Source organism: Mobula hypostoma, chromosome 10 (assembly GCF_963921235.1).
Source record: "Mobula hypostoma chromosome 10, sMobHyp1.1, whole genome shotgun sequence".
NCBI lineage: Eukaryota > Metazoa > Chordata > Chondrichthyes > Myliobatiformes > Myliobatidae > Mobula > Mobula hypostoma.
This window is the reverse complement of record NC_086106.1, coordinates 18,208,281-18,352,459: the sequence shown is the minus strand read 5'-3', so window position 1 is coordinate 18,352,459 and position 144,179 is coordinate 18,208,281. Positions and strand designations below refer to the sequence as shown.

Sequence of the window (144,179 nt, the reverse complement as noted above, 5' to 3'; positions counted from 1 at the left end):
CTCCCCTGAATCTAGAGGCTATGTCCCCTAGTTCTAGTCTCACCCACCAGTGGAAACAACTTTCCTGCCTCTGCCTATCCCTTTCATAATTTTAAATGTTTCTATAGCATCTCCTGTCATTCTTATGAATTCCAGTGAGTACAGTCCCAGGCAACTCAATCTCTCCTCAACAGTGAAATCAACCTGGTGAACCTCCTCCGCACCACCTCCAAAGCCAGTATATCCTTCCTCAAGTGAGGAGACGAGAACTGCACACAGTACTCCAGGTGCGGCCTCACCAATACCCTGTATAGTTGCAGCATAACCTCCCTGTTCTTAAATTCAATCCCTCTAGCAATGAAGGCCAACACTCCATTTGCCTTCTTGATAGCCTGCTGCACCTGCAAACCAACCTTTTGTGATTCACACACAAGCACTTCCAAGTCCCTCTGCACAGCAGCATGATGCAATTTTCACCACTTAAGTAATAATCTGCTCTTTCATTTTTCCTTCCAAAGTGGATGACCTCACATTTACCAACATTGTACTCCATCTGCCAGACTCTGGCCCACTCACTTAACCTATCTATATCTCTCTGCAGACTCTGTAACTTCTGCACAATTTGCTTTTCCACTCAATTTAGTGTCATCAGCAAACTTAGATACACTACACTCTGTCCCCTCTTCCAGATCGTTAATGTATATCGTGAACAGTTGCAGGCCCAGCACCGACCCCTGTGATACATCGCTCACTACTGATTGCCAACCAGAGTAACATCCACGTATCCCGACTCTGTTTTCTATTAATTAACCAATTCTCTATCCATGCAAATACATCACATGGAGATCGTAGAGTAAGAGGGAAAGAAGGAGAAAGGAAGAAGTCTCTTCCACCTCTAAGGCCAGGTTACTGGACCAATATCCAAATCCGGGCCATGCTCCTCACTTCCTGCTCTGCACCCTGTGTTATTTCCCCCACTATGTGTCTCCAAAATCTGATCCAAGTATGTTTTCACACAACACTGAATTAGGGAGCATTTCCCTGGAGACGGACTGAGAATTGGTCCTTTGAATGTTATTCTGGTCCAAATGACTGCTGATACCTGGATGAAGGAGTCCTCTCATTGATGGGAATTTTTCCCATATTCCTGAGTATTAGATGACAGGTGACACTAAGATAGATGGTATTGTGGGGAGTGAAGAAGGTTAGCAACAATTACAGTGGGATCTTGATCAGCTGGGTGGGTGAGATGAGGAATTACAAATAGAGTATTATTCAGATGAGGATGTCTCTGAGTGATTGCAGAACATTCTCAGTGTGGAGGGTGAGCAAACAGAAGTGTTTGCACACATTGGCTCAAATGACAATTGGCAGAAAAATGGATGTGCTGCTGTGGAGTGAATATAGGGAGTTAGAAAAGAGGTTAAAATGTAAGACCCCAACAGTGGTAATCTCTGGATTATTCCCAATGCCATGTGCTGGTGAGGTTAAAAATTGGAGGATGTTGTAGATTAATGCATTGCTGAAACCTTGCACTAGGAGCAAGAATTCAGTTCTGTGGACATTTCAGATACGTTCTGGGAGATCAGTGATCTGTTCCTTTATTTGAGAAGGGCTACAAATAAAATGTTGGGAACTATGGACACAGTAAACCCAATATCTATGGAAGGAAGTTAACAGAGGAGTTACGAGGGTGCGCTGACAGATGACTGAACCCAGTGCAGAGAACTGACTGAACTCCATGCAAAGACAGAAATAAGAGTTTATTCCCAGGAATCCCAACAGAACATCAACACCAACCAGAATTTTTGTTCTCAGGTCAGTGAAAAGGGACAACAGCATCAGTGCTCTGGAACAGAACTCACTGCAAGGACCAAAGCTTTTGGCCTGCTCGGTGTTTAGCTGAAGGAAACTTTGTGCATCCTGTAGCATCCCCCATCACAGAGTGTGGAGGTGATGGTACAAGTACAGAAGACTCAGAACTAGGTATCGACCATTACAATTTTAATGAGAACATTTTGAGAAAATATGCCAATGCAGGAAAATACAACAGATACTGAGGAAAACACACCAGGAGTAGAAAACATAAACAGGTACTAGATTAATGCAAACCAAGAAGGGAATAGAATACAACAGCCAGCACCTAATTTGAGCAGAGTAAGTCCAAGGAACGGACATTGGAGGTAGACACAGGACTAGATATGGAAGGAATATACCCTAGGAATAGCCATTGGGGCAAACAATGAAAGATCAGACAATGGGAAAAATACCCCTCCACAGAACCAGAAATTGTGGTTAATTCTCAACATCGTTCATAAGGGAATATGACAGAGCTTGGAAATGCAGAATTGATCTTAGGGAAACAATTTAAAATCAGTTATTTGGAAGAATCAGAGAATTAGATTCCCAACCCCACATCTCAGAAATGCACCACGTTCAGACATTTGGGAAAATATATATGGAGCAGATTTTAGAGACTGTACCCAAGATCACGTATTGGAGGAGATTCCCTGTGCCCATAACCTGGAGTGCAGAGCAGGTCGTGAGGGGGCATGGCACTGAATCAGATACTGGGGAAATGATCCAGGAACAGGTGATGACTTGGGACCAGATCCAGTGGAGGCTCCCCATGCCCATATCCTGGAGTGTATGTGTAAGTCCTTGGGTATACTTAAGGAAGAGTTTGATAAATTCTTGATTCATTAGGGCATGAAGGGATATGGAGAGAAGGCAGGAGATTGGGGCTGAGATGGAAAATAAATCAGCCAGGGTGAAATGGCAGAGAAGAGTCAATGGGCTAAATAGCCTAATTATGCTCCTGTGTCTTATGGTCTTATCTTCCAGTCCCACATGACCTCTTTCTAGGGATTTGATTTCATTTTTTTACCGACAGAGCCACTCCAACCCTCTGCCTACCTGCCTGTCCTTTCAATACCATGTGTATCCTTGGATGCTAAGCTCCCAACTATTATCACCTTCCAGCCATGACTCAGCGATGCCCACAACAGTGTATCTGCCAATCTCTAATTGTCCTACAAGACCATCAGCCTTTATTCTGTAAACTGTGAGTACATTCAAATATAACACCTTCACTCCCGTATTCATCACCCTTTTCGATTTTGCCCCGTTTCACTTTAACTCATCTCACTTCTCACTGTTACCGTTGGGAAGGAGGTACAGAAGTCTGAAGGCACACATTCAGTGATTCAGGATCAGCTTCTTCTCCTCTGACAACCGATTTTAAAATTGGTATTGAACCCATGAACAATACCACACTATTTTAATATCATTTTTGTTTTGCACTATTTTATAAATATATATATATTTACTTTGATTGATCTGCTTATTTTTTTCTTTATTATCATGTATTGCATTGAATTGCTGCTGTTAAATTAACCAATTTCACGACACCTGCTGGTGATAATAAACCTGATTCTGAATGCAATTTTGCCCTGCTATCTGCCTGTCCTTCCTCAGAGTCTCATCACACACGGGATCTAGTTGGACACCAACTACCCCATCCTCGGCCCTGTCACTCGAGTTCCCATCTCCCTGGCAAGTTATTTTAGATGCTCCCCAACAGCTCAAGCAACCCTAGCAAAAGAGCACAGTGTAACCTGATCAGATTCCCCATGATAGTTTTTACCATCTGCGTGGTTTGTCGTTATTCTGAGGAGGGGCAGGGCCTGAAGGGGGTACAGGCGGAAGGTAATATGCTGCCATGGAGTGGGGACGGATGTGGAAGGAATACAGACACTGTGCCTACTCTAAATGCGATGCATGTAATAGAGTTTGTCAGATGGGTTCTTAAAAGATTCTTTAATCAAAATGCAGAGGTCAGGATAGTGGATCTCCTCAGGGAACGAGACAGGGCAGGTGACAGACGTGTGTACAGGCGAAAACTGTTTTGCTCTACTGATCGTTTTCAGGATAATTATGGGGAAGGACAGGATTGGTCCTCGAGTGGACATTGAAAACAGGAGGAAGGCCAATTTTGATGGCATCAGAAGAGATCAGGCAGACATGGACTGGGATAGGTTGTTCTCCTGCAAAGGGATACTTGGTTAGTGGGAGGTCTTCAAAAGAAAAAGATTGAATGTCCAGGGTCTGTATGTTCCTGCTAGGAATAAAGGCACAGCTAAAAGATTTAGGGAAGCTTAGTTTTTCAGGGTATTGGGGCACTTGTGAAGAAGGAGGAGGTGAAGATTACGCATGGGGAGTTAGGATCAAATGAGGCACTTCAGTATGAGAAATGCAAAAGAACATGTAAGACAGAAATCAGGAGAACTAAAAGAAGACATGATGTTGCTCTGACAGACAAGGTGAAAGAAAATCCCAGGGGATTTCATCAATATGTTAAGAGCAAAAGGATAGTAATGGGCAGAATTGCTTCTCTTGAAGATCAGCATGGTCATCTGTGTGTGGAACAGGAAAAGATGGATGAGATCTCAAATGAATTCTCTGCATCTGTACTTTCTCAGCAGACAGACACAAACTCTATAGAACTGAGGAAAAACAATAGTGGGGCCATGGACTGTATCCAGATAACAGATGAGGGGGTGTTTACTTGAGGGAAGTTAGGGTGGAAAAATCCCCAGAGCTTGACAAGGTGTCCCTTTGGTCCTCATGGGAGACAAGTCCAGAATCCACAGCAGCCGTGACAGAGTTACTTAAAACATTCTTAACCACGGGCAATGTGCCGGAGGACTGGAGGATACCGAATGCTGTTCCATTGTTCAAGACAGGCTCTGAGAACAAGCCAGGCAACTAGGGGCCAGTGAGTCTGATATTAATTGTGGGTAAATTATTGGAAGGTATTCTACTGAACAGGATGTATAAGTATCCGGATAGTCAGGGCCTGGTTAGAGACAGTCAACATGTATTGTGCGTGGTACACTGTGTTGAACCGATCTTAAAGAGTTTTTTGAGGACATTACCAGAATCAGAATTAGAATCAGATTTATTATCACTGGCATGTGTGGTGAAATTTGTTAACTTTGCAGCAGCAGTACAATGCAATACATGATGATATAGAAAGAAAAAAATAAATAAGTAAATCAATTAAAGTATACCTATGTGTAACACCCTGGGAAATGTTTCATAATGGTCTTTCTGTAGAAGCAGTGTTTGGGTTATGATTAGAGATAACGGGTGCTTTGGAATGTGAGATGTCCAATGAAGGGAGTGCGTTTTCGTGTTGTGTGCCTGACACCGGTGTGAGCTGGGTCTTTTGTTCAGCGGGAGATGAAGGGAGAAGATGCCGGAGAGAAGAGGTCGTAGGACTCGACCCAGAGCGGAGCCTTGATCCGACATAGCCCAGGAAGATCAAAAGAGGATCAGCGAAGGGGAAACCATGAGCTCCAACTTGTGCACATTGGATTGTTTCATTAAAATGGGCCCTTTTTTTTTTGCTTTTTCTTTACTAACCCTTTAGTCAAATTAAGAATTATAAAGCTAAATCATTTAATTATATGGGGTGTACTGTCTGTTATTTTCTGGTACTTATTTGTAATAGGGTACGAATCACGCAGCATCCACACAAACAGAGGGATTTGGGGGGCTTGCGGTTCAATCTCACACATTTAGCGGGGCCGGAGATTGTCTTCCCTAGGCTTACACAGCCGACAGAACCAGAGTGTTTCAAGTGTATTAAATAGATTTTAAAAGTGCAAAACAGAAATAATATTAAAAAGTAGTGAAGTAATGTTCATGGGTTCAATGTCCATTCAGAAATCAGATGACAGGGAAAGAAATTGTTCCTGAATCATTGTGTGTGCGCCTTCAGGTTTCTGTACCTCGTTCCTGACGGTAACAATGAGAAGGGGGCATGTCCTGAGTGATATCCTTAATGATGGCTCCTTTCTGAGGCACCACTCCTTGAAGATGTCTTGGATACTATGGAGGCTAGTACCCGAGATGGCGCTGACTAATTTTACAACTTTCTGTAACTTCTGTGCAATAATGCCCCTGCCACCACCCATATCAGACAGTGGTGCAGCCTGTCAGGATGTTCCCCATGGTAAGTCTGTAGAACCGAGCAGGTTGATGAAGGGAAAACCTTGTTTACATAGACTCTAGCAAGGCCTTTGACAGAGTACCACATAGGGGGCTCGTCCTGAAGATTAAGTCACTTGGTGTTCAAGTTGCAGTAGTAAATTGTCTTAGTGGGAGAAGACAGAGTGGCAGTATACAGGTCTCTCTGACTGGAGGGCTGTGACTAGGGGTGTGCAGGGGTCAGCGTTGGATCTGTTGTTGATTGTTACATACCTCATGGAGGTCTTGCGACTGTCTTGTGAGGATGATGTAATGGTCTTTTGGAGGTCACCTGATGTAATTTTCCTGCTGATGTGAGTTCACCACGGGTATAAAAGGGAAGACCCCTGGTGACGCAGTTAGTTTTCCAGTTAGAACATCCATGAAATACTCTGCTCCGCTGCATATTTGCATTATGACGCAGTTTTGATTTTAAACGGAGTTTTATGTTCTATTGTAAGGTACAGAAGTCTGGACTGGCAGTTTGATCAATTGCTGCCAGGTTTGTTAATGTATCTTTTCAGTAACATTGGAGAGTGAAGACGGGACCCTGAAGGAGAGGTTCGACGGGTTTGGAAAGGATCGACCATTATTGAATTCGTTCAAGAAAGAGTGATCTGCATGAGATAGACTCTGCTAAAAAGGAAGCAAAAAAGGCTGTGCAGGATCTATTCTATGGAGGAAGGTTTGTGCCTTTAAAACCATTTTATTTCCGTCGTCGTGAATCCTGTAGACAAGGCAGGATCCGACTGGGAGTGGCAGTGACGTCGTGTCTTCGAGGACTTCATTACTTCATGGAAGTCTCTCCTAATTGACTATATAAATCTCTTGGACTTTAAAATTTACCATTCGAGGAACTGTGTTTGAATTTACCACTTTAAGAACTGGTTTCGCATTTATCGCTTTAAGAACTGGTACTGAGTAGCGGTTTACTGAATGGCAGCATAGCCATTTACTTCCGGTTAGGGTTTTCATTTTTTTATCATTGTTTATCAGGGTTTAATAAATGCTTGTTTGTTTATAAATCCTGACTCGATATATTCATTGTTGCCGATCACATGACATTGATCATCATCTGTTTAGAAACTGCATCAGCAAATTTGAAGAAGAGATCAAGTCCTATTGAATTGCATTGACTTTATTTCTTTCATCCTTCACATACGTGAGGAGTAAAAGTCTTTACATTACATCTCCGTCTGAATGTGCAAATTATAGTAATTTGTAAAAAGTAGCATGTTCAGTATGATATACAACAGAACAGTCAATATAGCTTAGAAATACAATTGTGTCGGTGTGAATTAATCAGTCTGATGGCCTTGTGGAAGAAGCTGTCCCGGAGCCTGTTGTCCTGGCTTTAATGCTGCGGTACCGTTTCCCGGATGGCAGCAGCTGGAGCAGTTTGTAGTTGGTGTGACTTGGGTCCCCAATGATCCTTCGGGCCCTTATTTGTAAATGTCCTGAATAGTGGGAAGTTCACAACTGCAGATGTGCTGGGCTGTGCGCTCCACCTGTGACCTGTGATTGAGGGAAGTACAGTTCCCATACCAGGTAGTGATAGAGCCAGTCAGGATGCTCTCACTTGTACCCCATGGAAAGTCCTTAGGATTTGGGGACTGATGCCAAACTTCTTCTATCATCTGAGGTGAAAGAGGTGCTGTTGTGCTTTTTTCACCACGCAGCTGGTATGTACAGACCAAGTGAGATCCTCGGTGATGTGTATACTGAGTAACTTGAAGCTGTTCACCCTCTCAATCCTACCATTCACTGTGTTCTTGCCCTGGATTGTCCTGCCAAAGTGCAACACTGTACACCCATTGGCATTATTCCCCTCTGCCGTTATCCAGTCCATCTTCCCACTGGTTCAGACCATGCTGCAATCTTGCTGCATTGGTTTATTTTGATTGTACTGGTGCTTACCAGAAGTTCCCAAATAATTCTTATCAGTGCTCCGTTATCCTTCCAGAATTCTGAGATCTATCAGGTCCCCAGTGAATTGTTTTGAGCAACCTGTCATCTTTCTTTCCAGACCAGATGAAGGGTCTCAGCCCAAAATGTCGACCGTTTACTCTTTTCCATAGATGCTGCCTGACCTGCTGGGTTCCTCCAGCATTTTGTCTGTGTTGCTTTGGATTTCCAGCATCTGCCATTTTTCTCTTGTCTGTGATGCTGCGATCTTTGTTAGCCTCCCCTACTACTTTCCCGTGTAGGGAACTGAGATGTGCAGTAGAACAAAGGGGTCAAGGAATACAGATCCATAATTCCTTGAAAGTGGAATCACAGATATATGGACAAACAATAGAACAATACAGCACAGCACAGTACAGGCCCTTCTGCCCACAATGTTATGCCGACCCTTAAACCCTGCCTCCCATATAACCCCTCACCTTAAATTCCTCCATATACCTGTCTAGTAGTCTCTTAAATTTCACTAGTGTATCTGCCTCCACCACTGACTCAGGCAGTGCATTCCACGCACCAACCACTCTCTGAGTAAAAAACCTTCCTCTAATATCCCCCTTGAACTTCCCACCCCTTACCTTAAAGCCATGTCCTCTTGTATTGAGCAGTGGTGCCCTGGGGAAGAGGCGCTGGCTGTCCACTCTATCTATTCCTCTTATTATCTTGTACACCTCTATCATGTCTCCTCTCATCCTCCTTCTCTCCAAAGAGTAAAGCCCTAGCTCCCTTAATCTCTGATCATAATGCATACCCTCTAAACATAGAAACATAGAAAATAGGTGCAGGAGTAGGCCATTCGGTCCTTCGAGTCTGCACCGCCATTCAATATGATCATGGCTGATCATCCAACTCAGAACCCTGTACCAGCCTTCCCTCCATACCCCCGATCCCTTTAGCCACAAGGGCCATATCTAACTCCCTCTTAAATATAGCCAATGAACTGGCCTCAACTGTTTCCTGTGGCAGAGAATTCCACAGATTCACCACTCTCTGTGTGAAGAAGTTTTTCCTAATCTCGGTCCTAAAAGACCTCCCCTTTATCCTCAAACTGTGACCCCTTGTACTGGACTTCCCCAACATCGGGAACAATCTTCCTGCATCTAGCCTGTCCAATCCCTTTAGAATTTTATACGTTTCAATAAGATCCCCCCTCAATCTTCTAAATTCCAACGAGTATAAGACTAGTCGATCCAGTCTTTCATCATATCAAAGTCCTGCCATCCCAGGAATCAATCTGGTGAACCTTCTTTGTACTCCCTCTATGGCATGAATGTCTTTCCTCAGATTAGGGGACCAAAACTGCACACATTACTCCAGGTGTGGTCTCACCAAGGCCTTGTACAACTGCAGTAGTACCTCCCTGCTCCTGTACTCGAATTCTCCTGCTATGAATGCCAGCATACCATTCGCCTTTTTCACCGCCTGCTGTACCTGCATGCCCACTTTCAATGACTGGTGTATAATGACACTCAGGTCTCATTGCACCTCCCCTTTTCCTGATCAGCCACCATTCAGATAATAATCTGTTTTCCTATTTTTGCCACCAAAGTGGATAACCTCACATTTATCCACATTAAATTGCATCTGCCATGAATTTGCCCACTCACCTAACCTATCCAAGTCACCCTGCATCCTCCTGGCATCCTCCTCACAGCTAACACTGCCGCCCAGCTTTGTGTCATCTGCAAACTTGGAGATGCTGCATTTAATTCCCTCATCTAAGTCATTAATATATATTGTAAACAACTGGGGTCCCAGCACTGAGCCTTGCGGTACCCCACTAGTCACTGCCTGCCATTCTGAAAAGGTCCCGTTTATTCCCACTCTTTACTTCCTGTCTGCCAACCAATTCTCTTTCCACATCAATACCCTACCCCCAATACCATGTGCTTTAAGTTTGCACACTAATCTCCTGTGTGGGACCTTGTCAAAAGCCTTTTGAAAATCCAAATATACCACATCCACTGGTTCTCCCCATCCACTCTACTAGTTACATCCTCAAAAAATTCTATGAGATTCATCAGACATGATTTTTCTTTCACAAATCCACGCTGACTTTGTCCAATGATTTCACCGCTTTCCAAATGTGCTGTTATCACATCTTTGATAACTGACTCTAGCATTTTCCCCACCACCGATGTTGGGCTAACCGGTCTATAATTCCCTGGTTTCTCTCTCCCTCCTTTTTTAAAAAGCGGGGTTATATTAGCCACCCTCCAATCCTCAGGAACTAGTCCAGAATCTAGAGTTTTGAAAAATTATCACTCATGCATCCACAATTTCTTGGGCTACTTCCTTAAGCACTCTGGGATGCAGACCATCTGGCCCTGGGGATTTATCTGCCTTTAATCCCTTCAATTTACCTAACACCACTTCCCTACTAACATGTATTTCGCTCAGTTCCTCCATCTCACTGGACTTTCTGTCCCCTACTATTTCCGGAAGATTACTTATGTTCTCCTTAGTGAAGACAGAACCAAAGTAGTTATTCAATTGGTCTGCCATGCACTTGTTCCCCATAATCAATTCACCTATTTCTGTCTGTAAGGGACCTACATTTGTCTTAACCAATCTTCTTCTTTTCACATATCTATAAAAGCTTTTACAGTCAGTTTTTATGTTCCCTGCCAGTTTTCTCTCATAATCTTTTTTCCCTTTCCTAATTAAGCCCTTTGTCCTCCTGTTGGACTCTGAATTTCTCCCAGTCCTCAGGTGAGCCACTTTTTCTGGCTAATTTGTATGTTTCTTCTTTGGAATTGATACTATCCCTAATTTCCCTTGTCAGCCACGGGTGCACTACCTTCCCTGATTTATTCTTTTGCCAAACTGGGATGAGCAATTGTTGTAGTTCATCCATACGATCTTTAAATGCTTGCCATTGCATATCCACCGTCAACCCTTTAAGTATCATTTGCCAGTCTATCTTAGCTAATTCACGTCTCATACCTTCAAAGTTACACTTCTTTAAGTTCAGAACCTTTGTTTCTGAATTAACTATGTCACTCTCCATCTTAATGAAGAATTCCACCATATGATGGTCACTCTTACCCAAGGGACCTCTCACGACAAGATTGCTAATTAACCCTTCCTCATTGCTCAATACCCAGTCTAGAATAGCCTGCTCTCTAGTTGGTTCCTCAACATGTTGGTTCAAAAAACCATCCCGCATACATTCCAAGAAATCCTCTTCCTCAGCACCCTTACCAATTTGGTTCACCCAATCTATATGTAGATTGAAGTCACCCATTATAACTGCTGTTCCTTTATTGCACGCATTTCTAATTTCCTGTTTAATGCCATCCCCAACCTCACTACTACTGTTAGGTGGCTTGTACACAACTCCCACCAGCGTTTTCTGCCCCTTAGTGTTATGCAGCTCTACCCATATCGATTCCACATCTTCCCGGCTAATGTCCTTCCTTTCTATTGCGTTAATCTCCTCTCTAACCAGCAATGCTATCCCACCTCCTTTTCTTTCATGTCTATCCCTCCTGAATATTGAATATCCCTGAATGTTGAGCTCCCATCCTTGGTCACCCTGGAGCCATGTCTCTGTGATCCCAACTATATCATATTCATTAATAACAATCTGCATTTTTAATTCATCCACTTTGTTACAAATGCTCCTTGCATTGACACACAAAGCCTTCAGGCTTGCTTTTAAAACACTCTTAGCCTTTATACAATTATGTTGAAAAATGGCCCTTTTTGATTTTTGCCCTGGATTTGCTGGCCTGCCACTTTTACTTTTCACCTTTTACTTTTACCAGGCAGCATCCTGGTAAATCTCCTCTGTACCCTTTCCAATGCTTCCACATCCTTCCTATAGTGAGGCAACCAGAACTAGACACAATACTCCAAGTGTGGCCTAACCAGAGTTTTAAAGAGCTGCATTATTACATTGCGACTCTTACACTCTATCCCTCAACTTATCAAAGCTAACACCCCATAATCTTTCTTATCGACTCTATCTACCTGTGAGGCAACTTTCAGGGATCTGTGGACATGTACCCCCAGATCCCTCTGCTCCTCCACACTTCCAAGTATCCTGCCATTTACCTTGTACTCTGCCTTGGAGTTTGTCCTTCCAAAGTGTACCACCTCACACTTCTCCGGGTTGAACTCCATCTTCCACTTCTCAGCCCACTTCTGCATCCTATCAACGTCTCTCTGCAACCTTTGACAATCCTCTACACTATCCACAACACCACCAAGCTTTGTGTCGTCTGCAAACTTGCCAACCCACCCCTCTACCCCCACATCCAGGTCGTTAATAAAAATCATGAAAAGTGGAGGTCCCAGAACCAATCCTCATGGGACACCACTAGTCACAACCCTCCAATCCGAATGTACTCCTTCCACCACGACCCTCTGCTTTCTGCAGTCAAGCCAATTCTGAATCCACCTGGCCAAACTTCCCTGGATCCCATGCCTTCTGACTTTCTGAATAAGCCTACTGTGTGGTACCTTGTCAAATGCCTTACTAAAATCCATGTAGATCACATAGACATAGACATACTTTATTGATCCCGAGGGAAATTGAGTTTCGTTACAGCTGCACCAACCAAAAATAATGCATAAATATAGAAATACAAAAACCACAAACAATCAAACAACAATATGCAAACTATGCCAGATGGAAATAAGTCCAGGACCAGCCTATTGGCTCAGGGTGTCTGACCCTCCACGGGAGGAGCTGCAAAGTTCGATGGCCACAGGCAGAAACAACCTCCCATGACACCCAGTGTTGTATCTCGGTGGAATATGGCCAGAGTCCAACAGCAAAAAGTTCAATATCCGGGCTACAAACACGTTCCTCAATCGTAATATGACCAGGATTGCACCATCCGTTGTTAACCAGAACAGCAAGCACCCAACTCCTTTACGCTTACCACTCTCAGTGCACTTTCGGTCAGCCTGAACGGTCTGGAAGCCCTCCATGGAAAAGTTTTGGTTGGGTATGTCCACGTGCAGTCCAAGTGGAGAACTCCTCTTCTCCATAAGTCTCTGTTGTCTCGACCCGGTCCTCTTTCCTCGCCTTTTTGATACCCCTCTGCATCCTCTGTGTGTTTTCCTCCAGATTTCAGCAGGGGTGTCCGCCGCTCTGTTCGCTAAACCGGCCGGCATAAGCGCAATCAGCTGGTCCCTGGAATAAACAATGCGACCATACTGCGGCCTCACTAATGAGACATGTCCGAATGTAACTATTTCCAGTGCTAAAAACCCAAATAAAACTCTCTCCACCAGCATGTTCGAGAGGGTGCAGCTTCAATGTGTTACCGTGAAAAAAATACAACAAATGACGTAAGTTAAAAAAGTAAGAAGGAAAAAGTAAGAAAACTACCACTGCACTACCCTCATCTATATGCCTGGTCACCTCCTCAAAGAACTCTATCAGTCTTGTTCGACACGATCTGCCCTTCACAAAGCCATGTTGACTGTCCCTGATCAGACCATGATTCTCTAAATGCCCATAGATCCTATCTCTAAGAATCTTTTCCAACAGCTTTCCCACCACAGACGTAAGGCTCACTGGTCTGTAATTACCTGGACTACCCCTACTACCTTTTTTAAACAAGGGGACAACATTTGCCTCTCTCCAATCCTCCGGTACCATTCCCATGGACAACGAGGATATAAAGATCCTAGCCAGAGGCTCAGCAATCTCTTTCCTCACCTCGTGGAGCAGCCTGGGGAATATTCCATCAGGCCCTGGGGACTTATCCGTCCTAATGTATTTTAACAACTCCAACACCTCTTCTCCCTTAATATCAACATGCTCCAGAACATCAACCTCACTCATATTGTCTTCTCCATCATCAAGTTCCCTCTCATTGGTGAATACCGAAGAGAAACATAGAAACATAGAAACATAGAAAATAGGACAGGAGTAGGCCATTCGGCCCTTCGAGCCTGCACCGCCATTCAGTATGATCATGGCTGATCTTCCAACTCAGAACCCTATACCAGCCTTCCCTCCATACCCCCTAACCCCCGTAGCCACAAGGGCCATATCTAACTCCCTCTTAAATATAGCCAATGAACTGGCCTCAACTGTTTCCTGTGGCAGAGAATTCCACAGATTCACCACTCTCTGTGTGAAGAAGTTTTTCCTAATCTCAGTCCTAAAAGGCTTCCCCTTTATCCTCAAACTGTGACCCCTCATTCTGGACTTTCCCAACATCTGGAACAATCTTCCTGCATCTAGCCTGTCCAATCCCTTTAGGATTTTATACATTTCAATAAGATCTCCCCTCAATCTTCTAAATTCCAATGAGTACAAGCCCAGTTCATCCAGTCTTTCTTCATATGAAAGTCCTGCCATCCCAGGAATCAATCTGGTAAACCTTCTTTGTACTCCCTCTATGGCAAGGATGTCTTTCCTCAGATTAGGGGACCAGAACTGCACACAATACTCCAGGTGCGGTCTCACCAAGACCTTGTACAACTGCAGTAGTACCTCCCTGCTCCTGTACTCGAATCCTCTTGCTATAAATGCCAGCATACCATTTGCCTTTTTCACCGCCTGCTGTACCTGCATGCCCACTTTCAATGACTGGTGTATAATGACACCCAGGTCTCGTTGCACCTCCCCTTTTCCTAATCGGCCACCATTCAGATAATAATCTGTTTTCCTGTTTTTGCCACCAAAGTGGATAACCTCACAATTATCCACATTAAATTGCATCTGCCATGAATTTGCCCACTCACCTGACCTATCCAAGTCACCCTGCATCCTCTTAGCATCCTCCTCACAGCTAACACTGCCGCCCAGCTTCATGTCATCCACAAACTTGGAGATGCTGCATTTAATTTCCTCATCTAAGTCATTAATATATATTGTAAACAACTGGGGTCCCAGCACTGAGCCTTGCGGTACCCCACTAGTTACTGCCTGCCATTCTGAAAAGGTCCCGTTTATTCCCACTCTTTGCTTCCTGTCTGCCAACTAATTCTCTATCCACATCAATATCTTACCCCCAAAACTGTGTGCTTTAAGTTGGCACACTAATCTCCTGTGTGGGACCTTGTTAAAAGCCTTTTGAAAATCCAAATATACCACATCCACTGGTTCTCCCCTATACACTCTACTAGTTACATCCTCAAAAAATTCTGTGAGATTCGTCAGACATGATTTTCCTTTCACAAATCCATGCTGACTTTGTCCGATGATTTCACCGCTTTCCAAATGTGCTGTTATCACATCTTTGATAACTGACTATAGCAGTTTCCCGGTCTATAATTCCCTGGTTTCTCTCTCCCTCCTTTTTTAAAAAGTGGGGTTACATTAGCCACCCTCCAATCCTCAAGAACTAGTCCAGAATCTAAAGACTTTTGAAAAATTATCACTAATGCATCCACTATTTCTTGGGCTACTTCCTTAAGCACTCTGGGATGCAGACCATCTGGCCCTGGGGATTTATCTGCCTTTAATCCCTTCAATTTACCTAACACCACTTCCCTACTAACATGTATTTCCCTCAGTTCCTCCATCTCACTGGACCCTCTGTCCCCTACTATTTCCGGAAGATTATTTATGTCCTCCTTAGTGAAGACAGAACCAAAGTAATTATTCAATTGGTCTGCCATGTCCTTGCTCCCCATAATCAATTCACCTGTTTCTGTCTGTAGGGAACCTACATTTGTCTTAACCAATCTTTTTCTTTTCACATATCTATAAAAGCTTTTACAGTCAGTTTTTATGTTCCCTGCAAGTTTTCTCTCATAATCTTTTTTCCCCTTCCTAATTAAGCCCTTTGTCCTCCTCTGCTGAACTCTGAATTTCTCCCAGTCCTCAGGTGAGCCACTTTTTCTGGCTAATTTGTATGCTTCTTCTTTGGAATTGATACTATCCCTAATTTCCCTTGTCAGCCACGGGTGCACTACCTTCCTTGATTTATTCTTTTGCCAAACTGGGATGAACAATTGTTGTAGTTCATCCATGCAATCTTTAAATGCTTGCCATTGCATATCCACCGTCAACCCTTTAAGTATCATTTGCCAGTCTATCTTAGCTAAGTATTCATTGAGGACCTCGCTCACTTCCACAGCCTCCAGGCACATCTTTCCACCTTTATCTCTAATCGGTCCTATCTTCACTCCTGTCAACCTTTTGTTCTTCACATAATTGAAGAATCCCTTGGGGTTTTCCTTTACCCTACTCGCCAAGGCCTTCTCATGCCCCCTTCTTGCTCTCCTCAGCCCCTTCATAAGCTTCTTTCTTGCTACCCTATATTCCTCAATAGACCCATCTGATCCTTGCTTCCTAAACCTCACGTATGCTGCCTTCTTCCATCTGACTAGATTCTCCACCTCACTTGTCACCCATGGTTCCTTCACCCTACCATTCTTTATCTTCCTCACTGGGACAAATTTATCCCTAGCATCCTGCAAGAGATCCCTAAACATCGACCACATGTCCATAGTACATTTCCCTGCAGAAACATCACCCCAATTCACACCCGCAAGTTCCAGCCTTATAGCCTCAAAATTTGCCCTTCCTCAATTAAAGATTTTCCTGTCCTCTCTGATTCTATCCTTTTCCATGATAATGTTAAAGGCCAGGGAGCAGTGGTCACTGTCCCCCAGATGCTCACCCACTGAGAGATCTGTGACCTGACCAGGGATCATAAGGACACTTTGGAACACTGGCCTTCATCAATAAGTACAGGAGCTGAAGTTGTATAAGACGTTGGTGAGGTCAGATCTGGAATGCTATAAGTAGTTCTCATCACCTGCAAACAATAAATTTGAAAAGAGTACAGAGAAAGTATGCAAGGAATTAGCCAAGACTTAAGGACATGAGATATCGGGGAAGGTTGCATAGGATAAGATATTATCCCCTGGAGCATAGGAGACGTACAATATTATGAGGGGTATAGAAAGGGTAAATGCATGCATGCATTCCCTGTTCTCCCTGTGTCATTCCTTCTCTGGACTTTGACAGGATCACCACTTACACTGGGCTTTTCCATGTTTCTTTTGCCCTCCCAAACGCTGCAACTCTACAGTGAGCGACCAAGGGCAGCGATTCCCATGCTGGGAGAGATGGTACACATTTTCGGGGTTTGAGAAAGTTGTTAAACCACTTCGTCTATACAAATAGAATGATCGGCCACTGCAGCCCTTTGAGTGTAATTAGAACCTCATTGCTCTTATTAAATTCAGCTGTGGGCCTAGGGAGAGGAGGCTCCCTGCAATCTTCATGCCTCTCTCCAAGACACTGGAGCCTTTCACTGTTCCGTTTAGTCAACTTAAACATTGGGCCAGATAAAGGGTGTCGGGACAAGAGCTGATTCCGCCCGTTCTCCGCGGTGGCCATCTCTGTGGCACTGAGCCCTATGAAGACTGCCCTGGCTGCAGTGCTCTGTGCTGCTAATATGATGAACTGAGAAGTGAGGCTTTGGGCCTACTCTGGGCTGCTCCAGGGTTCGGATCTGAGGACTCCGTTTTGACTCGGAATGCTGTTGCTCGTTTCAATTGCTTACATGATTTGTGTTTTTCTTCTGCCTCTTGCACATCAGGTGTTGGTTTTTTATTTTTATTCTTCCTTTTTCTTGAATTGGGCTCTTTTGGGTTTCTTGCTCTGTGGCTACCTGTGAGCAAGTAAGCCTCAAGGTTGTATAATTTATACATCCTTCGATAATAAATGGACTTGAATCTGTCTGTGAATTTGAAGGATTTTTCAGGGACAGCGTTGGTGGTACCTCTCCAATAAGATGCCACTGTGTGCATTTGGTGTCTCGGGGATGTACAGCAGGGGCAGATCTTCACCATCTGGTAGAAGATGAGCTTTGAGACATGCTGGAGGCCCAGATCCTCAAACACTGATTCCGAGTTCTCCAAGGAGGCTCCTGAGGTCACGTTTTCCAAAGTCTCATCATAAACCTTTACTGTTCGGTGTTGTAACTGTGTAGCAGGGCAAGTGGAAAGAGGAATGGTGTCATGTGACCAGCAACAATGAATATAGAATTGAGTCAGGTTTTATACAAGCAATCAAACATTTATTAAACTCCACTCAATATAAAAAAAATAAACAAATGAAAATCTTAACCGGAAGTAAACTGCTATGCGGCCATTTAACAAACCGCCACTCAGTACTAATTCTTAAAGCGGTAAACGCAAAAACAGTTCTTAAAGTGGTAAATTCAAACACAGTTCTTAGAATGGTAAATTCGAAAGCCCAAGAGATTTATACAGTCAATTTGGAGAGACTTTCCTGAAGTAAAGAATTCCTCGAAGACATGACGTCACTGCCAATCCCAGCCAGATCCTGCCTTGTCCGCAGGATTCACGACGACGGAAATAAAATGATTTAAAGGCACTGACCTTTCCCTCTGGATACTAGATCCTGCACAGCCTTGTCTGCTGCTTTTAGGAGAGGCTATCTCATGCAGATCAATCTTACTTGAATGAATTCAATAATGGTCGATTCTCTCCAAAACTGACGAACGACTCCTTCAGGTTCCCGTCTTCACTCTCCAATACTACTGAAAAGATACATCAACAAACCTGGCAGCAATTGGTTAAACTGCCGGTCCAGCACTTTTGTACCTTACAATACAACGTAAAACTCCGCTTTAAGTCAAAACTGCATCATAATGCAAATACGCAGCGGAGAGGAGTATCTGGCTAACGTTCTAACTGGAAAAACTAACTGCGTCACCAGGGATCTACACTTATATACCTGGTGAGAACAGGTCATCACATGACCTCCTATCGGCAGGAAAATTTCATCAGGTGACCTCTGCAGGACCATTACATCATCCTCATAAGACGGTCACAAGATATCCATGAGATATGTAACAATGGTTGCTGTACGACAATTCAGATATTTCAGTGATGCTGATTTGGAGTGGGGCCTCTGAACAGCATACACAGAAACATAGTCTGTGTAGAGTAGCTCACTGCCTGAGGCTGGAGTGACAGTGGTTCTGTGGGTCGCAGGTTGAGGAATTACCCTGTCGTCCTGGGAATCAGCTCCACTGCAGCAAGAAACTCCTGAATTCAGAGGAATTACATGGAGAGCCAGTGGCCATGGGTCACTACAGGGATTCCAGTGACTTTTAATAGTTTCCTCTACACCAGACTTTGTCATCGTCACCAAGACAAGCGATATCCTTGTCTATCTCTAACTGTCCCTGAGCACAGGATGGAGACACTGCAGTTCAAAGTCAGAATTAGGTTTAATATCACTGGCATACGTTGTGAAATTTGCTAACTTTGTGCTAGCAGTACAACGCAATATATAATAACAGAGAGAAAAAGAAAGCTGTGAATGACAGTATCCATATATTTAATAATTATATTAAATTAGTGCAAAAAAAAAGGAAATTAAAAAGTAGTGAGGTCGTGTTCGTGGGTTCAATGTCCATTCAGAAATCAGGTGGCAGGGTTCTGGTGACGTCATCGTTCAGAACGGCAGCTCAGATCAACAGTTCCTCTGGAAAAACGCATATTTTGCCCCATTAATCCATCAAATATAAGATCTTTCGAAAATATCTGAATTGATAAGGAGGGCAAGAATGGGGAGAAAGAATGGAGATATAAAAAGCAGCACTGCGGAGTCTATGGGAGAGAGAGGAACAACACGTGGCTCTCCTGCACGTGCGCGTGGCGGCGAGGCTGACGCGGGGCCTAGTGCAGGCGAAGCAGAAAATATGATGAGGATTGTGGAAGAGGTAAGGGAAGTCCAAAAAGATATAAAGCAGCAACTCAATGATATAAAGTCAGAGCTCGCCAACGTCAATCAGAAAATAGCGGTGGCAGAGACTCGAATTGAGAAGGTGAAAGATTGTGTGCAATACGTGGAACAGATACTAGGTAAGACGATAAAAATATTAAATCAACAAGAAAGTAAATTGCTTGACCAGGAGGGAAGATCGCGACGGAAAAATATCAGGATTTATAATGTTCCCGAAGGAGCAGAGGGATTGTCGGTGATGGACTTTGGAGAAAAGCTGCTGCAGGACACGCTGGAGATTCCCCCGACTATGGAGACTGTAACTGAGAGGGCACATCGTTCGCTCATTTCAAGGCCTCCTGGAGACAGGGAAAGTAAGCCACGCTCAATAGTACTTAAATTCCTTCGATTCACGAGCAAGGCGGAGATTCTACGAAGTGCCTGGGGTAAGAAGAGGGTTTTTTAGAACAGGAAGTTAATGTACTTTGATCATGATTACCCCCCCCCCCCAGCGGTCCTACAGAAACGGAAGTAATGTTCTGAAGCAAAACGAATATTAAAGCAAGTAAAGATTAAATTCCAAACCCCGTACCCTGCTAAACTGAGGGTATTTTACCAAGAAGGGATACGACTATATCAGACAGTGGGAGAGGCGACTACAGACATGAACAACAGAGGACTGTCCATTAGCGTGGTCAAACCAAGGGAAAGTCTGGCTGAGCAGTTATCCCGATCCGCTTGGGAACCGAGAAAGCAGGGGACGGGAACAGGATGAGGGAAGGATATTAGAAAGAGACTGTCAGTTCTCCCAAGGGCAGCCCTCACCTCCTCCAGAAGAAGCAAAAAGTTTGGCTAACTTTAAAAGTGCTGATAAACTAAACGGAAGCAATAATAGACGGTGATATACCTATCTCGAGAAATACGTATTATAATGTGGATTTTATATTACTCAATTTTTTTAAACTCATTCATTCATTCTTTTTTCCCCACCTAAATGAGAATATATACATGGGAGGAATACACAGGGAAATTATTTCTGTGTAATGGACATAGATTTTTTTACTTACTTTTATAGATACTGCAGCAGGGTTCCTCAACCCACAGGTAGGATGGGCTATCGCCCACGGCTAGACGTTTCTTCCAGGTCAACCCAGGGTCATCTGGAGACCCCAGCCATGGAATCACACCTTCGTTACCTTTTTTTTTTAATATTCACATTTCCTGGCTCTTATTTGGTCAGGGAGTAGATCGATTAAGTTATATTCTGCAAATCTCAATGATATACTAACAGATAAATACACATGGCTAAGGACAAAGTAAAATTCATTTCTTTTAATGTCAATGGGCTGTTGAATCCAGTCAAGCGCAGTAAAATTCTATCAAAAATGAAAAAAGAACAAGCCCATGTAATATATTTACAGGAAACTCACTTAAGTGATAAATTTGTTTTTCTCCTCATATAAATCAGGACATAGAAGAGGAGTTGCTATCCTCATCTCAAGCAAGCTAAATTTTGCAAAAGTATTCAAAATGGGAGATAAGAGGGCAGATATATTCTGGTAAGGGGGAATATAGATGGAAATCCAGTTACTTTATTGAATATATGCGTACCCCAGGAAGTGATATTAGTTTCTTCCAGAAAATTACTAATATTATGGTAATGGAAATAGAAGGTCTCTTGATATGTGGGGGAGACTTAAATTTACAATTACAACCAAAGTTAGACTCTTCCAATAGAAAAACTTATGAAACAAAGTCCTTACATAAGAAAGTTAACACTTTTTTTGAGAATGTTTGTCTAATTGATATATGGAGGGAGCTTTTCCCCAATAGAAGGGATTACACTCATTATTCTTCCCCCCATTCCGTATATATAAGAATAGACTATTTCATAACATTTGGAAAAGATAAAGACAAAATAATCACCTGTGGAATTGGGCCATGCCCCTATATATTTATCTGTTGATTTTGACCTACAATCGAAGAATACTATTTGGAAACTAAATGCAAGTCTACTCAATGATCCCTATTTTAAGGAACAAATTAAAAAAGAAATTGGTCTTTACCGAGAATTCAATGATAATGGAGAGGTTTCACGTCCCGTTCTATGGGATACTCTGAAGGCCGTCTTAAGAGGGAAAATTATAGCGATATCTTCATATAAGAAAAAAATAAGGAATAAAACATTAGAGGAATTACAAAATAAACTGAAGGATCTAGAAGAAAAACACAAATTGAGTTTGGCACAGGATACACCAGAGGAAATTTTAAAAATTAGGAATGAAATTAATAGTTTGGTTACACAAGAAATTAGAAAAAATTTAATGTTTCTGAAACAGACACTATGAGAGTGGATCTAAATTAATGAAAATACTGGCGTGGAAACTGAGAAAAAAAGATAGCAGAAAATCAAATTCATAGAATTTGGGATCCAAGAACAAAAGTGATAAAAACTAAGCTAAGTGAAATTCAAGAAGCTTTTGAATTTCAATATAATGAAACCCAACTACTTTCATATAACTGTAGCCCACCAAGAGAAATTGGAAGTAGATATCTTTGGGCATGGCAAACAGAGTCTTTCAAATATTTGGGCATCATTATGCCAAAAGATTTGGCAAAATTATCAGAATGCAATTATCAGCCTATATATAAAAAGTTAAGGAAGATATAACAAGATGGAACCTAATTCCTTTTCTTGGTCTCAGTTCAAGGGCTAAATCTATTAAAATGAATATAATACTGCCCAGACTACTATATCTTGTTCAGACCCTACCAATACAGATTAACCAAAATCAATACCATGAATGGAACAAGATGCTATCAAGATATATATGGCAAGGTAAAAGGCCTAGGGTTCATCTCAAAACTTTGCAATTAGCCAAGGAAAAGGGGGGATGGGGCCTACCTTCTCTTAGAGATTACTATTTTGCAGCACAGTTGAGAGCTGTGATATGCTGGTGCAATCCACCATATGACGCTCAATGGAAAAACATTGATACTTTCCATCCCCACACAGGCAATTTTGGCTGATAACAACCTACAAAGTTACATAAATAATAATGACAACCCGCGGGTGAAATGGACTCTTAACATATGGAAAACTATTATAAAAGAATATAAAGTAGAGAGAGACATTGCAATTCTTAAATGGTGCGCATAAGACTCGGATTTTACGCTGAATAAACTGGAAGCCAGATTTAAGGACTGGACAGCTAAAGGAATAACAGCTATTTGCAATATAATGAAAGAAGGAACACTGTTCAGTTTTGAAATGCTCAAAGAGAAACACTTGTTAGAAAAACAAGACTTTCACCGGTATTTACAGATGCGACAGTATGTTAATAGGACAGTTAAAATTGTAACCAAGGCAAGTACATGTCTGATAGAGCTATTTAGAAAAGCATATAATTCAGACAACGGTAGTAGAATAATTTCAAGAGTGTATAAGAGTTTGTCAAATTTTAAAACACATTCGACTTCATACATTAAAACAAAATGGGAGAGGGAAGGAGGGATAATAATATTTGAGGAAGACTGGACAATAATATGGAGGTATCAATGGAAGTGTACCAGTTCACAGAAATGGAGGGAGTTCGGGTGGAAAAACTTGATAAGATATTTTATTACACCCTCTCAGAAATCCCATTATGATAGTAACCCCCCCCCCCCGTTTGCTGGAGAAATTGTGGAAATCAAAATGCAAACCATTATCATATTTTCTGGGAATGCCCCATTATCACAGACTATTGGAGTGGGATATATAATGCCCTACAAGACATCTTTAAATGTGAAATACCCTTAGAGAGTAAGACCATATATTTTGGGTATATACCTCAAGAATGGTTAAAAAGAGATAAATATTTAATGAATGTACTGCTGGTGGCTGGTAAAAAGACCCTTACCAGGAAATCACAGCAGGCCAGGCAGCATCTCTAGGAAGAGGTACAGTCGACGTTCCGGGCCAAGACCCTTCGTCAGGACTAACTGAAGGAAGAGTTAGGGTCCCGGCCCAAAACGTCGACTGTACCTCTTCCTACAGATGCTGCCTGGCCTGCTGCATTCACCAGCAACTTTGATGTATGTTGCTTGAATTTACAGCATCTGCAGAATTCCTCGTGGTTACCAGGAAATGGTTATCACAGGAGAGCCCAACTTTAAATGTATGGATGGAAATTACAATGGACATTTACAAAATGGAGAAGATAACAACATCTGTTATTCATAAGTTGGAACAATTTTATTCATACTGAAAAAAACGGTTTAACTACATAACACCTCATAGTTCTGATTTTATTCTCACAAGTCAATGAATATGTTGTAAAAAAAAAATCACTCCCTACTTTGTACATAGTTTTCTTCTTTTGATTGTTCTTTCTTTCCTCTCCTTTCTATAAGTGTATACCTCAGATAAATATTATGTGGAGATTTGTGACAAATATGATTATATGTACAGTATCTGAAATACAACTTATGGAAATGTTTGTTTTGATGATGAAATTCAATAAAAAATAAATTACATTAAAAAAAGAAATCAGGTGGCAGAGGGGCAGAATCATTGGGTGTGTGTGTCATCAGGCTCCTGTACCCCCTCCCTGATGGTAGCAACGAGAAGAGGGCATGTCCTGGGTGGTGGAGGTCCTTAATGATGGACGCCACCTATCTGAGGCACCGTCATGGCAAGAATAGATCCAAGCCTTTCCGAGGAAGTTTGGCAATACTGTCATGTGGAAATGGTGTTGAAGTCTGTTCTTTCTGATGGGTTATGCGCTTGGTCCTCAAAACAAGAAGGTACTGTCTGTGTGGAGTTTGTACGTTGTCCCTGTGATTACTCCTGACTCCCTGCCATTTCCCAAACATTTATTTATTTATTGAAATACAGTGCAGAACAGGCCCTCTTGGTCCTTCGAACCATGTTGCCCAGTAACTCCCAATTTAATCCTAGACTAATCATGGGACAATTTACCTAGCAGTTCGTCTTTGGACTGTGGAAAGAAACCGGAGCACACAGAGGAGACCCCTGTATTCCATGGGGAGGAAGTACAGACCCCTTACAGATGTCAATGGAAGTGAACTCTGAACTCCAGTGTCCCGACCTGTAATTGCATTATGCTAACCACTACACTACCATTGTGTCCCTTTCAACACGATTGTTGTTCGGTTAATTGACCTGGTATAAGTTACCCTTAGTGTACAAGTGAAGTGTTCCGATGTAGCAAACTGGGGGGAGGGGTTTGGGGATCTGGGATGTAAACTGTAGAGAATGTGAGATTTAAAATAATGGGATTAATGTCGATGGGTGGTTGATGGTTGGCGTGGACTCTGGGATGAAGGGACCTTTTCCATTGCTGTATCGTTCTAAGACTACATCTCTTCAGGGACAGAGAAGAAAAGCAATTGCGTTTATCTGGCTGACAATCAAAAGGAGGTGACTGTCCCGATCAGCTGAAGGATTGCGGAGAGACATTAAGAGAGACTGGTATGAAAAAACATACCCAAATTCATTGATTTTTCGAGGTTTCATCAATAAACGTCATCACAGTCACATAGATTGTAATCAGTGTCTCTGGTCAGAAGAATCATTTATTTCTGCCAAGCAAATTTTATTTAGAAACATGGAGCATGAGTTTATGGATTTATGAATTCATGTGTGTGTGAGTTTTTGGAGATCAGAGTGAAATGTTTTCTTTCCCCTGCTGTTGTGCATGGTTTGGCGGCACAGTCGCATGGCAGCTAACACAGCGGTACGATCAGGGTTCAATTCCCACATCGGTAAGGAGTTTGTACACTCGCCCCACAGCCACGTACGGGTGCTCCGGTTTCTCCACACTCTGAAGAGAAGGCAGCAGAGACTGGCATGAGCAAGCACTTAAAATGCAGTGGCTCAGTCAGGTATACTTGCATAAACTTTGTCACAGTTGCATAACATGCAATCAGTGCTTTTATTCATGAGAATTATTTATTTCCGCAAAACATTTTATTAAAGGATAAGGTGCAATAGTGACTGTGAATTTTTTGACACGGGCTCCTGGTCATTGTAGAGAGTCAATATAAGCAGTGAGGTGGAAAGCTTTCCTGCTACTGTATGTGTTTAATAAATCTCTAACTTCCTCAGCTCTGTTTAAAGGTTTATCTTGAGCTATCAGTCTGTTTCTCTATCTACAGACGCTGCTTGTCGCTGTATTACATGAAATTTTATTACATACGCAGTTTACTAGCACCAACATTAAGTCATGAAGTTTATTAAGTTTGTAGCGGCAGTACGATGGTAATAGAGAGAAAAACTAAGTAAATCCACTAGTGTTTCTTAATTTAGTTTTGCTCTCTCGCACTATTGTAGTGCTTCTGCAAACTTAACAAATTTCATTACTTATGTAGGTGATATTAACAATATAATGGAGATAAAATATAATTAAATAAGTAGTGCCAAAAAAAAGGAAATTAAAAAACAGTAGTGAGGTAGTGTTCATGGGTTCAATGTCCATACAGGAATCGGATGGCAGAGGGGAAGAAGCTGTTCCCGAGTCACTGAGTGTGTGCCTTCAGGCTTCTGTACCTCCTCCCTGATGGTAACAATGAGAAGAGGGCATGTCCTGGGTGCTGGAGGTCCTTGATAATGGACGCCGCCTTTCGGAGGCACCTTCACGGGATGTATAGACTAAAATAGACCCCAGAATCTTTCAGGCAGTTTGCCAATACTGCCACGTGGAAATGGTGTTGAAGACTGTCCTTTCTGCTTGGTCCTCAAAACAAGAATGCGGTGTCTGTGTGGAGTTTGCACATTGTCTCTGTGATTGCTCCTGACTTCCCAGTGTGACCTGGTTTCCCGCCATTTTCCAAACATTTATTTGTAACAGATGCAGTTTTTATCTGCTTTGGCAGTGATTGAATTCTGCCTGTTGTAGCTCAGGTACCAATGTGAGCTGAGGTCGATTTGATGGAAAGTATTTGGCTCCTTGTACTAATAACCTGCAGCCACTGGGTGTCAGAGGAGTACCGCTAAATACAGTGCATTCCAGTTAATTGCGATGCATCAGGACCAGTAGGATTCGGCCCAGTTAAGCAACTGCCTCAATTAGTTGAAGTTTCATGGAAATGGTTAAAAAGTTATAAATAAAACTACCATTTAACTGATTAAGAACTTATGTATGAAAATGAAACACTGAACAAATGAGAACATTATCAACACCGCTATAAAACTGTGTATCGACAAATTCTTTCAGTGCACACTGCTGTGTTCTTTTGATCGACTGTAAATGAACAAAATTAGCACAGACACCTGGAGCAGATAAAGGACTGCTGCCTTCAAACAACGCTTTCAACGATCACATCCTCCAAATCTTCATCTTCAAGATGATTATTGGTGCCTTCAAATTCTTCACAGTTTCTAACTTGTCAAAGAAGTGAAATTGTTCGATTTTCACTCCCGGCTGTTTCTGATATCTCTAAGCCTGAATGCTTGAAACCACGGGGAGGAGAACAGTTCTGAATTGTCTTACTGCTTATTTCTCACCGACTATCAGTGACAAAAATCACTGCTTTTTGAACACAAACACACGCAACTGATGCTATTTTAAAAATGTTTACTTTGAGCATGGTATAGTGTCTAATGGTCACACAAGTGCCCATCACTGATGCTAGTTAGAAACATAGAAACATAGAAAATAGGTGCAGGAGTAGGCCATTCGGCCCTTCGAGCCTGCACCGCCATTTATTATGATCATGGCTGATCATCCAACTCAGAACCCTGCCCCAGCCTTCCCTCCATACCCCCTGATCCCCGTAGCCACAAGGGCCATATCTAACTCCCTCTTAAATATAGCCAATGAACTGGCCTCAGCTGTTTCCTGTGGCAGAGAATTCCACAGATTCACCACTCTATTTGGCAACAGTCTCCTGTCCCAATTAATCGGCATAATGTCCCAAATAAATTAAGGGAATCCCAACTATTTTCTCGATGAGTTTTTTGTTCTTTAAGAATTGTCCAAGTAAGTGAATGTCCTGGTTAACTATTTGTCCATTTAACCAGAAGCCATTTATTGAGGCTTCAGTCAAGACTGGCTGCTGTAATACTCACCAACAGCCACTGGGTGTCAGTGTAACAACGCGAGAGAGAGGGATTGCTGGAGGATCCGGGTGAAACAGTGCACAGGAGTCCATTGTGCCAGGAGGTCCTGAAACTGCAGAAGCTCTTCAGATGAATATGTCACACTGAAAGTGGCAGACAGGGAAAGGGCAGGGTATCCACTCTCTGCTTTCTCCAGGGATTGATCTCTCCGTGATTCGCTTATAAAATTCCTCCCACCGCTTACCCCTGCAAACCAAAGTGCTACACCTGCCTATTCACCTCCATTCATGGCCCCAATCAGTCCTTCCAGGTGACATAACACTTCATCTGCATGTCTGTCGGGATATTTTTCATTATTTGTAAATTTAACTGCGGTATGTGTTGTGTGTGAGCTATGTGTACTGTGTTGTGCACTTTGGTCCAGAGGAACATTGTTTTGTTTGGTAGTGTACATGTATACAGTTGAATGACAGTAAGCCTGAACTTGATCATCTACTGCATCCCAGTGCTCCTGGTGCAGCCCCTTCTACATTGGTGAGACCTGAAGTAGACTGGGGGACCGTTTTGTTGAGCACCTTTGCTCCGGCTGCAATAGCCAGGATTTCCTAGTTTCAATTTCAATTTCACTACTCATTCCTCTCTGCCACAATGAGGACACTCTCATGTTGGAGGGGCAACATCTCATAATCCAGGCAACGCACTCAAAATGCTGAAGGAACTCAGCGGGCCAGGCAGCATCTATGGATGATGTTTCAGTTGATGTTGATGTTTCAGGCTGAGACTCTTCAACAGCAGTCCTGGAAAAGGGTCTCGGCCCAAAACGTTGACTGTACTCTTTTCCATAGATGCCGTCTGGCTTGCTGAGTTCCTTCAGCATTTTGAGTGTGCTGCTTGAATTTCCAGCATCTGCATCTGTGACCTCATATTCCGTCTGGGTAGCCCCCAACCTGACAACATGAACACAATTTCTCGAACCTCTGGTAACTGGAACTGGAAGAAGATGGCGTCAGCAAACAACGCTACCGAAGGTGACATCCTCAAGACGGGTCACGAAGCAACTCTTTTCATTTCTTTTATATCTGCTTTCCACTTCAGATATGGTTCTGCTACTGTTAGAGCCTGTTACCTACATCCTGGTGGTTTGCTTTCGGGCCGCTCTGGTGCTTTACAAGAGGGTTCCGAGACGCTGCAACCATGGAGGCCAGGAAATCGAGAGGCAGGGTGTGGGCCCATGATCGACTCCATCTCTCACCGATTGAAGCGCCAAGGAAGATTGAAGTCAGGGACGAGTGAGTGTTTAGTGCTGTCTACCAGACTCCTGCTCGCCACTGCCAGAGTGGTCCGCATGTGGAACTCTCTCTCTCGCTGTCCTCTCTCTCTCAGCTGTCCGCAGATGGTGCCGGAGCAAGGTTTAATCGATCCGATCGTAGATTTGGACTCTAATTCAGGTTTATGGTGTGTCCTAGTATCTAGTTCGGGTTATGGTTGCTCTCTTTTGTTACTATTGGGCGGTTTTTAAATCGGGGAGCCCAGGAGATAATGAATGCAGAGCTGAACTGTACTGAAATATGCCTTTTCATTTTGTGTTTCCGTTCATTTTTTGTTGCCATTTGCATGATTTTTTTGTGTGTGGGGGGGGATGCTTGATGATTTTCTTTGAACGGGTTGGTTCCATGGTAAAAAGAAAACTGCAAACAATAAAAGTAAGCAAATATCATTCAGAACGGAAGTTCACAGAAGTGAGTTCACACTGTGATAGCTGCAGGACACAGCCGCAGTTGGTGCAGAGACAAGCAAACCTCGCAGAGCAGCGAATTGGTCCGGCCTGTGCCTTGCCTCCAGCCCCGACACCCCATCCTTTTCAAAATGGCCCAGTGCTTAAACGCCCCTTAGGCCAACGCCCTGCCACCTCAATTCAGTCGGTATGCAACTTTCCCAATTCGGCTCGGCACTTAAATCGATTAAACCTCAGGTCTTTCCTCACTCTCAGGCCCCAATTTGGTCCCTGCCGCCTCAACTCCACATTGCCTGTGTTCGCCTCACCTCAGTTCTGCCAAATCGAATTGCTTCCAAGTTCACTCCAGGAACGGCCAAACATTGGCTCATTCCCCGCTCTCTGAGCCAGACCCCACTGCCTTGGTTCAGCCTGTGCACACCACACTGCAGCAGCCCTGCACCTTCCAGAATTCCGTTGCCACTGCAAAAGTGCCGGGTTGTAGAGATGGTTCAGAAGCCCAACTCCTACAGGGAAGTTACAGTCTATTGTTTGCAGTGATCATTTACCAGAAAAAAACATAATTAAACGTAATTAACTAATTTTCTTTGTTTGATTTGCCACCAGCACCAGCTTAATTTCCTCACCACTGATTTGTTGTTTTTCCTTCCCACACCTTGTGGCACATCAGGCGGCAACCTTGCCTTTCTTTAGCATTTTTGTCTGTTTTTTTTTACGAAGCCAATTTGCTAGCTCGACACTCAACCCAGCACGGATGGAAAGCTTGCAAGGAGCCGGATGGATTGGAAAATGGAACCACTCACCTCCAAGTCCGGTCCAGATGCCATTACACCACTGGCCAGTCTCCGTGACCATGGATATTGTCTGTCCGGTGCTTTCAAGGGTATTTTTTCTCTGCAATGTAACCTGAGCAGGTTTTATTTTGCTTTGGTGATTGTTGCATTCTGCCTGTGGTAACCCTGATGCTAATTTGAACTGACCAGATGCAGGGATTCAACAGTTTCTTTCCAGCCATCAATGCTGCTGAAATAACTGTGTTTCTCCAGCAGATTGTGTGTTTGTCTGGATTCCAGCATCTGCAGTCTCTTGTGTCTGGATTGAAGTTGACTTGACGGAAAGCATTTGGTACCTTGCAGTGACAACCTGCGACCACTGGGGGGCAGAGGAACACCTCTGAAATGAGGTGTTGCGGCTTCACTCAAACCGGCTGCTGTAATTGCAACCTCGACCAGATTGTGTGTTGCTCTCGATTCCGGCATCTGCAGTTGCTTGTGTCTGGATTGAAGTCAATTGATGAAAAGTTTGGTACCTTGCAGTGACAACCTGCAACCATGGTGGGGAAAGGGGTGGGTCAGAGGGAACACCCCCAAATAGTGAAAGATTCAATCAATATATGGAGGTGTTCCTCTGACCGTGTAGTGAATCTCACAGTGGCTACCCATTTTAATTCTACTTCCCATTCCCAGTCTCACGTTTGCCCAAGGGTTTTGCTATTACTATGATGAGGCATAACTCAGTGTGGTGGAGCAGCACCTCATTCCATCTGGGCCTCCTCCAACCTGAAGACTTGAACTTCAATTTCTCCACTTCCCATCATTTCTACCCTCCTTCCTTACCTCTTTTTCCATTTCCTATTCTGGTTATCCTCTCACCCCTTCTCTTCTCCATACCTGCCCACCAACTCCTCTAGATCCTTTCTTCCTTCCCTTCCTCCCATGATCCAGTGTCCTTTCCTGAGATTCCTCCTTCAGCCCTTTATCTCTTCCACCTATCACCTCCAGCCTTATTTCCTTCCCTCTCCTCTCACCTGCCAGCTTGTGTTCCTCCAAACCCCCGGGTTGTTTAAAGTGGGGGGCCCGTTCATAATCTGGCATCTGCCCCCACATTCTTTCCAGTCCTGATGAAGAGTTTTGGCCTGAAACATTAACTGTTTATTCCCCTTCACAGCCATCTATAAATTTGCTTGTTATGCAACCATTGTTGGCAGAATGTCTGATGGTGACGAGAGGGGGTACAGGAGTGAGATATACCAGCTAGCTTAGTAATGTTGCGCTCAATGTCAGTAAAACCTAAGAGCTGATTGTAGACTTCAGGAAAGTTAGGTTGAGGGAACATGAACCAATACTCACAGAGGGATCAGAAGTGGAGTGAGTCAGCAATTTCAAGTTCATGGGTGTCAACATCTCTGAGGATCTGACCTGGTCCCAACATACTGAGTTTGAGATCAGGTTTGTCACCTAAAGCACTCAAAAACTTCTACAGATGTACGGTGGAAAGCATTCTGACTGGCTGCATCACTGTCTGGTATGGGGGTGGAGGGGGGCTACCACACAGGATCGAAAGAAGCTGCAGAAAGTTGTAAAATTGGTCAGCTCCATCTTGGGCACTAGCCTCTGAAGTATCCAAGGCATTTTCAAGGGACTCACATCACCCAGGACATGCCCTCTTCTCATTGAAGGAGGTACAGAAGCCTGAAGGCACACACTCAACGATTCAGGCATTGAACCCATAAAATTACCTCACATTTTTATTTCTGTTTTTGCACTATTTTTAATATAGCTATTTAATATACATATATATACTTACTGTAATTAATTTACATTTTTCTATATCATCGTATATTGCATTGGACTGCTGCCCGACATATGCCGGTGATGTTAAACCCGATTCTAATACCTGCGGAGCTCCCGCTGAGAAAATTCACCCTCGACCCGCACACGCGGCGCATGCGCGCTCCCCTCCAATCCCTGCCCTCGCTGGCGTCGCGGCCGTTCTTGCCCGTGGAGGACCAGCAGGAGGACTTGTCTGCGGAGCGACAATCAAACTGTTGGCAAGGAAGGGAGCGAAGTTGCCGTTTCGGGCTTAGACGCCACATCAAGACTATTGGCTGCTTTTGTCTCTATGGTGGTTTAAGGGAGGAACTGCCGCTCTTTTCTTGGAAGGACCATTGTTTATAGCGCAGGACGTTTATTTCACCCCGGAGAACCAACCGCCGTTGCGGCGGGAGGACCTTCGTTCATCTCGGAGGACCGGCCGCTATTGTCCCGGGAGGACCGCTGTTTAAAGCGGAGGACCGTGTTGAAGATGGCGGAGAGTGGAGCGGAGGAGAAAGAACCGGAGGGCGACGGAGAGCGGAGAGTCCGGGTATCCTGGGGTGGGGGGTGGGGGTCTGGATACAGGGGGAGTATCTGGGGGACCCATTGTCGCAGAAGCAGGGATGGGCTAGTGGAATCCGGGGACAAGGGTTATTAGGGAGTCAGAAGAAAAAGTGGGATATCTGCGCGAAGGTTGTTCGGGGGAGGTTCCTCGGGGTGTCGAAGTCTCCCTGGATAGAGGGACACAATCTCCCCGAGGTGGAGTGTGTGACCGGGAAGTGGGGAGAGATATCTCGCCTCTCGGGGTTGGGAAGGATTCGGTCCTCAACCTGCCTGTTACGGTTGTTGTGGAGTGGAGTCCTACTCCGTTTCCTGATGGGGATGGGGAATGTGGTCAGGCTGGATGGGGCGTCTGCCGATAGAAAAGATCTAGGATCCCCGGGGTGGGGAGTGTCCGGGTATTCCCATGATAGGGAATGAGGGTTGAGGGGGGTCCAAGGAGACGGAGATGGAAGAATCTGCTGGAAGGGGAGGGTGGAGTAGGGGCGGAGGGTTTGGATGTCCCGGGAGGGATGAGGGGATGGGGATGGGGTTATATAGTGACAGGGAGGAAGGGTGGGGTCGGATGAGGACCCTCCTGGGAAGAGGAGGGGGGGATATAGAGGTATTGCTGGGGTGTCCACTTGTAGAGTGGGTTCAGGGGGTGAGGTGTAACTCCAGCTTTCCCCTCCCCCCGATACACACACAGGAGCTGGTGGATGAGCTTTACACATTCCGGGACCTCTACTTCGAGACTCATGGCATGGAGGAGGCTGGAAATAGGCAGCGAGATCTGGAGGAGCGCATGCAGGCGACTCTGGAGGCCCTACAGGAATTAGAGGGTAGGGAGAGTCCAAGAAACTTCCTCCAACCTCCATCAAACCCTCCCCTAGGTGCACCCTCCTAATACCCTCTTTTACCCTGTCCTCTCCTGACACACCCTTTGAGAAAACCCTCAAGCCCTCATCCCCTCCTCCATAACCCTCTCCTCTCCTAGGGTTACTGTTCTCTCTAAGCTGCGCAAATGCACAGCTGCCCAGTAACTGAAATGTTCCCACATATAGCCTTCATTGCCACACAATTTTTTTTGACCATGTAAAAGTTTCCTGATCAGAGTAATGGTTGGTCTGCACAGCTGTGAAAAAAAATGAGAGGGGATGTTGCCCAGGAACCCCCCCCCCATCTAATCCTTATGCAGGAACCAATCCTTAACCCTCCCCGTTATTATGCATCCCCCTTCTCATCCTTAATCCTCTCTCCCCACCGATTTTGCCCCCTGCCCCACTTGGTTGTTGACTATCGCTGATACTATGAGCAAATGGCTCCCTCGCCCCCCCCCGCCTGTCTCAGTCACTGGCCCCCCCCCGATCACTGGTGCCCCACTGTCAATGCTGCATACCCATTTCTCCCCATCACTGACGCTCTCATCCCTCCCACAGGATGCCCCCAGCGGAAGGCTCACCTGTTGGTGCTGGAGGGCCGGGCGCTCAACATAATGCCCGAGTTCAGCCCACGGGCTGAGCAGCTGCTCTCACGGGCTGTCAAACTAGAGCCGGGGCTGATCGAGGCCTGGAACCAGCTGGGAGAGGTGTACTGGAAGAAGGGCGACCTGTCTGCCGCCCATACCTGCTTCTCTGGGGCCCTCAACCAGGTTAGAGGGTGAGGGGTGAAGGGTGGCAGAGGGAAAATGGAGTGAGGGGAAGGGGTGGAGGGGGTGGTCGGGAGATCGAGAGGGTTAGGAGTTCAAAGTAAAATTATTATTGAAGTACATGTGTCACACTATACTTTATGCTTTATTGTCGCCAAACAATCATCACAGCGATATTTGATTCTGCGCTTCACGCTCCCTGGATTACAAATATTAAATATTAAAGATATTAAAAATAGTTTAAATTAGTAAATATTAAAATTTTAAATTATAAATCATAAAAGAAAATAGAAAAATAGATAGTACGGTAGTGCAAAAAAAACCGAGAAGCAGGTCTGGATATTTGGAGGGTATGGCCCAATTCAGGGTCAGGATCCGTTCAGCAGTCATATCACAGTTGGAAAGAAGCTGTTCCCAAATCTGGCCGTACAAGTCTTCAAACTCCTGACCCTTCTCCCGGAGGGAAGAGGGACGAAAAGTCTCTTGGCTGGGTGGGTCGTGTCCTTGATTATACTGGCGGCACTGCTCCAACAGTATGCGGTGTAAAGTGAGTCCACAGACGGAAGATTGGTTTGTGTGATGTGCTGCGCCGTGTTCACGATCTTCTGCAGCTTCTTCCGGTCTTGGACAGGACAACTTCCATACCAGGTTGTGATGCACCCGAGAAGAATGCTTTCTACGGTGCATCTATAAAAATTAGTGAGGGTTTTAGGGGACAGGCCAAATTTCTTTAGTTTTCTGAGGAAGTAAAGGCGCTCAGATTCATTTTCTTGCGGGCATACAAAAGAAAACAAATTAGAATCAATGAAAGACTGCACCCAACAAAACGGACAAACAACCAATGTGCAAAAGTTAACAAACTGCAAATACAAAATAATAACAAGCAATGCAATAAACATCAAGAACATGATGAGTCCTTGAAAGTGAATCCATAGGTTGTGGGAACAGTTCAGTGACAAGACAAGTGAAGTTATCCCCTCTGGTTCAAGAGTGTGATGGTTGAGAGTAATAACTGTTCCTGGATCTGGTGCTGAGGTTCTCGAGGCTCCTGTACCTCCTTCCTGATGGCAAGCAGTAGTTATTGTGTCGGCCTAAGGAGACCAGGGGAGGGAGCTGGGGGGGATGTGCTGGGCTGGGGATGGAGTGGGGTGGGGGGCAGCTCACACAGCATCTAGTAGTTTAATTCCATCCTCTAACAAAACTGTATTGATAAGAAGGGCATGATTAAACTGAAAAGTGTGCAGAACAAGATTTACAAGAATGTTGTCGGGACTCGAGAGAGATTAGACAGGTAGGGTTTCCTCCTGGGAGCTTAGGTAACTTGGGGATCTCCTTGAGATGTATAAAATCATGGGGTGGTGGGCTTGGATAGGGTGAGTAGTCTTTTTTTCCCCCAGAGTTGGAAATCAATAACTGGTGAGCATTGCTTTAAGGACAAGTTTGTTTTTACACAGAGGTGGGAAGTAGTTGCCATAGGAAGTGATTGAGACAGCTACTTCAGTTACCTTTAAGAAGTTACTAGACAACGGGGTGACCCGTTGGGGCACCATTTGAGAGAAGGGTAGTGCAGTCTGATGTGACCAGAATGAACATTAAATTTTCCTGAATGCTACTGGTATCGCTTTGCTTTGGAAATTGAAGAAGAAAACTTCAGTTTATTAAAGAAGAATGACAGGTAGCAAGGCAAATATAGCTCCTCCTCCTTTAATGACACTTTTGATGGCATCATTTCTGATTGATCTGCCACCCTTCTGCTTCTTGTTGTCATTCTGGAGACGTGCAGTCCTTTCATCTGCCATCTCTTCATCTCTTCTGTTTGTTGTTTGTCTTTGATCTTGGAGACGTGCATTTCTCTGCCTCTTTTGTCTCTTCCTTTCTCCTCCTGTGCCTGTTTTTGTCATTCTGGAGACGTGCAGCCCTTTCATCCCCCATCTCTTCTGCTGTTTATTGTTTGTGTCTGATCCTGGAGACGTGCATTTCTCAGCTCCTTTGTCTCTCCCTCTCTCCTCCTCTATGACAGTTGTTGTGATTTTGGAGACGTGCATGCCTCTCCTCCTCTGTCTCTTCTTCTCTCATCTTTTTTCTCCTGACTCTTTGATCCTGGAGTCGTGCGGCCCTGGCCTCATCCAATTCTTGTTCTCTCCCTCTCCTCGCTGCTTCCCAACGATGTTTGGAGTTATTTCTTGACCACAATGTCCCCCTTCTCTTTCCACGCTGCATAATTAGGCTGACCATATTTTTTTTTACCCTAATGCTGGATAGAAGATACTAAGCAGTAACACCAAAGCCTCCAGGAAGCTGATTATTCTTGATGATGTAGTTGGCGTTCTCCTAAATGGACGTGATATAGTCACCGCTGTCCTTTGACTTCAGCAAAGGGTTTGATGGGAGTCTCGAAGTACATCATTACAATAAGATTTAATCAACTCTTATTGAAGGGTCTCAGTTTGATCTGTCCCAATCCTGCACATGCTGATGGTGATTAGCAGAATGTGAGCGCTCGAAATCAAGCTGCCCTGCCCTTTTGCTCCAGTTGGTGTCAATGCTGTGAGCATCGTGAGTCACTTCTGAGGGTGGCTGTGCGCATGCATCATGGTGTCACATTGCGGTTTCCATCATGGCTGACATTGGCTCTCGGGTGAAAGCAGGGCTGTTGATTTTGGCAATTGAGCAATTCTATACGAATATATAATCCTGAATTTTGCCTGTATGCCTGTAAGTTAGCGCATTTTAAGTCGACTTAGCCAAAAATAGTGCAGCTGTAATGCATCGTTTGCACTAATTGGTGATCACAAACAGAGCATGAGAGTTTTAGTAGTATAGGGATAGATGTGGACAGTACAAGGATTGTGAGTTTAGAGGCATTGGTCAGACAATATTTGGAATATTGTGAGCAGTTTTGTGCCAGTTCTCTGGAAAAAAAAGTGTTCTAGCATTGGACAAGGTCCAGAGGAGGTTCACGAGAATGATTCTGGGAATGTTGGGGTTAATGTGTGAGGAGAGTTTGGTGGCTCTGGGTTTGTACTCACTGTTCAGGAGTGACAGGGGATCTTATTGAAACTTACTGAATACTGGAAGTCTTGAATAGAGTAAACCTGGAGAGGATGGTTCCAGTTGTGGGAGACTAGGACCAGATGACACAGCCTTAGAATACGTCCATTTAGAACTGCGATGAGAAGGAATTTCTTTAGCCAGATGGTGGTGAATCTGTGTAATTCATTGCCACAGATGGCTGTGGAGGCCAAGTTATTGGGAATAATTAAAGCAGAGGTTGAAAAGTACTTAATCTGTGAGGGTGTGAAAAGTTACAGGGAGAAGGCAGGAGAATGGGGTTCAAAAGGGAAAATAAATCAGCCATGATCGAATTGCGGAGTAGACTAAAAGGCCAAATGGCCTAATTCTGCTCCTATGTCTTATGGTCTGACATGGGCCAAGTGTTGGGAAACCGTGCTCCTCTGTGTACTGTCCGTCCCATGTTCTGGGAACTGGGTGAGATACCCTCACCAGAGAGGAAGCCCGCCTGGCCACGTGGAATCAATCCCACTGCTTGACAGGTCTTGCAACCTCCCTGCGGAGTGAACTGGCCTCCTGGATGCGCTCAACCTTCTCATGAACTATATATGTGGGGGTAACGGGCTTCCTGTTGGTGCTGTGCTGCATCCCATCCTGACCTTGGTGGGAGAGGAGGGCTGCTGAAGGCGGTTCTGGCAGGGTGTGTGATAGAACGAGATTTATGAGGGATGGGTACAGTGGGTTAGAGCAAAGGTGGGGGGGGAGGGATTTGGGAGGGGTCCATATTTACTGTGGCTCCACCTGGCATGTCCCACCCCCACCCCACAGTGCAAGAACAAGGTGTCTCTGCGGAACCTGTCGATGGTCCTGAGGCAGCTGCCGGCTCAGGGGGAGGACAGCACCAAGAATGTCCTGGCCAGCGTGGAGCAGGCGAAGGTGGCGGTGCAGATGGATGTCACCGACGGAACCTCCTGGTGTGAGTGTGACCTGGCTGCTGGGGGGGCGGGGGGTGGGGAGCACCATGGGAGAAGGGGGCAGTAAGGGAGCATTGTGGAAGGGAGGAGAGAAGGGAAGGATTGCCGTGGGTGGGAGGAAAAGTAGTGAAGGAGCCCCATAGAGGGGTTGGTGGGGGAGGGTAGAGAGGAAGGGGATGCCAGTTTCTCCCGTGTCCCGCTGTGAGGATGTTAACCCCTGTCCCCCTCCACCCACCCACCATGCTCAGCTGCAGTAACGTCTCTCTTTCCCCCCAAACAGACATCCTGGGCAATGCCTACCTGTCACTATTCTTCCTCACTGGGCAGAGTGAGCGGGTCAGTCAGCAGGCACTGGGTGCCTACGCTCAGGCGGTGAGTATCACCAGGATGGGGGTGTGGTAGGGCCATTGGTGTGACTGAGTTGTGGGATGGGCGGTTGCAGGTGCAATGGGGGGGGGTGTCAAAGGGTGTTCAGGAGTGAAGGGGCTGGGGCAAGATTGGAGGTTTGGGGTTGGGTGGGATGATGGGTTCAGGGGCTGGTTTGGGACGGGAGGTCAGTCAGATGGGATTGTAGGAGGTCATGGGGGTGTTGGGGCTGAGGACAGGGTTCAGGGGGTTAGGGGAAGGTTGGGGTGACAAGAGGGAGATCGCGGTGACATGATTGGAGAATGATGCTCGGAGTCAGAGTTTAAGGTGTTGGAAGTCAAGTGACTGGGTTAAGAGGTTGGGGCTGGGTTGGGGTTGGAGATGGGATGAGTGACTGGGTCGGGGGTAACAGGATCAGGCACGGGCTTCAGAAGGCTGAAGAAGTAAGGTCTGGTGATGGGACTGAGTGGGGTGTTGGGTCAGTTGAGGGGAAGAGGGTGATATTCTAGAGAAGGGCCTGTGATGTAAGGGTGGTGTTTGTTGGGAGGGTGGGAGAAGACAGCGTGACCTGACCATTGTCTCTCCCCCTCTCCAGGAGAAGGTTGACACGGCCTCCCGCAACAACCCAGACCTCCACTTCAACAGGTCCACGGTGAGTTCACCCCCACCCATCTCTGGTGGGTGGATATAAAAGTTCACTAAGAAGGGCTCCTGAATCATTGGGACTTGCCCGGGGAGGGTGAGGATGGCTCTCAGTGAATGTGATGTTGAGGGTGTTTGAGGGATTGCTGAGAGGGCGGACCCCAAGAGGCTGGAGGTGGGGCACACTAATCCTTGGGATATGCCGGAGAGGATGGGATGGGGGCACAGAGGCGGATTGCAGGGAGGGATGGCAGAGGTTGGGATGAGTGGGGTGGGCAGTGGGACTCCTGAGCAGACAGAGAGTCTGAGGACAGCGGAAGGTGCGGGCAGACTCCTGCTTCTGCTTTAATCCCTGACCCCTGTTCCCTCAAAACACCCAGCTTCACAGGTATGAGGAGAGGTACCAAACGGCGCTGGAAGGATTTGCTCGGGCTGCTGCCCTTGACCCTGCCTCCTCAGAGGCTTCGCACCGCCATCAGCAGCTGCTCTCCTTCCTGGACCGGGTCAGCACCATGGTGCAGCAAAAGGTGAAGTGGGGGCAGAATGTGGGAAGCTGGGTGGGGGAGACTGACTCATGGGAGTGGGGAGGGCCACAGTCAATGGTGCAGGGGGCAGTTTGCATTCACCCATGTCCCAAACTTTGTCACATGGTGTGAGCAGAATTATTTGCAGCTTAATGTGAAAAAGACTAAGGAGCTGGTGGTAGACCTGAGGAGAGCTAAGGTACCGGTGACCCCTGTTTCCATCCAGGGGGTCAGTGTGGACATGGTGGAGGATTACAAATACCTGGGGATACGAATTGACAATAAACTGGACTGGTCAAAGAACAATGAGGCTGTCTACAAGAAGGGTCAGAGCCGTCTCTATTTCCTGAGGAGTCTGAGGTCCTTTAACATCTGCCGGATGATGCTGAGGATGTTCTACGAGTCTGTGGTGGCCAGTGCTATCATGTTTGCTGTTGTGTGCTGGGGCAGCAGGCTGAGGGTAGCAGACACCAACAGAATCAACAAACTCACTCGTAAGGCCAGTGATGTTGTGGGGATGGAACTGGACTCTCTCACGGTGGTGTCTGAAAAGAGGATGCTGTCCAAGTTGCATGCAATCTTGGACAATGTCTCCCATCCACTACATAATGTACTGGGTGGGCACAGGAGTACATTCAGCCAGAGACTCATTCCACCGAGATGCAACACAGAGCGTCATAGGAAGTCATTCCTGCCTGTGGCCATCAAACTTTACAACTCCTCCCTTGGAGGTTCAGACACCCTGAGACAATAGGCTGGTCCTGGACTTATTTCATAATTTACTGGCATAATTTACATATTACTATTTAACTATTTATGGTTACATTATTATTTATGGTGCAACTGTAACGAAAACCAATTTCTCTCGGGATCAATAAAGTATGACTATGACTATGACAATAGCCGTCGGTTCTTGGGTGCCCTTGAGTGGGACTGTGTCCTAGGACTGTTCATGAGGACAGATGAGCCTGTGGTGTGAGTGTACTCTGCCTCCTCTCTGGTTCCAGGGGAAGCTGAAGACAAAGAGACTGAATGCCATGGTGTCCAGACTGGTGAACCGGGAGCTGCCACAGCACCAGGGCCGTCCCTACTCCAGCCCGAGTGGGCAGCCGCTCTCCCTTAGCCTGCGGCCCCTCTCTGCTCTCCGCCCCGGGCCCAACCCTGGGTTGGTGGTACTGGGCAAGGTGGTCTTCAGCCTCACAACCGATGACAAAGTGCCCTTGTAAGTACAAGGTCTGGGGAGTGTGGTGGACCACTGGGCAGGTCTGGAGAATGGATCCCAGTTACCACAGTTCAAGCGGGTCAAGTTACTAGGAGAGTTGGGGCCTGGTTACCAGGGCCAGGCAGGGCTTTGAATGGAGCTTTGTTACAAGGGCAAATGTGGACTTGGTTACTCGGGTCCTCAGTTACCAGAGAGAGTGGGCCCTTGAATAGCAGCAGAGATGGGGATATAGTTACTGAGGGAGGTGTGGCCTTGGATACTGGGAAGAGGGGGATGTGGTAACTGGGTCTGGTGTGGCCTTGGTTACAGGGTGGGGGGGTGTAGTCTTGTTACCCAAGGCCTTGGTTACCAGGGGGTGGGGCGGGGGAGAGGATGGATCTTGGTTACCAGGGGGTGGGTGGGGGGAGGGGATGGATCTCGGTTACCAGGGGGTGGGGGGGAGAGGATGGATCTCGGTTACCAGGGGGTGGGGGGGGGAAGAGGATGGATCTCGGTTACCGGGGGGGTGGGGGGGGATGGATCTCAGTTACCGGGGGGTTGGGGGAGAGGATGGATCTCGGTTACCGGGGGGGTGGGGGGGGAGAGGATGGATCTCGGTTACCGGGGGGTGGGGGGAGAAGATGGATCTCGGTTACCAGTGGGTGGGGGGAGAGGATGGATCTCGGTTACCAGGGGGTGGGGGGGAAGAGGATGGATCTCGGTTACCGGGGGGTGGGGGGGAGAGGATGGATCTCGGTTATCGGGGGGTGGGGGGAGAGGATGGATCTCGATTACTAGGGGGTGGGGGGAGAGGATGGATCTCGGTTACCGGGGGGGGTAGAGGATGGATCTTGATTACTAGGGGGTGGGGGGAAGAGGATGGATCTCGGTTACCAGGGGGTGGGGGGGAGAGGATGGATCTCGGTTACCGGGGGGTGGGGGGGGAGAGGATGGATCTCGGTTATCGGGGGGGTGGGGGGAGAGGATGGATCTCGGTTACCGGGGGGGGGGGGAGAGGATGGATCTTTATTACTAGGGGGTGGGGGGGGAGAGGATGGATCTTGATTACTAGGGGGTGGTGGGGGAGAGGATGGATCTCGATTACCAGGGGGTGGGGGGAAGAGGATGGATCTCGGTTACCAGGGGGTGGGGGGAAGAGGATGGATCTCGATTACTAGGGGGTGGGGGGGAGAGGATGGATCTCGGTTACGGTGGGGGGGGGAGAGGATGGATCTCGGTTACCAGGGGATTGGGTAGGGGAGGATGGATCTCGGTTACCAGGGGGTGGGAGGGGAAAGGATGGATCTCGGTTACCAAGGGGGGGTGGGGGGAGAGGATGTATCTCGATTACTAGGGGGTGGGGTGGTAAGAGGATGGATCTCGGTTACCAGGGGGTGGGGGGGGGAAGAGGATGGATCTCGATTACCGGGGGTTGGGGGGAAGAGGATGGATCTCGGTTACCAGGGGGTGGGGGGGGAGAAGATGGATCTCGGTTACCAGGGGGTGGGGGGGGGAGAGGATGGATCTCGGTTACCAGGGGGTGGGGGAGAGAGGATGGATCTCGATTACCAGGGGGTCAGGGGGGAAGAGGATGGATCTCGGTTACCAGGGGGTGGGGGGGGGAGAAGATGGATCTCGGTTACCAGGGGGTGTGGGGGGGGAGAGGATGGATCTCGATTACCAGGGGGTCGGGGGGGGAAGAGGATGGATCTCGATTACCAGGGGGTTGGGGGGAGGATGGATCTCGGTTACCAGGGGGTGGGTGGGGGGGGGAGAGGATGGATCTCGGTTCCCAGGGGGTGGGGGGAGGGCCCTGATGTACTGTTGACTGCCATCACCACTCAACCCGCTTTCCCTGTTACTGACCGGTCCCTCCTTTGTCCCAAGTACCTTCGGTCTGTTGGATGGTGAGGGGACCTGCGTGGCGGTGATGGTGTACAACATAGCAGAGAGCTGGGCGGTGCTGATCGGAGACACGGTGGCCATTCCCCAGCCCCTTTTCAAGGAGCATCGACTGGAGCACCGGGGCAAGGTGAGCGTGAGAGCAGGGTGTGACCCCGGGCAGACAGCACAACCCATTGTGGTGTCTCGACGTAGATTGTGACAAAATCTATACTCAAACCAGCACTGACACCTCTCTCTCCTGCAGCACCAGGACTCAAACCTCCTCTCCCTACCACTAATCCACAACCCCAACTTCCCACTTTCCCCCATCCACCCTCCGTGCATTCTGGGCTTTGACCTTTCTCTCCCCACTCCTTCTACCTCAGGCCTGACACCTCTTTCCCTTCATCCCACAGAAGTTTGCCTTCAACAGTGTCCGTGTGGAGACCCCACTGGTGCTGATAGTGAACGGCAGGAAGCAGAGTGCCAGCTGCCAGGCCACTGCCATCGTCGCCTACAGACCCTGCAGCGAGTGAAGAGAGGTTCACCTGACCTCTCCAGGACTGAGTCCAGACAGCAATTTGCTCCCCACATCCTGGAACCCATGGAGTTAACATTACTGTTGGTGCTTCCTGTGGGATCGCTGGCCGACTACCCATGGGGTGGGGGGAGAACTGGGTCCTTGTGGTGGAGGGGTACTGAGGGCGCAGTGGGGGGACATTTTCAGGACCATGGAGAGGCAAGTGGGGGGAGCGCACCCTGGTCGTGAATTGACACTGATTTTTCAACGTCTCCACCTGGAGATGGCGGTCAATCCACACCTTCTACATACTGAACCTCATGCCAAATCCTTCTCCACTGCCTCTGGGTCTTTCAATTGTTTTGATAGATAACTGAATGTTTCACGTATGGTTAGCAGAAAGATGTTTTTACAAGAAGCTGAAAATATTTGCTCAGCCATAATAAACCATATTACAGGGGGTTGTAAATTCCTGCTGTCACCGTAATAAACTGTTACAGGAGGCTGTAAATCACTCTTGCTGTAGTAAACCATGTTACAAAACTGTAAATTACCACACTCCTGCTGTAATAAACCGTTTACAGGAGGCTGTAATTCATCCTCTCACTGTAATAAACTGCTTACAGGAGGCTGTAATTCGCACTCTCGATGTAATAAATCACATTATAATGCTATAAATCACCATTCTCACTGTAATAAACAGCTTACAGGAGGCTGTAAATTACCACTCTCACTAATAAACTGCTTACAGGAAGCGGTTATTTGCCCCTCTTGATGTAATAAACTGCTTACAGGAGGCTGTAATCGCCGTGCTCGCTGTAATAAAATGCTTACAGAAGACTGTAATTTACCACTTGATGTAATAAACCGCTTATAGGAGGCTGTAAATCGCCACATTCTATGTAATAAACCACTCACAGGAGGCTGTAATTTGCCACACTCTCCATGTAATAAACCGCTTACAGGAGGCTGTAAATCTCCACACTCGATGTAATAAACTGCATTGTTTGTAGCCCATTCACCGAGGGAGGCCAGATGCCCTGCCTGTGAACCTTCATGATCCCCTCCGCAGCTCTCAACCGTTCCCACAAATCTCTTGCCATCCCCAACCCTCTGAAGCTCAAGGCTTCGCTTAACCCCTTCACAAACAGCTCTCCTCCCAGGATGATGGGTGACACTGGGTGTAAGGTGCCCACAACAGACTGAAGAAATAGTTATGAGTTCCCAGTGACTAGTTTATTCAGGGTAACATTGTGGAAAGACAAAGCAGGACATACTGTTGAACTCCCAGCAGTGGGATGCTTTCTCCTTTCTCCTCCTTCCCCCATCTCCCCACCACCCTTCATCCCCTCTCTTCCCACACCCTCTCATCCCCATTCTCCTCACATCCTCTTCATTCTGAAGGAGCTGCTGGTTGCGGCGAGGGTGGGGTGCTGATGCTGCTCCCGGTCCTGGTCGTCACCAGGAGAGAAGCTGAAGAAACTGCCAGCACCTTCTGGAGCCGGCGAGCTGAAGAAGGAGGGTCGGAGGCGGAAGTCGCCTTCAGCTGAGCGTCTCCGACCCGGGGAGTCTGCCGGCAGCAACTTGTTCAGGCCACTTGAGGCTGAGGTGGGGAGGGTGGAGAAGAGAAGTAATGGTCAGTTGGAGGTCCCTGCCAGGGCTACTCACCCCTAACCTCACCACCACCAACCCCTACCCTTTCCCCTTCATCCTTACTCTCCTCATCTCTGACCCCTGACTCCACACCCCGATGCTGACCTTGACCCTGCCTCTGTACCTACCTGACCCCAGCTCTCTCACCCTCACCCCTCCTCCCCATCTCACACACCCAACCTGTCTCTGATCTCTGTAAACAATTGGCCCCAAACCGACCCACAGACAACCTTATCCATTCCCTGTCTCTCAGCCCGATTCCAGCCATTCTCAACACTTCCCTGCTTCCTTGGAGGGCTATCCCTCCTGACCTGCACGAATTTCTTCAGAGATAGGAAACATCTACCCGGATGCAGCACGGCTTGGTGGTGACTGCAAGAAACTGGACACAGCTCAACAGATCACCAGCCTCCCCTGCATGGAACAGACTCCATGCCCAACCAGTGAGTGCCAACCATGGTGTCTAAATTTCCTAAGTTTGGCCCATACCCCTTCAAGCCCTCTCCTCCATGCACCCCTCCAAGTGCTTCTGCAATTATACTATTGACTCTGCCTCAACTCAACGACAATCTCTGGCAACTCATTCCATATACCTAACACCCTCTGTGTGGAAAAGATTGCCCCTCAGTTTCCTTTTAAATCTTCCACCTCCCACTCTAAACTTCTGCCCACTGGGCTTGGACTCCCCTACCCTGGGGAAAAGACTGTTACCATCCACTTTATCTACACCTCTCATAATTCTAAACACTTCTACAAGGTCACCCTGCATTCTCTTGCACTCCAAGGACTAAAGACCTCGCCTGACCAACCTCTCCCCATAACTCAGGTCCTCTAATCCAGGCAACTTCGTCATAAATCTCAAACATGAGAAAATCTACAAATGCTGGAAATCCACCACAACACACACTAAATACTAGAGGAATTCAGCAAGTCAGGCAGCATCTATGGAATAGAGTAAACAGTTGATGCTTCAAGCCGAGACCCTTCATCAGGACTGACGATGGGTCTCAGCCCAAAACGTTGATGGTTTATTTATTTCCATAGATGCTGCCTGGCCTGCTGAGTTCCTCAAGCATTTTCTGCCTGATTCCTCGTAAATATTTCCTGTACTATTTCCAGTTTAACCACACCTCTCTAAGTTAACAAATTTCATGACACATGCCAGTGATAATAAACCTGACTCTGATTCTTATAACAGCATGACCAAAACTACACATTTCTCTAGAGCAGTGGTCCCCACCCTCCAGACCACGGGCCGATACATTGCCGTGAAGAATGCAGTGGTGCAGCGGTAGTCAGAATGCACCCAGCACATCTTTAAGAAGAAAGTCGAAATAAACAAGCTAATTAATTAGGTGCCACTATTAATTAGCTTGTTTATTTCGGCTTTCTTCTTAAAGATATGCTGGGTGCGTTCCGACTACCGCTGCACTACTGCATTCTTCACGGCAATGTATCGGCCCGTGGTCTGGAGGTTGAGGACCACTGCTCCAGAGAAGGTTGTGAAAAATTGCAAGTGTCACTCCACTCTTCAAGAAGGGAGATAGACGGAAGAAAGGAAACTACAGGCCAGTTAATCTGACCTCAGTGGTTGGGAAGATGTTGGAGTTGAATATTAAAGATGGGTCTCAGGGTACTTAGAAGCACATGATAAAATAGGCCGTAGTCAGCATAGTTTCCTCAAAAGAAAGTTGTCTGATAAATCCATTGGAATTTTTTGAAGAAGTAACAAGCAGGATAGAAAAAAGAGAATTGGTTCACGTTGTGTACTTGAATTTTCAGAAGGCCTTTGACAAGGTGCCATACAAGGCTACTATGAGCCCATGGTATTACAGGAACGATTCCAGCATGGATAAAGCAGTGGCTGACTGGCAGGAGGCAAAGAGTGGGAAGAAAGGAAGCCTTTCTGTTTGGCTGCCAGTGACTACTGGTGTTCCTCAGAGATCTGTGTTGGGACTGATTCTTTTACCTTTAATGTCAATAAATTTGTATGATGGAATTGATGGCTCGGTCGCAAAGTTTGCAGACGATATGAAGATAGCTGGAGGGTCAGGTAGTTTTGAAAAACTATAGAGGCTACGGAAGGATTTAAGCCAGGAGAATGGGCAAAGAAATGGCAGGTGGCATAGTGTCGGGAAGTATATGGTCATGTACTTTGGTAGAAAAAAATGACTATTTTCTAAATGCAGAGAAAATACAAAACTCCGAGGCACAAAAGGGACTTGGGAGTCCTTGGGCAAGATTCCCTGAAGGTTAATTTGCACATTGACTCTGTAGTGAGGAAGGCAAATGCAATATTAGCATTCATTTCAAGAGGACTACAATATAAAATAAAGGATGTAATGTTGAAACTTTATAAAGCAGTGGTGAGGCCACACTTGGAGGATTGTGAGCAGGTTTGGGCCCCTTATCTTAGAAAGGATGAAACTGGAAAGGGTTAAAAAGAGATTCACGAAAATGATTCTAGGATTGAATGGGTTGTTATATGAAGTGCATCTGATGGTCTTGGGCCTGAATTCACTAAAATTCAGAAGAATGAGGGGTGACCTCTGTGACATCAATGGATTGGTAAATGACCTTGATAATAGTGGATGCGGAGAAGATACTTCCTATGGTGGGAGGGTCTAAGACCAAAGAACACAGCTTTAGAATAGAAGGGCGTCCTTTTAGTACAGAAATGAGGAATTTCTTTAGCCAAAGGTGGTGAATCTGTGGAATTATTTGCCACAGGTGGCTATGGAGGCCAAGTCTTTATGTTTATGTAAGGCAAAGGTTGATAGATTCGTGATTGGTCAAGGCATGAAGGGATACGTGGAGAAGGCATGAGATTGGGGCTGAGAGGAAAACTGGATCAGCCATGATGAAATGGCGAAGCAGAGTTGATGGGCCAAATGGCCTAATTCTGCTCCTGAATCTAATGGTCTTTACTCCGTTCAGCCTAAGCAATTTACGCATCTGGTACATAATTTCTGAACTCCGGTACTCAGTGCCCTGACTGATGAAGGACAGCATGGGTTGAACACCTTTTTCACTACCCTGTGACAACAAACCATGCAGTCGTACTCCTAGGTGGTTCAGTTGTAATGCACTCCTTAGTGCACTACCATTCACAGTACAAGTCCTCCGCTAGTCTGATTTTCCAAAATACATGTCCTCACACTAATCCAAATTGAAATATATTTCCTATTCCTGAGCCCACTTCTCTAACTGTTCAATCCCCCTGTAATCCATGACAATCTTCTTCACTACAAACAACATTTCCTAATTTTCTGTCATCTACAAACTTATTGACCACAACTTGTGTATTTGCATCCAAATTAAATAACACCAATCTTGGCAGAACACTAGTTAGTTACCAGCTTTAATTCTGAGGAACAACTTTACACCAACACCCTACGTCCGAGACAATTTTAAATTCATCTGGCATCTGCACCAGAAAAGGTGGGACCTTCCCGTAGCCACTCATTTCAATTCCACTTCCTGTTCCCATTCCGACATGTCAGTCCACGGTCTCCTCTACTACCGCGATGAGGCCACACTCAGGCTGGAGGAACAAGACCTTATATTCCATCTGGGTAGCCTCCAAACTGATGGCATAAACATCGATTTCTCGAACTTCCAGTAATTGCCTCCCCCCCCCCATCTTCTCCATTCCCCATTCTTGTTTCCCTTTCACACCTCTTTTTACCTGTCCATCACCTCCCTCTAGTGCTCCTCCCCTTCCCTTTCTTCCACCGTCTCCTACCTTCACCTATCAGATTCTGCCTCCTCCAGCCCTTTGATCTTTCACCAATTTCCCAGCTCTTTCCTTCCCATAAGTTTCACCTACCCACCTTGTACTCCTTCCTCCCCTCCCCCACCTTCTTATTTTGACTTCTTCCTTTCCAGTCCCGATGAAGGGTCTCGGCCAGAAACATCGACTGTTTACTCTTTTCGATAGAGTCTGCCTGGCCTGCTGAGTTCCTCCGGTTTTGAATCCGTCTAACTAGCTCTCCTCGGATTCCATGGGACATAACCTTGCAGACCAGCCTACCCTTTGAGACCTTGTTGAAAGTCCGAAATAAACAACATCCACTGCCCCACCCTGATCTACCCTTTTGGTTACCTTTTCAAAAAAAATTAGCAGATTTTAAACAGTAGAAGAAATCCATGTTCATGCCAGCAGGTTGGAGGCTAGCCAGACTGAATGTAAGGTGTTGCATCAACACCCTGAGGGTGGCCTCATCTTGATACAAGAGGAGGCCATGGACCAACACATCAGAATGGGAATGGAAATCTACTCTGCACTGAATGATGAAGGCCTGGATGCCAGAAATCTTCTTCACCAGCCTGTCTACCCATAACCTCACTTAAGGAAACTGTGTACCTGTATTCCTGGGTCCTTCTGTTCTACAACACTCCCCGGGGTCCTCCTGTTCACTGTGAATGTCTTACCCTCATGAGTCTTCACAAAAAACACTTTGTGCAAATCCAAAATTATTCTCCATTTGCCATTCTTCAATCCACTTACCCAGTTGATAAAGCACCCTCCTGATAATCATCTTCACACAATCTATTTTAGAGTAATCTACAAATTTACTAACACTGCATTTATTCTGCACACCGCTACTGCCTTTCCTTTGTACTGCCTCAACACACTTGCGTTTTGAAATGGACACCAAGACGAATCTAAGCGCTTCACCGTGCCTTGATGCATGTGACAATATTAGAACCAATGCCAACACCAGTTGCAAACTCATGTTATCCAAATTTCACCATCAGTCCTGGCCCTCTCTCAATCGCTCCTTTCCAACCTCCTCCCGTCCACATCCTAACCCAATCCCACTCTCTGTCTCTCCGATAGTCCACTGACCTTCCCATTACGTACTGAATACATCCCCCCTCACTGATGACCATCACATTCCTTCTGACACCCCTCCCACAGACTCCACTCTTCCTTCCCCCACCTCATGCAACCTCCCCAAAAGGTATGGTCAATACAAGAGGGGTTAATTTTAAGCTAGGTGGAGGGAAATGTCGGAGGATGTCCAAGGGAGATTTTTTTTATGCTGAGTTCAATGGGTGTGTGGAATGTATTGTTGGGGTGGTGGCAAAGGCGGATACTTTAGGGACATTTAAGAGACTCTTAATGAGAGTTATGTAGGAGGAAAGGGCTAGATTGGTCTTGGAGTAGATTAAAAAGTGGCATTATATCGTAGGCTGAAGGGCCTGTACTGCTCTATGTTCTACTTAGGGAGGGAAGAGGCGGACGCTGGGAGGTGTGGAGCGGTTGGGTGTGGGATGGAGGTGGTTCGCTACCTGTGGGCAGGCTGTAGGCCATTCCGGGCTCCCCCTCCCCTGACATGGCTATACTGCGGAGCCGCAGGCTGTCGTAGAGGCCCTGCAGCCTCTGGTACTGCCGGTTCCGCTCCATCAGCTTTTCCGACATCTCACTGTACTTCTTCTTGTACTCCTCCAACAGCTTCTTCAGGGAGCTGACCTCGCTGCGACTGTTGCTCACCTCCATGTCCTTGCCCTGGATCTGCTGGGTGTACATCTTCTCCATCTGCCTCAGGCGGCCCTCCGCCTTGCTGTAGGCATACTCCTGGTACATGCGCTCCTGGTGAATCTGAAGGAATTGGGCGGAGGAGAGCGTTAGGACCCAGGAGATTCCCACACTCCATATACCCAGGGGGTCCCACTACTTCCCCCAAGGGATTTTCCAACCACTTTTCCGGGTACTAGGATCCAAGGGATATAATCAGATCCAACTCCTGTGGTCCGATACCAGGGCCAAGGGTGATTTTCCCGCACTTCTTACCCCAGTTAGTGAAGCCAGGGCTAACTGTCCCCATCCTTGGCATTTCCTCCCCACCCCAGCCTGGTTCGAGACCCCACGCCTCAAACATGCTCCCTCTCTCCTCCCGGACCTCGATTGCCACCCCCACCCCACCCACGGACTGGTGTCCCCCAACTTCCAGATCCCACCCGTGACCCCGGACCTGGTAGGTCCAGAAGGCGAGAGCCCGGGACGCGATATCGAGGATGATCTCAGGCCGCAGCCCCGCCAGCACCATCGCCTTGTACTCTTCGGTCGGGCTCAGCTCGGTGCGCACAATGTCCAGTTTGCCGGCCAGCGCGCTCTTGCAGGCAGGGCAAAGGGCGGGCGAGCGGCTGAACTCGCCACTGCCGTGCTGGTCACAGAAGACGTGTGAGCAGGCGGTGACCCAGGCGAAGCCTGAGAGGCGGGCCCGGCAACGGCTGAAGTTACACAGCAACACATCCTCGCACATGGCCATGGCAGCGCCAAAAAAGGGCGGGAGGACCGGCCGGCCTCACGGCGCAAGCGCGACGCGGGAGGACTCAATCACCGCATGAGGGCGCTAGGAAACGCGCAGGCGCGGCGCGGGAGGGCCACCCGGCGAACAATCGGCGCTCGCGACCCCGGGCCCACGCGCAGGCGCAGATAGTCGACACAAACCGCCAGCTCAAGGCGGGAGAACTGGCCCGAGCGAACAACCGCGGCGCGGGACCACTGGCTCCACGCGCAGGCGCAGGCAAAAGAAGCCGAGGGGGCGCGTGGCGCGCGCTTTCAACGGCCCGGCGGAGGCAACGAGGCTCTAGCCTTAATGCCCGGATGGGGCACCTGGGGTCCTAGTGCCCGGCCGCGTTCGCTCTGCTTCGTCCCGGGGTCCTAATACCCGGCAGGGGTACAGTGGCTCCACTGAAGTTGTCCAGTTTCAAAGCAAACAGCCCAATACCTTAATCGAAGTGCAGGGAAGGTTCTGGAGAAGATTAAAATATAGAATAGTACAGCTCTGGACTGACCATTCAGCTCACGATGTTTGCTGATTTTGACGCCAATTCCAAAAAGGTCCTTCTAAGTATTAACTACAACCCCACCCCCTTTTTTTTAGATTCCTAAACCATTTTAAAAGCTTCTTAAATTCCATTATACCGCTGGCTTCCACTATCACAACTGTTATCATCATCATCAGTTTGAGCTTTGACTGCCAAGACACACACACTCCTGTTTCCAGTCAAGTGGATCAATTCATTGGTATTCATTTCCAGTTCTCTGGCTGCTGTCTCCATCATCATTTGTCTTTGTCTTCCTCTTGCTTTCTTCCCTTCAATCTTTCCCATACGTACCGTGCTTTCTAACTCCTCTTTCCTAATCACATGTCCAATGAAGTTACGCAAACAACAGGAATTCTGCAGATGCTGGAATTTCAAGCAACGCACATCAAAGTTGCTGGTGAACGCAGCAGGCCAGGCAGCATCAATAGGAAGAGGCGCAGTCGACGTTTCAGGCCGAGACCCTTCGTCAGGACTAACTGAAGGAAGAGTGAGTAAGCGATTTGAAAGTTGGAGGGGGAGGGGGAGATCCAAAATGATAGGAGAAGACAGGGGGGGGAGGGATGGAGCCAAATGGAGCCAAGAGCTGGACAGGTGATAGGCAAAAGGGATACGAGAGGATCATGGGACAGGAGGTCCGGGAAGAAAGACAAGGGGGGGTGACCCAGAGGATGGGCAAGGGGTATATTCAGAGGGACAGACGGAGAAAAAGGAGAGTAAGAGAAAGAATGTGTGTATAAAAATAAATAACGGATGGGGTACGAGGGGGAGGTGGGGCATTAGCGGAAGTTAGAGAAGTCGATGTTCATGCCATCGCGACTCCCTTGTCCATTCGTCCCTCCCATCCCTCCCCACTGATCTCCCTCCTGGCACTTATCCTTGTAAGCAGAACAAGTGCTACACATGCCCTTACACTTCCTCCCTTACCACCATTCAGGGCCCCAAACAGTCCTTCCAGGTGAGGCAACACTTCACCTGTGAGTCGACTGGGGTGATATACTGCGTCCGGTGCTCCCGATGTGGCCTTTTATATATTGGTGAGACCCGACGCAGACTGGGAGACCGCTTTGCTGAACACCTACAGTCTGTCCGCCAGAGAAAGTAGGATCTCCCAGTGGCCACACATTTTAATTCCACATCCCATTCCCATTCTGACATGTCTATCCACGGCCTCCTCTACTGTAAAGATGAAGCCACACTCAGGTTGGAGGAACAACACCTTATATTCCGTCTGGGTAGCCTCCAACCTGATGGCATGAACATCGACTTCTCTAACTTCCGCTAATGCCCCACCGCCCCCTCGTACCCCATCCATTATTTATCTATTTATATACACACATTCTTTCTCTCTCTCTCTCTCTCTCTCCTTTTTCTCCCTCTGTCCCTCTGACTATACCCCTTGTCCATCCTCTGGGTCCCCCCCACCCCCGTTGTCTTTCCTCCCGGACCTCCTGTCCCATGATCCTCTCATATCCCCTTTTGCCTATCACCTGTCCAGCTCTTGGCTCCATCCCTCCCCCTCCTGTCTTCTCCTATCATTTTGGATCTCCCCCTCCCCCTCCCACTTTCAAATCTCTTACTAACTCTTCCTTCAGTGAGTCCTGACGAAGGGTCTCGGCCTGAAACGTCAACTGTACCTCTTCCTAGAGATGCTGCCTGGCCTGCTGCGTTCACCAGCAACTTTGAAGTGTGTTGCTCCAATGAAGTTACGTTGCCTTTTCATAATCTCATACATTATTTCTCCTTTTGTGTTTGCTCTGTCCATGACATCCTCATTAAATATTCATTTTGTTCATGATATTCTTTACATCCTCCCCAAAAACCACATCTCTGCTGCTACAATTCGTTTCCTCATATTACTAGACATTGTCCAACATTCTGAGCCATACAACATAACTGGATAAACATAACATTTCAGTACTCTGAGGCGGGTTGTCATGCCTAGTTTAGTATTGGTCATATACTCTTCATTCTCGTAGAGGTGTCTTTCGCCATCCCTATTCTTCTTTTAATGTTCATGTTGCACCTGCCATCTGATGTCACACAGCTTCCTAAGTAGCAAAAGTTCTGTGCTTGTTTTATGTCTTCCCCATTTATTCTCAGCCTGCAGATAGGATTCTCCTTCTTTTTGGATATCACCATACATTCTGACATTTTGTAATTGATAGATAGACCCATTTTTGCACTTTCTTCAACAACTATATCAGTTAAGTTTGGTAGTTCTTCCTCCGTACTTGCAATTAACACAGTGTCATCTGCATATCTGAAATTATTGATGTTTTCACCGCCAACTTTGATTCCCAAGATGTCTCTTATTTTTTGTAATATTGTTTCACTGTACACATTCAACAAATCAGGGGAGAAAACACACCCTTGTCCAACGCCGCTCTTGATTTTCGTAAACTGACTCACTTCTCCGTTTATTCTTACTGTGGCAGTTTGTTCCCAGTACAGATTTCTTTCTAGAGTTTCCTGTAATATTTCAAGTAACTTATTGTGCTTCACTTTATCAAACACTTTTGTGTAGTCGATAAAACAACCAAACAAATCTCTTTGTACTTAAATAGCTCGTTCTGATAGTATCCTTAACATCAACTGTTAACCCATTCCAAACACCAGCCACCCTCTGCATAAAAAGAACTTGCCCCTCATGTTGCCTCCCCTCAACCTTACAAACATGTCCTCTGATCTTTGTCCTCTCTACCTGGGGTTGGAACATGCCCAGCAAGATCTGTTACTAATAAATATCCAGACAAACTGTAGCACTGGGTGACAACTCGCATTCTGGATCACCTGTCAATGAACAGGTACCTTGACAAAAAAAAGGCAGATATTCTAATTTAGGGAATTTAAAAAAAGCAACAAAAGTAACTGTAAATGTTGAAAGTATTAAATGAAAACCTCAAAATCCTCAGCAGATCAGTCTGAAACAAACTTTCTACCCGTTCGATACTTGATCTAAGTATTTACAGGATTTTCTACCTTTGATATAATACATATGGAATTGGAGTCATAGAGAAGTACAGCACAGAAGCAGGCCATAAAACCTATCTAGTCTCTGCCAAAATCATTTGAACTGCCTACTCTCATCAACCTGCACAGGGACCATAGCTGTCCATACCCCTACTATCCATGTGCCTATACAAACTTCTCTTAAACATTAAAATCAAGTTTGTTTGCCCCACTTGTGGGAGCTCGTTCTACACTCTCATGTCCCTCTGAGTGATGAAGTTTCCCCTCATGTTCTCCTTAAACTTCTCCCCTTTCACCCTTACCCATGACCTCTGGCTATAATCTCACCAAATATTGAAAAAAGGAAAGGTCAAAGGAATTGTGCTGTGTGTAACTGGGCCATGTCACCGTTTATATTCTATCTATCCCCTCGTCATGCTCTCTTCCCTAAAAGTCAGGAAACTGTCATCAGGGGAGTGCCTACCGAAAGGGGAGAGTGTGTGGGAGGGGGGAGGGAAAGATGTGCTTAGTGGTAGGATCCCACTAAAGATGGTGGAAGATAGGATGGTGTTGGGAACAGAGGTTCAAGAGGTGGTAGGGAGGGATATGGGGAACTCCATCCCTGTCATTATGGTGAGAGATTGTGGTGAAAGTAGATGTGTGGGAGTTTTTGGAGATGTTTGTGAGAGCAGAATAGATTGAGGACATCTTCATCATGCTGATTAAATCGGATTTCCCATTTCCTTTCTGACACGTCTGTCCATGTTCTCCACTAGCGCCATGACAAGGCCAAACCCGGGCTGGAAGAGCAACAGTTCACGTTCCGTCTGGTTGGCCTCCAACCTGATGAGACAAACATCGATTTCTCCAACTTCCAGTAATTTCTCTCCCTCTCTCCCTCCCATTTCCCATTCTGGATACTCTCTCGCCACACGGTCCTGCTGCCCACCAGGAGCCGCTGACGTGGTTCACCCACACACAGAGGTCGGGGGTGGGGAAGGAGGAGGCTGGCTGACATGGTCTTCGTGAACATGGGGGTGGGGAGGGACGCAGACATTGTCCTACCACCCATAGGGAACCTGCCATTATGAGGGTGCCAATATCATCCTCTATCTCAGTCCTTCCGTTTTGAGGAAGGCGAGAGCCCAGTCCTCCGAGCAAAAATGGTCATTTGAGTGCTTTGTGGAGAAGGACAACCCTGCCAATGCACCTATATTAGTTGCAATTTAGGTTCAAGTAACTTTTATGTTTATAAACGAATGATAGCTAATGCTGTTATAACAAATAAAGAAATAATATTTATTTCAATATTAGCATTGACGTGACCATTCTGTATTTGTATATTTCAGATTCTTTTGTGAATAAAATACTTACCAATTTTTATGGATGCACCTGTCTGGGTGCATCACGTTTGGTATGGCAACTGCTCTGCCCAGAGTGCGAGAACTGCAGAGTGTTCACTCATCACATCACTAACTAGCCTCCCGTGTATGGACTCCGTCTAAACTTTCCGCTGCTTCGGTAAGGCAGCTAGCATAATCATAAACTCCACCCACCCTGAATTTTCTGTCTTCTCCCCACCTCCCATCGGTCAGAAGACACACAAAAGTGTGAAGGCACGTACAACTAGGCTCAAGGACAAATTCTGCCCACTGGTTCCTGCAAACCATAAGATTGGCCCTTGACCTCACAATTACCGTGTGGTAGCCCCTGCACCTTAATGTCCACCTGCACGGCATTTTTTCTGGTTATTCTGCATTCTGTTACTGTTTCCCCTCATGCACTGTGCAATAACGATCTGTATTAACAGTAGGCAAGCCACATTTTCCACTGCACCTCGGTGCATCTGACAATACTAAACCAATTCCAATGTTTTGAAATGAAAATTCCACGGGAATGAGTGCAGATAACGTTCACCGATCATGGGGGTTCACGAGTCCTCCCCGCTGCAGCCCAGTCCTCCCACATGACGGGAAGTGGTCCTCCCCGTGACGGGCAGAGGCTACCCAGTCCTCCCACATGACGGGGCGCTGCAGCCCGGTCCTCCCAGTGACGAGAACAATGACGTCCTCCCACCCGGTCGGGGCGCTGCAGCGTCGCGTCACAGACGGCAACTCTTGCGGACGGTGGAGGTGGCGCTGCCATTCGGAAGCACGTTGCCGGCGAGAGAGGCTGTACGGCAGTGGGCGCCGGGGAGGGTAAAGCAGGGGGACGGCGGAGAAGGAGGCGAGGGGCGGCGCTGGGGACCGAGGCGACGCAGTGGTGATGGCCGAGGTGTTGGAGAAGATCCTGAACAATCTGCTGGAGCCCGACACGGTGCTCATTCAGCAGGTGAGGTGGGGGGGGCGGGGGGAACGGAGTTCGGAAGTTACGGACCACGATCCGGAGATGGGAGGGGGAGCCGGAACCGAGTACGGGCCGGGATCGGGGGAGGAGAAGGGCGACGGGCCAGGAGCCGGTTCGAGCGGTTCCCTCAACGTTGGAGCGGAGCTGCCCAACTGTCAAGCGGCGCTCGCGCACCTTCAAACGACCGCGAGCGCGCTTTGGGGGGGGAGGGGCCTGTCGGCAGTAGGGGCAATCATAATAAGGGGGCGTGGCCTGGTGACAGGGGGTGCAATCATAATAAGGGGGTGTGGCCTGGTGACGGGGTGCAATCATAATAAGGAGGCGGGGCAAGAGTGATTTACAAGCAGGGGCGTGGCCTGGTGACAGGGGGTGCAATCATATTAAGGGGGCGTGGCCTGGTGACAGTGGGTGGGACCTTGGCCCCAGCTCAGCAAGAGAATGAATTCAATTGAGTTTATTACTTACATCCTCCATATACAGGGGTGAAAACCTTTACCATATAACAATTACAGCACAGAAACAGGCCATCTCGGCCCTTCTGGTCCATGCGGAACTCTTACTCTCACCTAGTCCCACTGACCTGCACTCAGCCCATAACCCTCCATTCCTTTCCTGTCCATATAGCTGTCCAATTTAACTTTAAATGAGATCATCGAACCTGCTTCTACCACTTCTGCTGGAAGCTCGTTCTACACGGCTACCACTCTCTGAGTAAAGAAGTTCCCCTTCATGTTACCCCTAAACTTTTGCCCTCTAACTCTCAACTCATGTCCTCTTGTTTGAATCTTCCCCACTCTCAATGGAAAGAGCCTATTAATGTCAACTCTATCAATCCCCCTCATAATTTTAAATACCTCTATCAAGTCCCCCCTTAACCTTCTATGCTCCAAAGAATAAAGACCTAACTTGTTCAACCTTTCTCTGTAACTTAGGAGATAAAACCCAGGCAACATTTCAGGAAACCTCCTCTGTACTCTCTCAATTTTGTTGACATCTTTCCTATAGTTCGGTGACCAGAACTGTACACAATACTCCACATTTGGCCTTACCAATGCCTTATACAATTTCAACATTACATCCCAACTCCTATACTCAATGCTCTGATTAATAAAGGCCAGCATACCAAAAGCTTTCCTCACCACCCTATCCACATGAGATTCCACCTTCAGGGAACTATGCACCATTATTCCTAGATCCCTCTGTTCTACTGCATTCCTCATTGCCCTACCATTTACCATGTATGTCCTATTTTGATTAGTCCTACGAAAATGTAGCACCTCACATTTTTCAGCATTAAATGCCATCTGCCATCTTTCAGCCCACTCTTCTAACTGGCCTAAATCTCTCTGCAAGCTTTGAAAACCTACTTCATTATCCACAACTCCACCTATCTTAGTATCATCTGCATACTTACTCATCCAATTTACCACCCCATCATCCAGATCATTAATGTATATGAGAAATAACATTGGACCCAGTACAGATCCCTGAGGCACACCGCTATGTTTGGTCTCCATCTAAATGTGGGGCATGGAGATGCGATGCAGTGGGCAGGACAAGTAGCTTGGGGACAGTTAATGGGAGGCACCTTAAACCGTCCTGGGGTAATTGGGAGTGTGTTTATCAGTGTCTTGTTTAGAATTGTAAGTCAAGACCCCCACCATTCATGCTCTTTTCTCACTGCTGCCATCACGTAGAAGGTACAGGTGCCTCAGGACTGGTACTACCAGGTTCAAGAATGGTTACTATCCCCTTAACCATCAGGCTCTTGAACATAGAAAGGGTGCAGAGGAGATTTACAAGGACGTTGCCTGGATTGGGGAGCATGCCTTATGAGAATAGGTTGAGTGAATCAGCCTTTTCTCCTTGGAGTGACAGAGGATGAGAGCTGACCTGATAGAGGTGTATAAGACAATGAGAGGCATTGATCGTGTGGATAGTCAGAGGCTTTTTCCCAGAGCTGAAATGGCTAACACAAGACGGCATAGTTTTAAGGTGCTTGGAAGTAGGTACAGAGGAGATGTCAGGGGTAAGATTTTTTATGCAGAGAGTGGTGAGTGCGTGGAATGGGCTGCCGGCGATGGTGGTGGAGGCAAATAGGATGGGGTCTTTTAAGAGACTCCTGGACAGGTACATGGAGCTCAGAAAAATAGAGGGCTATGGGTAACCCCAGGTAATTTCCAAGGTAAGGACATGTTCGGCACAGCATTGTGGGCCGAAGGGCCTGTATTGTGCTGTAGGCTTTCTAAAAAGGGATAATTATACTCATCGATTAAGATGTTCCCATGACCAGTGATCTCACTTTAAGGATTATTTATCTTATTATTTCTTGTTCTTGTTATTTATTGCTATTTACATTTGCATTTGTAGTTTGTTGTTTTCTATGCTCATGCTCTTTCATTGATCCTGTTTACAGTTGCTGTTCTATAGGTTTGCTGAGTATGCCCACGGGAAAAAGAACCTCGGGGTTATATGTGGTGTTATGTATGTAGTTCTATGATAAATTATAGTTTGAACTGAGTCCCAGTGGTTTGAAGAGTGAGCTCTAATGATTTTGACAGGTGAAAGACACAAAGCTGGGGTTTGAGGCTGGAAATATGCAGTGATGTGCAGTGAATGTGAAGTGACAATCGCTGAGTGTGTGGCTGCAAATATTCTAGTCATCTCCACTTCTGGCCATAGAGAAGAAAGATCTGAGGGCTTTGGGGCATGTAGTTGAGATGAGAGCTGTAGCATCTGCTGATGGAGTGGTCATTGTCAAGTTTATGGTCAAAAATGCACATAGCATCAGATGTGCAACATTCACTTGAACAGCATAAAGATAAGTTGTTGAAGAAAGGATGTAATTAGAACAAAAGTAAGGTCCATTGTAGGGCAAAGTGGTCATAGTTTTGCTGTATTGTGACAGTGATTAGGGTTGTTCCGGTCGGTTCAAGAGCCAAATGATTAACAGTCCATGATGTTGTGTCGATCTTTTAACCAACTCTTTGATCAATCTAACCCTTCCCTCCCACATAACTCTTCATTTTTCCATGTGTCCATGTAAGAGTGTCTTAAATGTCCCTAATATATCTGCCTCTACCACCACCCTGGTAGTGCATTCCATTGTGTAAACCTTTGTGTAAAGAAAAATCTACTCTGTCATTTCCCCTATGCTTTCCTCCAATCACCCTAAAATTATGCCCCCTTGTTATTAGCCGTTGGAAAAAGTATTTGCTGCCTACTATACCTATGCCTTTTAGCATCTTATATACCTCTATGAGGTTGCTACTCACCCTCCTGCACCACAAGAAGAAAAGCGCTGGTTCACTCAACCTAAACTCATAAGATATGCTCTTTAATCCAAGCAACATTCTGGTAAATGTCTTCTGCACCCTCTTCCACATACTTCCAATAATGAGGTGACCAGAACTGAACATAATACCCCAAGGGTACTATTACCAGAGTTTATTTGAAAAAGCTGTTTTCCCTTGAACCTGGTGGTGTGGGACTTCAGGGTTCCGTACCTCCTGCCTTATGGCAGCCGTGAGAAGATGTCATGGCCTGGATGATGGGGATCATGCATTTAGATGGTGCTCAGGAGGCTGTGAGGGAACCTAAGATGAAGGGTTGAGACTGAGAAGACAGTGACTTGGAGGGATCAAGAGCCCGGAGTACAGAGTGAAATAGACTGAAAATATTTCTGCTTTGGTGGCTAGGATCCAGAAGGTGAGTAGTAGAGGATAATGTATTTCTTCCATTCCAGTATAAGTGGATAGAAGTCTGAAATGAGAGAATGTGTAGGATGTGGGAGGAGATGAGGTGGCTGCTACCATTCTTACAATTCTGTATAACAAGTCAGGCTTAATCCACCCTACCTTTGAATTTACTGTGTCGTCCAATCTCTAAATCCCTGGTTCAATGAACCACACAAATCTGCCGTCCTTAGTGACGGTGGTTCCACAGCTTCCATGGAGCACAATTCCAAAGGTTCACCCACTCTGACAGAAGAAATTCCTGCTACTCAACACCTGATGGGTGACCTGGAGTTTGCAACCTGTGGAGACAGCTTTTCAGAAGGAATGCCTCTGTCTCAAGAATGGCTAGTGTGGAGAACTGAGCATCATATTATTTAAGTAACACACTTCAAAGTTGCTGGTGAACGCAGCAGGCCAGGCAGCATCTCTAGGAAGCGGTACAGTCGACGTTTCAGGCCGAGACCCTTCGTCAGGACTAACTGAAGGAAGAGTTAGTAAGAGATTTGAAAGTGGGAGGGGGAGGGGGAGATCCAAAATGATAGGAGAAGACAGGAGGGGGAGGGATGGAGCCAAGAGCTGGACAGTTGATTGGCAAAAGGGATATGAGAGGATCATGGGACAGGCGGCCCAGGGAGAAAGAAAAGGAGGAGGTGGGGGAAAACCCAGAGGATGGGCAAGGGGTATAGTCAGAGGGACAGAGGGAGGAAAAGGAGAGACAGAAAAAGAATGTGTGTATATAAATAAATAACGGATGGGGTACGAGGGGGAGGTGGGGCATTAGCAGAGGTTTGAGAAGTCAGTGTTCATGCCATCAGGTTGGAGGCTACCCAGACGGAATATAAGGTGGTGTTCCTCCAGCCTGAGTATGACTTCATCTTTACAGTCGAGGAGGCCGTGGATAGACATGTCCGAATGGGAATGGGACGTGGAATTAAGATGTGTAGCCACTGGGAGATTCTGGGAAGCCACACTCAGGTTGGAGGAACAACACCTTATATTCCGTCTGGGTAGCCTCCAACCTGATAGCATGAACGTTGACTTCTCAAACTTCTGCTAATGCCTCCCCCTCGTACCCCATCCGTTATTTATTTATATACACACATTCTTTCTCTCACTCTCCTTTTTCTCCCTCTGTCCCTCTGACTATACCCCTTGCCCATCCTCTGGGTTCCCCCCCCCTTTTCTTTCTCCCTGGGCGTTCTGTCCCATGATCCTCTCATATCCCTTTTGCCAATCAACTGTCCAGCTCTTGGCTCCATCCCTCCCCCTCCTGTCTTCTCCTATCATTTCGGATCTCCCCCTTCCCCCTCCTACTTTCAAATCCCTTACTAGCTCTTCTTTCAGTTAGTCCTAACGAAGGGTCTCGGCCCGAAACATCGACTGTACCTCTTCCTAGAGATGCTGCCTGGCCTGCTGCATTCACCAGCAACTTTGATGTGTGTTGCTGGAATTTCCAGCATCTGCAGAATTCCTCGTGTTTGCAGCATATTATTTAGTTTGATTCAGGTAAAAAAACACCCTTGCATTTCCATCAAAGCTGGGAGCGAAAGGAGGAGGGGGAGGCAGACACGGACAGTAGAGTGGTATGGTTCATTGTACTGTGGATCGTGCAAATCATTTCTTCTCTTGCCCACAGGCCACGGCTCAGCTGAAGGAGGCATTTAAGGATCCATCAGTGGTCCCTGCTCTCTGCACAATCCTTACAAGTGCACCAAGCCCTCAGGTAAGGCACTTTGAACTTCCTTTGGACAGAGTTAATTCAGGCAAGCTGATTACGGGCCTAAGATGGTCAAGGATGCAAATTTAAGAGAAATTGGGATATAAAGCAGAAGGGAAAAGCAGATATATTTCCAGCAAAACGACTGACTTGAAAGGTAATTTGGAAGAGTCTTGGATGCAGCTTGAATAGTAAATTTAAAAAGGGAATTTGTAAATTACTTGAAAAGGAAGCAAAAATTGCAGGACTGTAGGAAAAGAGCGAGTGAAAGCACTAGGATTAACTGGATCTCTCTCTCATCTCCCTTTCACTCACTCTCTCTCACACTCTCTCTCTCTCTTTTCTCTCTCTCTCTCGCTCATCTCTCTCTTTTCTCTTCTCTCTCTCTTCCCCTCTCTTTCTCTTTCACTCCCTTCCCCCTACCCTTTCCATGTCTAGCCCACTCTCTCCTTTCTTTCCAGGTGAGTTTATAGGATTGTGGGATTTGGCTGATTTGAGACAGTTTTCTTGGGGCTGTGGGAATGCTGACCCACTGTCAGTTCCATGTGAAGTAAGCCTTCATTGTGGAACCTGCTTTCAGCCCTTCTCTGTTTTGTTCCTGGGGCCTTTGCACTTCACTTTCTCTTCAGCTATCAGCAGCTCACCCTTTTCTCCCCCTCCCCTGCTTTAGATCCGCCAGTTTGCAGCAGTACTCGTGAGGAGAAGAGTTGCTAAGCACTGGAAGAAGCTCTCAGTTGATCTAAAGGAGAAGTATGTGATTGACCTTTTAAATATGATCCAAGTCGGATAATGCTTAACCTGATATGTAGTTTATAAATGAGGGCATGATTGCCTCTTATCATCTGGGACCTGGAGTGGAACAGATCACCAGAAAGTGTTGGGCTGCAGTCTCTAGGGGAACAGATGTGTCAGGAGTCAGACACTAACCCAAAATCAAACCCATCCTGAGGCAGAGAGGGCAAAGGGCTCCGCTCTTTGGTAACTGGGTGAGTGCACGGGTCCAGTTCTAACCTTTCCCCCAGGGAAACTGCAGACAAAACAGAAGGGGCGCATCTGGAATATGAGGTCAAATCCGGCTTTAGACATAAAAATTTGTGCTGGTGATATGTTTTTGGGTGCTGTTGCTGTCAGGTAGTGAGAAAGCCGGTGACACGCCTGGTTTTGCCACACCACCACCAGGACACCAGTTCCATTATGTGTGACTGAATGAGTCTGTGTGTCCAACTGAAGGGGAGGTTGCAGGGTCTGAGGAAATGCAAAGAAGTGGAGTGGGTTGGAAACTTAGGACCTTGGTACAAAGTCACTGGAGAAGGGAGGTTCCCAATAAATTAACTTGGTGTGAGATTATCTGAGCCTGGTTTTTCCTTACCAGGAACACAAGATTTTCTGCAGCTGCCGGAAATCCAGAGTTACAAAATGCTGGAGGAACTCAACAGATCAGGCAGCATCTACGAAGAGCAATAGAGTTGACGTTACAGGCCAAGACCCTTCATCAAGACTGGAAAGGAAGGGAGAAGAAGCCAGAATAAGAAGTTAGGGGAGGGGAAGGAGTGCAAGCAGGAAGAAAATAGGTGGAGGGAAGTGGGTGGGGGAGGGACGATTATGAGGTGATAGGTGGAAAAGTTAAAGGACTGAAAAAGAAAGAACCTGATAAGAAAGGACAGAAGTGAAAGGAGGAGGAGGAGCACCTGAGGGAAATGATAGGTAGGTGAGGAGAAGAGACGAGGTAAGAGGGGTGCCAGAATGGGGAATGGAAAAGGAGAGAAGGGGAAGGTGTTCATACGGTCAGGTTGGAATAGGAGGTGTTGCTCCTCCAACTTGATAGTGGCCTCATCATGACTGCAGAGGAAGCCATGAACCCAATATGTCAGAATGAAAATGGGGATTGGAATTATGATGGTTGGCCTCCAGTAAATCCTCACTGTTGCAGATGGAGTGAAGGTGCTCACCGATGTAGATGAGGCCACACCAGTTACAATAGAAGACCCTGACACACTTGCAGTTGAAGTGTTGCCTCATCTAAGAGGACTGTTGTGGCCCTGAGAGGAGGTGAATGGGCAGGTGAAGCACTTAGTCTGCTTGCAGGGTTAAGGAGGGACATCAGTGGGGTGCGACAACTTTGAAGGGAATCATGGAGTGAGCAATCCCTGCGGAAAATGGAAGGGGGGGAAGTAAAGATATGTTTGGTGGTGGGATTCCATTGAAGATGGCAGAAGTTGCATAGATTGATGTGCTGGATTCAGAAGCTCATGGGGAGCTAGGAAGGAGGAACTCCATCCATATTAAAGTGGGCTCTTCTCCTTTTCTTTCCAGTCCTGATGAAGGGTATCAGTCTGAAATCTTTATTCTCTTTGATAGATGCTGTCTGACCTGTTGAGTTTCTCCAGCAGCTTGTATTCACTAACCAGGATCCTCATTACAAAGTTTGTCCTTCTGTTGTCAAAGAATTGGTAGGGGTAGTTAGAGAGTGGCTCGTGTAACTCAAGCTATTTAAATAAGGATGATCTGTGTTATAGAAAGTTCTGTACTGTTTCCAGCTAGTGTCAGTAAACCATGTGCAAGGACAGTGTTAAAGAAGCTTCACTCATTCTCACTAATGTAATCCCTACCCTCAGAGTGTGTGGTGAGATGGTATAAAGGGAATTTCACTCTCTGTCTAACTCCTGGAAGTAGGAGTGTTACCGTGTCTAACCTCAAGAGTGTGTGATGGGCTGGTGTCGAGGAGGTTTCACTATGTATATTTAATGGGAATTTTTGTTTTAACTTGGTATGGCATCCCAGATCTAACAGGTTCTTTCTCTCTCTCTCTCTCTCTCCCTCTCTCCCCCGCACTATTTTTTTCTCTCCAGTTTGAAGCCAGTGATTTTGCAGTCTCTCCAGCGGGAACATGAGTAAGTGGACAAATTTTGGAATTAAGTTGGGAAATGTGTAGCTCAGAAGGTTGATGGTTGGGTTGAGTAGCTCTCTGATCCTGGCAATCAATTTGCAAACGCTTTGTCGCTATACGAGGAGACATCATCAGAGCGCTGTTCACTTGTGGTGTGTCCTCTGAATGCTCGACCTTTATATACTTATCATTCAGTTGATGGTCGACATTACAGAAATGTGGCCAAGTGGTTAAGGCGTTTGTCTAGTGATTTGAAGGTCGCTAGTTTGAGCCTCAGCTATGGCAGCGTGTTTGTGCCCTTGAGCAAGGCACTTAATCACACATTGCTCTAGTCTGTGCGAGGAGTGGCGCCCCACACAGACTTCCAATCTGTGCCTTGTAAGGCATGAAAATGCCCAACGCAGGCCTCTCATGGTCTGAGTCGACGTTCCCTCCCCTCCCCCTCCCCCTCCCCATAGGGAGGATGTCTCATTGCTGATTGGTTATGTGTCAAACTCTGTGCGTTGTCTGGAATTTTGCCCACATTGGCTTATAAATAGAATTATTTGTGGAAAACTGTGCTTCTAGGAGCTTTCTTGCATGCCATGTCTTTGCTTGCACCATGACTCCCACTGATGCCCAGTCGAAATTATGCCCCTCTCAAACTGTACTGTATCCACCCTTTGAGAAGTTTTTGGGAAATCCACTTGTAAACCACAAAGACTGAAATGATGCCATTGAGATGGAAAATACCATAAAATCATAAGACAGAGGAGCAGAATTAGGCCATTTGGCCTATCGAGTTCCTCCACTATTCAATCATGGCTGATCCTTTTCTCCCCTCCTCAGCCCTACTCTCCGGCCTTTTCCCTGTGACCTTTGATGCCGTGTCCACTCAACAACCTATCTATCTCTGCCTTGAATACACCCAACGATCTGGCCTCCACAGCTGGTAATAAATTCCACAAATTCACCACCCTCTGACTAAAGAAATTTCTCCACATCTCTGTTTTAAATGGATGCCTCTCTATTCTGAGGCTGTCCCCTTGTCCTAGACTCCCCCACCATAGGAAACATCCTTTCTGCATCTACTCTGTCTAGGTCTTTCAACATTCAAAAGGTTTTGGTGAGATTCCCCCTCATCCTTCTAAATTCCAGCAAGTACAGTGAAGAGTGGCAGTAGTGAGATTGTGAGCAGGCATTACATTGCTGCTGCTCAGTTCCATGCAGACAGGATGTAGGCACAGACAGCAGTGCATTTCTGAGCGCAGCATCATGCACGTTTTCAACTATAGATTTATGTGCTCTATAAAATAAGTGTTCACATGAAGTCAATTTATTAAGGTCAACATTCTATACCTGTAACTCAGACCTGGAAAATAATCCAGGCTTTAGTGAGTGGGAAAGAAGCAGAGAGATGTTTCATTGTGATCTGGAGAACAGCAATCTTAAGCATTAGTATTAACATGGAATGCGGTATTGAATGTGCCAGTAGAGTAGTCAAGCTGAGAAAGGCAGGTTTCAGTGGAATGAGACCAGTTCTGGTTCTGCGCCCTGTGCCTAACCATTGGGAGTGTGTGATGGGAGCTTAGTCTGTCAAAGAGGTATAGTCTTGATATATCACCATGAAGGAGATGTGTAGGGAAGTTGAAGTCAGCACTTCCTCATATTCTTTTCATTCCCTTTTCCAGGCACACGGTTCGGCATGCAGTGGCTCAGCTGGCTGCAATTATCATCAAGCATGAAACGCCAGAGAAATGGCCACAACTACTTCAGTTTATAACTCAGTGGACTAAGAGCAGCGCTCCAGCAGAGCGGAAGGTATGTGAATGGCTGTGGGAGGTGTAGGTGAGGAGTGGCATTGTAAGAGTACACGTCAATGGTGCAGATGTTGTCAGCTTGAAAATGGTGTGCTGCAGGACCTTTTAAAATGCCCCTTGGCAGCCCATATAATATTGTATGGCAGCTTGTTCAATATACATACTGTGTGAAGAGGTTGCCCCTCAGGTCCCTTTCTTAGATGAGAAAATGCAGATGGAATGAAGAGCCTGCCCTAGCAGGGAGAATGGAGTCAATGATATAGATGTAGGTAGATGTACTATGGCTACAGTACTGGGCTAGGTGGCAGAGCTCTAACCCATTCTAAACCTTCCCACAGTAACTGGGTATTCAGCAAATTCAAGTCACTAATTAAATCTGGAGTTAATTCTATTCTCAGTAACAGTGACCATAAAAAGACTGAATTAATGTTAAAACCCTGTCTGATCTCCCACTGTCTCTCAGCAAAGGAGAATCTGAAATTCATACCTGCTCCAGCCTAAATGTTCCCCAAAATGTATTGTTGACTTTTCATTTCAGTTCAGCAATAATTGGAGATGGAAAACAAATGTCAGCAGCATTCGAAATCTGTGCAGGAATGTATTAAAAGGGGGGTGTAATGGGGGCTGGATGCAGAGTCTCAGTAGAATATTGCACAGCAGTGGGCTCCAGTGCTGAAATTTTATCCCCTTTTCTTGCACTGATATTTTTTCTCCGTTTATCAGATTGTGGTTCCTGAAGCAGCCAGAATAATACACAGCTGAAGTGGTTCTGACTAGGGTTTGGTCACACTGAATGTGTGTTCCCCTGTACATCGAAAACTAAGGGGTAAAGGCTGAAAACATTGGAAGCATTTAGCAGATCAGGAAGGTCTGAGGGAGGATCTCCGAACTGAAATCTTAACCCTGTTCCCCCTTCCACAGAAAAAGCATTTTCTATTTTTGGTTCGGAATTCCAGCATCTCTATTTTCCTGATATACATTAGCCAGAATCAGTTTCAGATTTATTATCACTGACTTATGTTGTGATACATTTGTTTTATGGCAGCAGTACAGTGTAAGACATAAAAAATTCCTAATGTACAATAAAAAATAAATAGTGCAAAAGAGAGGTAGTGTTCATGTGTTAATGGATCATTGAGAAATCTTATGGCAGAGGAAAAGCTGTTCCTACATTGAGTTTGCATCGCCAGGCTCCTGTACCTCCTCCCTGAAGGTAGTAATGAGAAGAGGACATGTACCAGAATGTGAGGGTCCCTAATAATGGATGCCACCTTCTGAAGCACCACTTTTTGAAGATATCCTCAATGGTGGGAAAATTATGCCTGTGATGGAGCTGGCTGAGTTGACTGCTTCTGTATCCTCTTTAATCATGTGCATTAGAGCCAGCATACCAGCCTGTTATGAAACCAGTCAGAATACACTCCACTGTACATCTGTAGAATCTTCGCTTCAAATCTCCTCAAACACCTAACATAGCATAGCCACTGGTGTGCCTTCTCTGTGATTACATGAAAATGCTGGGCCCAAAATAGATCCTCTGAGATATTGACACCAAGCTACTCACCCTTTCCACTGCTGATCCCTCAATGCGTATGTTCTCCTGACTTCCCTCTCCTGAAGTCCACAATCAAATCCTCTGTCTTGCTGATGTTGAAGATGAATAAAGAGAGTGAAAGGCTAGACTGAGCAAACCTACCTTCCTTTGATGCCAGGAAGGAGGGTTATGGTATCCTACAGCCAGAAGGCCTAGCCTGGTTAGGTGTTGAGACTTTAGGCATTGGGGTGGGGGGAAGAGATGTGTGTTTGGATCATGTCACTGGAGTGATCACTCCAGCAAAGTTCTGATTAGCAGGCCAGTAACCGGTGCATCTTCTGCCTGTTCTCTTCCTCAGGTTGGGATGCTACTGCTGAGCACCGTGGTCGATATCAGCACCGACTCCTTCAAGCGTCACTTCCGTGAGCTGATGCGGCTCTTCCACCAGACCCTTGAGGATCATGACAACCCACTAGTTGTCTTCTACACCATCCAGACTCTAACCACGGTGGTGTCGTACATGGGGACCGATGAGATGGTGAGTGTGGGCTAGGTCCTCTCCAAAAAGTGAAGCAGCCTCCCACGCAGAAGACCCTGCACTGGCAGTTCCAGTGAGCCCTGTTGAGGTTTAGTGTTTATGTACCCATTGAACACGTATCTGTGCTATTGTCAGCAATAGATCTAGGGGATCAAGCGACACTTAGTGGGCTCAATGGCCTTTTTGGTGAAATTGCAGCACAGAATGCGCATGTCTGATTTCTGTTGATCTGATGCTGCAAATTGCATATTTCTTTCTATTTCAACTACATGGTTAGTGTCTGTTGGTGATCCACTGCTGGTGATGAGCAGTTCTGGGGACCTGCCATCTCACTCCCATCACTCCCTGGCTTTGTGGGGGGAGGGCGGAGACGGTGTGTGAGGCAATTTGACAAGGTTGCTTCTTTTTCTTCTGCAGAACATGATGCGTCCTATGATCCCAAAGCTGTTGATTGCCATTCAAATCCTCATACAGCACAATCAGGTGAGTCAAATCATGAGAGAATAGGAAGCTGCAAGTTCCTCCTGGCCTGTGAAGTATTGAACTGCAACTTGTGTGAGCCCTTTAAATGACCCCTTTGTCTCTGCTTACCAGTTTTGCACGCTTAGTAAGAGCATTGGAGTCTCAGCACGAAAACAGGACTTTCAGCCCAACTAGCCCATCCCATCTATGCCATGTCTATTTGATTACATTTGGCTTGTATCCCGCTAAACCTTTCTTATCCATTTATCTGTCCAAGAGTCTTTTATATGTTGCTATTGTACCTGCCTCAAACACTTATTCTGGCAGTTCCACCACCCTCTGAGTTCTCAGGTTCCTTTTAAATCTTTCCCCTCTCACCTTAAACTGTGCCCTGTAGTGTTTGATTTCCCTTCCCTAGGAAAAAGGAAAGACGGAATCAAGATTTACCAAGAAAATAACCAGCCTTATGTTACCCACGTGCATTTTGTTTGCTTTTGTTCTTACAGGGCCTGAATCCTTCTCTTGGCTATTTGGGTGATAGTCCCCTGTAAACTTCCTTCCAGCATCACCCTAGATTTCCTGACCAGAGATGCATAATCCCAACTGCATTCCACTCCCCTACACCTCCCTGGCCTGGGATCTGCTGCACTATTGTTGGGATCATTACTGTCTGAGGGTGGGTTGAGGGAGCCTTCAGCCATAGATTATCCACCTCCCTGAACGTTTTATCACCCCTTGTTCAATCCCTTCCGACCTATGTTCGTGACACTTCTCACGCTCTTAAACTTTTCGATGATTTTAAGTTCCCTGGCCCCCACCGCTTTATTTTCACCATGGATGTCCAGTGCTTATATACTTCCATCCCCCATCAGGAAGGTCTCAAAGCTCTACGCTTCTTTTTGGATTCCAGACCTAATCAGTTCCCCTCTACCACCACTCTGCTCCGTCTAACGGAATTAGTCCTTACTCTTAATAATTTCTCCTTTTGCTCCTCCCATTTCCTCCAAACTAAAGGTGTAGCTATGGGCACCCGTATGGGTCCTAGCTATGCCTGCCTTTTTGTTGGGTTTGTGGAACAATCTATGTTCCGTGCCTATTCTGGTATCTGTCCCCCACTTTTCCTTCGCTACATCAACGACTGCATTGGCGCTGCTTCCTGCACGCATGCAGAACTCATTGACTTTATTAACTTTGCCTCCAACTTTCACCCTGCCCTCAAGTTTACCTGGTCCATTTCCGACACCTCCCTCCCCTTTTTAGATCTTTCTGTCTCTGTCTCTGGAGACAGCTTATCCACTGATGTCTACTATAAGCCTACTGACTCTCACAGCTATCTGGACTATTCCTCTTCTCACCCTGTCTCTTGCAAAAACGCCATCCCCTTCTCGCAATTCCTCCGTCTCCGCCGCATCTGCTCTCAGGATGAGGCTTTTCATTCTTGGACGAGGGACATGTCTTCATTTTTTAAAGAAAGGGGCTTCCCTTCCTCCACTATCAACTCTGCTCTTAAACGCATCTCCCCCATTTCACGTACATCTGCTCTCACTCCATCCTCCCACCACCCCACTAGGAATAGGGTTCCCCTGGTCCTCACCTACCACCCCACCAGCCTCCGGGTCCAACATATTATTCTCTGTAACTTCCGCCACCTCCAACGGGATCCCACCACTAAGCACATCTTTCCCTCCCCACCTCTCTCTGCATTCCGCAGGGATCGCTCCCTACAAAACTCCCTTGTCCATTCGTCCCCCCTATCCCTCCCCACTGATCTCCCTCCTGGCACTTATCCGTGTAAGCGGAACAAGTGCTACACATGCCCTTACACTTCCTCCCTTACCACCATTCAGGGCCCCAAACAGTCCTTCCAGGTGAGGCATCACTTCACCTGTGAGTCGACTGGGGTGATATACTGCATCCGGTGCTCCCGATGTGGCCTTTTATATATTGGTGAGACCCGACGCAGACTGGGAGACCGCTTTGCTGAACATCTATGCTCTGTCCGCCAGAGAAAGCAGGATCTCCCAGTGGCCACACATTTTAATTCCACATCCCATTCCCATTCTGACATGTCTATCCACGGCCTCCTCTACTGTAAAGATGAAGCCACACTCAGGTTGGAGGAACAACACCTTATATTCCGTCTGGGTAGCCTCCAACCTGATGGCATGAACATTGACTTCTCTAACTTCCGCTAAGGCCCCACCTCCCCCTCGTACCCCATCTGTTACTCATTTTTATGCACACATTCTTTCTCTCACTCTCCTTTTTCTCCCTCTGTCCCTCTGAATATACCTCTTGCCCATCCTCTGGGTCACCCCCCCCCCCGTCTTTCTTCCCGGACCTCCTGTCCCATGATCCTCTCGTATCCCCTTTTGCCTATCACCTGTCCAGCTCTCGGCTCTATCCCTCCCCCTCCTGTCTTCTCCTATCATTTTGCATCTCCCCCTCCCCCTCCAGCTTTCAAATCCCTTACTCACTCTTCCTTCAGTTAGTCCTGACGAAGGGTCTCGGCCTGAAACGTCGACTGCACCTCTTCCTACAGATGCTGCTTGGCCTGCTGCGTTCACCAGCAACTTTGATGTATGTTGGTCAAATTAGGTGTCTGATTTCATTTGAGTCTTGGCTGCAGTTCTGAACATTTAAGCAGTATTTTGCTTCCTGGAATGTTGTGCTGTGAACAATAGTACTTCTGGTGCTGGGAATTACTGTTAATGTTAAATCTGTACACATAACAGTGAAATGGGTATTTGGTGAATGGCTGTCTGCTCTCTGTGGGAAGTTGGATTAAAGAGTAAAATTGCTAGTTTTCTCATAGTTTAACTTTTCCTACACTTGGTTGTATTTGTATATAGTCACTTATATACATGTACTGTAATTTATTGTTCAGTGAATTTTGCAATGATTTTTCTAGCAGTTCCTCTGCAGCAAGTGTCACACCACTGATTGGCTCTTGCATAGGTTGTTCTTATTGGAATGAAACTATAAAACATGGGAACAGAATTAGGCCATTCAGCCCATTGAGTCTGCTCCACCCTTCCATCGTGATTGATTTATTCTCTCTCTTAACCCCAGTCTCCTGCCTTCTTCCCATAAACTTTGACACCCTTACTAATCAATCTCAACTTTTAGTATACCCAATGATGACCTCCACATCCATTTGTGGCAATGAATTCCACTGATTTACCACCCTCTGGCTAAAGAAATTGCTCCTCATCTCTCTTCGAAAGGGATATCCTTCTATTCTAAGGCTGTGCCCTCTGGTCCTAGACTCCTCCACTGAAGGAAAGATCCTCTCCACATCCACTCTACCCAGACCTTTCAATATTCAAGGGGTTTCAATAAGATCCTTCTCATTCTTCTAAACTCCAACGAGTACAGGCCCAGAGCCATCAAACACTAATAATATGTTCATTCTTTCATTCCCAGAATCATTCTTGTGAACCTGTCCTGGACCATCTCCAATCCCAGCACAACAGCTCATAATACTCCAAGTGCAGTCTGACCAATGCCTTATAAAGCCTCAGCATTATATTTTTGCTTTTTTATTCAAATGCTCTCAGAATGAATGCTAACATTGCATTAGCCTTCCTTACCACCAATTCAACCTGCAAGTTAACCTTTAGGGAATTTTGCACATAGATTCCCAGGTCCCTTTGCACCTCCAATTTTTGAGTTCTCTCCCTTTTTAGAAAATAGTCCATGCCTTTATTCATTCTACTGAAGTGCATGAGCATATACTTTCCTTCATCTGCCATTTATTTACCCATTCTCAGTTGTGTGTAAGTCCTTCTGCACTTCCAACTTCCTCAACACTACCTGCCTCTCCACTTACCTTCATATAAAGTATGTATCATCTACAAACTTGGTCACAACGCCATCGATTTCGTCATCCAAACCATTCGCATATAATGCGAAAAGTACCTTTATCGTCTCAATGGAAGAGCACAACCAATACCCTTGAGCACACCAACTAGGTTTTCCTGACCTGCCACAAACAATCGAAGAACAGAAAGTATAATACTAGTCAAAAAGGAGTTTCTGCTGCTGGCTACATGTTCTTCACAGTCCCATTTTGAATCTCCACGTGAGCGTGGGACACCTCACATCTGCCATGGTTGTTCTCCTACAGAGTTACCACTTCCAGAACACTTGAAGCATCTGCTTTGATATTAATTTCTTATCATTTCAAATAATTGCATTCCAGTGTCACTGGCTGTAGGTCGTGTGACTGGTCTTTAACACCTTTTTGTTGGCTCTGCTCCAGGCCAGCATCCAATGATTGCACCTTCTCAGCAAGTGACAATCTGTAATTTACGGCTCTTAGTTCTCAATCAGCAACCAGCTTGAATCATGCAGAATGGATTCAGACCCCAACAGTTAAAAACTTGCATGTTATATCCAACCAAAGAACACCTCACAAATAACTTCTTAATTTGGAAATGATCCCTAGTTCAGCAGATTACCTGAGGCATCAATGTATCAACCCATTGATGCCTCAGGTAATCTGCTGAACTAGGGATCATTTCCAAATTAAGAAGTTATTTGTGAGGTGTTCTTTGGTTGAACACTGATCAAGCCAAGCGACTTTAGCTCAAAATGAAGAACAGAGTCTCTTCATAAAATGGCAGCTTCCATCTCCTCCCTCATGGCAAGAACAAAGGCAATTGGTCTGCTTCCCCTGTCCTTGATTCATTCAAATTCACTGATTTGTATACTGTAGTTCTTTCTGACCAACAGCCTCCACAATCTCTTCAGCTACCTCTTTCCGGATCTGGGGTGTAGTCCAAATGGTCCAGGTGACTTATCTACCTTCAGACCTTTCAGCTTCCTAAACACTTTCTCCTGAGTAATATCAACTACACTCACTTCTGCCCCCAACACTTGAATTTCTGGCATATTGGTAGTGTCATCCACAGTGAAGACCGCTACAAAATATTTATGTTCGTCTGCCATTTCTTTGTCCCCCATTACTACCTCTCCAGCATCATTTTCCAGCAGTCCAATATCCACTCTTGCCTCTCTTTCCCTCTTTATATATCTAGAAAAACTTTGGTATCCTCTTTTCTATTGTTGGCTGGCTTACCTTATTTAATATTTTCTGTTCTTATTGCTTTTTTTTTAATGTTGCCTTCTGTCGGTTTTTAAAAGCTTCCCAATTCTCTACATCCCGCTATCTCCTGTCTGCTCCTCTTTTGAATCCCTTTATCACTACTACACTCCATTCTGCCACCCCCCCCACTTCCCTTCTAAACCACAGAGCCAAGCTCAGTGCCAGAGACCCAGTTACCCCAACACTATCCAAAGCAAATGCTGCTATTATGTTATTTGTCTAATCTGAGCTGGTTTTTACTATAAACTGACCACAACTTCTCTGTGCTTTGTCTTTTTTCTTCGTTATTATAACACTTACTAAATGACTGTAACCAACAAGTTTCATGCCTCATTCTTGACTTCTAAAAGAACCTTTGGATCACAAAAGCACCAAAATCTTAATGAGGACTAGGTATACTTTAACATTAGGAAAGGAAAGGAGAGAAAGAGATGGGGTTCTCATAATCAGATCCAGCAGTTTGTTCCCAAGTAGTGGTGGTGACTGGCATTCTTTGATTATCCCTACCTGTAGGTGGCATTGTAGAGCAGTTTATCGAGAAGCAGGAAGTTATCCCAGTTCAGGGATCCCGGCTTTCCTCTGTACCTACAACTGCATTATAGGTGTATGATCTTCACTTTGCTTCCTACCACAACTGCAGCTCTCTCCCTCTATTCCTACAGGATCAGGCCATCGAAGCTATGGAAGTCTTCAATGAGCTGATGGAGAGTGAAGTATCAATCATCGTGCCATATCTGTCCCAGATCGTCCATTTTTGCCTGGAGGTCAGTGCAAGAGCCTGCTGCCCAGCGGCCATGAATTTTTGTTGGCTCTGTGCCTCTTCCCAGTCCTTCCTGTCCCACCTTGGGTTATGGTTCCATTGGCTCCAGCAATGTGCAGAGTCTCACCCTTCTGCCTGTCTGTGTCATGCAAACAGTGATCAAACTCTTCTCTAAGGTGAAGCTGGGCTTACAGCAATGTGAACAGTGATCTGAGTGAGTGTGTTTGACAAGCCAGTGTCGAAGCCCATTGATGCTCCCTGCCAGTGGAATGTTCGATTGGACAGTACAGAGGGAGCTTAAATCTGCTTCACTGGCTGTGAATGGAGCATTAGCAAGTACCTCTACAGCTCGTACAGTGCCATGGAAACTACAGTAATTGGGTGCTTGAGGAGTGACCATAACCTGAGCAAACTTCGTTGGAAGATTCAAAATGTTTCAATTCTTTCTTAAACCAAATCTTAATAAAGAATTAAAAAGATCCTTAATCTAAACAAACCAAACAGCAAAGCTATGAGATGCAAAGTTGCCAAGGTAGACTGAAAAACTGTGTTAAAATATATTATAGTAAGTCAGTACCAACTAGCATTTAAAAATTAACTGTTTAGTCTACTTTATAACAAATATATATACCTCTTTTATACTGGTAATGCAACAGAAAAAGTCATCCAGCTATGGGAAAAGGGAAATTAAAAATGGTATTACAAAGTAAAGAACCAAGAAATTGATCAACACAGGGAAAGTGAAATAGGAGAGGATTTGATTGAGGACACAAAAAAAGGCTGTAAAAAAACTTGTACTGATACGTAAAAGTGAAAAGATTAGCTGAAGCTAATATGGGTGTCTTACAGACTGAGGCAGGAGGAAATCTGTGGAAGTAGTAAGGAAACTAAACTACACTTTAGTGTCTTCCTTCACCAAATCCTCAAAGAACCTCTCTGAGATAGTGCAGAAGAACAGAGCGAGAGAGAGTAAGGAGCTGAGTGAAATTACAGTACTGTGGAATCAGTGCAGTATAAGGATAGTCCCTTATGGGAGGCTAATCCAGAAAATTAAGATGCATGGGGTCCATGGTGAATTGGCTGTTTAGATTCAGAACTGGCTTGTGCATAGAACACAGAGGGTAGTGGTTGAAGGGACCTATTTGAGATGGAGGTCTGTAATTAGTGGAGCTGCGCAGGAATCTGTGCTGGGACCTCTGCTTGGGGCACAATACAGATCAGTAACAGATAAGGGCTGAGAAATGGCAGGTAGAATTTAACACACATAAATGTGAGGTGTTTCACCTCAGTAAGGTAAATGCAAGGAGATAGCAAGTCCCTTAACAGTGTTGCTGAGCAGTGAGATCTTGTGGTCCAAGTTTATAGCTCCTAAAATGTTGCTGCACAGATCAATCAGGTTAAAAAGGCCTGTAGAATGCTTGCTTTTTTTGTTCAAGGTATTGAGTACAAAAGTCAAAAGTTTATGTTGCAACTTTATAAAACTCTGGTTAGGCCCTATCTGGAGAATTACATACAGTTCTGGTTGCTCCACTATAGGAAGAATGTTTAGACTTCAGAGGGGGTGCAGAAGAGGTTTACCAGGATACTTCCTGGATTAGAGGACACATGCTACCACAAGAGACTGGATAAACTTGCGTTTCTTCTAGAGCATCGGAGGCTGAGGGGAGATCTGGTAGAGGTTGACAAGATTATGTGAGGCAAAGCTGGAATGGACAGAGAGTATCTGTTTCCCAGGGTTGAAATGTCTCATTCCAGAGGGCATGCATTGAAGGTGAGGGAGTAGGTTCAGAGGGGATGTGAGGGTAAGGTTTTTCACTCAGAAAATGGTGGGTGCCTGGAATGCACTTCGTGGTATGGTGGTAGAGGAAAGTACATTAGAGGCAATTGATGTAAGGAAGATGGAGAGATTTGCATGTTGTGTAGGTAGGAGGGATTAGTGTTTGCGTTTTGTTGATTTACTTTTTAGCTGGTTTGGCACAACATTGTGGGCCAAATGGTCTATGTTGTATGATTACAGAAATGAATGGGACTGGCAGCCTATATATTGCCAGGACATAATTAAGTATATCCAAGGTTTTGAAAGGGGCGAGGACAACAATTAATGGAATCACTGGTTGTCAGGTTCCAAAATTCTGGAGGTACTCGGAATTCCCATGGATTAATCCTGCGACTTAAGCAAGGCAAGAGAGGGAAAGAAGGGGTGCTACAGATCAGTTAGCCTGGAATCAGCTAATGTGTGAACTGAGGAAGGTAGAACTGAGTAAGTGGTAAAAGGATAATAAGTAGAGTCAGTGTGGATTACGAAAATTAAACAAGGCTTAACACATCTGTGCAGAGATGGGAAGTTGTATAGAGCTGAATTAGTAATGGGAACCATATGGTGTATGTGGACTTTCAGAACACCTTGGATAAAAAGAAATGGAACAAAATTTGAGCAGCTGGGACTGGGTAATAAAGGGGCCTAAGCTAAGGAATGGTCTAAAAACCGGTATGTGTGTTCAGTAAATTTAGTTCCCTGTAACATGTTCTGGGACGTCAAGAAATCAGAACCTAGTACGATCTCTCCTGCTCCAAGACCTTTTATTCACTTGTCTCAATGTCCCTGTTCCATGACTATTATGTCAGATTATTCTCGTTATTTCCTGAGACCTACCTTGGATCTACTCTGTAAATGTGGCTGTTGCTTACCCATTGGCAATTTAGTTCCCAAGATCTGCCTTGGACCTGTTGTGTAAATGTGGCCATTGCTCAACCATTGACAGTTTCTGAGGATACTGTTTATTTCTCCTCCACCAGATTGCAGCAAACCCAGTGCTGGGGGACAACCTCCGGGTGAAGGCCCTGTCATGTGTGAGCTTCCTCATCAAACTGAAGGCGAAGGTGAGAAGGATTTTGGATATGCAGTGCCTGTAACAAGTGTAAACCCCGCCCCCTTAGGGGTGGGGTATGTTCATGTTTTATTAGACAATAGGTGCAGGAGTAGGCCATTCAGCCCTTCACTCTGCTATCTTTAAGAGCTCTATCTAACTCTTTTTTGAAAGAATCCAGAGAATTGGCCTCCACTGCCTTCTGAGGCAGAGCATCCCACAGAACCACAACCCTCTGTGTGAATTGTTTTGTTGTTTTACAATGTTGAATCACAAAGGATTTAATTTGGCTCTTTTGACACTGATCAAAAGAAAAGACTCTTGTGTCAAATTGAAAACAAATTCCTACAAACTGGTCTAAATGTATTACAATTATTAAACACAAAATAATTGATTGCATAATTACTCACCCCTTCAAGTCAGCAATTACAGCCTTGAGTCTGTGAGGATAGGTCTCTATCAGCTTTGCACATCTGGACACAGCAATTTTTGCCCCACTCTTTGCAAAACTGCTCAAGCTCTGTCAGATTGCTTGGGGATCATGAGTGAACAGCCCTTTTAAAGTCCAGTCAAAAATTCTTAATTGGATTGAGGTTTGGACTCTGACTTGACTACTCCAGGACATAAACTTTGTTGTTTTTAAGCCATTCCTCTGTAGCTTCGACTTTATGCTTGGGGTCATTAACTTGCTAGAAAACAAATCTCACAAGTTGCCGTTTTGTTGCAGGTTGCGTCAGGTTTTCCTCCAGGCTTTCCCTGTATTTTGTTACATTCATTTTACCCTCCACCTTCACAAGCCTTTCAGGGCCTACAGCAGTGAAGTAACCCCAGAGCATGATGTAGCCACCACCATGCTTCACAGTAGGGATGATGTGTTTTTGATGATGTGCAGTGTCTGGCTTACGCCAAACATAGTGCTTAGTCTGATGGACAAAAAGCTCTATTTTGGTTTCATAGAACGTAGAATAGTACAGCACAGTACAGGCCCTTCAGCCTACAATGTTGTGCCGACTCTCAAACCCTGCCTCCCATATAAGCCCCCACCTTAGATTCCTCCAAATACCTGTCTAGTAGTCTCTTAAACTTCACTAATGTATCTGCCTCCACCACTGACTCAGGCAGTGCATTCCACGCACCAACCACTCTCTGAGTAAAAAACCTTCCTCTAATATCCCCCTTGAACTTCCCACCCCTTACCTTAAAGCCATGTCCTCTTGTATTGAGCAATGGTGCCCTGGGGAAGAGGTGCTGGCTATCCACTCTATCTATTCCTCTTATTATCTTGTACTCCTCTATCATGTCTCCTCTCATCCTCCTTCTCTCCAAAGAGTAAAGCCCCAGCTCCCTTAATCTCTGATCATAATGCATACTTTCTAAACCAGGCAGCATCCTGGTAAATCTCCTCTGTACCCTTTCCAATGCTTCCACATCCTTCCTATAGTGAGGTGACCAGAACTGGACACAGTACTCCCAAGTGTGGCCTAACCAGAGTTTTATAGAGCTGCATCATTACATCGCGACTCTTAAACTCTATCCCTCGACTTATGAAAGGTAACACCCCATAAGCTTTCTTAACTACCCTATCCACCTGTGAGGCAACTTTCAGGGATCTGTGGACATGTACCCCGAGATCCCTCTGCTCCTCCACATTACCAAGTATCCTGCCATTTACTTTGTACTCTGCCTTGGAGCTTGTCCTTCCAAAGTGTACCACCTCACACTTCTCCGGGTTGAACTCCATCTGCCACTTCTCAGCCCACTTCTGCATCCTATCAATGTCTCTCTGCAATCTTCGACAATACTCTACACTATCTACAACACCACCAACCTTTGTGTCGTCTGCAAACTTGCTAACCCACCCTTCTACCCCCACATCCAGGTCGTTAATAAAAATCACGAAAAGTAGAGGTCCCAGAACAGATCCTTGTGAGACACCACTGGTCACCAATATTTCATCAGACCATAGAAATCTTCTTCCAGCTAACTTCAGAGTCTTCCACGTGCCTTCTGGCAAACTCTAGCTGAGATATCCTTTGAGTATTTTCCCCCAACAGTGGCTTTCTCTTTGCCACTCTCCCATAAAGCTGCATCTGGTGAAGAATCCAGGGAACAGTTGTTGTATGCACAGTCTCTCCCATCTCTGCCACTGAAACTTGTAACTCCTCCAGAGTTATCATAGTCTCTTGGTGGCCTCCCTCACTAGTCCCCTTCTTGCACAGTCACTCAGTTTTTGAGGATGGCCTGCTCTAGGCAGATTTACAGCTATGCCCTGTTATTTCCATTTTTTGATGATTGACTTAACTATACTCCGACGGATATTCAGTGACCTGGAATTTTTCTTGTATCCATCTCCTGCATACAATAACCTTTTCACAAAGTTGCTTGGTGTGTTCTTTTGTCTACATGGTGTAGTTTTTGCCAAGATACTGACTCACCAGCAGTTGGATCTTCTACTTCTGATTTTTAATGGTGGTTGGCACCTCTAACTGGACTGGAGTGTAGTGTAGAGAGTGGGGAAATAAAACCCCCACTAGTTCTTTATCAAATGAAAACTAAATTACCCCAAAAAAAGCCTTATAAACTATAAATAATGAAAGAAAATTTTGTGGTCACTTCCATAATTTAGTAAAGTTTTTAAATGAAAACTATCAACCCCAAAACTAATAGTGCAGCCTGCAGTTGCTTTCTTTCAACCTTGTATGCTTCACACTGTAAAATATTATGCTCAACTGTTTCATAATGATGATAAAACCCACACACCTCAGAATGATGTTTTCCAACAAGATACAAGAAATAATTAAACATGCCCAATTCTAAGCAGAGTCAATATAATTCCTTCCCTGGTTTTACCCCCTTCTCCCATCAACCCAACAGTTTTATGTATTCAGTAAAAGTCTTTCCCTTTATGCCATTATCCCACGTTTCACCATAATCCCCTAATTCTTAGCCCCACCAGTCCCTTTGCTTCTGATTTGCTAAGTGGAATGTCTATATCCACAGCTGAACTTTTAACAGCTTTTTTGGCCAAACAATCAACCCACTCATTCCCTTCAACACCATAAGAAGAGGACATGTAGACCAATACTTTGAATATGAAATAAAGTTTGAAGAGCTTCCAGCAGAAAATCTGACCTACTGCTAGAATGACCGGTTTTAAGAATAGTCAAAACTGAAAAAGAATTTGAACAAATTACAACTTTGCAAGGACAGATTTCCTCCCCCCACTATAAGCCCAAAATGCTGGCAATCAATTCTACTGTGTATACTGATAACGTTAATAAGACATTTCTTTATTGTTACCTGTAGTTCAAGCACAAAAACAACTACACCAACATTCCCAGTTAAATTATCTTTTGATTCATCAGTAAAACTAGTTAACATATTACAATAGTTTTCCTCAACATATTGATGAACCAGCAGACTCTCAGGCATATCCAAATCCTTGGACTTCATTAAATCATGCAACCTAAAATCAACAGAAGTCTTGTAAAAAACCGAAGTGGGGTTACCAAAAAAGCTACATATTGCATAAACCAGTTACATGTTGCATAAACCAGTAAACCCATATTCCTAGTGATAAGAACCGAGCCACTCAAAACTAAAAACTTTCTTCTTGTGATGTTCTTAACAGCCTCCCAACACACTTTTAACAGGGTGATCATTCCTCTGTCCCCTCAAATTAATCCAGTACATTAATATCAACTTCAACCTCCACAACTGTAAGAGTAATTGTCCCATTTGAGCCAGTAAATCCAAAACAGGAGACAACTTTACTGTACCACAACAGTCTTGTATCAATGTGCTTGTATCACATCCATAAGCCACACAGCCATAATCAAGGTCTGATCTAACTGAACAAATATAAATGGTCAACATAGATTGCCATGTAACACCACAAGAATAGACACCCAAAGATATTTAATGCCCCTAACAGTTGGGCCTTCTAGGTACAGGTATATGTTTACTACAATCAATTGAAGCACCTTGATTGCACACAGATGATCTCCATTTAACTAATTATATGACTTCTGAAACCAATTGGTTGCTCCAGTGATGATTTGGTGTGTCGTATTAAAGGGGGATGAATGCTTATGCAATCAATTATTTTGTGTTTTATATTTGTAATTAATTTGGATCACTTTGTAGAGATCTGTTTTCACTTTGACATGAAAGTCTTTTTTCTGTCAATCAGTGTCAAAAAAAGTCAAATTGAATCCACTGTGATTCACTGTTGTAAAACAATAACACATGAAAACTTCCAAGGAGGCTGAGTACTTTTTATAGGCACTGTAGTTCTATCTTATTCCATAACTGTTTTAAAACCAATAGAATTATGGTGTCTGTGCTTCCCCCACCAACACGTTGACCACTTGCCTAGCCTCATTTCCTTAGAGGAGGTCAAGTGTAGCCCCCACTTTAATAGTACTATTTCTATAAAAGTGGTTTGCCATTGTCTTCTTCTGGGCCGTGTTTTTACAAGGCAAGTGACCCTAGCCATTATTAATATTCTTCAGAGGTTGTCTACCTGGAGTTAGTGGCCACTTGTGATATGCACTAGCTGCTCATACAACCATCCACCACCTGCTCCCGTGGCTTCACGTGACCCTGATCAGGGTGGGGAGGGGGTCTAAGCCAGTGCTACACCTTGCTCAGGAGTGACCTGCAGAGGAAAGAGCACCTTACACCTCCTTTGTTCGGGACGTATTTCCATCCTGCCACCTCCTCAGATAATATTAAGAAAGTTAAAATCCCTTTGGTTATATTCCCATTGTTTCTGTGCCTATCTGGAATAATTACATATTTGCTTCTCTAATTCTTATTGGCTATTGGTGGAAGAGTATAATCCTACCAAAGTAGTCACCCATTCTTATTTCTGTGGCGTACTGGATGACACCCCCCCACCCCCACCAAGAATAGCCTATAGTGGTTCCATGATGTTCTCCTTAACCAGTCATATCACTAGTCTTTCCTCCCTCCACTTGTTCATGCCAGAAGCATCAATACCCTGGAACATTGAGATGCCCTAGTCTGCCCATCCCTCGACCATGTTTCCAGGCTAGCAGTAATATCACTTCCCATGTGCCAATCCATGTCCTGAATTTATGTGCCTTATCTCTCAGACTTTTTACATTAAAATAAATGCTGTTTAGTCTGTCAGACCTTCCTCACTCCCTGCCTGTCCTGCCAACTGGACTTGCTAGCTTTAACTTCTACATTTGTTTCAACTTTCTCATCTGCTACATTACTCCTTTGTTCCCAGCCCACTGCCAGACCAGTTTAAACCCTCCCTCGTAGGAGTAGGAAATCTCCTTGCCAAGATACTGGTCTCCCTGCAGTTTAGGTGCAACCTGCCTCACTTGTACAGTAGCTGAACCCCTTCCTCATCCACCAGCTCTTCAGCCAAGGGAACATTTGCCCGCCCTCCTATTCCTCCCTCACAAGCATTGAACATAGGGAGTAACATTGAGAATGCAACTCTACTTTTCTTGTATTTTAACTGCCTACCTAATCACCAAATTCACTCTGTAAGAGTGAAACCCATCTCTTTTCTTGCCATGTCATTGATACCAATATAGAAGATCTGACTCTCTTCTCAAAATATTTTACATTCACTCAGAGAGGTCTTGATCCTGGCACCAGGGAGGCAGCGCACCATCCTGGAGACCCACTGGTGGCCAGAGAAATGTCTGTCTGTGCCCCTATTTCTGGGGTCCTCTGTCACTACCCCTCACCTGGTCTTTAACCTCCACTGATGCACAACAGAGCCAGTCCTGGTGCCTTGGCTATTGTTGTTTTCTCCCAGAGCCATTCCTCGCAACAGTATCCAAAGCAGTATGCTAGTTAGAGAGGGGAACAGCCGCAGGGGCTCCTGCACTGTGTGCCTGACCTGCCCAGGGTGGACCCATCTATCAGGCTGAATTCACAGTAAGTCCAGTTGCCCTTCCAACTGATCCATGTGGTCTGAAAGAATCTGCAGCTGGGCACCGCTCCTGGAGATGTGGTCATCACGGACGACTCTTCGACGCTTCCTGCTCTCTCACATCTTGAGCAGGAGCCCACTTCTCCACTGACTGCCATTACTGAAGTTAGTGTTTGGATAAAAGAAAGAAAAAGGAAAAACCTCGCCTTGATCATGTGCCTTTCCACTGCTCAGTCTTGGTGAAGCCTCGAGCACAGCTGCTGTTCCTGGGCTTGAATATAAAGGAGGATAGTAAAAGCTTCTTTAAGTATGTGAAAAGGGAAAAAATAGTTAAGACCAAAATTGGGCCCTTGAAGACAGAAGTGGGTGAATTTATTATGGGGAACAAGGAAATGGCAGACGAGTTGAACAGGTACTTTGGATCTGTCTTTACTAGGGAAGACACAAACAATCTCCCAGATGTAATAGTGGCCAAAGTACCTAGGGTAATGGATGAATTGATGGAAATTTATACTAGGCAGGAAATGGTGTTGGATAGGCTATTGGGTCTGAAGGCTGATAAGACCCCGGGACCTGATGGTCTGCATCCCAGGGTACTTAAGGAGGTGGCTTTAGAAATCGTGGACGCATTGGTAAGCATTTTCCAATGTTCTATAGATTCAGGATCAGTTCCTGTGGATTGGAGGGGGATTAATGTTGTCCCTCTCTTCAAGAAGGGAGGAAGAGAGAAAACAGGGAATTATAGACCGGTTAGCCTGATGTCAGTGGTGGGAAAGATGCTGGAGTCAATTATAAAAGATGAAATTACGACACATCTGAATAGTAGTAACAGGATTGGTCTGAGTCAGCATGGATTTACGAAGGGGAAATCGTGCTTGACTAACCTTCTGGAATTTTTTGAGGATGTAACTATGAAAATGGACAAGGGAGAGCCAGTGGATGTAGTGTACCTGGACTTTCAGAAAGCCTTTGATAAAGTCCCATATAGGAGATTAGTGGGCAAAATTAAGGCACATGGTATTGGGGGCAGAGTACTGACATGGATTGAAAATTGGCTGGCTGACAGAAAACAAAGAGTAGCGATTAATGGGTCCCTTTCGGAATGGCAGGCGGTGACCAGTGGGGTACCGCAGGGTTCAGTGCTGGGACTGCAGCTGTTTACAATATATATTAATGATTTAGATGAGGGAATTAAAAGTAACATTAGCAAATTCTCCAATGACACAAAGCTGGGTGGCAGTGTGAAATGTGAGGAGGGTGTTATGAGAATGCAGGGTGACCTGGACAGGCTGGGTGAGTGGGCAGATGCATGGCAGATGCAGTTTAATGAGGATAAATGTGAGGTTATCTACTTTGGTGGTAAGAACAGGAAGGCAGATTATTATCTAAATGGAGTCAAGTTAGGAAAAGGGGAATCACAACGATATCTAGGTGTTCTTGTACATCAGTCACTGAAAGCAAGAATGCAAGTTCAGGCAGTGAAGAAAGCTAATGGCATGCTGGCCTTCATAACAAGGGAAATTGAGTATAAGAGCAAAGAGGTCCTTCTGCAGCTGTACAGGGCCCTGGTGAGACCACACCTGGAGTACCGTGTGCAGTTTTGGTCTCCAAATTTGAGGAAGGACATTCTTGCTATTGAGGGAGTGCAGCGTAGGTTCACAAGGTTAATTCCCGGGATGGCGGGACTGTCATATGTCGAAAGATTGGAGCGACTGGGATTGTATGCTCTGGAATTTAGAAGGCTGAGAGGGGATCTTATTGAAACATATAAGATTATTACGGGATTGGACATGCTGGAGGCAGGAAGCATGTTCCCACTGATGGGTGAGTCCAGAACCAGAGGCCACAGATTAGGAATTAGGGGTAGGCCATTTAGAACGGAGTTGAGGAAAAACTTTTTCACCCAGAGAGTGGTGGATATATGGAATGCTGTGCCCCAGAAGGCTGTGGAGGCCAAGTCTCTGGTTGCTTTCAAAAAAGAGATGGATAAAGATAGCGGAACCAAAGGTTATGGGGATAAGGCAGGAACTGGATACTGATTGTGGATGATCAGCCATGATTACAGTGAATGGTGGTGCTGGCTCGAAGGGACGAATGGCCTACTCCTGCACCAATTGTCTATTGAGTCTGAGGACTCTCCCATTGAGCACCTCAGGCCAGGTTACCACATTAAAACTCAGTCTGTAACTTTGCTGCCACCCAACAGGCAATCATGAAGCAGAAGCTGCTGCCCAGTATCCTGAATGTGCTATATCCCATCATGTGTGCAGCCCCGCCAGAGGGTGAAATGGATCCCGAGGACCTGGACCTGGATGATGACATTGAGGATGAGGTGGAAGCTCAGACCCCAAAGCACTTTTCAACACAGGTAGGTGGGACGGCAGGATAAAAGGAGATGACAGAGGGGTGTGTCACACACTGTCTGAAGGGAAGTACTGGAGGAAAGAAGCATTACCAAAGGGACGGGTCTGGGAAAAGGATGGTTCTGAAGATGGGTGACTGGGGTGGGATTATACTGGGGAGGGGGTGCATCGGAGAATGAATGGGATGGGATTAGAGAAGAGCTAGGACTGAGGGTGTAGTTGGTAAAAGAATTACAGTATTCTTGGAGCTGACATTGTGGCATTGAACTTCATCCAAGTTAAACACTTGTCTTTCATTCTTGACTCAGTTATCTCTGTAAGCTGATACATATTACCCAACTTAACAAAAGGCACAGAACCTCTTCTGATGCCTTGAGTGGGATTGTTTCCCAGTAGGACGGTGTTGGATATCTCAACCATGCTGGTGAATGTTTGCTCCCCCTTGTCTATAATTTTTTTCCTGAGCTGGTGTTCCAAAGGCTTCAGGGAACCTCTTCCCCCATTCTGTCTGTCCTTTTCTGTAACTGCACTCAGATAGTGGAACCATCCTTGCAAACTTGCACCAATAGTGACCAGGGCCAGGCTAAGGGGGTGCTCCAGATCTACCTACAGTTTGAAATGTCCCTCTCCTCTCTCCCAGGTGATCGACATGCTGGCTCTACACTTGCCTCCAGAGAAGCTTTTCTTCCATCTGGTGAGTTCAGCCTGACGATGAGGAGGTACAGGTTGGGAAAGGGCAGCTTGGCATGAGGGATAGTGTGGGTGACAGCATTGAAGTCAACTCATTCAAGTCACCCTTTGGTCAGAATGGTGGCAGCAGCAGCAGCAGAAGTTGGACAGGAATGGAAGAGACATGGCAATAGGGGAAGGCTGCTAAAGGAATGATAGTACAACAAATGATATTTGTTATACACAGGACCCCACTATGGGAATTAGAACATAGAGCAGTACAGCACAGTGAAGACCCTTCAGCCCACAATATTGTGCTGACCTACTCAACCAACCCTACAATCAACCTGACATTTCCCTCCTACACCTCCTATTTTCCACTCCATTTTCATTCACATGTCTAAGAATAACTTGTGTCCCTAATGTATCAGCATTTACCACCATCTCCAACAATATATCCCAATGTAACCACTCTATGTAAAAGCACCTACTGTATCTCTAACACCTCCTCTAAACCTTCCTTCACTCACCTTAAAAGTATGTCCTCTGGTATTAGTCAAGACCACCCTGGTAAAGTCACTGACTGCCCACTCTGTTTGTGCCTCTTAGAAACTTTTGCATATCTGTCAAGTCACCTTTCATCCTCTTTCACTTCAAAGAGGAAAGCCCTAGCTCGCTCAACCTTTCTTCTAAAGACATGCTCTCCAATAAAGCAACTTCCTGGTAAATCTCCTCTGCACCCTCTCTAAAACTTCCACATGCTTCCCATAATGAGGCAACCAGAACTGAACACAACACTCCCAAGTACTCCCAAGAATTAGTCCTGATGGGAAACCTTTTTGACTGAGGATATAGAATGCAGGTGAAATGGGAGAGCTTGTTGCCCAGAAATGATAGTTTGAGGAGGGTCTTGGAATATGTAGAGTGTCAGCATTCCTCACTTGTGAGATTTAAATCTGAGCTCCATGTCACGGAGTATCAATGGTGCACAGTCCTGGTAAAGGCCAAGCAGGTGACAAGACCAGAAACCCAGCGGTGGTTAGTCGGCAGAAGCTGCAGAATGTGATGAGGACAAATATCTATAGTTGCTGCCTGACCTGCTGAGTTCCTCCAGCATTTTGTTTATGTTGATCAAGATTTCCAGCATCTGCACAATCTTTTGTGTTTAAGAAATAACCATGCAGTTCATAAGAGGTGAGAAACTATGTTCTTTCTGTTTGACAAGAGGATCTAATACTAGTGGTCATAGGATTAAAGAATGTTAGAAAAAGAACGATGGGGAAGGTGAGAACCTTTTCCCATTTAAAGTTGTCAGGATTTGAAACTGATTCCATAAAACTTGTTAAAATGGGACTTGGATAGGCACTGGAGGATGAAGACCTTTGAGGACTGATGCAAGAATGTCATCCTCTGAGAACAAGCATGACATCATTGTCTAGAGCCCACAAGGGCTGAAAGAAGGGGAGTATATATGAATTTTTTTTTAAGGAACATCCAAGTTGGATTCAATGGTAATATCTAGGGTTGGAAAGCAAAGCTGGTTGTAACAGCCAATCAAATCACATTAGGCCAGTTCCCCCAGATTAAGGGAATATAATGTGATTTCCCCAAGAAAAGATGTCAGAGTGTTCTTTAAAAAAAGGAAGATGAGTGTAAACAAGTGAGTTGAGCCAAGGGCCAGTTTCTGTGCTGTATTACTCTGACTAAGAGAACAAGGGAGGCAATGCATCAATCATCTTGGTAAATTTGGATAAAGATCTGGTCTGCATGGGTTTTGTGAATAAAGGACATGGGTCAGAGAGACAAATACAGGGTTAGGATAATGGGAAGATAAGAACAGGAGATTATTCAGCCCTCTTTCTAGTCTATCACTTACCTTGCCTGGCCTAAAATCTATCTGCAGCTTTGTTTCAAAGAGCCCTTGAGTATTACAGCACAGAATCAGGCCCTTCAGCTCTACTGGTTATTGTGGACCAAGATTCCCATTTTCCCACGTTTGGCCCATATCCCTCTAAACCTTTCCTATCCATGTACATAGCTGTCCAAGTGTCTGTTAAATGTTGTTAATGCACCTTTCTCAACCACTTCCCCGGCAACTCGTTCCAAGTACTGATCGCTGTCTGGGTGAAAATGTAGCCCCTCAGGTTCCTATTAAATCTTTTCCCTCGCACCTTAAATCTGTGCTGTTGAATCCTTGATTGGGGAAAAGACTTTCATGATTTTAATACACCTCTACAAGATCACCTGTCAGTCTCCTAAGCTACAGGGAATAAGGTTATAGCCTAGCCAACCTCTTCCTGTAACTTAGTGATTTAAGTCCTAGCAACACCCTTATAATTTGTTCTGCACTCTTTCCAGTTTAATCACATTTTTCCTTTAGCTGGGTGACCAAAACTGAACACAATGGAAGATGTGGGGTTTAAATCTGACCACTCTGTCACTTCAGCAGAGAGCCGTTGGCCATTGTCTGATTGTGAGAGCTGGCCCTGATGACCTTTGAACCCACTCCACCGTAGAACTAGCGCAGAACCAAGCAGTGTTAATAGGGGCAAGTTTAGGTGGGCCAGCTGTTTAGATTTTCAGTGAGGCCAGTTGCCAGATAAATCTGGAGACAACTTCATTGACCATGCAAGTCTGTGCAGATAGATCATTACCCTCTCCTACAACAATATAGCAATTTAGGTGGGCGAATCAGAAATACTCTGAGCCAAAAAGAGTGAGAATAGAATTTGGAGAAATTCACCTGGAAAAGGTGGCAAGTCCCAGTTAAACCATTTTGCTTCCCGTCATTACCATTCCACAGACCCCAATGATGGAGCCAACGCTGAGGAGTGAGAATCCGTACGAGAGGAAGGCTGGTCTGATGAGTATGGCGGTGTTGGCAGAGGGCTGTGCAGACCACATCCGCCAGAAGTGAGTGCAGCCAGCTTTATCAGTGGTCGGGAGATCCCCGAGAGATCTATAGACACTGTGGTAAACACCTGTCAATATTCGCTGTAAGAGCATCTGTAGACTGTAGAGTGAACATACACCAGGTGTAATAGGGTGTTTAGACTGTTGTGTGAACATCCGTCTGTACCTGGTGTAACAGGACATGTAGACTGGTACGAATACCCATCAGTACCCAGTGCAAGAGCATCTATAGAATGTAGTATGAAGATTCATTCATCAGTACTTGGTATGAGGGTCTATAGACTATAGTGTGAACACCCGTCAGTGACTGATGTAGCAGAATGTGTCGACTGTAGAGAGAACTCTCGTCAGTACCCAATGTAACAAGGTGTGTAGACTGCAGTATGAACACTCGTCAGTACCCAGTGTAACAGGGAGTGCAGACTGTAGAAATTACACCTGTCAATATCCGGTATAACAGGGTGTGTAGACTGTAATGTGAACACCCATCAGTACCCGGTGTAACAGGGTATGTAGACGGCAAAGGGAACACTTGTCAGTACCTGGTGTAACAGGGTGTGTAGACAGGTGTGAACATGTGTCTGTACCCAGTATAAGAGGGTCTGTAGATTGTAAATTTAACACACATTAGTACCAATGTAACAGGGTGTTTAGACTGTAGCATGAACATACATCAGGACTCAGTATAACTGTGTAGATTGTAATATTAACACTCATTAGTACCCACTGTAAAAGCATCTGTAGACTGCAGTGTGAACAGCCGTCAGTACTCATTGTAACACAGTGTTTACATAGTAGTCTGAACACTCATCAGTATCCAGTGTAGAGAGTCTGTAGACTGTTGTGTGAACACCTGTCAATACCCAGTGTAACAGAATCTGTAGACTGTGATGTTAACACCCATTAATACTCATTATAACACAGTGTTTACATTGTAATCTGAACACTCATTTGTAGCGGTGTAACAGGGTCTGCAGACTGTTTTGTTAACAGCGATCAGTTCTCATTGTAATACATTGTAGTCTGAACACCCATCAGTATCTTGTATAAGAGGGTCTGTAGACTGTAGTGTGAATATCTGTCAGTAGCATGGTGTTACAGGGTCTGCAGACTGTAGTGTGAACACTCAGCAGCACCACAGTGTAACAGGGTCCGTAGACTCTTTTGTGAACACCTCTCAGTAGCCAATGTAACACGATCTGCGAATTGTTATGTGAACACCCATCCGTGCCTGATGTAACTGGACTGCGAACTATAGTGGTAACACCCGAGAGTGCTTGGTGTAACAGGGACTGCGAAGTGTAGTGCGAACACTGAACAGACTGTATATAAAGAAATATTTTGTCTCTTGTCTCCTTACTCGCAGTACAGCTGATGGTCTGTTTCCCTTGGCCTTTCAGACACCTACAACCCATGCTGCAATGCATATGTCAGGCCCTTGCAGACCAGAGCCAGGTGGTCCGAAACGCAGCGCTGTTTGCCTTGGGACAGTTCTCCGAGTTCCTGCAGGTATACGTTTTGGAATGAAATTCCAGGTCTCAGTCAGGCAGATGTCAACTGGTCGTTAATCTTTTCTCTCACTCCATCCTCACACGTTCCGTTCTTTTGAGTGGGTGGATGAGTGAGATTTTTCTCAGGTTGCTCTCTTGGGCTAGTGCTGTCTTGCTCTACCTCCCCATCCCTTTCCCTTTCTGCGTCCTGTCCTTATGTTGTGTCCTTGCCTCTTCTGGTGACCCAGTGAAGACTGTTCTGCGTAATCCATTGCATGCTACACATTTGTTTCACTCTGCGGCAATGTGCCCTTCTCACCGTGCACCAGAGCAAGCTTTGGAGTGATGTTATTCCTTGCCCTTCAACTTCTGTCTCCTCCATAGCCGGATATCAGTAAATACTCCGAAGACATCATGCCTCTCCTCCTCAACTACCTCAGCACCATTGACAATTCAAAGGGCGGCCACCTCACCAAGGCCTATTACGCACTGGAAAACTTCGTAGAGAATCTGGGTAAGGTGACTGTTCCTTTCCTTTTTGTTAAGAAAAGTACATTTATTGCATCTTATACATCATTACAATACTAAAACAAGCATACTGAAGACAAAAACAGCCTAAATTAAAATGTGGCCATCCTGATTTAGGGTATTTATCCACTGCAGTGCTGAACGGTCTGAACACTTCCATGCTACCTGCGGACACTGGAGGTTCTTCCCCCAGTTCCTCCAGGGTTGCCCGGGCATGGACATACCGCTGGAAACTTGCCAGGCTGTTAGCCTGGGTGGAGCCCTCCACTGCCTCCCTCCAGGACCCACTGACATTCACCTTGGCCAGCTGCAGGATCAAGTTTACGAGAACATCCTCCTCCTTCCTTGCCCCCCCCCCCCACCGGACCTGGATGACCAAATATTAAGAGGATGAGGCTAAAATGCACCAGGAGGCTGGAGCAGCCCCCAGAGTTACGCAAATAGGGGCTACAGCCTTGCACGCTCATTGCACTTGTGGTACACAGTCTCTTCCACATCCACACTTTCTTGAGGGAGGTGTGCTGGGTTCAGTTCCCCGTGCAGAGGATTGAAGGACATCCTGACACACCTGTGTACAGGAGATTGACAGTCAGCTTCTCATCATGTGAAACTGAACTTTGGCAGGTAGAGCAGTCTTCTGTGTTGTAAGGCTGGTGCTTGTACAGGAGAACTCTGATATAGCCAATGTTGGAGCCACAGATTGGGGATGGAGGTGGAAGGTTAGGTAGCTGGTGAGGCAAACCTACAACACCCACAAAATACAAAAGCCAAAATTAGAATGTGGAAGGAGCACAAGCTTGAAGGTGATAGGTAAGAGCAAGTAAGGGGGAAGGTAGGTGGCTGGGTGGGGAACGGGGATGATGTAAGAAACTGGGAGGGGGATAGATGGAAGAACTGAAGGGCTGAAGGAGGAATCTAATTGGAAAGGGCAGTGAACCATGGAAGAAAGGGATGGGGGGGCACTAGAGGAAGGTGATAGGCAGGTGAAGAGAAGGGTTGAATGGGAAATAGAAAAAGAGGGAAGTAGGGAGAGGGAAAAATTACCAGAAGTTAGAGAAATCGATGTTTGCTCCAAGTTGGAGCTACCCAGACAGAAAATGAGGTGTTGCTCCTCTAACCTGAGCATGACCTCATTGTGGCTGTAGAGGAGGATATGGACAGACACGTCAGATGGTAATGGGAAGTCCATTCTTTGTGGCAGGCAGAGCAAAGGTGCTCAATGAAGCAGTCTCCCAGTCTACATCGAGGTTCACCGATGCAGAGGAGGCTGCACTGGAAGTACTACATTGGGTTATTCACTGTGTGATGTAAGCGAAACTGCAACTTGCAGACATTGGAAAATCCTCAATAGGCCGTGCTGCAAGGTAACCTGCTACAGGCTGCACAGATTCAATTCTAGTGGTATCTTCAGCGTAGCGAAGGATGTCAGTAGTATGGTAGCACAGGAGATTGCGGATGTTGGAACCTGGGACAATAAATAAATGGCTGCAGGAGCTCAGTAGGTCAGGCAGAATCTGTGGAGATATTTCAGGGTGAGACCCTGTGTCAATCCTGAAACATTGACCATTGAGGTCTGGTGTATGGGGATTTATTGTGGGTCTCAGCCTGGGGTTGTGTGTAGGGATCTGTTGTTCAAATCTGGTGTTGTGGAACACTTGAGTGGTCACTAACTGCCTTTTTCTGACATACCATGCAGGGAAGAAGATTGAGCCATATTTGCCCACACTGATGGAGAGGATGCTGATGGCCCTGTGCTCGAGCAGCAGCAGCCGGGTGAAGGAATTGGCCATAAGTGCCATTGGTGCAATTGGTGAGTCCAGTACCTCCCACTCTCCCTCCAAAGTGCTGTGACTTCTGTTTTCCAGTGCTGCCGACTCTGAGAATCGTCTCATCAGGCACTGCTTTGCACATCACAACCATTCAGTTGAATTGTTTCAGTGCTTATCTATTTCCAGAAAGTAGAGGTTAACGGGGTGGGGGGGAGGTTTAAATCTGTATCATCCCATTTCTGAACTTGTTTTCATCCTCAAAGTCTCCTCTTTGTTAACCACCCACCCCCCGTTAACCTCTACTTTCTGGAAAAGACTCAGTTTCCCCAGATGCTCGTTTGCAAATGGAAATGGGTTTCAAGTCCCAGTTAGACATCCAAAGTAACAGTGTTCCTCCTCTGGGAATCTTGAATACAAAGTCGAAGCCTGCAGACAGATCTCACTGCTCTCCCCAACCCCATTTCCCAAACAGCTGCACCCACCACTTCATCATGCAATGAAGTTCCCCAATAATGTTCATCACGTCAACAGTTGAGCTGCTGCTTTGTACGTTCATTCCTTGTGGTGCAGAGGTAGAATAATCTTTCAACCCACCCCCTGCCCAGCACAGAAATGCTCAGGTTTTTAGACAGAACTTTACCTATGATATCCCCTGTTAACACTTGCCTATTGTTCTTCCCATTCTTCCCACCCCCTTCCCCTTGCATCACCTTTGAACACCTCAGCCAGCGCTGCCAAGGAAGCACTGCTCCCATACTTCCAGGCAGTCATTGTCCAGCTGAAAGGATATTTGATCAACACCAGCGAGGAGCTACGCCAGGTCCAAATCCAGTCACTAGGTAAGACTTGCTGCCCCTGTATCGGGAGTAGAGGGACAGGTGTGAGAATGTGACTGAACTGGGAATCTCAGAGCAGTTACAGGGAATGCTCTGCCATGCTTGTGACAATCATGCAGGTCTTCCACACCGACATGCAGACATGTCTCCACGTAGTCTCCTTTACTGCCGTGATGAGGCCAAACTCAGGTTGGATGAGTGACACCTCATATTCTGTCTGGGTAGCCTCCAAACTTATGGCATGAACATTGATTTCTTCTACTTCTAGTAATTCTTCTCCCCCCCTCCCTTTTTTTCATTTCCATTCTAGGTCTCCTCTTTCCCCTTCTCTTCTCACCTACCCATCACCTAGTTTTCCTTCCCTTTCTTCCATGGTCCATTGTTCTCCTCTGTTAGATTCCTTCTTCAGCCCTTTACCTCCCACTTATCCTTTTCTAGCTTCTTACTTCATCCTCCCTCCCTCACCCGCCTTTCTCCCTCACCTGGTCTCATCCATCATATGCCAGCTTGTATTTCTTGATTTCTTGTCCTTCCCCCGCCCCACCAACTCCTAATTCTGGCTTCTGCCTCCTTTCCAATTCTGATGAAGGGCCTCGGCCAAAATGTTGGCTGTTTATTCCTCTCTGTTGATGCTGCCTGACTTCCCAAGTTCCTTCAGCAGTTTGTGTCTGTTGCTCAAAATTTCCAACGTCTGCAGAATCTGTGTGTGACTTGCTTCCACACTGAGAACACTTCTGATGTTCTTTGTGTGTGTGTTACATGTGTCTATCGGGGACTAATCCCTCAGGACTAAAACTAAGAAAACACCATGCAACCACAACACAGGTCTGAGGGAGCACCGCACAGTGGGAAGGGCTGTACTGGGGGAGCGCCACACCATCGGGGATACACAGTTCCTGCCCATAGAATGTTTTGTGGGAGCTGAACACTTCGTAAAACTTATGCTGTCCCTACCTTACGAGTATTTTATGAGACCGCCTTCAAGAAACTTTACACCTAGTTAGTCCTTTTGCTGTTGCCTGGGAAGCAGCAGTGAGGAACAAGAGAGAGGAAACTGACAGTTGTTTATTGTTGCAGAAACCTTGGGGGTTCTTGCACGAACCATTGGGAAGGATGTCTTCTTGCCCCTTTCAGAAGAATGCTGCCAACTTGGCCTGAATCTCATTGACCATGTGGATGATCCTGATCTGCGGCGGTGCACGTAAGTTCACTCCCCATTACTCCTCAGGATCTTGTATATTGCCTTTTAGAAAGTAAAACTTCCAAGCAGCACAGTCCAGGTCATGATGAGTCATCAATCAGTAAGAGATAGCACAGAAAACCTACAGCACAATACAGGCCCTTGGGCCCACAAATCTGTGCCGAACATATCCTTACCGTAGAACTACCTAGGCTTACCCTTAGCCCTCTATTTTTCTAAGCTCCATGTACCTATCCAGGAGTCTCTTAAAAGACCCAATCATTTCCGCCTCCACCACTGCCGCTGGCACTCACCACGCACTCACCACTCTCTGCGTAAAAAAAGACTTACCCCTGACATCTCCTCTGCACCTACTTGAAGCACCTTAAAACTATGCCCTCTCATGCAAGCCATTTCAACCCTGGGAAAAAGCCTCTGACTATCAATGCCTCTCATTATCTTGTACACCTCTATCAGGTCACCCCTCATCCTCTGTCACTCCAAGGAGAAAAGGCCGAGTTCACTCAACCTATTCTCATAAGGCATGCTCCCCAATCCAGACAACATTCTTGTAAATCTCCACTGCACCCTTTCAATGGTTTCCACGTCCTTCCTGTAGTGAGGCAACCAGAATTGAGCACAATACTCCAACTGGGATCTGACCAGGGTCCTGTATAGCTGCAACATTACCTCTCAGCTCTTAAACTCAATCCCACGGTTGATGAAGGCCAATGCACCGTATGCTTTCTTAACCACAGAGTCAACCTGTGTAGCAGCTTTGAGTGTCCTATGGACTCGGACCCCAAAATCCCTCTGATCCTCTACACTGCCAAGTGTCTTGCCATTAATGCTATATTCTGCCATCATATTTGACCTACCAAAGTTAACCACCTCACACTTATCTGGGTTGAACTCCATCTGCCACTTCTCAGCCCAGTTCTGCATCTGATCAATGTCTCACTATAACCTCTGACAGCCCTCCACACTATCTTTCTTTTCTTTATTAATCTTTATATTGATTTAAAAAAACATAGATACAATCAAATACAATCAAGAGGAGAATTAGTTCAAATATGTATATCAGTAACCAAAATTAAAATGGACACTGTCAAAATCATAGATATTGTTAAACTAGTATAAAATATATAATAAAAAAAAAGAAAATAACAATTCTCTTACCAGTTAAAAGGAGAAAGGAAAAAAAAAGGGTTTTAAATAGAGACAAAAAAAAACACTACACTATAGAAAAAAAACAGAACAAACAAAACAAAAAAAAAGAGACTGGGCAGTCCATTTTGAGGATACAACCAAAAAAAGAAGAGAGAAAAACTTTCTAATCAAATCTAAGACCTCGAAAAAAAACTTGAAAGAGTAATAAATCAAATTAAATGAAAATATTGGATAAAAGGTTGCCATATTTGCTCGAATTTAAAGGATGTGTCAAATGTCCGACTTCTTATTTTCTCTAAACTTAAACAGGACATAATAGAGGAGAGCCAATAAAAGAGAGTAGGTGGATTAGAATCCTTCCACTTCAATAAAATGGCTCTCCTAGCCAGTAAGGTTAAAAAGGCATTGAGCGGAAACAGGAATATTTCATGCTTCTGATGGAATAATCCCAAAAATTGCCGTAAGCAAGTGAGGTTGTAGATCCAAATCCAAAACTCTTGATAGTGTTTTAAAAACATCTCTCCAAAGGTTACCTAGCTTTATAGAAGACCAATACATATGAGTTAAAGTGGCCAACTCAGTATTACATCTGTCACAAATAGGATTAATATTGGAGAAAAGATGCACTAGTTTATCCTTTGACATATGGGCCCAGTGCACTACCTTGAACTGTATCGAGGAATGACGGGCACAAATAGATGAGTTGTTAACCAAATGAAAAATTTTACTCCATTGATTATCTGAAAATGACTCCTGAAATTCCAATTCCCAAGCACATTTAATTTTATCGTTAGATATCATTCGTAAACTCAATAACCATTTATAGATTATAGCTATCAACCCTTTTTGAAATGGTTTAAACTGAAAGAGAACATCTATCATATTAGGTGGATAAGCAGAAGGGTAATTTGTTAACAAACCATGTAAAAAATTCCTAATTTGTAAATATCTAAAAAAGTGTACATTATATAAATCATATTTATCCACTAACTGAGAAAAAGACATTAAACAGTCCCCTAAAAACAAATCCGAAAATGTTATTATTCCTTTGGTTTTCCAAATTAAAAAGGCCTTATCCAAAATTGATGGTTTAAAAAAATAATTAAGATAAATATTACTCAAAAGAATAAAATTATTAAACTCAAAAAATCTACGAAACTGGAACCAAATTCTTTATGTATGTTTAATAACGGGATTAAATTCTTGTCTGCTAATCTTAGAAAACAAAAAGGGAAGAGGAACTCCCAGTGAAGAGGCCAAAGAGAATCCTTTCACCGAGTTTACCTCTAGATCCAACCATGAAGGACATTCATGTATATCTGAATAGTGAATCCTAAAAGTAATATTTATATCGAATATTGATCGCCCAATAGTAGATTCTAAAATTAGGCAAAGCCATACCACCATCCTTTTTTAATTTCTGCAATAAGGGTTTACTCAGTCTAGGATTTTTTATTGTTCCAAATATAAGATGAAATTATAGAATCTATTCTGTCAAAGAACTTCTTAGGAACGAAAGAGAGAACTGCCTGAAATATATATAAAAATTTCGGTAAAACTATCGTTTTAATAGCATTAATTCGACCTATTAATGATAATGTCATAGGAGACCATTTAGAGAGCATTTGTTTGGTGTAGCCAATTAATGAAAAAAAATTATACGTATATAGATCCTTAAAATTTTTAGTAATTTTAATACCAAGATAGGTAAGGTAATTTTTAGCAATAGTAAAAGGTACTTGATGATTTGGATCCGAGTAATTATTAATAGGAAGTAACTCACTTTTATGTAAATTTAATTTATAGCCAGAAAAACTACTAAATTCAGAAAGTATAGATAACACAGAAGGAATAGATTTCCTAGGATCTGAAATATAAACTAACAGGTCATCTGCATATAACGAAACCTTGTGTACTTTGTCCCCTCTCTTAATACCCTGAACAGTGTTAGAATCTCTAAGAGCAATAGCAAGGGGTTCTAAGGCCAAATTAAATAATAAAGGGCTAAGTAGGCATCCCTGTCGAGTGCTCCTATGTAATCTAAAATAGGGAGATTTTTGATTATTAGTTATAACAGCAGCCATGGGAGCATGATTGATCAGTTTGATCCAGGAAATAAATCCCAGGCCAAGATTAAATCTTTCCAAAACCTTAAATAAGTAAGACCATTCCACCCTATCAAAAGCTTTCTCTACATCAAGAGAAACAACACATTCCAATTCTTTAGATGGTGAAGAGTGAATAATATTTAATAATCTTCGAATATTAAAATGTGAATATCTATTTTTAATAAATCCAGTTTGGTCATTGGAAATAATGGTAGGTAAGATATTCTCAAAGACTATTAGCCAAAATCTTAGAGAGAATTTTAAAATCCACATTCAGCAGAGAAATTGGTCTATAAGAGGCGCATTCAGATAAATCTTTATGTTTTTTCGGAATTAAAGATATTGAAGCTTCATAGAAAGTTTTCGGGAGAGTCCCAGAGGATATAGAGTCAGTGTAAATTTGACATAAATAAGGTATAAGTATTTCAGTAAAAGTCTTATAAAATTCCACTGTATATCCATCTGATCCCGGAGCTTTAGCTGATTGAAGAGAGGATATAGCCCTTGCTATTTCTTCTTCTTTAATAGGTGCATCTCATGTATTCACATCTTGAATAGAAATTTTAGGTATGTTCACTTTTTGCAAGAAACTATTCATAGAAGTAATATTATCTGAAAATTCAGACTCATATAAAGATTAGAGTAGAAATCCATAAATGTCTTATTAATTTCATGAGGATCTACCGTTACAGGTCTGTCAGGTCTTCTTAATTTCAGGATCTGTCTTCTAGTCATACTTGCTTTTAACTGACCAGCTAATAATTTGCTTGGTTTGTCTCCACGTATATAAAATTGGCTTTTGGATTTAAAAAGTTGCTGTTCAATAGGAAAAGTCAAAAGCAAATCATGTTGTGCCTGGAGCTCCACCCTTTCCTTAAAGAGATCTTCACTAGGCGTTACTGAATAAAGTTTATCTATTTCTTTAATCCTATTAGTGATCAGCAAAAGTTCCGCCCTAGTTTTCATTCTTAAACGTACTGAATATGAAATTATCTGTCCCGTAAGAAAAGATTTCATCGTATACCAAATAACCAAATTTGACATTCCCTCAGTTGTATTCAATTCAAAAAATAGAGAAATTTGTTCTTTAATAAAATTTACAAAAGTTGAATCTTGCAACAATGAAATGTTAAATCTCGACTGAGGTCTGTAAATATTATCATTAAATTCCAAAGTTAGTTTCATAGGTGCGTGATCTGACAACGCAATCACATCATATGCACACTCAACAGCAGAGGGCACCAATCGCGTATCCAAGAAAAAATAATCAATTCTTGAATATTTATGATATACATGTGGAAAAAAAAGAATTAATACAAGTCGTAGCTTTATTAGGAAATGACAGATTGGTGGATGATCTGTCAATCAATGGGTTAAGACAACAGTTAAAGTCACCGCCCATAATCAACTTATATTCATTTAAATTCGGCAATACAGAAAATAGCTTCTTAAAAAAATCGGGGCTGTCTGTATTAGGTGCATATACACAAACTAAAGCCACCTTTTGACCACACAACAAACCAGTAACAATTAAATATCCAAATAAATCAGTAACAGTATTAAAATGAACAAAAGGGATTTTAGAATTAATAAAAATAGATACCCCTCTTATTTTATTTACTGATAAAGAATGAAATAGGGTCCCTTCCAAAATTTAAAAAAGCGACTTTCAACTTGTTTACAAATATGTGTCTCCTGCGCAAAAATAATATCTGCATGAAGTGTTTTTAATTTCTTAAAAATCTTTCTACACTTAATAGGTTGATTCATACTGTTTACATTCCAAGATATTATATTGATTTTATTGAGATCCATATTTAAAATTTAATTTAAAAATTATATGAAGTAATCTAACGCGCAGGCGCAGCCTAAATCGGAAGAAAAGTTGAAGCTTGACTCAATCAGAAAGAACAGCAAGATGATTGACAAAAAGAAACCCCTCAGGCAGGGCTGCCCAGTGGAAAAAAAACTAACCTAATAGCCCCACCCACCTCCCCCGAAACCCCAGAAATCGTCCAATAGGCAAACGACATGCTAAACTATTGACCCTTAACCCGTCTCCAGATGGCAGCTCCATTTATAAAGTAAAAAAATTACCACCACCAAAAAGACATAACAAAGAATACATAGAGAAGTAAACAAATTCCAAATATTTTCATATTATGTCTAACAGTAATTAAGACCGAGTTAATGACAGCCATCTTAAATCCATTTAAAATACACAGCCATGTATTCAAAAAAGAAAGATAAATGCTAATATATACTACAACTAATATTAAAGATTTACGAATCAAGGAAAAAATAAGTAAATATATATGTATTAAATTCAGAACTATATTAACTGTTAAAGCAAACAACAACAAATCTAAGTAAGTTAACCAAGTCTGTATCTGAACATTGATAAAACAAAAAGCGGACTTTCATCAACGGCGTTACAAACCACTCCCAGCTAAGGATCAACTTTTCAAATTGCTTGGAAAGTGGACTTAAACTCTTTTATAAATTTCCAACCATCTTCTGGAGAATCAATCCGTCTTAGACAAGCATTTGGTGGAGAAATCATCAAACGTGCCGGATAGCGCAACGACAGGCGACAATTCATTTTTTAAAAATTCCGCCATCACTTCCCGATATTTAATTCTTTCGACGTAAATCTCTGGGGCAAAATCTTCCACTATACGAATCTAAACTCCATTATAGATTAACTTACCCCTTTTCCTTGCATTCCGAAGAATAGCTTCTTTGGTTGAAAAATAATGCAAACAGAATTACAGGACGTGGTTTAATTTCGGCTGGTGATTTAATTTCGAGTGATGGTTTAAGACGTCGAATTCGGTGGACTGTGTCCAATATCGGACAAGCTTCGAGAATGTCACCAAAAAGTGAATATAACATGTTCAAAAAAAACTTGTGCCTCACTGGTTTCCATATTTTCAGGGAAACCCACTATACATAAATTCGTCCTGCGATTTATGCTTTCCAAATCAATTGTTTTCTTCTTAATCCTTGATAGTTCCGAAGTATTCTCATTAATTTTCTTTTCCATAAAAGACATCTTCAAATCCTGTTCCTTAATAGATTGATCCATTAATTCAGAATCTCTTTCAATTCTGTGAGTACTCTGCTTAAGCTCTGATATCAATCTTCCAGACTCTTCAAAGACTCCTGAATAGCAATGGTGGTTTTTTCAAACGATTCATTAGCTTTCATCAATTTATCCATTTTGGTATCCAACGTACTGATCTTCACATTCATAGCTTCCATTAAAGAGAACATTTTTTTCTGAAGTAAAAACTTCCTCTGACTTCTCTGTTTGTTGCGGCTCAGGAAGAGTTTTGTTCATACGTAATTCAGTTCTAGCCATCATATTTAAACCGTAAAATCCTTCAGCAAATATAATAAATCTTCTAACATAAAACAGATCTAGCAGTGGAAAGTAAGTTATAAAGGATGGAGCTGAGACAAGAAGACGTCTTACTCCATACGCTGCCTAATGGAAACTCCAGGCAGACTATCGACAACACCCCCAACCTTTATGTCATCAGCAAATTTACTAACCCATCCCTCCACTTCCTCATCCAGGCCATTTATAAAAATCACGAAGAGTAGGGGCCCCAGAACAGATCCCTGAGGCATACCACTGGTCACCGACCTCCATGTAGAATTGACCTGTTTACAACCACTCTTTGCCTTCTGTGGGCAAGCCAGTTCTGGATCCACAAAGCAATGTCCCCTTGGATCCCATGCCTCCTTACTTTCTCAATAAGCCTTGCATGGGGTACCTAATCAAATGCCTTGCTGAAATCCATATACACCTCATCTATTGCTCTACCTTCATCAATGTGTTTAGTCACATCCTCAAAAAATTCATTCAGGCTCGTAAGGCATGACCTGTCTTTGACAAAGTCATGCTGACTATTCCTCATCATATTATGCCTCTCCAAATATTCATAAATTCTGCCTCTCAGGATCTTCTCCAGCAACTTACCAACCACTAAAGTAAGACTCACTGGCCTATAATTTCCTGAGCTATCTCTACTCCCTTTCTTGAATAAGGGAACAACATCCACAACCCTCCAATCCTCCAGAACCTCTCCCGTCCTCATTGATGATGCAAAGATCATCGCCAGAGGCTCAGCAGTCTCCTCCCTCACTTCCCACAGTAACCTGGGGTACATCCTATCTGGTCTTGGTGAATTAACTAACTTGATGCTTTCCAAAAGTTCCAGCACATCTTCCTTATTATCTATGTGCTCAAACTTTTCAGTTCACTGCAAGTCATCCTTACATCACCAAGATCCTTTTGCGTGGAGGATACTGAAGCAAAGTATTCATTAATTACCTCTGCTATCTCCTTCGGTTCTATACACACTTTTCCACTGTCACACTTGATTGGTCCTATTCTGTCACGTCTTATCCTCTTGCTCTTCACGTACTTATAGAATGCTTTGGGGTTTTCCTTAATCCTGCCAGCCAAGGCATGGCCCCTGCTGGCTCTCCTAATTTCATTCTTAAGCTCCTTCCTGCTAGCCTTATAATCTTCTAGATCGCTATCATTACCTAGTTTTTTGAATCTTTCGTAAGCTTTTCTTTTCTTCTTGACTAGATTTACAACAGCCTTTGTACACCACGGTTCCTGTACCCTACTATCCTTTCCCTGTCTCATTGGATCATACCTATGCAGAACTCCACACAAATATCCTCTGAATATTTGCCACATTTCTTCTATATGTTTCCCTGAGAACATCTGTTTCCAGTTTATACTTCCAAGTTCTCATCTCCTCCACCCTTTCTCCCAACAAAATCCCTGGTGATCCAGAAAGCTCCTTCCCCTCCAGGGAGACTACGCCGGGCTTTTCTGGTGAGAGTGGCCCCAGGATCATTGTACCCACCACAAGGCCTTGACAGCTTGTTTCTGATTGCAGGTACAGTCTGTTTGCTGCCCTCTCGGTGGTGATGGGTCCGAGCATGGCCCCTCACTTGGAGAAGATGACGACGGTGATGTTACTCTCCATCAAATCCACTGAAGGGGTTACGGTAAGGGTCAAAGGTGGGGTGCAAAATGATGGATGTGCCCTTCTAAGTGCTTTGTTGTGGTTACAATGTGCTTTCTGCTCTGGAATTTTGTCCTAAGATAAAGATCATCTTTTTCTGTCATGTGCATTGAAACATACATAGAACATAGAATAGTACAGGCCCTTCGGCCCACATTGTTGTGCCGACCCTCAATCTCTGCCTCCCGTAAAACCCCCCACCTTAAATTCCTCCATATGCCTGTCTAGTAGTCTCTTAAATTTCACCAGTGTATCTATCTCCACCACTGACTCAGGCATTGTATCCCATGCACCAACCACTCTCTGAGTTAAAAACCTTCCTCTAATATCCCCCTTGAACTTCCCACCCTTACCTTAAAGCCATGTCCCTTTGTGTTGAGCAGAGGTGCCCTGGGGAAGAGGTGCTGGCTAACCAGTCTATTCCTCTAAATATCTTGTGTACCTCTATCATGTCTCCTCTCATCCTCCTTCTCTCCAAAGAGTAAAGCCCTAGCTCCCTTAATCTCTGATCATAATCCATACTCTGTAAACCAGGCAGCATCCTGGTAAATCTCCCCTGTACCCTTACCAATGCTTCCACATCCTTCCTATAGTGAGGTGACCAGAACTGGACACAGTACTGCAAGTGTGGCCTAACCAGAGCTTTATAGAGCTGCATCATTACCTCACGACTCTTAAACTCTATCCCTCGACTTATGAAAGCTAACACCCCATAAGCTTTCTCAACTACCCTATCTACCTGTGAGGCAACTTACAGGGATCTGTGGACATGTACCCCCAGATCCCTCTGCTCCTCCACACTACCAAGTACCCTGCCATTTACTTTGTACTCTGCCTTGGAGTTTGTCCTTCCAAAGTGAACCACCTCACACTTCTCCGGGTTGAACTCCATCTGCCACTTCTCAGCCCACTTCTGCATCCTATCAATGTCTCTCTGCAATCTTCCACAATCCTTTACACTATCTACGACACCACGAACCATTGTGCCGTCTCATACGGTGTCACATGTCATATGGTGAAATGCGTCGTTTGCATCAGCGGCGAACAGTCCAAGGATCTGCTGGGGCTACCCTCAAGTGTCTCCATGCTTCTGGTGCCAACATTTGCCCACTACCTAATAACCCTAACTCGTACATCTTTGGAATGTGAGGGGAAACATACATGGTCACAAGGAGAATATGGATTCTTTACAAACAGTGGCAGGAATTGAACCCTGATATTACAGCTAGCATTGTAAAGGATTCCATTAGCTGCTACGTTACTTGTTGCTCAGCACTGCATTGAAACATTTTATCCAATGGTACTGGTTTTCCTGTGAGATCATCTCCACTGTGGGCCTGTGATTGACACTCTAGCCAGTCTCCCACCTTCAAACATATTTCCACGGCTTTGCTGCCCACAGGTCCTGTTTAAACAGAAGAAAAGGGAGGAGCTTGAGGGCTCCACAGCCCCCAAAGACCATTCTTCAAGTGGAGGAATTTCCCCTCAGTGTGAAGATCTGACTTCTATTCTGAGACTGTAGTCTCTTGATCGCCCTCCCAAGGGAAACCTCCTGCCCACATCCATCCTGTTGCTACATCCACCCTGTGTGCCCTCTGCTCGACATTGGCTTCCCAACTGGGAGTGACCCAGTTTTAAAATCCTTCTTCCTCTGTTCAAGTGCCTCCAGCCCCCTTTCATCCATTGCCTATCCGAGCTTAAATGTCCAATTGAATCTGCATTCCACCTTCCACCTCACATCAGCCAGTAAGTGAAGAAGCTCCCCCTCAGATTCCCCTTAAATATTTTATTTTCACCTATACCTGTGACTTCTAATTCTAGTCTCACCCCACCTAAGGGGAAGAAGCTTGCAGGTATGCACCCTATATATCCCCTCATTATTTTGCAGACCTCAAAAAAAGGATTTCTCCTCTTGTACATTCTGTTTGACAGAAAGACAGCTGCCGAATTTCCACCTATAGCTGGGGACCGATTCTAAGGATATCTTCTCGTAACTATCTGTAAAGGTTCAAATCTCATGCGCTGCCCTAAATGTTCATGAATCCCTCTTTGCACTCATGTGAGGCACGTTGACTGTCAGCAGCCTTGTCCTTTTCCAGGCCCATTATGATATTAACAGCAAAACATTCCTGCTGCTGGACGACGACCTTGATGAGGACGAGCCTATCACAGAGGAGGAGGACGAAGATGATGCTGACATCACTGGGTATGTTGGGGCTACCTTTACCAGCTCTTGGTGCTCGGTCATGCCCTGCTTGTGGGAGTACAGGGGGGCGGAAGTGGAAGGGACTAACACTGGGAGTGGGGAAACTTGCTTGTTAGAGTGAAGTAGGTGAGAGTGCCATCATCAGGTCTGGGGAGATGCTCATTTAAGTCCAGCACCATGCATGCTAAGCTCAGTACAGTCCAGTTCACCCTGCTGGTTAATGATAAAGATTCTAGTGAGCAGCACTGATGGAAATTGAGGAGGCAGAAAGAAACACAAACTGAAATCATGATTCTGGGAGGAGCCACCTCCTTGGGGTAGCTCAGTTTCTGGCTCCCCAGGGAGAAGAACTCCACCCCCGCCCCTGGTTACAGATTTGCCAATATTCAGAGCTTCTGGCTCCCCCTTGTGTTTACCTCTTCTTGGGGTGAGTGGGAAGTGGACCTTTAAATGGTTACTCAGTCCGCAAGTTCTTGTTTAATTTTTCACATCACAAAAGTTGTGGTCGCAAACTACAAAAGAGATATCCATCTACTGAAGGAGGTGAACCGTGTGACAGGTTCTAGATCACAGGAGGGGCTGAACAGCCTGGGACTTTCTAGATTGGAAAAGGTCATGGCAAGAGGTTTCAAACCCTCTGAAAGCAGTCTGTATTGTTGCACTATGGGGTAAGAAAAAAAAAGCGAGTGGGATGGGAAGGTGCTTACCCCAGCCACAGTATCAATCAAAGGTTAAATGGTTGCTTCTGCATCTTCGTATTTCTCTCCCCATCAGTTTCAGCGTGGAGAACGCCTACCTTGATGAAAAGGAGGATGCCTGTGACGCCCTGGGAGAAATTGCAGTCAACACTGGGTGAGAGCTTCCAAAAGGTCCATCTCCCTCCTTCTCAAACCCACCGACATTCCCCCAGGGTCTCCACTTCCCTGTCCTCCAGTCAGGCTGCACCTGAACACTGCCCTCACACCCAAGGGTCAGAGCCGTCTCTGTTTCCTGAGGAGACTGAGGTCCTTCAACATCTGCCGGACGATGCTGAGGATGTTCTACGAGTCTGTGGTGGCCAGTGCTATCATGTTTGCTGTTGTGTGCTGGGGCAGCGGGCTGAGGGTAACAGACACCAACAGAATCAACAAACTCATTCGTAAGGCCAGTGATGTTGTGGGGATGGAACTGGACTCTCATGGTGGTGTCTGAAAAGAGGATGCTGTCTAAGTTGTATGCCATCTTGGTCAATGTCTCCCCATCCACTGCATAATGTACTGGGTGGGCACAGGAATACATTCAGCCAGAGACTCATTCCACCGAGATGCAGCACAGAGCGTCATAGGAAGTCATTCCTGCCTGTGGCCATCAGACTTTACAACTCCTCCCTTGGAGGGTCAGACACCCTGAGACAATACGCTGGTCCTGGACTTATTTCATAATTTACTGGCATAAATTACATATTACTATTTAACTATTTATGGTTCTATTACTAATTATTATTTATGGGCAACTGTAATAAAAACCAATTTCTCCCGGGATCAATAAAGTATGACTATGACTATGACAACAAGCTCAGGGGCAAGCCTGGGCAAAGCAGACCCCTACCGTGGAACACTGTGGACCCCCCTTAGGGCACACACCTGTAATATCTGTCACCACAGACAAGTTTGTCCCCTTGTCACTTCTCTCTGCCATTCTGAGCTAGAAACATTGGCCATTCTGGTCGGAATTGCAGACCTCTCAACCTATCCCCGGCACCCTCTTGCCCTTTCCCCTCTCTCCCCCTGTCTCTCTTCCCTCTCCATGTCTAAAGCAGTTTTGTTTTGCCATAGGGTTGCCTTTATGCCATACATGGAGTCGTGCTTTGAAGAAATCTTCCGAATCACTGATGTAAGTACAATGTTGTCTGAACCTTGCTCCCCAGCACCAGAAGCTACTGCTCCTACAGTGACCTCCCAGCTGTTGGGGACCTGGTCAGGGCAGCTATGATTACCTGTGCAGTGACAAGGGAGATTTTTAAGTTCATTTTAAGAACAGTGGGCTTCTTCACCACCCCAAGGAGCTGGGCTATGTAATTTAACACCACTGCACTGTTAGCTTGGCAACTACATAATGTAAGTTTGGTTTCCCAGGATACACTGTCTGTCTGTCAGTCCATTTGGTGGTGGGCGATTTGGTGGTCAGTGCAAGATCGACAGCTGATCTATCTTTGCCAGTTTGCTCATTCTGATGGCTTCCTTAGTGCAAGTTAGCTTCTCTAATTCCTGCATTTAACATAGAAACATAGAAATTTACAACACATTACAGGCCCTTCAGCCCACAATGTTGTGCCGACCATGTAACCTACTCTAGAAACTGCCTAGAATTTCCCTAGCGCATAGCCCTCTATTTTTCTAAGCTCCACGTACCTATGTTAAGAGGCTCTTAAAAGGCCCTGTTGTATCTGCTTCCACCACCGCCACCAGCAGTGCATTCTATGAACCCATCACCCTCTGTGTGAAAACCTTACCCCTGACATCCCCTCAATACCTATTTCCAAGCACCTTAAAACTATGCCCCCTCATGTTAGCCGTTTCAGCCCTGCGAAAAACCCTCTGGCTATCCACACGATCAATGCCCCTCATCATCTTATACACCTCTATCAGGTCATCTCTCATCCTCCGTTGCTCCAAGGAGAAAAGGCCAGTACACTCAACCTATTCTCATAAGGTACACCCACCGATCCAGGCAACACCCTTGTAAATCTCCTCTGCACTTTCTCTATAGTATCCACATCCTTCCTGTAGTGAGGTGACCAGAACTGAACACAGTACTCCAAGTGGGGTCTGACCAAGGTCTTATTTAATATATATAAACTAAACAAGTAAGTGCTTAACTTGTTGGAAAGCTCTTTGAGGTGTCTCAGAGTGGTGAAAAGCCTCTGGAAATGGATGTGGATTTTTGTTTTGCCTCAGCTTCAGGACTGGGTGAAAGACTAATTCCAAGACATTGATATATTTTGCAGTATCCACATGTCAACGTCAGGAAATCTGCTTACGAAGCTGTTGGCCAGTTCTGCTGCGCTCTTTACAAAGTCGCTCAGGAAAATCCAACCGACCAAAACTTGGAAGGTAACAGTTCCTCCCCCATCTGAGGGTGTTGTATGTTTGGCTGTCGTGAAGCTGTTCCTTGGAATCAGGCTGGGGTTATAAGTGCCGTTTGCAGTCAAAGCTTGCCTGCTTGGGTATTTGTTGTCTTAAGCAAGCAATCTTGTGAAATGAAAGCAGAAACAGTTGAGACAAACAGGGGTAATGTTTTAGGTTGAAACCCTCTGTTAAGGGTCTTCATTGAAGTGCTAACTTTGGTTTCCCTCTAAACAGATGTTGACTGACCTGTGTTTCTGCACTTTCTGCTTTTATTTCCAAATTACCAGTATCTGCAATTTTTGCTTTTGTTATTCTACATCCCTCTCTCTGTCATGCCTGAAACATCTGTGCACTCAAACATTGAGCTACCAAACATGTCCTTCATCCAACCAGGTTTCTGTAACAGCTACAGTTTTGTAGTTCCATGTGCTAACCCAGACTGTAAGCTCATCTGCCTTACCTGTTTTACTCCATGTGATCATTAACCCAGCCCTGCTTATTCGTACTTTCTCCTCAATCGTTCCCTCTGCTGCTCCAGTTCCCAAACCCCAAACACACCAGCTTAAACACTCCCGAGCAGCACTACACACTCAAGGCAACTGACCGTGGCCAATTAACCTATCAAGCTGATGGGTTTAATATTCAGTCTTTGTGCAGTGTAATACAGAGAAAGGCGAGGTAAGATGCTTCCTGTCTATAGAGAGTATCGTTGTAATAGTAGGCAGCCGTCGATCCCACAGGATCATGGGTTTGCGCCTCTGCTGTACTGTGTCCTCTCCAGGGTGCAAACCTGGGCAGGAAGATTTGAAGAACCGGCTGTTGCCCATGCAGCGGGTTCCCCTGTCCACATCACTGATGTAGTCCAAGGGAAGGGCAAGTGCCAATACAGCTTGGCACCAGTGTCATCGCAGAGGTTGCCAGAGTGAAGTTGTAAACAACAACAAACTGTAGGGATCCCAGCTTCAGATTTCTTCCTCGGGGTTTACTCCTGAAGCCTTTCCCATGGGTGGGTATGGCCACAAGGCAGCGGAGGCTTAAAATCAGAGATTTCCTTCTCCTAGGTGGGCTGCTGTCCAAGGCTGACGAGCCCCACCTGCCCAAATCATTGTAATGATACAGTGTTAAAGTCAATGTCAGAACAGTGAGCTGGGGATGACGGATTTCAGGTGGGTTGGAAGAGCAGTGTGTGATAGGCTGGGGTGTTCATTAATGTTAAAAATGGAAAGAGTTTCTAAAAGAAGCAAGAAATGCAAATTAAAGGTAAACCTTAATAAAACATTAGTGGTGTCACTGGGTCTCTCCCTACCACTGATAAGCTCACTGACATTTGTACCCCTTATCTGCCTCATACAAAGGAACAGTACTGGCTATTCTCCAGTCCTGTGGCTAAAGAAGGAACAGATATCTCTGACAAGGCCCCAGAAATCTCATCTCCTTCCTCCTTCAGTATTCTGGGATAGATTACATCAGGACCTTGATCAAAGTTGCTGGTGAATGCAGCAGGCCAGGCAGCATCTCTAGGAAGAGGTACAGTCGACGTTTCAGGCCGAGACCCTTCGTCAGGGCTAACTGAAGGAAGAGTTAGTAAGATCTCCCCCTCCCCCTCCCACTTTCAAATCTCTTACGTTCCTTGCGTTCACCAGCAACTTTGATGTGTGTTGCTGTTCATTGGGGAATCAACACTCTTGTTCAATAGGCCAAAGCACAGTGGGGGGTGGGGGGGGGATTTCTGAGAATGGCCTTCTGGGTCAGCTGTATGTTTCTCTCATCCTGTGTAAAACAGGTGGGAGGGCTGTAGCAACACACATCAAAGTTGCTGGTGAACGCAGCAGGCCAGGCAGCATCTCTAGGAAGAGGTACAGTCGACGTTTCAGGCCGAGACGTCGACTGTACCTCTTCCTAGAGATGCTGCCTGGCCTGCTGCGTTCACCAGCAACTTTGATGTGTGTTGCTTGAATTTCCAGCATCTGCAGAATTCCTGTTGTTTACATCAGGACCTTAATGTTTTAGGATACCCAATGCCTCCTCTTCCTTTGTAGGAGGAGGGAGCAAGCCAGAACCTCTGGCATAAATCCACACAATCACAGGGATTTGGCACAAACAGTGCCAGAGATCAGGACTGAACCTGGGTCACTGGAGTGGTGAGGCAACAGCTCAGCTATCCACCTTCATTTAGGATGGAGAGAAAGGAGAGGCTGGGAATGTTCTCCTTCAGCAGGAAGGATCTTGATGAGTAAACAAGGAGATACTGTTGTTTGTGCATTGGAGGGAGTGATGAGCATCTGAAAGACCCAGGGAGGGCATGACAAGGATTTTTGTGTGCATTGTGGTAGTACCACATGAAAGTCGGGTGGGATCTGATAGCATTGGTTACATACCAGCGTGGTGGTGTATGAATATCTGAGTATTTCAGGCTCTCACAAAGGGTGAAGTGGCAGCCTCCTATGGAAAATTAAACTTACATAATCATGCTGAGCTGAGCTAATATTTATCTCTCAGCCAACATCCTATCTGGTTGTTTGTTTAATTTGTGCTTATGGGAGCTTGTTGTGAGCAGATAGTATGCCAAGGTTCAAAGCTCATTGCAACAATTGCATTTTGGAGATATTGCACTATAATTCTTTGGAAATGTCCTGTGGACATGAAAAGTGCTATGTAAATACAAGACTGTGAAGCCAGCTGTGACTCTGGAAGGCAGAAGAACCAATGTAAAACTGGAGCATGACCCCTCCTCTAAGCCTCTAAGCAAGTTAATGGAATGCAAAATACGTAAATGAACTGTGCTTAGTACAAACATGACACTTGTAGCCACGGTAAACATTATCAACCTATTCCGAATATAAAAACAACAGGAATGTCCCCACTCTTAGTTGACTCTTGAAACACAGTTGTGTTGTCTCAGTTTGCCCCTTACCTCTGCCTATCCGATAAGCTGACCTCTACTTTCGTGTAAGGTTATTAAAGCCACCAAGCTTTATTTCTATTTCCAATCAGAATCAGGCACATTATCACTGACTTAATCAACATGAAATTCGCTGTTTTGCAGCAGCAGTACAGTGCAAAGATATAACATTGCTATAAATTACAGAAATAAATAAATAAGTGAACAGAAAAGGAATAATAAGGTTGTACCACCTTTTCAGTGAAAAGGTAGGTGCCCCGTGCAGGAAACCCACGTGCAGAGATGCAGGCCATCACTCCTGGCAGCAGTGCTGAGTGAGTAGCACTGTGTCCTTCGACTGAGCCAAAAGCAAGTTCCCATCTGCAAGTGGAATACTGAAGGACCTGCAGCCTCAGAGAGCAGTGGAAGTCCTGCTTGGTGCCTTGAGGCTAATATTCATCTCTTAAGACACAGTTAAAGCATGTTGAGTTTCTTCACGTTGCCATTTGTGGGAGCTTGCTGTGCAGTTCTGGCTACGGGGGTTCTCTACATAGAGAGCATGTGTAATGTGCAGGAGGTAGATCATTGGCTGCAACACACATTTTCATCGTCTGAGCTGTATAGAAGCAGGTTTTAACACAGCATACTGAACTTCCCTTATGGGCATCCTATTTCTATGGAGCAAGTGTTGGCCACTGGCTTCAGGGCTTTTGTCCAGGAGTGTAACCAAGTCTTCACCTAATGCAGCCATTTATGCTGGAACTGTGATGCTGGCCTGTCCCACACCTCTGTTTCCTCTCAGCAGGCTCATCCCGAATCCTCTCAGTCTAGATCTCACCTGCCACCCTTTTCCTCCCCCGATTCTTCAGTGTGTTACCTTCAAGCTCATGGATCCATTCCACATTTCCAGCATTTTCCATTGTCCCCTACTGTTCCGAGCGGTGCTTCCAACCATTCTGCACAATTGTATTAGGTAACAGCAAGAAAAACCTTTCAGCCTAACTTGCTACTGTAGGGCCTTTTTAAAGAAAACAATTTAATTAGTTCCATCATCACATTTGCCAGTTCCCCAGAGCCTTGCATAGTTTTTCTCATCTATTTAATCAATTTCCTTTTGAAAAACTTAATTCTGCTGCAATCTTCCATTTAGGCACCAAATCATAGCAACTTGCTTTGCTCCTGCTCTCTGTGTCTCTTGCCAAGAGAGACCATTTCACCCTGTTACTTTATCCAAATCCTCCAACAAGTACAGTAAAGAAACAACCTTAGCATCGCCAGCCTCCCACATATCTCTTCCTGTAAAATCTCCTCTGAGCTTTCCCCAGGACCTTGTCCTCTTTCCTAAAGCCCATGCCCACAGATGGACTGAGTTCTCAGAATGGGACCCACACAATGATTTACAATAATCTTCTGACTTTTGTACTTGAAAGCTAAGGATTTTTCCTTTTCATTTCAACTTATCTTCTCACCTTTGGAGATGTACACACCAGGATTTCCTTGATATCAGTTCCTCCTGTGCTCACCTCTGTCTCTGCTCTTGTTCCCTTTCTGTGAGCATTGGATCAGGGCAGCTTCCATTTTTTTTTAATATACAATGACTCCAATATTACAACAAAAACATACGCTGAGTGTTCCAGTTAATTGGAACATATCCAGACCAGTACATTTAGACCCAATTAAGCAGCAGCCCCAATGAGTCAAGGTTTCATGGAAATAGTTAAAAACATATAAAAAGACAAGCTAGCATTTAACTGTGAGAAATAATGTATTTAATTGAAATACAGAGCAAAGTAGAATACTGCCAATACTATAATACTATAAAAATGTGTATTAGTTCCTAATAGTTATCAACGGAGGAACTCATGCTGCCATGTTTGTTTTATTGTATGACTTAAATAAACAAAATCAGCAGAGAACAAAAAGCTAGTGAAGATTATAGACTGCCTTCAGACAATACTTTCAAGATTACTTCCTCCAAATCTTCATTTTCATTGTAACGTTCAAGATGATTGTCAGTACCTTCAAATTCTTCATAGTTCCTAACCTGGTGAAGCAGTGAAATTGTTTCATCACTTTCACTTCTGGCCGTTTCTACCATCTCCAAGCCTGAATGCTTGAAACCGCAGTGAGCAAACAGTTCTGCTGTGTTGGCCTGCTGCGTTCACCAGCAACTTTGATGTGTGTTGCTTGAATTTCCAGCATCTGCAGAATTCCTGTTGTTTAAAGGGAATCCTGGCTATTTCCTTAATTAATTTTTGTTCTTTCAGAATTGTCCAAAATAAGTGGTTGCATTGATTAACCAATGGCCTATTTAACTAGAATCTAGTGTATACAATATTCAAGACTGTATAAAGCATACTCTTTACAGTTTTAAATTAAAATATCAATATTACTTCTCTACAACATACTTGGGCCCCTGTGGGTCCCACTGTTCCCAGAAATCCCTCATTGTACCTATGGATACCACATGCTCCTCCAGGAACACCAAGGCCCAGACATAACCCCAGAAGAAGGGCAGACCCCTTGACCACCTGCCACCTAGACCTGTGAACAGCCACGTGGCCAGGACCAGATATAAACCAAACAGGAGATCTCCCGAGCGACTTCCCCCCCCTCCCCCCGCTGCATCGGGTGACCATAGATCAGGTGAGTGGGGCTGAAGTGTGACCAGAACCTGAGGAGAAACCTCAGCTTCCCATTAACAGTCTGTCATTGTAGGTGTTTGTCTGCTAGACAGAAGGTGGTGCTGTCTCCAAGCAGAGCTGCAGCCGTGCAGCAAGAAGGACTTTGTCCTCACACAGGCGTCATGCTGCCTGTTACTGTGACGTACAGTTAGTGGGGTGGCGGGCTCCATGTTTATCCTCCCTCCTAATGAAGGAACCTCAACTTTCTATCCTAATATCCCACATGTACACATTTCACAGATTTTACAGAACCTTCCCAAAGTAGACAGTGAACATTCTGGACAGAAGGTTGCTCTTCAGTACCTCCAGCCAGATTCCTCTTTCAGTCTGCTCAGCATTTAGCATTGTGGGTTCCTTACTCAGAGAAGTCAATTTGTCTTCTTACATCACTGCTTTCATTCACACCATTCCACTCTCTCTACCTGCACCTATGCCATCAAATTTACAGGGTAATGCTTTCCTTCCTCAGTACTCGTTCCCCTCACTGTAAACTTACAGAGTCACACCTTTCCACTATCTATAGCTTTACTAATCTCAGTAAACTTACACCTACCTGACTTTACCTGTTCCCCATCTCTGTAAACCTTCCTGTTGTAAAGTTGAAGCCCAACTGATCCACTGAACCTGCCCACCAACATGTCTTTTCATAGCCATGTAAAATCCTCAGAGAGAACTATGCTAAAGGGAGAACCTGAGGAAAGAAAGAGATAAAATACTTGACAAAATTCCTCTGTGGCAAAAACTAAGCCAGGCCCCTTAATTCCAATACATTGCAAAATCTCCCTCTCAAAGACAATAAACTTTGCAAATATTCTTGCTACTCTCTGATAGATCTCCACAACAGTAAGAAGAGCTCAAGGCCAGGACATTTTCCATAGTCAGGTATCTGGGAGAGCTGGTGTCCAAGTGTTTAATCATTTACTGTTGGTAATTGTTCCACTGACAAGTATTTCCTGCTGCACAATTAAACCATAATCAGCAGGTGGCCTTTTAGTTTTGTCTTTTGCCCGCTTATTTAACCCATGAATATCCACTTATTCACTTCATTATAACAATGCTGGTTTGATTTTTGCCACTGATTTCCTGTCTTATGAAATATGTTCTCTTAATTTTCTTTATAATGGAGAATTAAAATGTGAGTAAATAATCAGATATATTGCTATTTTATGGGATCTGGTCTCATTCTGAATGCCCTCACTCCATTCAGTATTGCTAAAGCCTGCAGAGATGTTGCTCGATAACTGCTAAGTGTTGCCCAATTCCTGCCCGGTGTGTGCTCAGAGAGCTCCATGTCTCATGGTAGAGGAGAGCATGTTTCTGGCCTTGTGAGGGACTAGGCTGAGTAGCTGCACACAATAAATAGGAGTGTGAAGGATCTTTGCCTGCATCCTGGCCTCGGATCTCACAGAAGGAGGGAACATACCCATGATCTGAGCAGCAGTATTTTTCCCCGGCCAAATTCTGGTCCATCTATCTCCAGCTCCTGCTCGTTAACCCTCTTCCTCACCCACCCCTTCCCTCCAGCACACACATTGTGTGTCTTCACTCATTGCAGGTTTCCAGAAGTTACTATCTATGGTCTTTCCAAACTACCTGAAAACCATCCATGAGGAGAAGGACCGGCTGGTGGTCATGACAATCTTGGAATCCATGAACAACGTGCTGAAAAACTGCAAAGGGGATGTGCTGAAGGAGCCAGGCCGCTTGGACGAAATCTGCAAAGCCATCAAGAATGTACTGCAGAAAAAGGTAGGACAAAGCTCCCTGTCCCTCCGCGTCCACTCTCAGAGGGAGCATGCAGAAGGTGTGGTCAATGTCTCACTATGATATCGTGTGTCTGAACTAGCTGGGTTTTCATTGTTTATTCTGTGTCCCTCAGACAACCTGCCAAGATCCAGAAAATGAAGAGACAGAGTCAGATGAAGAGCAGGAGGTAAGTGGACTGGGGTTTTGTTCAAGGCAGTTCAGCTTTCCACATTTTTACAGTCTTTAATTGTTTTTTTTAAAAACGCTATTAAACCATGTTATTACCAGATCAGCTAACCTGCTAGTAATGCACAGATGTAAAACTAGAAGTATTTACTTCTATCCAATTCGAAGCATAATATCAGAAAAATAGTCTGAGTGGTAAAGGGCAACAAGATCTCGGAGTACAGATATAAAAATAGCTGCAGCTTAATATTATCATATTAGAGAAAGTAAATAGGGCACCATGGTTATTTCTGCAGAGGGTTTCTGCTAACTATGAACCCATGGTGAGGGTAAAACCACTCTGCACGCTGATTGCAGTTCTGTCTTTGGGTAGTTTGAAAATTAATGTCAGTGGAGAAGCTGCTGAGAAGATATAAGACCCTTGCAGAGGTGGGTATTCTCTCTTTCTAAGACTCCAGGGTGGCCTAACGTTGAACTACGAAGTTCCAGTAGTGTTTGTTAGCCTACAGAGAGTGTGTGTGAGCTTGCTGGTTGGAAGAGCTAAACCTGCTGCCTTCAACACAAGGCAGTCAGTAATAAACCCCACTGGGAGTTCAGGAAGAACTGTTTTCTCACAGGGTGTGGCAAATCTGGAACTAGCTCTCACAGGGAATGTTCACGTGGTTATTTTCTCTTTCTTTTTAAATCTTTTTATTAAATAAGTATACAAAAAGGTAAGCCATATAGACACTAATACACTGTTAGAATATAATAAAATTACAGAAGATATTAATACAAAAAAAATACTACAAACAATGTAATTTAAACATAACATACCAAGGTAACATAATAGCATGCTAATTTTTTATATATATATATATCAATAGAGAAAAGGAAAAAACCCCCCCAAAAAAAAACCCACCGTGCAACTAACTAAAAGCAAAGCAGGTTATTTTCTAAATGGACAGAAAATCAAAATGGGGAAAGCCTCATGTTCATCTGCAACCCTCTTGCAGGTGATTGAGACCATGTAGATCGAATGTTTTCACAGATTTTTTTCAGTTCAGACCAGACTGTTATTGTCTCTCTCATGTGCACAGTGCACCAGTGTCAGTAGCTGCTGGGTACATACCATGTCATTGTAAGGTGCACCCCACTCTCCTGAACATCCTGCCCTGACAGTCCCATCATCTCTTCCTGCCGCCATCTTCTCTCCTCCTTCGCATTGGCAGGAACTTGCCTGCTCTGTCAGGCAGAGTGTTGGAGCCCCTCTGTCAGAAGAGTGTGCTGCATTGGCCAGTCAGTGCACGGAGGTTGGTGCCTAGTGCTCTGTCTGCTCCTGCATAATGCAGAGCCCCATTGCTCCCCCATTTTCGTGCAGGCAAACAATAAAGTGCAAGATCATAACAAGGTAGATTGTGAGGCTAAGGGTCCATCTTATTGTACAAGAGGTCCATTCAACTATCTGCTATCAGTGAGATAGAAGTTATCCTTGAGCCTGGTGATTTGTGCTTTCAGTCATCTTCTGTCTGATGGGAGGGGAGAAGAGAGAACATCAGGGGTGGCTGAGGTCTTTGATTATTGAGGTTAAGAAGTGCTGTCAGATTTATTTATAGATTAGATGCAGAGCAGAATGTGTATGGGCTTAGATAAAGAGCACAATTCAGTGAGCCAAGCCCTGACCATCCCTCTTCCTCTTCCTCCTCTAACTGATCATCTGTTTAACGATCCCATAACTATTTGAAAGCAGGCCTGTGTGGAAAGTGTTTTAGGTTGGTGACAAAGGTTGTAGGTGTTATCACTGCCACAACATCTCCTCCTTCCCTTTCTCCCATGGTCCACTCTCCTAGTTGATTCCTTCTTCTTCAGCCCTTTACCTCTTCCATCTATCACTCCCAGTTTTTCCTTTCATTCCATCTACTTACCTTTCCCTCTCCTGGTTTCATCTGTCACCTTCTAGGTTGTACTCTTTTCCTCCCCCCCCCCCCCCACCTTCTTGATTCTGGCTTCTTCCCCCTTTCCAGTCCTGGTGAAAGGTCTTGGCACAAAACATCGACCCTTTATTCATTTCTATAGCTGCTGCCTGACCTGCTGAGTTCCTTCAGCATTTTGTGTGTGTTACTCTGGATTTCTGTTGTGGTTGTGGGTTACCATGTTCAGGAGCACCATTCTGTCCTGTTCCATGCAGTTAAGTAATGGTCAGGACTGGGACTGACAGTGTAATTTAAGTCCAGGTTGATGTATATGATGTGCGATGGTGGAAGTGGGGAGTTGTGGGCATCCACTGCCCACTCTTCTCACCAAAGTCAAAGGTGAGCAGCTCCAAATTCCTGAGCGGCAATGAATCAGAGGATTTACCCTAGGCCCAACAGATTAATGCAATCACAAAGAAGGTATGCCAACAGCTCTACTTCATTAGGAGTTTGAGCCGATTTGGTATGTCAACAAAGACTAGCAAATTTCTATGGATGTACAGTAAAGAGCATTCTGACTGGTTGCATCACCAGCTGGTATGATGGCTCCAATGCATAGAATCGCAATGGGCTGTAGAGGGTTGTAGATTCAGCCAGCCCCATCACAGCCACAACTCCTCCCCACCATCGAGGACATCCTCAAGAGGTAGTGCCTCAAGGAAGCTGTTGTCACTGAAGCCCTCACCAATTGAGACATGCCCTCTTCTGGTAACTACTGTCAGGGAGGCCGCTTATGTTGCCTCCATATAAGCTGTCTCCAGCACATCCTGGGAATTACCTGGCGTGACCGGGTGCCTCACACTTAAATACTTGTAAAGACCAACTGCAGGAGTATTGAGGCCATGATCACCCAGTGTCAGCTGCAGTGGCTGGGGCACGTGATAAGGATGCCCCCATGTCGGCCACCCGGCAGAGTGTTATACGGCCAGCTACGTCATGGTCAGCGGTCAGCTGGAGGGCCAAAGAAGCGCTATAAGGATCAGATGAAGAATGCCTTAAGGAAGTGCAAGATCAGACCCGAGGACCTGAGAGATGTTGCTGCTGACCGTACCACTTGGCGACAGCAGCAGGAGAGGTTGACTGGTGCTGGAAGCAGGCGGTGTAGTAGACCTCTGTGGCGATGAGAGCTGGCATCAGGAAAGGCATTGAGGAAGACTGATTCTCAGGGAGATCACCTTATTGGGGAGGTGCAGGTTCACTAGCCAGCAGAGGAGAACATAGCCTGGGGGAAGCAACGAGCCAAGAGCGTCAGATGGGGACCAAAGACCGGGGCAAAAATTAAATAGCTGGGTGAGCTCAGCAGGTCAGGCAGCATCTGCTGAGGCAGAGGGAGGGTCATGTTTCAGATTGTGGTCTGTCTTGATGCAGGGTCTTGACATCGAGCCATCCCTTTTCTCCACGGAGGCTGCCTGACCTGAGTTCCTCCAGCTGATTGCGTTTAATCCAAAAGCTGACAGCAATGGTGCCAAGGCAGGCCTTTACTCTCCCTGCCCTCACTTACCTCCCCCACACAAGTTGCTCTTCTGTTATCTGAAGCTCCCCTGTACACTATTTACTGAATAATCTGTGGATCCACCTCCTGCAATCTCCTTATAGTTCAGTATTCAGCTCCTCTGCATCAGAGAAACCAGGTGACCGTTTAGTGGAGCCCCTCTCTTGATGCCATGTAGAAGACCTTGAACTTAACACAAATTCCAGCCCTAACCTATTTTTGGCCTGCTGTGTGGGATCTAGCTGTCTGTGATAGTTCACAACCTGCCTTCTTTGCAAGAATGATTAAACTCCATTAAGTTTGCAACTCTGTGTTCTGAGGTGAAGGGATGAAATTAATGAAAGCAGTGGCTATGGCAGGCCCCTTCTTTTACCCTTTCATACAGCATCTCCACCTTCAATACTATAATTCCAGGCAAACTCAGCACCAAATTCCTTGATCTTGGACTCAACACCTCCCTTTGCAACTGCATCCACAGTCAGTAAAGATAGGCAACAACATCTCCACCATGATTATTCTAAACACTGGTGCCCCACAAGGTTGTGTCCTCAGCCCCTTACTCTACTCCCTGTACACTCATGACTGCATGGCCAGATTCTGCTTCAGCTCCATCTACGAGTTTACAGGTGATACCACTAGTGGTCCATATCTCTAACAATGAGTCAGAGTCTAGGAAGAAGATAGAGACTTTACTGATATGGTGTCATGACAAACTTCCTTCAATGTCAGCAAAACAGAAGAGCTGGTTATTGACTTTGAAGAAGAGCTGGAAGTTGAGGAGGGGTGCAGGGCATAAGCTCCTGTCCACATCAGTGGTGTTGAGGTTGAGAGTCCCTAGAAACATCACCAACACCTCAACTTCCTCAGATGGCTAAAGAAATATGGCATTTCCCTATCGATCCTTACTAATTTTTATCAGTGCATCATAGAAAGCTTCCTATCCAGATGCATCATGGTTTGGTGTGACAAGTGCTCTGCCTGTGACTGCAAGAAACTGTAGAGAGATTTGGATACAACTCAGCACATCATAGAAACCAGCCTCCTCTCCATGGACTCTGTCCATACATCTCACTGCCTCACTAAAGCAGCCAGCATAAATAAAGACCCCAGACGTTCCCTCATCTCTCCTCTTCCATCTGCTTTGTCATTGTTTTACATTGTTCTACTTAAGTACACTGTGTAATGATTTGATCTGTGTGAACAGTATGTAAGACAGGCTTGTCACTTTACCTCAGTATTTGTGACAATAATAAACCAATTCCAACACCTATACCCCTTCCTAATTTGAACACTCCAAAGAGCCCCAGTGCCTGTAGCCCGAATCAGCATAAGACTCCAAGTAAGATGAGAACAGAGCTGTCCTTGATGTACCTGTGACATAGAGATTATCATAATGAGGATGAGGTTATAGAGTACTTGGTGACACAGGACAAGGTAGGACAAAGTCAGCATGGTTTCCTCAAGGGAAAATCTTGCCTGACGGACCTGTTGAAATTCTTTGAGGAGATTACAAATAAGATAGATAAAGGGGATGCAGTGGGGGTTGTATATTTGGACTTTCAGAAGGCCTTTGATAAGGTGCCACACATGAGGCTGCTTACCAAGTTAAGAGCCCATCGTATTCCAGGAAAGTTACTGGCATGGTTAGAGCATTGGCTGATTGGTAGGAGGCAGTGAGTGGGAATAAAATGATCCTTTTCTGGTGTTCTGCAGGGGTCGGTGTTAGGACTGCTTTTTATGATGTACATCAATGATTTAGATGATGGAATAAATGACTTTGTTGCTAAGTTTGTAGATGATACGAAGATTGGTGGGGGGGCAGGTAGTGTTGAGGAAACAGGTAGGCTGCAGAAGGACTTAGACCAATTAGGAGAATGGGCAAGAAAGTAGCAAATGAAATACAATGTTGGAAAATGCATAGTCATGCATTTTGGTAGAAGAAATAAATGTGCAGACTATTTTCTAAATGGGGAGAAAATCCAATAATCTGAAATGCAAAGGGACTTGGGAGTCCTTGTGCAGAGCAACCTAAACCTGTTGACTTGCAGGTGGTGAGGAAGGCAAATGCAATGTTAGCATTCATTTTAAGAGATCTAGTGTACAAGACCAGGTATGTGAGGCTTTATAAGGCACTGGTGAGGCTTCACCTTGAGTATTGTGAACAGTTTTGTCCTCATCTAAGAAAGGATATGCTGGCATTGGAGGGGTTCAGAGGAGGTTCATAAGGATGACTTTGGGAATGAAAGGGTTATCATATGGAATGTTTGATGGCTCTGGTTCTGTATTGGCTGGGATTTAGGAGGATGAGGGGGGGATCTCATTGAAACCTTTCGAAAGTTGAGACCTAGATATGGCATATGTTGACTGGATGTTGCCCATGGTGGAGGAGTCTAGGACAAGAGGGCACAGCCTCAGGATAGAGGGGCAGAGAAATTTCTTTAGCCAGAGGGTGGTGAACTTGTGGACTTTATTACCACAGTGTGGAGGCCAGGTCTTTGGGTGTATTTAAGGCAGAGCTTGATAAGTTCTTGATTCGACATGACATCAAAGGTTATGGGGAGAAGGCCTGGGTGTGGGGCTGAGGAAGGGATAAATAAAAGGATCAGTCATGATTGAGTGGCAGAGCAGACTTGATAGGCCAAATGGCCTAATTCTGCTCCTGGGTCTTGGTCTTATAATAATAAGAATAATAATAATAAGTACCTTATTGATCCCGAGAGGCAATTTCTTTCGTTACAGCAGCTGCATTTAAAAACACACTTAGCAGTGTGCAGACTTAACTGATAATAAAATACAGAATAATAATATGCACAATAATAATGTAAAGAGGAGAAAAACAATGGTCTGTCCGCTGATTGACTCTAAACACGGAATTCTTTGCACAAGCCAGATTGTTGACAATCCTCAGTGCTTCATAGCAGAATGTCATCTTTATCAAACCCATACTTCTCTGCAATAAATCTGCTGGTTATAAAACCCTTCGGTTACCTAAGCTCTGTGTGGAGGAGAAGCTGGGTCATAGCAGGATACAAAGCCAGCCAGTCTTTGATCTTCTTCATGTCTCTCATTGAATGTTGGAAGAGTTCAGGCAGCATGCATTCAGCTGGGTACTGAGAGCATTTGAACGTTTAGTATAGTTTCTGTTCTGTTTCAGGAGGTGGACAGGCATCTTAGGACTACTTAAGAGCAGGTTTAGTCTGTTAAGGCACATGTCTGCACAGGCATGGAGGAGTTCTGCCTTTGGGGTCTGGGGGCGGCATGCAGCCAGAAACTGGAGAACCTCCTTCCCTGTCTGAGAAATTTCGGAAGGAGCAGAATTCCAAGTGTCGCAACATTCATTATTTCATTATTCATTAACATGCTTTATTCATTCATTTCTGACCTCTTTCCTCTTCCCCTTCCGTTCTCTCTCTCAATAGCATCATGCAAATAGATATGCCACTGAATAGGGATTTTGCCCCTGCTATACTCATCCCTTCCCCTTGTCAAAGAAAAGCCCCTTCCCTCTGCTCTCCTTTCCTCTCTTCCACCTATTGCTCCTTTGACTGTTTTCTTGTCACTGTTATATAAATAACTTGCCCCTTTTATTGGTTACTGCTTCCATTACCTCCACCACAACTAAGCCATCTCTGGCTACTCTGTATTTCTAGTCCAACAGTGGATCTCCAGTCTCACTTTCTCCTCTAGGGTCTGAGAACATAACCATGTTCTACTTGGTGCTGAAACACCTGGCTGTATCTCACTATGACTTCTGTCTCTTTATGCCACACACTGCCTGACATCCAGTCCAAGGCAAGTTGTTGCCCCTCTAGTCAGACACTGGGAAGAATGGTCATAGAGTCAGAAAATTACAGTACAGAAACTGACGCTTCAGCCCATCTAGTCTATGCCAAACTATTTAAATTTCCTAATCGCATTGTCCTGCGCCGAGCCATAACCCTCCCATCCATGTACCTATCCAAACATTTCTTAAATGTTGAAATCAAAATTGCATCTATCACTTGTGCTGGCAGCTTGTTCCACACTCTAACCGCCCTCTGAGTGAAGAAGTTTTCTCACATGTTTCCCTTAAACATTTCACCTTTCGCCCTTAACCCGTGACCTCTGGTTATAGTTCCACCTACCTCTGAGGAAAAAAGCCTAACTGCATTTACCATATCTATACCTTTCATAATTTTGTATTCCTTATCAAATCTCCTCTCAATCTTCTACATTCCAAGGAGTAAGGTCCTAACCTATTCAGTCTTTCCTTATAATCAGGTCCTCCAGTCCAGGCAAAATTCTTGTAAATTTTCTCTGTACTTTTTCAATCTTATTCACATCTTTCTTGTAGGTATGTGACCAAAACTGCACACAATACTCTAAATTACGCCTCACCAATGTCTTGTACAACTTCAACTTAACATCCTGTCTCATGTATTCAGTACATTGATTTTTGAAGGCCAATGTGCCAGAAGCTTTCTTTGCCACCACTTTCAATGAATTATGTACCTGTCAGATCCCTTTGTTCAACCACACTTCTCAATGCCATACGTTCACTGTAAGACCTATCCTGGCTGGTCCTACCAAAGTGCAAAATCTCGCACTTGTCTGCATTAAATTCAATCTGCCGATTTTCAGCTGGTTCAGATCCGGCTGAAAGCTCTGATAGTCTTCTTCACTGGCCATTGCACCCTCAATCTTGGTGTTACCCAAAAATTTGCTGATCCAGTTAACCACATTATCATCCAGATCGTTGATATAGATGACAAATAATAACAGACCCAGTACTGATCCCTGCAGCACTCCACTTGTCACAGGCCTCTAGTCAGATCTACTACCACTCTCTGGCTTCTCCCACAAAGACAATGTCTAATCCAGTTTACCACCTCATCTTGAACGCCAAGCAACTGAACTTTCTTGACCAACCTCCATTGTGAAATCTTGTCAACTGTCTTGCTAAATGAAGTCCATGTAGATAACATTCACTACCTTGCCTTCATCAACTTTCCCGGTAACTTCCTAGAAAAACTCTATAAGGCTGGTTAGACATGACCTACCATGCACAAAGCCTTGGTCAATCCCTGTTTATCCAAATACTTGCAGTATATATCTGGTCCCTTAGAATAGCTTTCAGTACTGGTGTCAGGCTCACCGGCCTGTAATTTCCTCATTTATTCTTAGAGCCTTTCTTAAACAGTGGAACAACAGTACCTCACCTGTCACTAAGGATAATTTAAATATCTCTGCTACAGCCCAGGCAATTTCTGAACTTGCCTTCCCCAGGGTCCGAGGGAACCTTGTCAGGACCTGGTTTTGGGTTCCACCTCCCTGCACCAGATTGTTCTCTGAACTGAGTCCACCTTGCTCCCTGTAGGCTACCTCCACTTATTCCTCACCTCTACAGAGAGGTCAGCCCAAAACTGTGGGACTGGGACTTGGAAGCAGAGTTTGAGGGCACTGACCTTGCATTGTAGTGTTCTGGAGAAGAAGTTGCAGAGACATTATTTAAAGCCATTCCTTCACATCGTTTACTAGCATAGTGTCGATCAGTGAGATGTAAGCAGGGTAAGGGTGTATTGGGCAAAGATGCCATACAACAGACAGACAGCAGTCAGTTTTCTTACAGAAAACCAGATAATTACTGCAAACTTCACAGTCTTCTTATCCTGTGGCTGTATTACAATAAAATCAAATAAATCAAGTCCAAAGCACTTCCAGTGATTTTACAGTCGTAGCATGGAAACGGGTCTTTGACCCAACTGGTCCATGCTAACCAAGTTGTTGACTGAGCCAGTCCCATTTGCTTATATTTTGCCTATATTGCTCTAATCTTTAAAACTATAAAACTTTAGTCAGACTGCACTGGCAGTATTGTGTGTACCTCTGACCACTCCATTATAGGAAGGATGCAGACATTGTGAAGAGGAAGCAACTAACCAGGATGCTGCCAGTATTAGAGGCTATGAGCTAAAAGGAAAGATAAGTTGCTCTCTTTAGAGTGTCAGAGGCTAAGATGAGACTTGATAGAGGTTTTTAATCTTTTCCCCAGGGTAGAAATGTCAAATACCAAAGGACATGCGTTATAAGGTTAAAGGGGGGAAAAGTTAAGGGTGATGTGAGGGACAAAATAGTGTTCATTGTCTGCAGTGGGTTACTGGGGTAATACTGGAAGCTGGCAATTTGGTGGCATTTAAGAGACTTTTGGATAGACACATGAATATTAAGGGAATAGAGGGATATGAATGATACACAGGAGGAGAACTGTTCACTATAAATAGGCATCAAGAACAGCACAGTGACCTGTCCTGTACTGTTCCATGTTGTAATCCTTTCCTATCCATCTATTTATCCAAATCATTTACATATTGTTACTGTATCTGCCTCAACCACTTCCTTTAGCAGAGGCCAGAGGCTTACAGGGATATGGACCAAATGTGGGAAATAGGGACTAGCTGAGTGGATACCATGGTCGGCATGGACCAGTGGGCAGAAAGGCTTGTACCCAGACTACATTGTTCTATGACTATAGCCTTGCGACTCCACTTCGAGGGAATATGGACGTACTCCTAGGTCCCTTTGTATCACTCCTGTTGAAGTGTAGTCAAGATGTTTTGTGTGGGGAGCAAACTTATCTCTTCAACTCTGTCTTTATTCCTTTTTATTTTTATAGGACTTTGTTCCCTGGAATGTAGGTGATTATGGGTGACCTGCTGCAGGTATACAAGATCATGACAGGCATAGACAGGGTGAAAAGACATAGCTATTCTTTTCCCCCCAGGGAGAGGATGCTAAAAAGCAAGAGGGCAGAGATTTAAAAGGAACATCAGGGGAAGCTTCTTCACGCTGATGGTTGTGCATGTCTGGAAAGAGCTGCCAAAAGTAGAGGTTGATGTGGGCACGTTAACAACAGTAAAAGTCATCTAGATAAGTAGATGGGTAGGAGATGTTTAGAGTGCAATGAGTAAATGCGGACAGATGGAACTAGCTCACTGGGCAACACAGTTGTTATGGATGAGTCAGGCCAAAGTGCCTGTTCCCATTCTGTAAGTCTCTCTATTTGCAGTCACTTGCAACAGGGCCAGCACTGTCTTCGGCAGATTTCTGGAGGAACAGCCAGTCGCTTTGTGCTTCTCACATGTTCTTCTGTCTTGCAGGCAGAGTACGACTCCATCCTGCTGGAGTACGCAGGAGAGGGCATCCCCCTACTGGCCACTGCAGCGGGAGGGCAGACCTTCGCCCCGTACTTTGCTGGATTCCTGCCCCTGCTGCTATGTAAAACGGTAGGTACAGCTTCGGCACGGAAATGCTGCCGGTTGCTCCACCATGATCAAGGGCAGGTGTGGTGCTGAGGGGTAGGAGGGTGGCAGATTGGGTGGTGGGTATGGTGCTGAGGGGTAGGAGGGTGGCAGATTGGGTGGTGGATGTGGTGCTGGGGGGTAGGGGGGTAGGAGGGTAGCAGATTGGGTGGTGGATGTGCTGAGGGAGTAGGAGGGTGGCTGGGTGGAGGATGTGCTGAGGGGTAGGAGGGTGTGGCAGATTGGGTGGTGGATATGGTGCTGAGGGGTAGGAGGGTGGCAGATTGGGTGGTGGATATGGTGCTGAGGGGTAGGAGGGTGGCAGATTGGGTGGTGGATATGGTGCTGAGGGGTAGGAGGGTGGCAGATTGGGTGGTGGATATGGTGCTGAGGGGTAGGAGGGTGGCAGATTGGGTGGTGGATATGGTGCTGAGGGGTAGGAGGGTGGCAGATTGGGTGGAGGATGTGGTGCTGAGGGGTAGGAGGGTGGCAGATTGGGTGGTGGATGTGGTGCTGGGGGGTAGGAGGATGTGGCAGATTGGGTGGTGGATGTGCTGAGGGGTAGGAGGGTGGCAGATTGGGTGGTGGATATGGTGCTGAGGGGTAGGAGGGTGGCAGATTGGGTGGTGGATATGGTGCTGAGGGGTAGAAGGGTGGCAGATTGGGTGGAGGATGTGGTGCTGAGGGGTAGGAGGGTGGCAGATTGGGTGGTGGATGTGGTGCTGGGGGGTAGGGGGGTAGGAGGGTAGCAGATTGAGTGGTGGATGTGCTGAGGGAGTAGGAGGGTGGCTGGGTGGAGGATGTGCTGAGGGGTAGGAGGGTGTGGCAGATTGGATGGTGGATGTGGTGCTGAGGGGTAGGAGGGTGGCAAATTGGGTGGAGGATGTGGAGCTGAGGGGTAGGAGGGTGGCAGATTGGGTGGTGGAGGGGTAGGAGGGTGAAGCAGTTTGGATGGTGGATGTGGTGCTGAGGGGTAGGAGGGTGGCAGATTGGATGGAGGATGTGGTGCTGGGGGGTAGGAGGGTGGCAGATTGGGTGGTGGAGGGGTAGGAGGGTGAAGCAGTTTGGATGGTGGATGTGGTGCTGAGGGGTAGGAGAATCTGGCAGATTGGCTGGCAGACAGGTGACAATGGGGCAGGAGCATTGGCACAGGCCAACAGGACCTACTGCTCATTACAGCCATGAGAGAACTGTAGGTATCACGGAAGCAGACCTGTGTTCAGATGAACTCCTCTGCCCTTCTCTTTCCTTCCCCTTCCCCCAACATATGTATATGAAACCTTCCTTCCTAATAAGGGAAATGTGCAAGCCTTGTGGGCTGTGTCTGGGCAGACAGGCACACTAACCCAGAAAAGAGTTCTGGACTCCTAGATTGGGACCTAGTGTGCCTGAGATCTCTGGCGTTCTCCAAGAAATGGTTGCCATTACTTTTGCAAGAACGTAATAAGGTGGACAGGTTGCGAAAACCATTTTGCCGGGATGGAGGACTAAAGTTATAAGACAGGCAGGACAAGCAGTGATTGTTTTCCCTGGATTAAAGAAGGCTGTGGGGTGACCTTACAGATAAGATTTCAAGGGGGATGGATAAGGTGGATGGTCACAGTCTTTTTCACAGGTTAGGTGAGTCTAAAACTGGGCGACACAGTTTTAAGGTGAGAAGGGCAAGATATAAGGGGCAAAATGGGGCAAAGGCCTGCACTGTTGCCTAAACAGATTTGTGGGACTTGAGTTAGAGGAAAGGCCCTTGGGAAGTGCTTGCCACTGTCTGGATAATGGACAAGAACTGGTCTTGTGTTTTAGAAACCGAGCTGCACTGTGGCCGAGAAATCCTTTGCCATCGGGTCAATTGCTGAGACGGTTCATGCCTTGGGGCCAGCTACAGTGCAGTTTGTACCCCGTTTGCTGCCAGTGCTTCAGGCTGGAGCCCGTGACACGGACGAGGAGGTGCGCAGCAATTCTGTCTTCGGCATTGGAGTGCTCGCTGAGCAAGGGAAGGAAGCCATATTTGAGTATCCTGGACTTGCAAGAAAATATAAACATTCTTAACATATCCTCTCCCTCTCCCTCCCTCTCTCTCCCTCCTCCTCTCCCCCTCTCTCCCTCCCCCTCTCTCTCCCTCCCCCTCTCTCTCTCCCCCTCTCCCTGCCTCTGTCTTCCACTTTGTCTGTTCTTCTCTCCTTTTCCACAACTGATCATCGCTAGGTTGTGTAGTGTTGATGTATGTACACTTCTGTTTCTTTCTCTGTGCTGTGTGTGTGTTGCCAGACTCATTGTCACGAGTCCAGCAGGAGGCTGTGCCTGGTAAACTTTGGTGCCTAAGGAGAAGTGGAATGTCATTTGTTGTCTTTTGTCTGTGGGACTCTGGTTCAGCTCTGCTGTCAGTTCCTTAACACTCATCGTCAGACACTACCCATCTCTGCTGGGAGTCCTGTCGTCCATCATTGCCCGAGAGCAGAACCGGCGGGTGGTGGACAATGTCTGTGGAGCCGTGTCCCGAATGATAATGACTAACCTGGCAGGTGTCCCTGTGGAACAGGTAAGGGAATAACATAGGCCCATGGTTTCCCACACCCCTGTCCCAAACCCATCCAATAGACAGTAGGTGCAGGAGTAGGCCATTCGACCTTTCGAGCCAGCACCGCCAATCACTGCGATCATGGCTGATCATCCACAATCAGTATCCAGTTCCTGCCTTATCCCCATAACCTTTGATTCCACCATCTTTAAGAGCTCTATCTCTTGAAAGCATCCAGAGACTTGACCTCCACAGCCTTCTGGGACAGAGCATTCCATATATCCATCTATCTGGGTGAAAAAGTTTTTCCTCAACTCTGTTCTAAATGGCCTACCCCTAATTCTTAAACTGTGGCCTCTGGTTCTGGATTCACCCATCAGCGGGAACATGCTTCCTGCCTCCAGTGTGTCCAATCCCTTAAAAATCTTATATGTTTCAGTAAGATCCCCTCTCAGCCTTCTAAATTCCAGAGTATACAAGCCCAATTGCTCCAATCTTTCGACATATGACAGTCCCGCCATCCCGGGAATTAACCTTGTGAACCTACGCTGCACTCCCTCAACAGCAAGAATGTCCTTCCTCAAATTTGGAGACCAAAACTGCACACAGTACTCCAGGTGTGGTCTCACCAGGGCCCTGTACAGCTTCAGAAGGACCTCTTTGCTCTTATACTCAATTCCCCTTGTTATGAAGGCCAGCATGCCATTAGCTTTCTTCACTGCCTGCTGTACTTGCATTCTTGCTTTCAGTGACTGATGTACAAGAACACCTGGATCTCGTTGTGCTTCCCCTTTTCCTAATTTGACTCCATTTAGATAATAATCTGCCTTCCCGTTCTTACCACCAAAGTGGATAACCTCACATTTATCCACATTAAACTGCATCTGCCATGCATCTGCCCACTCACCCAGCCTGTCCAGGTCACCCTGCATTCTCATAACATTCTCCTCACATTTCACACTGCCACCCAGCTTTGTGTCATCGGCAAATTTGCTAATGTTACTTTTAATTCCCTCATCTAAATCATTAATATATATTATAAACAGCTGCGGTCCCAGCACTGAACCCTGCGGTACCCCACTGGTCACCGCCTGCCATTCCCAAAGGGACCCGTTAATCGCTACTCTTTGTTTTCTGTCAGCCAGCCAATTTTCCATCCATGTCAGTACTCTGCCCCCAATACCATGTGCCCTAATTTTGCCCACTAATCTCCTATATGGGACTTTTATCAAAGGCTTTCTGAAAGTCCAGGTACACTACATCCACTGGCTCTCCCTTGTCCATTTTCATAGTTACATCTTCAAAAAATTCCAGAAGATTAGTCAAGCACGATTTCCCCTTCGTAAATCCATGCTGACTCGGAGCGATCCTGTTACTGCTATCCAGATGTGTCGTTATTTCATCTTTTATAATTGACTCCAGCATCTTTCCCACCACCGACGTCAGGCTAACCGGTCTATAATTCCCTGTTTTCTCTCTTCCTCCCTTCTTGAAGAGAGGGACAACATTAATCCCCCTCCAATCCACAGGAACTGATCCTGAATCTATAGAACATTGGAAAATGCTTACCAATGCGTCCACGATTTCTCAAGCCACCTCCTTAAGTACCCTGGGATGCAGACCATCAGGTCCCGGGGACTTACCAGCCTTCAGACCCAACAGTCTATCCAGCACCATTTCCTGCCTAATATAAATTTCCTTCAGTTCATCCATTACCCAAGGTCCTTTGGCCACTATTATATCTGGGAGATTGTTTGTGTCTTCCCTAGTGAAGACAGATCCAAAGTACCTGTTCAACTCGTCTGCCATTTCCTTGTTCCCCATGATAAGTTCACCCGTTTCTGCCTTCAAGGGTCCAATCCCTACTGGAAATGGATCTGGAGTTTGGAGATTCGGATGGGATCTCATGAGGGGCACAGGGGGAGTACTCTGCGTAGTGTGGTGTATGGAGATCACGGTGGCAGAATAAGGGACACTGTGGGAAGATGTACCAGAGTTAGGTGCAATTGTGCAATCCAGCAGAATTAAGCCATTCAGCCATCGAGTCTGCACTGCCTTTCAATCATAGCTGACTTATTTTCCCTCTCAACCCCATTCTCCTGTCTTCTCCCCATAACCTTTGACACCCTTACTAATCAAGAACCTATCAACCTCCACTTCAAATAATACCCAGTGACTTGGCCTCTACAGCTGTCTGTGGCAATGAATTCAACAGATCCATCACCCTTTGGCTAAAGAAATTCCTCCTTATCTCTGTTCTAAAGAAATATCATGTTGTTCTGAGGGTGTGACCTCTGGTCCTAGACTCCCCCACTATAGGAAACATTCTGTCTAGGCGTTTCAATATTTGGTTGGTTTCAGTGAGAATCCCCCTCATTCTTCTGAATTCCAGTGAGTATAGGTCCAGAGCGATCAAGCACTCCTCATTAACCCTTTCATTCCTGGGAATATTCTCATGAACCTCTTCAGGACCCTCTCCAAAGCTTCTCATTCAGTGTCTCACCCTAGAGATTTTGCCACTCAGGAGAGCTGGGAAAGCAAAGCTGAGAGGTTTCATCCAATGTGTATCAACCACTGCAAACACCCCAACACTGTCCAGACAGAATATCAACATCGGGGTGCTGCTAATCTCCTCAGTGGGAGAACAGGCCAAAGTATGGTGACAGTGCTGTTTTTCTCTGTGTGGTCAAAGATGAGCCCGATCCAGTCAGGTCAGTTGAATTATTGCATCCTCTCCGTTTGTGTTGGAAGGTGTTTCCTGTCCTGGTTCGATCTCTGCCGCTGAAAGAGGACTTTGAAGAAAATGTTACAGTCTTTAACTGCATCGCCTTCATGTACAAAAGCGATTCCAGTCAGGTGAGGCAACCAGGGAGTAAGAGGCACTGGACAAATTCAGGGGAGTACAGGTTGTTCAGCTGAAAATTGGGCCTCACCACACCAACTCTATGCCCACCTACGCTAGTACCATTTATAAGCATTCAGTCCCCTTGTCTGCCTGACATATATGTAATGTCTGTTTAAGTGCTTCCAAATGTAATAATTCTATCTGATACCAGCTCCTCTGGCAGCGAGCCCCAAAATCTTTCTCATATCTCCTCCCACCTTAAACTAAGGGTGTGTTGTGGGAAGCATGTCTACCTAACAGAGCAAAGTGAATGAAGTGGACTCTAGTTTAATGCCTCTACCATGTCTGTTAGAAATACTGTTTCCTCTGCCAACTTTATGGATCAGTGAAGTGAAGTCATGGGACAGGGAGGGGGGTAAAGAAAGCTGTTCATTGCTTACTCAATGGCCTGCTTCTTATTTACCTGGCTGATCTTTAGGTTATTCAACATTTGCAGCAGTTACTGACTGTTTTTGCTGAAGTGATTGGTACAGACCAGCTCAAAGAAGGTAAGAACACTTGTGTTTTATTTATGTGGCTGAAAATCTACAACCTGCCTGGACTTGGTATTCACAGACCTACCCATCCACATTCCTCTGTGTGCACCAGTCATTTAAGACATGGAACTCAGTACTACACAACAGAGGATCACGTGTACCACTGTGAATCTCTGCCGGTCATACATATCATGGTACTTCGGCCATGCAGTCCACCGTATCAATAATCACCTCATCTCTTCACTTTGTGTGTCTGACGTGTGCTCAATGAGACATTCTAGATTCCTTGGTAATACAATCTCATACACTGTTATAACCTCTCAGCTTCTGGCTTGTATCATCTTATCTATCATTGTCAGCTTCATTCGCACATTAAGTATGTACCCGCGTCAGTCACATGCCTCTGTGTACCCACGTCAGTCACATGTTCTGTGTGTACCCACGTCGGTCATTCCAGTACTCTGTGTGTCCATCACACATTGTGTAGTGTGTACCTCCATCAGAAATGCACTGTACTAATGTTTGTCTTTATTTAATACAGAAAGTCAGAACACCTTGGTGATGCTGTTGAAGGATATGTCCCAGTGCTTCCCTCAGGAAATTCAGAATTCACTGCTGGCAATTCCTCAAGAAGCTGCCAAGAAGCTCTCTTCTATCCTGTATTCCTGAGGTAAGAAGCTGCCTGAAGCCCTGGTCCAGGCTGCTGGGGATGGAGTGGGGGTGGTGGTTGTCCACATATCTGGGAGCCTGTTTGTCAGTGCAGGTGAGGCTCTCCTTTGTCACTGATGGTGTCCAACACCTATGAACTGTGGTCAGTTCGAACCACAGACGGAGTCTTTTGTCCTTTGCTCTCAGCTGAGGGTTGGATAGGTCTGTCTGACCTGCTCTCCTGCTTCAGACAACTTCCCAACCTCAGCACCCATGTCTCCCCATCGCAGAAAGATCCTTCTGTCCAGCTAACACCGCAGTTGAGCAGTGCTGGTTAGTGAGAACATGCCTTTGCCTTCCTACAGTCACGACCTTGGGTTTCACTCTCACACCCCAGTCTGGGAGAGGTCAGAGCTCCACCTGTGTGGCACTCTCTTCCAGTTGTCCCTCTGACTAACCTGTGCTAACAATGCAAAGCTCTTTCCCCACTGATCCTCCCGCATAAACAGCGCTCTCTCCTTACTGCTCCACCTACAGCACAGTGCTCTCTTCTCGTCAGCCCTGCTGCACAGAACTCCCTCCTCACTGCTCTTCCCTCTGCGTAGCTGCTCAGTGCCCTTTCCACAGTGAGGTGCTCCCTCCTCACCGCCCCTCCCTCAGTGCGGTGTTCACTCCTCACCACCCCTCCCACAGCACGGCACTCCTTCAGTGCGGCACACCACCCCTCATCATGGCATTCACTTCTCTCCCACAGTGTGATTTTTCCCTCCTCAGCACCTATCCCATTGTGTGGTTCTCCCTTACTACCTCTCCCTCAGCAAGGTGCTCCTTCACTGCTCCTTCCATAACACAACACTCCCTCCTCACCACTCTTCCCACAGTAGTGTTCCTGGGTGACTGATGGTGATGTCTGGTCTTCCCCCACCAGACCTGGTTCTCACCCGTGGACTGAGCTGAACTGCAGCTGATTCATCTTGTGCTGAGTGTCCTGTCTGTGTGCACTACAACAGACCTAACTCCTTGTTCATCCTCTCTCTCTCTCCCCCCCCCCACCCCCACATCTCTCTGCAGTTTGCGGTTGTTAGGACTGACCTGAGGATGAACAAGCCCAGTATTTCTCTGCAGCCAACACACTACATTGTTACTGAGTAATCCACTCTGGTGGGCCAACATGAGGAGTGGGACTATTTGGACCTCACATGGAAAGCATGAAGGAAATTGGTTGATGCTCCTTTTGGGAAGGTTTTGAACAGACTTTTAACAGTTCCAAAAAACAAGTTGCCAAAGATTCTTGGTCATGTTTTTTTTTAACCCCTGCTGCTAAAAAGGGGTGATTTATTTGTTTTCCTGCCAAGGAAGTGTTTCAAGACCAACTTTGTGGAATGAAATTTTTCGTGGTTGTGAAAATTTTCTTTGAGTTCCAATAAATAAAAGCCAAGAAAAGAAGTTGCATTTGGCCCTGGTTGCATTATGGGACACACAGGGTTAACGGTCTCCTTCCAATGACGGACACTCTGGAGTAGTATCCCCTGTGCCTGTATCCTCCACTTCCTCCCCTCCCTCCCCCATCGCTCCTCTGCCTCCTCCCTCCCCACTCACTCCTCCGTCTCCATCTCTCTGCCTGCCATCTCCCCTCTGCCCGCTGTCTCCCTTCCCCCATCTTCCCCCTTTGCATGCTCCCTCCCCCTCTCTCTCCTTCCAGCTGCTCCTTCTGCCCCCTCCACCTTCTTCCTTGCCCTTCACTTCCACTCTCCCTGTGCATTTATATATAGGTGTGTGTCCAGGATTCTCTCGATGCTTGTGTGTCTGTTTATCTGTTGGTGTGCGTTTGATATATGTGAACACAATTGTGAGTGTATACGTGAACCTGGGGGTCTGTGTCATGTGTATTCGTCTCCTGTTTTTGTACATTTGTGTCTATGTATCAGTATGTTTATGTATGAATGTGTTTGTCAGTGATAATGTGTGACACATCTGTGTATGTCTCTGCTTGTGTGTGGTCTGTGTGTGTGTGTGTGGCTCCTGTGTGTTGTGTCTGTATATTTGTGTTTTCTGTGTCTGTGTCTCTATGTTTGCCTGTGTCTGTGCCTCTGCCTCTCCCCCTCCCCTTCTCCCTCCCCCTTTTCCTCATTCCGCCCCCCCCCCTCCACCCCCATGTTCCTTGAATTGGGGGCAGGTGACCAAATGGGGAAAGCAAATTGCTGAAGAAATTCTTGAATTCAATGAAATACAGAATCAGATCAAATGTAACTGTCCATTCAGCACAACCTGAAATCTCCCATAGTTATCACTTGCTCTTGGGAAAACCCAAACACAATCACCCTCTGTATTAAAGGGGAAAGTCAAACAGTCAAACAGTATAAAAGATCAAACAGACTAAATACAGCCCCAAGCTCCCAACTTCCAATGAGTCTCTCTGCAATAAAATGATTATGTCATTAGTCGAAGAATTCAATCAGGAATGGTCAATGTGGCATGACCCTAGATTTCCTCACGAGTCTTCTTGAAGCAACACAGATTGGATGAAAGGAATTAACAAATCTGTGATGGATTGGCTATGTTTAGCACTCTCTGCAGGTTCAGCGGGTCAAGAACAGAGCAGCTGCTTCTCTGACTACTAACTACTGTGCATCTGTAGAAATCTGAGAGAATCTATTAAAAGTTTTTGAGGGGAAAGACAGGAGAATGCCAGGACCTTGATAGAGGTCTTTATGTCCTCTTTAAGACCATAAGGCATAAGAGATGCGTGAGGCCGTTCGGCCCATCGAGTCTACTCCGCCATTCAATCATGGCTGATTTATTTTCCCTCTCAACTTCATCCTCCCACCTTTTACGCTCTTACTAAAAGGGTCTCAGCCCTTTGGACTCTTTACTTCCACAAATGTTGTCTGATTTGCTGAGTTCCTCCAGCATTTCCAGCATCTCCATCAAGAGCCTACCAAGCTCTGCTTTAAATATACCCAATGACTTGGCTTCCACAGCCGTATTATGGCAATGAATTCCACAGATTTGCCACCCTCTGGCTAAAGAAATTCCTCCTTATCTCTGCCTTAAAGGAAGATCCTATTCTGTGCAACACACACAAAATGGAGGAACTCAGCAGGCCAGGTAGCATCTATGGAAAAGAGTACAGTTGACGTGTCAGGCCAAGATCCTTCATCAGAGATCCTATTCTGCGGCTGTGTTCTCTGATCCTAGAGACACTACCACAATTGAAAACATCCTCTGCACATCCACTCTATCCAGGCCTTTGAGTATTCAGTAGGTATCAATGAAATCACCACTCATTCTTCTAAACGCTAGAGAGTACAGCTGTGGTGAGCTTCCTTAAGACTGGAGAGTAGCCAATGTTATTCTTAGTTTAAGAAAGAACAAACCAGGAAATTACCAAGTGAATGATCCCAACATCAAAATTGGTCCTCTGGAAAATGAGAGCGGAGTTGAAAGAGATGGGGGAGACCTTATGGATTTTTGGCATTTGTATTTACTCGGGAGACAGACACAGACTCTATAGATGTGAGGCAATAAAAAAGCAAGGTCATGGGCCCTGTACAGATTAAAGAGGAAGTGTTTGCTGTCTTGAGGCAAATTAGGGTAGATATATCCTCAGGGCTTGACACCGTGTTGCCGCGGACCCCCTGGGAGACTAGTGCAGGAATTGCAGGGGCCCTAGCTGAGATGTTTGAAACACCCTTAGCCACAGGTGAGGTGCCAGAGGATTGAAAAATAGCTAATGTTCTTCTGGTGTTTAAGAAAGGCTCTAAGAAATAAGACAGGAAATTATAGGCCGGTAAGCCTGACCTCAATAGTGGATAAGTTATTGGAGGTATTCAAAGGGACCGGATATATATGGATAGACAGCGACTGATTAGGGATAGTAAGTAAAGCTTTGTGTGTAGTAGGTCATATCTAACCAAACTTTTAGAGGTTTTCAAGGAAGTTACCAAGAAAGTTGAAGGCAAGGCAGTAGAAGTTACCTGCATGGATTTCAGTAACTGCTTTGACAAAGTCCCACATGGGAGGTTGGTCAAGAAGGTTCAGTCACTTGGCATTCAAGATGAGGCAGTAAATTGTATTGGATATTGGCTTCATGGAAGAAGCCAGAGAGTGGTTGTAGATAGTTGCCTTTCTGACTGGAAGTCTGTGACTAGTGGTGTGCCACAGGGATCAGTGCCGGGTCTGCTGTTACTTGTCATCTACTGTACATCAGTGATCTGGATGATAATGTAAACAACATCAGCAAATTTTCAGATGACACCAAGATTGGGAGTGTAGTGGACAGCAAAGAAGACGATCAAAGCTTGCAGGGGGATCTGGACCAGCTGGAAAAATGGGCTGAAAATGGCAGATGAAATGTAATGCAGACAAGTGTAAGGTGTTGCACTTTGGGAGGACAAACCAAAGTAGGTCTTACATGATAGCAGTAGGGGAACATGAGGGGGAACTTCATTCAGAGGGTGGTGAGTGTAGAACGAGCTGCCAGCACAAGAGGTGAATGCAGGGTCAGTTGTCCTTTTTGAGGAAATGACAGATATGATTGGATGAGGATCACGCCAGGGATGTTTTCTACATGGACTTCGGTAAGGCATTTGACAAAGTCCCTCATTGTAGACTGATACAGAAGATTGAGATGCATGCATTCCACAGTAACTTGGAAGGCTGGATTCAGTATTGGTTTGCCTATAAAAGACAGAGAATGATGGTGGAAAGATCTCCATCCTGGCTAGAGATCCATGACCAATGGTAATCCACATGGATTGGTGATGTGGCCTCCGTTACTTGTGACATTATATATATCACTCCACTGGTCACAGGCCTTGAGTCAGAGCGGCAACCACAATCTACAACCACTCTCTGGATTCTCCCACCAAGTCAATGTCGAATCCAATTTATTACCTTATCCTGAATGCCAGGTGCCTGAACTTTCTTGACCAACCTCACATGGGGACATTGTCAAAGACCTTGCTGAAGTCCATGTAGACAACATCCACTGCCTTTCTTTCATCAACTTTCCTGCTAATCTCATCATAAAAACTCTATAAGATTGGTTAGACGCAACTTACCACCTGCAAAGCAATGTTGACTATCCCTAATCAGGCCCAATCTATGCAAATCCTTACAGTCCATAAGACCATGTGACATAGGAATGTAATTAGGCAATTCGGCCCATTGAGTCTGCTCCACCATTTCATAATGACTGATTTATTATCCCTCTCAACCCATTCTTCTACCTTCTCTCTGTAACCTTTGACACCCTTACTTATTAAGAACATAGGAAACTACTTTAAATATATCCAATGACTTGGCCTCCACAGCCATCTATGACAATGAATTACTCAGATTCCCCACCCTCCGGCTAAAGAAATTCCTCTTCATCTCTTTCGGAAAGGACGTCCTTATATCCTGAGGCTATGGCCTCTGTTCCTAGACTCCCCCACTAATTATCACCCTCTTCATGTAATCCTTTTTAATATTCTATAGTTTTCAATGAAATTCCCCCCTCGTTCTTTTAAGTTCCAGCAAGTACAAGCCCAGAGCTATCAAACGCTCCTCATTCATTAACCATTTCATACCCAAGATCATTCTCATGAACCTCCTCTGGACTCTCCAATTTCCTTCCTTACTACCAACTCAACCTGCAAGTTAATCATTTAGGGAATCCTGCACAGGGACTCACAAGTTCCCTTGCACCTCTGATTTCTGAATTTGCTTCCTGTTTAGAAAATAGTCTACACCTTTTTTTCCTTCTACAAAGTGCATGACCATACACTTCTCTCCATTTACCACTTCTTTGCCCATTCTCCCAATCTTATGAAGTTTTTCTACAGACTCCCTGCTTCCTCAACACTACCTGCCACTCCACTTCACCAAGTTTGTATTGTCCGCAAACTTGGCCACAAATGCATCGATTCTGCCATGGAGTCATAGAAAAGCACAGCACAGAAACAGGCCCTTTGGCCCATCTAGTCCATGCTGAACCGTTTAAATTGCCTACTCCCTTCGATCTGCAACGGGACCATAGCCCTCCATACCCTTACCATCCACGTCCATGTACTCATCCAAACTTTGCTCAAACATTGAAATTGAGCTTGTGTGCATCACTTGTGCTGGCAGCTTGTTCCACATTCTCTTGACCCTCTGAGTGAAGAAGTTTCCCCTCATGTTCCCCTTAAACTTTTCACCCTTAACACTTGGCCGTGAAGAAGTTTCCCCTCATGTTCCCCTTAAACTTTTCACCCTTAGCACTTGGCCTGTGGTTGTAGTCCCACCCAACCTCAGTGGAAAAAGTCTGTTTGCAATTACAGTACCCTATCTATACCCTTCATAATTTTGTATACTGCTAAGAAATCTCCTCTCAGTCTTCTACGTTCTAAGGAGACTGTCATTCCAAATCATTGACATATAACATGAAAAGAAGCTGTTCCAACACCATCTGCTGCAGAACACCACTGGTCACCAGCAGCCAAACAGAAAAGGTCTCCTTTATTCCCATTCGTTGCCTCCTGGCAATCAATCAATCTTCTATCCATGCCAGTATCTTTCCTGTAATACCATGGGCTCTGATCTCCTTAAGTAGCCTTGTATGTTGGCTCAACACGGGTATTAGCCTCCATAGCATCCAAGACATCCTCAGGAAGTGGTTCCTCAGAAAGGTGGCATCCATTAAGGACCCACATCACTCAGGACATGCCCCCTTCTCATTGTTACTGTTAGGAAGGAGATACAGAAGCCTGAAGGCACACACTCAGCGATTCAAGAACAGCTTTGTCCTCTCTGCCATACGAATTCTAAATGGACATTGAACCCATGAACATTACCTCACCTTTTTATTATTCCTGTTTTTAATTTAACTATCATATATACATTCACTGTAATAAATTATTTTTCTATATTTATCATGTATTGCATTGTACTGCTGCTGCAAAGTTAACAAATTTTATGACATATGCTGGTGATATTAAATCTGATTCTGATCCTGACCTTGTCAAAAGTGTTCTAAAAATCCAGGTAAACAACATCCATTGACTCAAATCCTTTGTCTATCCTGCATGTTATTTCCTCAGAGAATTCCAACAGCATTACCAAGCAAGATTTCCCCTTAAGGAAACCATACTGATGTTAGTCTATTTTATCATGTACCTCCAAATACTCCAAAACCTCATCCTTAATAACTGACTCCATCGTGTTACCACCACTGAAGTCAGGCTAACTAGTCTATAATTTCCTGCTTTTTAACCTCTTTTAAAAAGTGGAGCGACATTTCCAAGTATCTTCTCCTTAGTAAGACCGACTATATTCAATTCTGCCCCCTGATACTGCTGAATTTCTGATATACTGTTAGTGTCTTCCACTGATGCAAAGTACTTATTGAGTTCATTCACCATTTCTTTGTCCCACATTACTACCTCCCCAGCGCCATTTTCCAGTGGTCCAATATCTACTATCGCCTTTCTTTTACTCCATTTACAGTGGTGCTAGAAAGTTTGTGAACCCTTTAGAATTTTCTCTGTTTCTGCATAAATATGACCTAAAATGTGATCAGATCTCTACGCAACTCCTAAAACCAAATAAAGAGAACTCAGTGAAATAAATAACTCAAAAAACATCATACTTTTTCATTTATTTATTGAGAAATATGATAAAATATTACATGTATTTGTTAGAAAAAGCATGTGAACCTTTGCTTTCAGTAACTGGTGTGACCCCCTTGTTCAGCAATAGCTAAGTTTAATGTCACAGAAATGTATACAATATACAACCTGAAGTTCTTTTTCTTCACAAACATTCATGAAAACAGAGGAGGGCCCCAAAGAATGAAACCCCAAAGCCCCTCCCACACACAAGCAGCAAGGCAACAACCACCCCCCCGCAACATCAGCAAAAAAAAAGCATCAGCACACCCCACCAAGCACTCTATCGTGCAGCAAAGCAAAGCAAAGCACAGACTTGCAGTACCCCAAAGACTACTCATTCACCCGATAATTCAACATACCACAGGCTCTCTCTCATAAGGGGAAAAAAAAAGATGTCCCCGTTTCATGTCGAGGGGGGAAACATAACAAAACAACTCGCTGATTTATGGCGTTAAAAGTATTGTGTCGCTTTTTCCCAGCTCTGTGCCTCAGGGCACACAGCCAGCAGCAAGCCGGCTGCTTGCGATCTTCCTCGTTCTCCCACAACACAGCAATCGGCAGCACCAGCCTTGACTCAGCCCACCTCCGGAGCCATGAAAATCCGGCCCCCTGAAGGCACGCCAGGGCTTCAACCAAACATTTCCAATAACTGTTCATCAGCCCTGCACATTGGCTTGGAGGAATTTTAGGCATTCCTCCTTACAAAATGCTTCAACTCTGGGATGTTGGTGTGCTTCCTTGCATGACGTGCTTCAGGTTCTTCAACAACATTTCTATAGAATTAAGGTCAGAACTTCGACTCTGCCATTCCAAATTGTAGAACTTCCTCTTTAACCAATCTTTGATAGACTGACTTGTGTGTTGGGTTGTTTTCTTGCTGCATGACCCACGTTCTCTTGAGCTTCAGTTCATGAACGGATGCTCTGACATTTTCATGTAGAATTTGCTGGTACAATTCAGAATTCATAGTTCCATCAATAATGGCAAGCCGTCCTGGTTCGGAGGCAGCAAAGCAGGCCCAAACCATGACACTACCACCACCATGTTTCACAGATGGGATGAGGTTCTTTTGCTGGAATGCAGTGTTTGCTTTTCACCAAATGTAACACTTCCCATTTAAGCCAAAAAGTTCTATTTTTGACTCATCCATCCACAAAACATTCTTCCAATAGCCTTCTGGCTTATCCACGTGGTCTTCAGCAAACTTTAGAGGGGCAGCAATGTTCTTGGAGAGTAGTGGCTTTCTCCTTGCAATCCTGTCATGCACACCATATTATTCAGTGTTTGCCTGATGGTAGACTCATGAACACTGACATTAGCCAATGCAAGAGAGGCCTGTAGCTCCTTAGATGTTACCCTGGGATTCTTTGTGACCTGGAATATTACACGCCTTGCTCTTGGAGTGATTTTTGTTGATTGACCACTCCTGGGGAGAGTAACAATGGTGTTGAATTTCCTCCATTTGTACACCATCTGCCTGACTGTGGATTGGAGGAGCCCAATCTCTTTAGAAACCGTTTTGTATCTTTTTCCAGCCTGGTGAGCATCAACACCTTTTTTTCTGAGGTTTTCAGGAATCTCTGTTGATCAAAGCATGACACACTTCCAAAAACTTGTATGGTGAAGATCAGACTTTGATAGTGAAGACTCAGGTTTATGTTCTTTAAATAGGGCAGGGGTTCCCACATGCACAACTGATTGTCATCCCATTGATTGAAACACCTGACTCTAATTTTCCCTTTAAATGAACTGATAATCCTGGAGGTTTACTTACCTGGCTTTCTGCATTAATTACTCATAAAATGTGGTCTGATCATCTAAGTTACAATAATAGACAAACACCATCTGCTTAAACTAATAACACAAACAATTGTACTTCTTATCATTACCGAGTACACCATTTAAACAATCA

The 144,179-nt window shown here is 45.2% G+C and overlaps 3 protein-coding genes across 3 annotated transcripts; 2 read left to right on the top strand and 1 right to left on the bottom strand.

Annotated features, from left to right (window-relative positions):
- Window positions 1-32,241: 32,241 nt before the first annotated feature.
- Window positions 32,242-44,262, top strand: ttc5 (tetratricopeptide repeat domain 5). The gene is made up of 10 exons (XM_063061286.1): window positions 32,242-32,598; window positions 33,298-33,430; window positions 34,028-34,239; window positions 38,077-38,224; window positions 38,503-38,594; window positions 39,184-39,240; window positions 39,611-39,757; window positions 40,762-40,976; window positions 42,843-42,987; window positions 43,256-44,262. The coding sequence occupies exons 1-10, from the start codon at window positions 32,539-32,541 to the stop codon at window positions 43,373-43,375; spliced, it is 1,329 nt and encodes a 442-aa protein (XP_062917356.1). The 5' UTR covers window positions 32,242-32,538; the 3' UTR covers window positions 43,376-44,262.
- Window positions 44,263-44,587: 325 nt separating this feature from the next.
- On the bottom strand, window positions 44,588-51,604 carry LOC134352721 (E3 ubiquitin-protein ligase CCNB1IP1). Its single transcript, XM_063060124.1, has 3 exons — window positions 50,994-51,604; window positions 50,311-50,620; window positions 44,588-44,962 (listed from the first exon to the last, which is right to left on the bottom strand). The coding sequence occupies exons 1-3, from the start codon at window positions 51,288-51,290 to the stop codon at window positions 44,742-44,744; spliced, it is 828 nt and encodes a 275-aa protein (XP_062916194.1). The 5' UTR covers window positions 51,291-51,604; the 3' UTR covers window positions 44,588-44,741.
- A 5,337-nt stretch (window positions 51,605-56,941) lies between these two features.
- On the top strand, window positions 56,942-136,704 carry ipo4 (importin 4). The gene is made up of 31 exons (XM_063060123.1): window positions 56,942-57,132; window positions 62,521-62,607; window positions 63,272-63,351; window positions 65,451-65,492; window positions 67,159-67,288; window positions 69,180-69,359; window positions 69,777-69,842; window positions 75,594-75,695; window positions 78,488-78,571; window positions 86,685-86,846; window positions 87,482-87,535; window positions 90,314-90,423; window positions 91,824-91,932; window positions 92,298-92,427; window positions 94,138-94,251; window positions 94,936-95,049; window positions 96,124-96,247; window positions 104,430-104,541; window positions 106,658-106,764; window positions 107,539-107,616; window positions 108,579-108,636; window positions 109,751-109,856; window positions 116,992-117,185; window positions 117,316-117,369; window positions 127,949-128,074; window positions 129,890-130,098; window positions 130,493-130,625; window positions 133,356-133,460; window positions 133,928-133,997; window positions 134,527-134,655; window positions 135,705-136,704. The coding sequence occupies exons 1-30, from the start codon at window positions 57,067-57,069 to the stop codon at window positions 134,652-134,654; spliced, it is 3,234 nt and encodes a 1,077-aa protein (XP_062916193.1). The 5' UTR covers window positions 56,942-57,066; the 3' UTR covers window position 134,655; window positions 135,705-136,704.
- The last annotated feature ends 7,475 nt before the right edge of the window (window positions 136,705-144,179 follow it).

Bases quoted from the DNA above. Each gene is read 5' to 3' on its own strand.
- ttc5 (XM_063061286.1), top strand. From the start codon at position 32,539: ATGGCGGAGAGTGGAGCGGAGGAGAAAGAACCGGAGGGCGACGGAGAG. The intron at 38,225-38,502 runs GTGAGTGTGACC...CCCCCCAAACAG, and splicing joins CACCGACGGAACCTCCTGGT to ACATCCTGGGCAATGCCTAC. The intron at 42,988-43,255 runs GTGAGCGTGAGA...TTCATCCCACAG, and splicing joins GACTGGAGCACCGGGGCAAG to AAGTTTGCCTTCAACAGTGT.
- LOC134352721 (XM_063060124.1), bottom strand. From the start codon at position 51,290: ATGGCCATGTGCGAGGATGTGTTGCTGTGTAACTTCAGCCGTTGCCGG. The intron at 50,621-50,993 runs GTCCGGGGTCAC...CAATTCCTTCAG, and splicing joins TCGCCTTCTGGACCTACCAG to ATTCACCAGGAGCGCATGTA. The intron at 44,963-50,310 runs GTAGCGAACCAC...TCCCCACCTCAG, and splicing joins GGCCTACAGCCTGCCCACAG to CCTCAAGTGGCCTGAACAAG.
- ipo4 (XM_063060123.1), top strand. From the start codon at position 57,067: ATGGCCGAGGTGTTGGAGAAGATCCTGAACAATCTGCTGGAGCCCGAC. The intron at 96,248-104,429 runs GTAAGTTCACTC...TTCTGATTGCAG, and splicing joins CCTGATCTGCGGCGGTGCAC to GTACAGTCTGTTTGCTGCCC. The intron at 104,542-106,657 runs GTAAGGGTCAAA...GTCCTTTTCCAG, and splicing joins AATCCACTGAAGGGGTTACG to GCCCATTATGATATTAACAG.